Source organism: Vombatus ursinus, unplaced genomic scaffold (assembly GCF_900497805.2).
Source record: "Vombatus ursinus unplaced genomic scaffold, bare-nosed wombat genome assembly UNPS02014779.1, whole genome shotgun sequence".
In the NCBI taxonomy this organism is placed as follows: domain Eukaryota; kingdom Metazoa; phylum Chordata; class Mammalia; order Diprotodontia; family Vombatidae; genus Vombatus; species Vombatus ursinus.
In genome coordinates this window covers 22,245,911-22,350,257 of record NW_020954557.1, presented here as the reverse complement: position 1 = coordinate 22,350,257, position 104,347 = coordinate 22,245,911, and the positions used below count along the sequence as shown (strand labels likewise).

The window sequence follows — 104,347 nt, the reverse complement described above, 5'->3', positions numbered from 1 at the left end:
GGGAAAAAATTATATGTATGTATAGATAGATAGAGGGCACAGGGTGAGTTGAAGATGAAGGAGGTGATATCTGAAGAATAAAATTAAGGAGTAAGAGAGGATTATACTGGAAGAAGCAGAAAGGGAGAGGTAGAATGGAGTAAATTATCTCACATAAACAGACAAGAAAAGGCTTTTACAGTGGAGGGAAAATGGGAGAAGGTGAGAGGGAATAAGTGAATCTTATTCTCATTGGATTTGGCTTAAGGAGAGAAATAACATACAATGGATATGGAAATCTATCTTACCCTACAGGAAAATAGGGAGGAAGGGGATAAGAGAGCAGGGGGATGATAGAGGGGAGGGCAGACTTGGGGAAGGGGTAATCAGAAGCAAACACTTCTAAGGAGGGACAGGGTCAAAAGAGAAAATAGAATAAAGAGGGGGACAGGATAGGATGAAGGGAAATATAGTTAGTTTTCCACAACATGACTACTATGGAAGTGTTTTGCATGACTACACATAAACAACCTGAATTGAGTTGCTTGCCTTCCCAATAATGGTGGGTGGGAAAGCAGGAAGAGAGAACATTTGTAACCCAAAGTTTTAAAAACAAATGTTAAAAATTGTTTTCAGTGGCAACTAAGTGGCACAGTGGATAGAGCACTGGCCCTGAAGTCAGGAGGACCTGAGTTCAAATCCAGCCTCAGACCAAATACTTGACACTTACTAGCTGTGTGACCTTGGGCAGTCACTTAACCCCAATTGCCTAAAAAAAAATTGTTTTCACATGCAACTAGGAAATAAGCTATACAAGCAATGGGGTATAGAAATGTATCCTGCTCTACAGGAAAATAGAAGGGGAAGGGGATAAGAGAAAGGTGGGTAGAAGGGAGGGTAGATTAGAGGAAGGGATATTCAGAATGTACACCATCTTGGGGTGGTGGGAGGGATAACATGGAGAGGAAATTTGGAATTCAAAATCTTGTGGAAGTGAATGTTGAGAACTAAAACTAAAGTAATTAATAAAAAAGATTTTTAAAAAAAGAAAGAAATCTCACCTATGACCCAATTAATCTCTCAAAGTCTTGCTAATGCTTCTCATTTCAAACGTGTATGCATAATTGCAATTTATAAATTTTCTAGAAAAGACTGAAGATTAATACAATCCAGATATTCAGCTCAGCCTACTAGAGGTGGAAGACATAAAAATTCCTTCCTCTGAGGAACTCAAAATTTTTTCATTAAAAAAAAAAAGCATCAGCTACTTTTAAAGTATTTTTAAATAGAACAATATTAAGATTCTTCCCATTTGAAAACTGTTTTGCTATTTACAAATCACCATCAAATTTCACACTATTCACCTGAAACTAATAGTCTGCAGTAACTGCAGTTCACTGTGACACAGTGAAGAGAAAGCTGGATTTTAAGTCTGATTACCTTGGTTCAGGTCCCAGCTCTTCCATTCACTAGTATGACCTCTTGCAAATCAAGTGGCCTTTCCAAGCCTCAAGTTCCTTATAAACAAACTGAGGGAATAGGTCTAGATTTCTGGATAAATCTTTACGTCTCTTGGAGGTCTATATCCAAGATCTATGATCTTGCTAGAACAAGCAACTGATGAATTTATTTTAATGGGTGATGCAAGTATCTTGTCAAACTAGTTCTACAGTCTAAAGAGTTTGGAAATGATCTACCATTCTCCTTTGCTAATTTCATTTATTCCTACAGTTTCAATTGTTACTTCTAAACAGATGGCTCCCAAACCTTTATCTCCAACACTCACCTACCTGCTGAGTTCCAATCCTGCATTTTGAACTCCCTGGTGACAATCCCCACCTGGATGTTACAACAAGCCCTCAAACTCAAGTCGCAAACTGATCATTTTCCCATCCTCTTATCTCTCCTATTTCTACCAAAGGTAATGCCATTTCTCAATCACCCAGACACAAAAATCTAATTTTCCCAACTCTTTAATCCAGTCCTGCACACAACTTCACGTTTACTCTTTCCTCTACATTTTATTGCCACCATTCTAGTTCAGAACCTCATTAATCTGGAATACCATAATAGTCTCTTAATTGGACTCCTTGCTTCTAATCTCTTCTCCTTCCAATTCATCCTTCACGTAGCTTCTATTTTTTCCTAATGCAAAAGTATAACAATGTCATTTCCCCAGTTCAAAGACCTTAATTGGCTTCCCCACTGTATATAGGATAAAACATAAATTTCTTATCCTGGCATTCTACTTTGTCTAGACTTCCACAACCTGATCTCCTTTATCACATTCTACCCAATAACATATTTATTTGTGTAAACATCTCATCTCCCCCATTAGATTCTAAACCTCTAAAGAACTGCAACTGTTTTTCATCTTTACATCTTCAGGGACGAATACATCATAGGTAGTTAATGTTTGATGAATAGCTGTAAATATTTGAATGGGTCTCCAGTAACAAATGAAGTAAATATAACCGAAACCAGTTACCAAAGTTCCTTCTGAAAGGCAGGGATTTAAGAACTGCAGAGGTAATGTCTTATATAAATTTTGTGCTCCACCCCCCACCTGGCAGGGTGTTCCACAAACAATAGGTATTTAATGTTTGTTGAATTCAGTAATTTATCTAAGTGTTCATTTTGGGTTTTCCTTGACTTGCCCTCTATTTTGTCTTCACTTGGCTCTGAAATTACGCCTAACTTTCTGGTAGGAAGGGGGTGAAGGGAAGGTTTGGGTGCCAAAGAAGAACAGTGATTAAAAAGCTGAAAATTAAGGTGTTTGGAGAGGGCTAGGGATGGAGAGAGTGAAGGAGGAGAACAGAGGGCACGGGAGGGGAGTGAGAGAAGAAACAAGGAGGGACGGGAAGGGGGACGAAGGAGGAGAGAAGGAAGAAGGGAGGGGAGGAAGGAGATGGAGAGGAGGGGGAAGAAGTGGGAGGAGGAGGGAAGGCGGAAGGAGGGAAAAGAGGGGAAAGGAGGAGAAGAAACGGGGGGAGGGAGGGGAAGAAACCGGGGCGGGGGGTGGGGTGGGAAAGTGATGGCGAAGAGAAGCAGCCTGGGCGAGAGAGGCGCCAGGAGGGCAGGGGTCTGGGGAATAACGTAGTGCTGGTCCCCAAGACCAGGCCGAAGGCAGGAAAGTGTCCAGGCCGGGCCGCGACGCCCGCCCTTCCTCAGTCACCTTTCAGCTGCTGGGGCATGTGGCTCGGCCACTCACCTGGACACCGGCCTGAGCACCTCCGAAAGCCCCATGCTGAGGACGGATACCAATGACACTCAGAGCCCCGAACGAGCTAAAATGATCACGTCACCCCGAGGCGCCGGGGAAGCGTAAGGCGGCCGCTGGGCCAATAGAGAAGCCCGGTCCTCCAGGAGGCCTAGAGCGGTCCTCCGGCGGGCTCTTCTGCCCAGGTACTGAGGTGAAGTGGGAAGAGGAAATGCGTGCAAGAGAGGGAGGGGCAAGTGTACTGCAAGGGTGGGCGGGGGAATGGAGGGGCGTGGCTGTGACGTCAAGTAGGGAGAGGGGAGGGGAGGGGTTTGGTTCGCTGAGTTTTTTGGGAGTTAGGTTTCCAGTAACCTGAAAGCGCTTTGAGAATCTTACTGTGTGATTTGCTGCAGGACAGAAATATCAGAGGAGGACGCTTTTCTCCCCCAGTGCATATAGACACTGCCTCCATATTCAATTTTCTTGCAAGAGTCCCACATCCCCAAATATTTATCTTCGTCTTTAAAATTTTCAAAGTAGTATTATTGCTGTTGCTTTTTAATAACACTTTGCTTATAATATTAATACCAAAAATTAAAATGATATTCATTAAACAAACATTAAGTGCCTACTTTGTACCAAATAGTATATTAATCTTGAGGAATACAAAAACAAAAATTAAACAGTTCCTGCCTTCAAAGAGCTTGCATTCTGTTTAGAGGGAAAACAATATATATTAGGAAAATGAAATACAAAATAATCTTTTGAGAAAAGACAGTAGCCAGTAGGGACTCAGGATAGCATTGCTTTAGGAAGGTTTAGCTCAGCTGTCTTATTTGACATGAAAATAGTAAGTCAATTTATGTGAGACTATGTGTGGGGGTGGGTAATAATAGTAATGATGATGATGATGATGATGATGACTAAGACAAGACAGCTTTACCAAAATATACTGTTTTGGTTGAGTGTCCTTCTAGTCACTCATATTTGCAATCTTGGATTCACAGTCAACTCTTCACTCTCCTTTGTTAGGAAGATGCAAAGTCTCATGGATTGTTTTCTCCACAACACCCTACATCCACCCTCTTCTCAGGAATTATAGGTCTACACCATTATTCAGGCACTCATCCACTCTGTCAGAGACTGTAGCAACAGCTTCCTAACTGGTTTCTCCATTTCCATTCTCTCTATTAAATTCATCCTCCATACAACTGCCAACTTAATTGTCCTAAAATAAAGATCTGCTCATATCTCCTCTGAAATGAAGTGATTATATTAGATGACCTGTAAGATCTTTTCTTGTTGTAAGTCTACAATCCTATTCAAAATCTTCAATGGTTCCCTAGTTCCTCAAGGAAAGAATAAAAATACCTAACATTGGCTTTTAAAATAGATGCTTTTTGTTATTTCTCGTAGCCCTTAAAAACTCTGAGAGTCCTTATCCCAATTCCCACTTGTACTGATGAGTCAGGTGGGTTCTCCAGAGCAAAGCTACATCTCCCCTTCAGGATTCTAGAGGCACCTATGCACTAGAAGACCTGAGTTCAAATCTAGCCTCAGAACTTTACTAGTCCTATCACCCTGGACAAGTGACTTAACCTCCATTTGCCTCAGTTTCCTCATTTGTAAGTTGGAGATAATAATAACATCTACCTCCTAAGGTTGTGATCAGGATCAAATGAGATAACAATTGTAAAGTGCTTAGCCCAGTGCCTGGTACATAGAAAGCTCTATGTAAATGTTAACTATTATTATTCTAGAGGTACCCATGATAGGTTATGGTTCTCCAAATGAATCAGCTTGAGGCCCCATTTCAGTGTGTTCATTCCAATATCAATCACCAGTTATGATTAGTACCTCCTTTACATCACTGACACAAAGATTAGTGTCATAGTATCATTTAACCAATTAACATCAATTACTTTTTACAAAGGAATATTTACCAAGAAGATATAGCAAGAATAGAAGTATAAACATTTCCCCCTAATATCAATGAGCCCACTCTCCCCTATACTACCTCAGTTCTTGGGGAGAACAGAATCAAACTTAAAATGGTTGCAACAAAGCATTCACCTCAACCAGGTTCTTTTCTGAATGTAGCTTGACTACTGGACAGAGTCCATTTCATGCTTATGGGACCTGGCATCTTAGCTTAGAGGATCAATCCACTGCTAGGCTGGATTGCTGCTCACTGGAGCTGTAGTGGACTGGGCTTAATCTGAAGACTCTGGCATGGATTCAGGTTTCTGGATGTCTATTGGCTCAAAGCTTTCAAAGCTCACAAGGTCCCAGCCTAGTCCATTCCATCTCCAATACTCCTTCACCTAGGGCAGGAAAGAATAGCCACAACACAAATAGAAATAATAGCAGGGACATGTATTGTGACTCCAAATAGACTTGGAATAGGCCAATGGTGTTGGTGCTACCTCTCTCAGCAATGGCAGAGGTGCCCTCAGACTCCAGGCCAGCTACAGGTGAGAGAAAGCCTAAGGCCTCCTCCTTGCTTAGGAACCCACAGCAGCTTGTCCCCCCCTCCCCACTAGAGGAAAAAAGGGCTAAGTTGCCACCTTGGGAGTCTTTTTTTTTTTTTTTTTGCGCTGTCAGTTCCAGCTCAACAGTCAATCAGAAATCCATTTCTTTACCACATGGTTAACAGGCCAGAAACAATCCCATCTGAGCACACTCTGAGGGTGAAAGCAAAAATCTCCCCTACATATTGTTATGCACTTTCAGAAGCAAGTTCATCAAGCCTCCACATGTGGTTTGGCTGCAGGGAGAGCATGCTCTGAGGACAGGGCTTCCATTGTCCAGTCTCCCATCATGGATCCCAGTCATTTTCAAACATAATCCCTATCACCTGTCTCCCTGTACCTCTCTCAGCTGGCATTCAAAACCTTTCACAATCTGATTCCATCTTTCTAGATGTATTTCACCTTGCTCCCTTTCACATGCAAGCTACAATACACAGAGACAGTAATGGAGTCAGGGAGACCTGGTTTCAAATCTCGCCTCTGACACTTACTAGCTATGTGACCTTGGTTATCACTTCTAAGCCTCAGTGTTCTCATCTGTAAAATGAGGAGTTGGACTCAATGACCTCTGGGATCCCTCTCAGCTCTAAATAGATAATCCTGTAATCTGTACACCAGTCAAAATGTCCAATTTTGTTCCCAGAATTTGTAAATCTTTCTGCCTATGTACTTTTGTGTAGGATGTCCCCCCATCCTTGGCCTATGGTTTTCTCTCACTTCCACCTCTTAGAATCCTTAGCTTCCTTCAATGCTTGGCTAAGTTTCCACTCATGGAAAACTTTTTTCAGATTCCTCTAGTTCTTAATACTTTCTCCCTCCCTCCTCACACTGTCATTGTAAAGAAGCAAAGGAGACGGTGGAAACTCCTACATGAAGCATGATCATGTGTAGTAAAGAACAGGGTGCCTCACCTAGAAGAGGTATGATGGATAGCCCCAGTTCTGGGGAGCACAATTACCCTGCAGGCAACTGGTATTGCCAGGCTCAGCTCAGGTTTCTTTGAGGACTTATCTTAGTAGGTCTAGGGATATGTAGATGCATTTTGAACTCTTACCTTACAATTTCTATTTATGGAAACTTGTACTCACTTACAGGTATGATATTAGTATTCCTCCCATGCTTATGGTACTTCCATGCAGGAGCAGCCTCTCCTCTTCTTTCCCCTCAGTCTGTGATGAAGCAGAAACGTGTCTCCTATCAGTCAGTCTAGAGACATGAAGAAAAGCAAAAACAGTTCTTCCTCTCAAGATACTGAGATCTAAAGGAGATGGGATGCAAACAATCATGTACAAACAAGATATTTACAGGATAAATTGAAGATAAAACAACAGAGGAAAGGCTCTAGCATTAAGGGGGTTTGGGAAAGGCTTCTTGTAGAAGACAGGATTTTAGTTGGGACTTGAAGGAAGTCATGGAAGCCTGGAGGAAGAGTATTGCAAGCATGGGAAACAGCCAGTGAAAATGCCCAGAGTCTAGAGACGACGTCTTGTTTGAAGAATAGCAAGGAAGAGGTTCTCCTGTCTTTCCTAGAGATCAGAACCTCTTCCTGAGTCTATACCGTCTGCCATCATTAATCACACCAAAAAAGGATTTGGTGGCCGCTTGCTTTTCTTTTTTTATAATATAGCACCCTTTCTAATGCTCTAACTCCTCTTCTGCTTCTTCCAGAAGCCTCTAAAGCCAAGTTCCAAAAGAGATTGCCAAACTGGTCAGTTCTGCCATAATGTCTGCTTGAGGCTCCTAACTCAATCTGGTCTAGAGAGACTGTGAACTGAGAATTATACAGTGCATAGACTTGACTGTTTACAAGTTGAATGCCCAGTAAAATGTAGGCTTCTTGAGAGCAAGGACTATTTTTTATTTTAGTCTTTGTATCCCCAATGCCTCTTCATATTTGGCTCTTTAATGAACATCTTATTAAATTAGGTCTAAATCCATTTATTGTTATGTTTGAAACTTAATTATCCCCAGAACAGTACTTGACCATTTCACTCTGGACCACCCCTTACCAGAGGAATGTTCTATCTACATCCAAAATCCACCCACCAGTAACAAACTTTCCATCTCTCTTATAATGCAAAGGTCACTGTTACCAGGAAGAAGTTGTTCAATGAACAGTTTCCATGGCATGGAAGGCAATTAAGTTTAAGTGGGTTCTTTTCTCCCTGGCTAACACTTTAAAAAAATTTTTCCCAGATTTTTACATTAGTCATATAAATCAAAGCTTATTTTTCTGGCCAGTGAACTATACAGTAGCTAAATACCCAGTGAATTAAAGATGAAAAAAAAAAAAGACAGCATTAGATCAAAACCACACATTTCAATTGTTCTCTAATTATTTCATGTATCTTTGTTTTCTTCCCATTTCCCTCAAATAAATCATAAGCTCTTTGGGGACAAGAACCATATCTAATAATGTGTTTGTTTCCTAGCGTATTGCTCATTGTGACTATTCAATAAATATTTGTTTGTTGATTGGCTAACTGGTTAGAATATGGGTTTAGAAAGCAGTGATTCAGGGGCAGCTAGGTGGTGCAGTGAATAGAGCACTGGCCCTGGATTCAGGAGGACCTGAGTTCAAACCTGGCCTCACACACATAACACTTATTAGCTGTGTGACTCTGGGCAAGTCACTTAATTCCATTGTTTAGCCCTCTTCCAAAAAAAAATTATCTGTTTGGGGCAGCTGGGTGACGCAGTAGATAGAGCACCAGCCCTGAAGTCAGGAGGACCTGAGTTCAAATCCAACTTCAGACCAAACACTTAACACTTACTAGCTGTATGACCCTGGGCAAGTCACTTAACCCCAATTGCCTAAAAAAAAAAAGAAAGCAGTGATTCACTCTACCCACCTATTCCTGTGTCCCTTGGGTGGAAGTTTGTCATTTGTACAGAATTATGTGATCATAAGATTAACTTACATAGAGCTTGTATGGAGTAGTAAAAAGATTGCTAGGTTGAAAGTCAGAAGAATGTGTTCAAATCCTAGCTCTGGCAATTACTAGTTGAGCTTTCCTCACAAAGTAAATGTTTAAAACAAAGAAAGCTAAATATATTTTCAAGATATACTTTCCCTTGCCAAGAGGAAAAGCTTTAGGCTCCCCTGATGGTGTCCAAGAAGAAAAAGGAAATAGAAAATTGTACCTGGGGCTGAAGCTTGTCTAGTAACAAAACATCCATCCATATATATATACACCTAGTATCATTGGCCCATACAGCCTTCCTCTCAAGTGACTGCATCTGATGCTCCTGGTAGCTGCCTCTAAAAGGACTCCCATTCTTCCAGATCTATGACTTCTCACAGTCTCTCCTCCTCCAGTTTCATGTCTTTTATGGTTTCTCATTGGGAGCTGGGTGCCTCCTCAAGTCCCCAGAAGACTAGTAAGTTGGGGTCATCTGGACACCACCCAGGGCATGGCAGACAGTCAATGGCCAGTTCCCCTTATAATTCATAGAACTTTTTCATGTTTGGTAAAGGGATGACAAGGTATAGGTAAGATTTGGTACTTTACTATCATATTAATATCTCTATTATCTGTCTCTTACTTCCTGTTATTATATTAGGTAGATAGCAGGGGTGGGAATCAAATCTCCCCCAAGTCGTTGGAGAACTTTTTAGAATTGAAAATATGGATTCTGCAAAAAAGCCTCTCTTTTGTGCCACTCTTCCCCCAGTTAAATATTTGCTGTTCCCAACAAAGGGGAGGCTTTTTGGCAAAATCCACATTCTCAATTCTGGAAAGTTCTCCAAAGACATAGGGTAGGGAAGGCCTAAACAACATCCTTATAGGTGCCTTCCCCAGTACTTTACATGGAAAAGTCTCAGCAAACTCCACGTGGGAATCATTTTTTTTTTTCTTTTGAACAATCCAGAAATTTACATTCTTCTGTGAGGGTCCAGGCCTACTATAGCTGATAGGACTAAAGATTACACCCACCCCCAAATTCAATTTAACAGGCATACTTTTATAACTTTTTCATAGGTTGCTGCAACTTGTCCAAATACCTCCAAAGGCCTGTCTCAGCACTTCTTAAACTGTGTGCCCAGACCCCATGGGGTAGCCTAACTAAATGTGGGGGTTGTGAAAAATTTGTCCACAGTTAAAGGTTTCTGAACATGCAATGACCAAAAATTAATCCAAAATCAAACACATAATGAATCCAAGGTGTTTCGGGCTGTGCTTGCTCGTGTTGCATCTCAATTTCACTGCAGCCCTGGTTCTGAACACATAACATGTACACATTGTACTGCCCATACTGTCACACCACACAACACCAGCAAACTCTGCCAGGAACACCTCGGCTCAGATTTGAGACTATTATATGTCATGAATTGCAGTGTTTTTTACTGTACATACAAAATCATTAAATTAAATTTGTCTTGGGATTAGGACAGAATTTCCAACAATTTCTGAAATGGCCCTAAACATACTTCTGCCATTTTGTAGAAGTGGCAGTCTCAGCATTGGCAATTATAAAATCAAAAGGTCGATCAACTCTGAAAAATGTTGAAGATGCTCTACATCCTGTAGTATCAAATATTCTACCAAGATTTAATTCTTTATGTAAAAATAAACAAGCACATCCATCTCATTAGTATGCAAATTTGTATGCAAAATCTTTAATAAATAGTAAAATTATATGTATACCAAAGAATTATTTTAAAATAAATTTATTTATGATTTATTGTCAGTAAATATTTGATTTGTATACCTATTCTATGTACCTATAGACCTGGGGTTGCATAAAAATTTCTCAGGCAAAAAGGGGTCACAAGTGGAAAGAGTTTAAGAAGTCCTGCCCTATCTAACCTAAGGACAATAAAGCAAAAAAAATGGAGGGGGAAAAAAAATCAGGTTCCCCTCAGAGGAAAATCTGGTACCAATGGGACTCCCAACAGGGATAGGGGATCTGGGATTAAAGGCAAGAAAGTCAATTGTCCTGGGTCAAAATTCCTCTGGATTCTTACAACATCTAGAGGAGAAAAATTCTCAGAATAGATCCTTGCAACATACAGGGTATCTAAACAGAAATTGGAACTCACAAGCAAGCTAGTTTAAAAAAAAGAAAACAAATTCAGAAAACACCCCAAAGTGATGTGAGGCTCCAAAAAGAGATTAAATATTTGGGGCAGATTGTTCAGCATTTCTTCTTCCAGCTTCCATGGGAGAAGATTATGGGAGAAGGACAGGAAGAAGAGAGAAGGAAATTAGGTGACTTATAAGGTTCAGTCTAGTGAAATAGATCCAAAATTGAATTTGAGGAGGAAATATTTGAGAAAATCCGGTCGATATTGAAGAAAAATGAAGAATAATCTCTAAGCTTTTTTAAAAATAATCTCTCATTTTTCCCCAATTACATATCAAAATAATTTTTAGCATTCATTGTTTTTTAAGTTTTTTTAGTTTTTTTTTAAAGTTTTGAGTTCTAAATTCCATCCTTCCTTCCCTCTTCCCCTTCCCACCCCACTCCCAATATTGTAAACAATCTGATATAAGTTATACATGTGCAGTCGTGTAAAACATTCCATATTAGTCCTTTTGTGAAAGAATACTAGAACAAAAAAGAAAGGGTGGAAGGAAGAAGAAAAAGAAAGAGAGAGAAGTAAGCTTCAGTCTATATTCAGGCACCATCAGTTCTGTCTCTGGAGGTGGATAGCGCTTTTCATCATGAGTCTTCTGGGAATGTCTTGGATCATTTTATCAATGAGAATGGCTAAGTCATTCACAGTTGTTCATTTGCGCAATATTGCTGTTATTCCTTATCAGTTCATATAAGCCTTTCCAGGTTTCTCTGAAATCATTCTGCTTATCATTCCTTACAGCACAATAATATTCCATTACAATTATATACCACAACTTGTTCAGTCATTCCGTAATTGATGAACATCCTCTCAATTTCCAATTCTTTGCCACCACAAAAACACTGCTATAAATATTTTTGTACGAATACGTTCTTCCTCCCCCTCCCTTTATAAAATCTCTTTAGGATACATACCTAGTAGTGGTATTGCTAGATCAAAGGGTATGCACATTCATATAGCCCTTTAAGCACAGTTCCAAATTACTCTTTAGAATGGTTGGACTAGTTCACAACTCCATAAATAGCGCCTGTGTCCCAATTTTCCCACATCCCCTCCAACATTTATCATTTTCGTCTCTGTCATATTAGCCAATTTGATAGATATGAGGTGGTACCTCAGAGTTGTTTTAACTTGCATTTCTCTAATCAAGAGTTATTTTGAGGATTTTTCCATGTGACTATAAAGATACATAATCTCTAAGCTTTCATAATGTTGCTGATTGTACCTCTGGTTTGTATGTTAATTGAGGAGCCACTAAAAGGATTAATAAGGATAAAGTAGCATTAGAAAAAAAAATTTTTTATTTTTGGCAAGGCAATTGGGGTTAAGTGACTTGCCCAGCATCACACAGCAAGCAAGTGTCAAGTGAATGAGGCTGGATTTGAACTCAGGTCCTCCTGACCCCAGGGCCAGTACTCTATCCACTGTGCCACCTAGCTACCCCCCCCTTTTTTTTTTTTTCTTTTTTTGGTGAGGCATTCGGGGTCAAGTGACTTGCCCAGGGTCACACAGCTAGTAAGTGTCAAGTGTCTGAGGCCAGATGATGCAAGGGAAAGTAAGAAAAGGCAAGTAGAACAAATAGAGGGTTAAGCAGATTGATAGAGTGAATAGAATGGGGCCAATTAGTTTAAAAATAAAGTTTTAACTTTTGAAATTAATAATTGGCTGTAAAAAGTTTTAACTAGGGGGCAGCTAGGTGGTGCAGTGGATAGAGCACCGGCCTTGAAGTCAGGAGGACCTGAGTTTAAATCCGGCCTCAGACCAAACACTTAACACTTACTAGCTGTGTGACCCTGGGCAAGTCACTTAATCCCAAATGCTTTAAAAAATAAAAAATAAATAAATAAAAAGTTTTAACTAGGTATTCAAGGTTGATTTGTAACTAAAATCCACAAGTAGTTTAAAGAAACAAAGACAAAAACCGCAAACGTTATGGATAATAGGGGAAATTATAGTTACTTGGATGGAGTGTATGATGTTTGTATTTCTCTACAGTTGTGTTCCAAGTGTAGACTGGTCTCTTGGAAGAGAAGATGAAGTAAATGGAACACCTGCCTACATTCCAGGTTGTTAGGAAGGAAGAAGGGTCCCCAAAGGAAACAGAAGCAATGAGAGAAAAAAGAGTTCTTGAGGTAGAAGAGGGGACACTTGACCCTTGTCAGGACGACAGAGAATGGAAATGTTACGTATAAGAGAAACAGAAGGAAAAGGATAGCTATATAATTTGAGCTTAAAAGTAGATTTGATGTTCTTCCAAATGAGAAGATAGCTGAATGCTTTGAGGAGGAAGAAAAAGCTGCTTGTCCTCCCAAGGATGATATAGGCAGAGCAACCATAGAAACTCAAGTAAAAGATCATCTAGTATGGGACCAAGAAAAAGTAGTAAATAATTGTTGATAATTCCTTGTTTTGGGTTACAGAGACAGCTAGTTGTTGATGTAATAACTAACAATAGAGGTCTGTTGGCTTCTTGGGCTTTGTAGCCAAAATATAACAGAAAACCTCCCAAGACTTATCAAAATAGATGACAACTAACTATTTCTGGTGATTCATGTGGGCATGAATGACTAGATTTTGGGAAAGCATATTTCAGAGTTCAGAGGAAAGTTAAGTAGGGTTAGTCCCATGGACTAAAATGCTTCAGAGGTTCAGCCCAGAAGGAATGGGAGATGTTCAAGAATAAAATTTTGAAGGAACAAAGGGAAATAATTCAAATGAAGAGGAAAAATGGGATTTGTCTAAAGAAATCAATGTGGATGCTCAGGGAACTCTCTCAGCAACTTAGATTTTTTTTTAATGTATAAAATATCAAAGCAAGAACAGGTAACAGAAGATGAATACAAAAGTGTGACACAGTCTTGTAAAGATATTGTCAGGAATGCTAAAGCTGAGAGTAAGCTGATGCTGGTAAAGAAAACTAAAGACAAAAAGGGTTATTTTTTTTAAGCTATTTTGGGAGAAAATGAGGATTAAAGAAAAGTAAGACCTTTACTTGAAGTGGATAGGATGATAACTGACAGTAGAGAGAAGGTAGGATTGTTCAATTTTAATTTTGTTTCTGCTTTCTCTACAAAGGAGAATGACCTTTACATTGGAAAAGACAACAAAAATGACTAATAAGAAGTGTATCCAAGATAATTAAAAGATAATAAGAGGATATCTTGGTGCCATTGATGAATTTCTGTCATTTGACCCAAATGAACTGTATCTTTGGGTCTTGAAAGAACTTCCAGGTGTGATTGTTGACCCACTGTCAATAATATTTGAAAGATCTTGGAAAATGGAAGATTGGAAAAAGGCAAATATTGTCCAGGTTTAAAAAAAAAAAGCAAAGAATCTACATACTATAGGTAGGTGAACTTAATTTCAATTCCTGGGGAGACTCTAGAGCTGATCATTAAAGAGATCTAAGAAGAGAAACAATAATTACAAAAAGCCAGCACAGCTTCCTTCATCAAAACAAGGTCGTGACAGATGAACCTCATTTCCTTTTTTTTGAATGAATTACTAAACTAGTAGATGAAAGGGATGTTCTGGATTTAGTTTGCCTAAATGTTATCAAAGCTTTTGTTGAAGTATCTCATGCTATTGTTGTGGAGGACATGAAAAGATATGGATTAGACAATAATACAATCAGAAGGATCCAGGACTAGTTTGGATGGCTGGACTCAAAGAATAGTTATTAATGGCTCGATGTCAACAGGGCAGAAAATGACAGTGGATCTGTTGTTCATAGTAATCTGTTCTTGGCCCTGTGTTACTTAACATTTTTAACAGTTTCTTGGATAAAAGCATAAAATATACTCATCAAATTTGCAGATGGCACAAAGCTAGAAGGAATAGCTAATACAGTTGGATAACAGGATACAAAATGTTGTATCTAATAAGATAAAATTAGGGATAAATGGGATAGATAGGGATAAATGTAATGTCTTACCTTTGGATAAAAAAAAAACTTCACAAGCATAGGTATGGAAAGCATATTTACCTTTTCTCTTCTCATGGTGTCCTCACAATGCTCCCCAATTAGCACAGAATCTCTCTTGGGGGGGTCACTTAGATGAACTCTCATCCACAAGTCTTCTCCTCTGCACAACTCTGCTTGACCACAAAGGCCAATTCTCTCTTGAATCTGTAGTCATTCCTCTTCTCTTCTGCTGTTGTTGTTCAGTTGTTTTAGTTATATCTGACTCTTCATGACCCCATTTGGGATTTTCTTGGCAAAGATACTGGAGTAGTTTGTGTTTCCTTCTCCAGCTCATTTTACAGACGAGAAAACTAACACAAACAGGTTTAAGTGACTTGCCCAGGGTCACACAGCTAGGCCAGATTTGAAATCAGAAAGATGAGTCTTCCTGACTCCAGGCCTGGCACTCTATCCACTGTACCATGTGGTTGCCCTCTTCTCCCCTGCCAGAGCTATTATTCCTTGAAGCTGCTTCCTACCTTGAATGCTACCTCTCTGTGTCTGTATTTACCTGGAAAGTGTTTGTTTTGGCTCCTTACTTTGAATTACTTGACACTCTGAACTGTTTGACATCTAGATGAATGTGTCCTGTCAGAAGAATAGCTCTACTCCTTGGCACCATAGCCAATAGAGAAGAAGAATAAAAATTCTCCTTTCCCTTGTTCTCTGGTGGACCCACATAATCATATTCTATAGCCTCTTCCTGCTTTGAACACTTTGTTCAATTTTCTCCAGGTTTTAATGGGCTTAGCTTTTTAAAGGCATCTAAGAACATAGCCTATTAGGCGATCTTCACCCAGCTTGTCAACTGTCCTTCCAATTCAGTAAGAGAACTCCTTCTTAAGAATGTCAGGGAATATATTTTTTTCACTTAATTAGCATATTAACACTTCTGTGATCTGCCCCTTACATTTTCTATAATTATATCAACTAGCTGGTGGGGAAGAGGAAATAAACACTCCTACATACTATACAAAAAAAGAATTACTAGGATGGTAAAGGGTGCTGGGTCCTTGCCATATGTAAGATTAATTAAAAAGAACTGAGGATATTTAGACTGGAGAAAAGGAATACTTTATGGGGGGGGAGAGGAGTGAGAATAGCTATTTTCAAGTATTTGAAGGACTGTCATATGAAAGAGGGCAGACTTTTTCTACTTAGCTATACTGGACACAGCTAGAAGCAATGGGTAGAAATGGCAAAGAGGCAAATGTAAGCTTGTTTAAGAGAAAAATTTTAAATAATTATAAATATCTAAAAGTGGAGTTAACTTCTTCTGGATGTAGTAGGTTCCCCCTCACCTGACCACTTGGACACATTGTAAAGGAGAAATTTGTCCCAATACAGGTTGGAGTAGGGGCTCTTGAGGTCCCAACCAACTCTTAGCTTCAGTGATTCTGTACATTTCCCTTAGTACCTTATCTAGACTTCTCCTTTGCAATTTCAACATTCTGCCTTGTGTTGCAGTTCAAACAGATACTATGTCTTCTTCCAACTCTTACATTATAAGGTTTTTGAGGGTAGGAACATCCTTATTTTATCTGATTATCCCTACCAACTTGCCTAGTGGTTGTGCTGTCAGCTCTTAATATATTTTAGTTAAACTGTTCAGCCTATAGAATAAAATATAGACTCAAAGACAACATCATAAGGAAGGGGAGTCAAGGATGAGCTTTTGGAGAGGCTGCCCTAGGACTCCCAGTCACAATCACCTGCTCACATCCACTATGCGTCTCCCTGTTTACCCTTTGGGTGATCATCAGTTTCAATTCTTCAGAAACTATAATGTTCTGTGACTAATGGTGATAATTGATCAATGAAAATAGTTGATATCTAAGATACAAATTAATCTCTAGAGTTATTCAATATAAATATTTAGACTATACACAGACTAATAGGATTCAAAATATAATTAGTTTTTTTTTTTTTACCATAGGAACAAGGAAAAACAGAAAATGTAATTTAAGTTCCATCATAATCAAATCCTATACCTTGAGCTTTTGACTCAAATGTACTGACTGCAAAGGGAGACATCATCTTCATGTCTATATTAGGAGAAAATATCACTAAAACATGTGAAAAGAGAAACTCTACACAAGCACTGAGCTCTCTCTTGAAGCTCCTCCTTGTCAGGAGTTATGGGTAACTGAAAGTTTGCTAGAAGATGAAACATACTTTCCCTCAATTCATCTATGCTGCCCAGAAGCCTATAGGGCATCATTTTCAAATGCTGCTGTATGCATCCTGTAATATCCTGAGAACAAAGACAAATTCTCAGATCTCAGCACAACCATTCTTGACTACCTGAGCCTCACATCTGCCACTTGAATTTAATACTACCATATTTCTATTTAGCATGATCTAGCAAAAATACAGTTGCTGGCCTTCCTCAATCTGATAAGAATCAGCACACACCTATCTCCTGACTTTCTTTTTCTTATCAAGTCTGACCAGATGACTGGAAAGTCAATGAGAGGTAGCTATTGTAGTCTCTATTTCCCCAGTACAATGGGTTACACATTACTTAGAGGGAAACAATACTTATTTAATCATTAACAAATACTAATGAAATATTAGTAATAGCCACTTTAATCCTCTAATAACCCCATTTGAACCTATGCACTGGTATCACTCTAGAAAGGGGATTTGGTAACTAGGATATACCTACATGCTATTGACCAATTGCCCAGCTGTCTTCACTTTACAGAGGCATAATACAGGATCCAACTGATATATAGCAATCTGTTTTCATTAAATGTCTCTCAAAAATAAAATGGAACAACAGAAACAACAATAGTTTCTGTAACACATTTAAAACCTTTGATCTTTGGTTGACAGGGAAAAGGTAGGGAATGGTGGTAATGGAAAACACATCACAATTTCCCTAAAAATCTCTGACCAGCAGGTGGCATAATGCCAGCATTGTAAAAGTATTTGATAGTCTTCAGCATCAGATATACACAGAATTAATGGGATTGTATTGCTTGTTTGCCTCCAAGTTGTCCTTGGTCAAAGACTTCAAAGTCATTATTCAGACTATTGTTGAGTCTGTAGATGAGGGAAGTTGGGGTCTATCTATCTCTAAACCTCCATTTTTTTAAATATTTAGACAAATTCAGTCTAGGTATCTGTCTTCTGAAAGAAGGCTTTTATTCAGGCTCCAGCTGATAAAGATTCCAGATGCTCTAGAGAGAGTTCCTGGAAGCCCCAGATAAAGCCTTCTGAATAGACCTCAAAGAGAATGGTTTCTCCCTTCCAATGAATGCCTGAAAGCTATTGTTCCTCCCTACTTAAATGATGTCTACTAAATGGTAGCTTTTCCAGGATTTTGTAAACTGGGCTTAGCTAAAATACCTCCTGGGGTTAAACTTAACCCTTGATATAATATCAACTGCTATTCAAATATTCCAGGCCTCATCTTAGCTTGGAAAGGGTATCATTTCAAAACAAACCTCTCTGGGTCCATATCTCACATTCCTGTTCATTTAAAGCCCTCCTGAAATGCTATGTAAGAAATAATGAATATGATAGATTTAGAGAAATCTGGAAAGAATTCTATGAACTGATGTAGACTGAAGCAAGTAGAGCCAAAAGAACAATTTACAAAATAACTATAATAATGTAAAGGAAAACAACTTTTAAAGTCTTTATGACTCTTTTTAATGCAGTGGCCTACCATGACTTCAATCAATAAATAAACATTTATTGAGCACCTACTATGTTCTAGTCACTGTTTACATCAGAAGTCTGATGAAGCATGCTTCCCACATCATGGCAGAGAGAAGGACTAGAGATACAAAATGAGATATATTTTCTGATATAGCTAATATGTTGATTTACTTTGCTTGACTTTACTTATTTGTTACAAGAGAAGGTTTCTATGGGGTAGGGGAAGGATTTGTTGAGCAGTTATAGAGGTTTAAAAAAAATGAAGAAATGAGCAATTAAATGATTTTGCTACTACTATGTCAAATTTAAGGTATACTTTAAAACCAAACTAATGTAACTTTAGCTTTATGTACAATACTCTATTCTATTCTTTTTATATTGAAATTTTTGTGCTTGTTGAGATGTATTAAGTTTATATTTTTTAAAATTGCACAAACAAAGCCAATGCAACCAAGATTAGGAGGGAAATAGGAAACCGGGAAAAAGTTTTACAACCAGCGTCTCTGATAAGGCCCTCATCTCTAATATGTATAGAGAATTAAGTCAAATTTCTAAGAATACAAGCCACTCCTGAATTGATAAATGGTCAAAGGATATGAACAGATAGTTTTCAGATGAAGAAATTAAAGCCATCTATAGTCATGAAAAAATGCTCTAAATCACTTTTGATTAGAGAAAAGGAAATCAAAACAACTCTGAGGTACCACATCACACCTATCAAATTGGCCAACATGACAAAACAGGTAAATGATAAATGTTGGAGAAGATGTGGGAAAATTGGAACACTAATGCATTGTTGGTAGAGTTGTGAAATGAACCAACCATTTTGGAGAACAATTTGGAACTATGCCCAGAAGGCTATAAAAATAAGCATACCCTTTGAACCAGCAATAGCACCTCTAGGACTATATCCCAAAGAGATCTTACAAACGGGAAAAGGACCCATGCGTATGTACAAGAATATTTATAGCAGCTCTTTCTGTGGTGGCAAAGAATTGAAAATTTAAAAGATGCCAATCAATTGAGGAATGGCTGAACAAGTTGTGGTATATGAATGTAATGGAATACTATCATGCTATAAGAAATGGTGAGCAGGTAGACTTTAGAAAAACTTGGAAAGACTTGTATGCACTGATGCTGAGTGAAGTGAGCAGAACCAGGAGAACGTTGTACACAGTAACAGCCACGTTGTGCAATGGCTAATATTGATAGACTTAACCCTTCTCAGCAATATAAGAATCTAAGACATCTCCAAAGGCCTCATGATGGAAAATGCTATCTACATCCAAAGAAAGGACTATGGAGTTTGAATGCAGATAGAAGCATACTATTTGCTATTTTTTTTCCTTCTGTTTTGTTTTGTTTTCTCTTTCTGGTGGTTCCTCTATTGGTTTTAATTCTTCCTTACAACATCACTAACGTGAAAATATGTTTAATAGGAATGTATTTGTATAGCCTATATCAGATTGTGTGCTGTCTTGGGGAGGGAGGTAAGCAGGGAGGGAGAGAAAAATTTAAAACTCAAAAGCTTATTGAAGTGATTGTTGAGAAATCAAAACAAATTAATTAAAAAAAAGTAAAAAAAAAAGTTGGACCACTTATCTTTAACTACCACTTACCTACTTTTTCACCATAGATTGCAATGCTTTTTAATCAGGAATTGTAATTATTTTTCATTACTAGCACCTATTCTTAAAGATCCAATAATTGCCTCATAAGCAGGAGTTTCATTGAATATGTGATGCCTCCAGTGCCATAAATGTCATAGGAAGTTTAACATCTCAGTCCCATCCACTTTCAATCATATGCTTTCTGATGACAATTTTCAGAAATGGATTTGTTCCTTTAATTTACCCTGAAGATTCTATATGATAGATCATGTGAAATTTTCTGCTTTGTCCCTAGCAACTTAGGCAGATGTTACATGGCTTTGCTTATAGACTGAGTATTCAAGCAAACTGCCTTAACCCATTTTGTGAATGGATCAGAATAAGTAGGTGTCCATTCCATCAAACTTTGAGAGGAAATGATGCAACATAATTTCTTTGTAATATTTCTCATGGTTCTAAGATTCTTTGATAATGCAATTTAACCATACTTTTCCCTACATCCTAATTTCAACAATTGTGAAAGTATTAATTTCACAACAAACTAACAATGCTCCACATCCCCTAAACAAGCATTCCCTATACAGTTGTATCTGGAGTTTAATGTCTACCTATAAGCCATTAAAATGCTATGTTGTGTTATAAATAATTTTGGGTAAATAGGGTTAGGGAGAGGAGAAATAGTTACTAAAAATAAATTAAAAGAAGAAATATAGGGAAAAAAGAGTCATTGAAACATTTTCCAAAAATGCACCAAAGAAAAGAGAAGGAAGGACAGAAAGAAACACAGGTAGGCAAGACAGCTTTGAAAGTTATATGTTAAGTTTGTTATTTACCTGGAGAGGAGCACAGCAGAGTGGCAGTGGACGCAGTACCACAGTAGTAGCAGTGGTGGGGAGCATGTGATGGGGAGCACTGTATCACCTAGTAAGAGAATTAAAATTGAACGCCAGGGCTGGAAGCACCATGCAAAAAGAGATCCTAGGGGACCCTGGAACCAATGTTGGGAACAGGATAGATACCAATTGGCAGTTCTGTTGCCCATTATCCAGTTTTGGGACACAGTTCCAGGTCAGAGAGGAACAATTTTGAGCATGAAAGGCCTTAGCTATGTACAGAATAAGGAATGAATTCCAAAAACTTGGTTCTGTGCTGGGCTCAAAAGTGGGGGGTGAATGTTGTGGAGACTCAATTCTAACCTTTTGTTCTACACATAAGCTTGCACTGGAGTAATCAGGATAAGAAACCAAAACCAGATGGGAATCATGTAGTTCAATCACTGTGAACCTGCAGAATTTCCCAGGGGGCTAATAGTAACTGAGTCCAGCAGCAATCTACCAAAACTCAACCACACACAATCCTACATACCCAAGCTTGGGTCAGGAACTGGCAGAGCTCAGACCAGGAAGGCAGTAAAGAAACCTCTTCCCATTTCACACAACTTTGGAAGCAATGAAAACTTGAAGTTCCTCTTCCCTCCCTCCCCCAGAATGTCCCAAACAGAAAACAGCAGAAGGACATAAAAATATGGAAGGTCAGACCAGACATCCCTTCCAGAAGTGAACAGAGCCCAACACTAGCACAAAGACCAAAGTCAAGAAGTAGCCTAGAAAAGAGAGCAAACAAAAAAGCAATCCAACCATAAAAATCCTCTATGGTAACAAGGAAGCTCAAGATATACATACAGAAGATAGTAACTTGAAGATATCTACAAGCATCAGAGAAAATTGCAGACTGGACACAAACCCAGCAAGAATTCTTAGAAAAGTTAAAGAAAGATTTTTAAAGGGCAAGAAATGATTTGAAAATGAAAATAAAAATGATAGAGGAAAAGGGAAAATAAATAAGAGCTATGCAAGAAAGTTATTTTAAAAAGAATTAATAGTTTCAAAAAAAGAAGTATAGAACATTATTGAAGAAAAGAACTCCTTAAAAATTAGAATTGGCCAAATGGAAGATAATAACTCCATGAAACATCAAGAAATAGTTTCTAAAAAGTCAAAAGACTGAAAAAATGAAAGAAAATATAAACTATCTCATACAAATAACAAGTGACCTGGAAAGTAGGTTGAGAAGTGATAATTTAAGAATCATCTAAACCTAAGAACTGTATTTAGTTCTTGAGAGTGCAGATTTATTAGACTACCTAAAGCTGTGAACAAAAAAAAAAAGATGCTAGACATCATATTCAAGAAATTATAAAAGAAACTGCCCAGATATCTTAGAATCAGAGGGGAAAATAGAAATTGAAAGAATCTGCCTCTTTTCTCACTTTATTTTTCTTGCTTTTTTGGGAAACATGGCTAATATGGAAATATGTTTTGTGTGATTTCACACATAATTGATATCATATAGCTTGCTTTTTCAGTAAGTGGGAAAGGGGGTTGATGGAGAGAGGGAGAGAATTTGGAACTCAAAATCTAAAAAGAATGTTAAAATAAATAAATAACAAATTAAAATGTAAAGAAAAGAATAGTTTAGGAAGTTTCTTTTACCCTGCTTCAAATCTCCACTGAGAGACAGCTGGAAATCATAGCTTATTATGTTTCCAGAAATTTCATTTTACATGTATCTTAGATGTAGTGTGTATCCACATATTCCAAATTGCTGGAAGAAATAATTATATCAAATATTTCCCTTATGGTTAGTAATTTGTGTTTTTCAGTAATAAAAATTATGCCTTCCCTTCAGAAAAAAAATGAATGGCAGTTGTGAACCACAAAAATCCAATTAAAATTAATATTTGAAGTTTGGAAATACAGAATATCAGAATAAAAGGGAAATAAGACACAACTTCCCTTGTGAAAATTAGGGAACTAAAAGAAGCACCCCACAGGCAATTCAAATTCTGGAATTTTGACCCTCTTCCTGCCCTGAAGTCAATCCTTTTTTTAAATGATTTATTTCATCAGACCTGCAAAACACCAAATAGGATTATACCAATGTTGTGGTGTTACAACAGTTCTGGTAGTCATATCAAATTCCTATCATTTCCAGCATCATTTAAGCAATGAACATCAATGATGTCTTCCAAAGGGATATTTTCTGAAAAGATAGAACAAGAACATAGGTTATAAAACATCCCCTCCTCTGAACATTCTTCCTAATATTACTTGGTCCCTGAGAAGAGTGGGCTCAAATTTCAAACAATTTCTAAAGTATCTATCCCACCCAGTGCATTTCCAAATGTAGCATAGATGAGGGACAAGTCTGTGTTTCTGCCACAGCTGGGTTGAGTCAAGCACATCACTCCTTAGTGCCTCACCCATGTTCAGCTTCCTGTAGATACTCCTGGACTTCTGACACCCACTATTCCAACCTTTGGAAGCTGTTGCCAATCCTCCTTCACCTTTTCATGCTTCTCTTGAGTCTTGAATTTGAAAGTCAAATTTTCTATTCAGCTCTGGTCTTTTCATCAAGAATGCTTGAAAGTCATCTATTTCACTGAATGTCCACTTCTTCCCCTGAAGGATTATACTCAGTTTTGCTGAGTAGGTGATTCTTGGTTGTAATCTTATCTCCTTTAACCTCCAGAATATCATACTCCAAGCCCTTTGGTCCCTTAATGTAAAAGCTGCTAAATCTTGTTATCCTGATTGTGTTTCCACAATACTTGAATTGTTTCTTTCTAGCTGCTTGCAATATTTTCTTCTTGACCTGCGAACTCTGCAATTTGTCTATAATATTCCTAGGAGTTTTCCTTTGGGGATGTCTTTCAGGAAGTATTTGTGGATTCTTTCCATTTCCATTTTGCCCTCTGGTTCTAGAATATCAGGGCAGCTTTCCTTGATAATTTCTTCAAAGATGATGTCTAGGCTCTTTTTTTGATCATGGCTTTCAGATCCTCCAGTAACTTTAAAATGATCTCTCTTGGATCTATTTTCCAGGTCAGTTGTTTTTCCAATGAGATATTTCATATTGTTTTCTATTTTTTCATTCTTTTTGTTTTGTTTTGCAATGTCTTGATTTCTCATAAAGTCACTAGCTTCCATTTGCTCCATTCTAATTTTTAAGGAAGTATTTTTCTCAATGAGCTTTTGGACTTCCTTTTCCATTTGGTCAATTCTGCTTTTTAAGGCCTTCTTCTCCTCATTGGCTTTTTGGACCTCTTTTGCCATTTAGGTTTTTTTTGCCATTTTTTTAAGGTGTTATTTTCTTCAGTATTTTTTTGGGTCTCCTTTAGCAAGCTGTTGACTTGTTTTTCATTATTTTCTTGCATCACTCTAATTTCTCTTCCCAGTTTTTCCTCTACTCATCTTACTTGCTTCTCAAAATCCTTCTTGAAGGGCCAGCTAGGTGGTGCAGTGGATAGAGCACCAGCCCTGGAGTCAGGAGGACCTGAGTTCAAATCTTACTTCAGGCACATAATACTTTCTAGCAGTGTGACTCTGGGCAAGTCACTTAACCCCAATTGCCTCACTAAAAAAAAAAAAAATCCTTTTTGAGCTCTTCCATGGCCTGGGACCAATCATATTTTTCTTGGAGGCATTGGATGTAGGAGCTATGACTTTATCGTCTTCTTCTGGTCATATGTTTTGATCTTCTTTGTCACCAAAGAAAGATTCTATGGTCTGACTTTTTTTTTTTTGCACTGTTTGCTCATGATCCCAGCCAATTACTTGAATTTTAAACTCTTTATTAAGGTAGGGGGCTGCTTCCAGTGTGGAGAATGTGCTGTCCCAAGCTTCAGGGGTTTTGTGCAGCTGTTTTCAGAGATACTTCTAGGGACCTATAAATTTTCAGTTCTTCCAAGGTGGTATAATTGAGGGTGAGGTGTTTACTCCTTTCCTGGCCTGTGCTCTGGTCTATGAGTGACCACAAGCACTCTTTTCTGCCTTGGAATTGTAAGGAGGATTTCCTCTCCACCACCACTACAAACTCTACCATGCCAGCATTCCTCCTCACCCCAGAACCACCACCCAGAACTGTGACCCAGATCCACGCACAGGCAAAGCAAGAGAATCCTGCCTCAGCACCAGCAAAGAGATCCCTGCAATCTACCTTTGATCTGATCTCTGAGCTGCTTGATCCCCCCTCAGTCTGTGGACTGAGAGCTCCAGAAGCAGCCGCTGCCCCTGGGCTGTGCTGGGGCTGGGGCTGGGACTGAGTTTCTCTCTCACTGAGGTCCAACAGACCTTTCCTACTGACCTTCTAATGTCTTTGGCATTTGTGAGTTGAGAAGTCTGGAAACTGCCACAGCTCCCCTTGATTCAGTCCCCTGAAGCCTGCTTCAGTTTTGCTGAGGCCCCATCTTTGTTTGTGTAGCCCATGCTGAACTACATTCCTCTCCCACCCTGGTGAAACAGACCTTTCCCATCAACCATCCAGGTTGTCTTGGGCCGGAAATTTCTTTCACTCTGTCTTTTTGTGGGTTCTGCTGCTCTAGAATTTGTTTAGAGCCATTTATTATAGGCATTTGGAGGGGTTTGGGGGAGAGCTCAAGCAAGTCATTGCTTTTACTCCACCATCTTGACTCCACCCCAAGAATTTGCCTCTTAAAAGAAACCTCAAAATGAAAACTCCCAGGAATATTATAGCCAAAATCAAGAACTCCCAGTTCAAGGATAAAATATTGTAAGTAGCAAAAAAAGAAATAATTCAAGTACTATGGAACCAACCACAGTCAGGGTCACACAAGATTTAGCAGCTGCTGTTAAAAAGAAACAGAGTGCTTGGATATGATATTCTAGAAGTCAAAGGATCTGGGATTACAACCAAGAAAGACCTATCCAGCAAAACTGAGTACTCTAAGTTCTAGCCAAATGGGCTTATTGTTGATCTTCCTGTCTAACATTCCACATCCATGTTTTGCACATTCCCCCTATGCGGAAAGCACAGTAGGTACCTGGCACATAGTGGCACACACTTAATAAATTCTTGTTGTTGACCAATGTTAACCCCCAAAAAAGTCAATTTCGAATTGTTCCCATACTCTTCTATCTCCCAAGTACTGATATGGGATCATAGATTTAGAGCTCAATTTATTTTCTGAGAACATAGCTTTATAGCTGGAAGAAACCTTAAAGGTTATTGAATTCTAGCCCCCTCATTTTGCAAATGACATAACTGAGCCCCAGAGAGGTTGTGACTTGTCCAGGGTCACACAGCTAGCTGATTCCAATTCCTCATCCAATATGTCACATTGTCTCTGTCCTAGCCTTCATCTCTTTATTCTACACTCTCATTGGGTGATCTTATCAGATTCAATGGGACTGATTATCAGCTTTATGCAAATGACTACCACATCCATATATCCAATTCTCTTCTCTCTCTTGAGATCATATCCTGCATCCTGTCTATTGGATATTTTCAGCTGGGTATCTCTCTTGAGATTCTATTCTGCATCCTTTCCTTTGGGTATTTTCAGCTGGATTTCCTCTAGGCATCTCAAACTCATCCACTTCAAATCAGAACCCATTACCTTCCCTCTCCTCCTCCAATTCAACTCTGCTATTTTTACTGAGGGCACCTCCGTCCTTAAAGTGACCCAGCTTTGCAACCACAACATCATCTTTGACTCCTTACTGCATTTATAAAGAGCATAAACACTAATTATCAAAATGAAAGCAAAAAAAAAAAAGACAAAGAAAGTGGGAAGATTTACATTTATCCTCCCTAGTCATGAACTCAAGAGCAATTATTCACAGAACAATGCAAATACATTTGGATTTTAAAACATTAATGTGCAAATAGCATGTCTAAAAATAGCAACTTGTAGGTATAGTAAGCAAAAATACCTTAATGCCAAGGTGATATACCTTATAGTTTTCATGGATTAAGGTCTTGTCACAATATCTGTGCTATTGAATTAGATTTCAGCTCTGCAGGTAACTTAGCAACAATGGTTGGCTTATCTACAAACAAGTCCAAGAACCCTTGTGCCCTGCAGACCAGTTTGCATTTTATTTGAAAATATTCACTAAGTTGAGGGGAAGTCAATGGTTTGATCACCATCATTATTATAACATGTATATAATTCCCTCTGCTGAAAATTTGTGCTTTAATACTTGATAATAATTCTTTTTAGGGAAAAATGGGACCACTATTTAAATGCTATGTTGCTTTACTAATATTAAACTTGAACTCCATCCTGAACCACCTTTATGGTTTTCCTGCTAACCAGATGACTGTGGCTTTTTCACTCTTCAGAGGTGGCCTGCTGTCATTGAAACAGGGCAAGATCTACAATTGATTCTTGCTTGTGACACTTAATAGTTGAGTGAGGATAGTTGAATTACTCAATACAAGATATGTATTGCACCTGTTAGTGCAAGGCAGCATATTAAGTACTAAGAAACAATGACAAAAATAGAAATTACTTTCAACTCGGGAAGGAATATAATATAAATATAACTTGAGGTGGGGTCATTGCTTACAACTAAAGAGATCAAGAAATGCTGAACCTTGAAGGATGGTAGAGATCTTGAGAGATAGAGATGAGGGAGTGCATTTCAGGCATGAGGGACAGCCTGGGCGAAAAGACAGGAGGCAGGAGATCGAATATTAAGCATAAGAGACAGCGAGCAACACTGAGGCTTCATGAAAAAGAGAGTAACATGGGTCAGGTTTATGCTTTAAGAAAATTATTTTCATACTAGTGTAAAAGATGCACATCTTACAAAATTCCAGGGTTATAAATACAGAAGAAACACAGATGGTAGAACACCAATTCTACTGTAACAAGTATTCTGACGCCCTCTCTCGCAGAGTCAGGCAGGCTACATCAGTCATCAGAGCACCTGGGCACTCTGAAGGGTTTGTGAGTGGTTTCTTACCCCTGTCCATGTCTGGGGCTCCCAACAGTTGTGTTCCTCTATTTGTTAAGGTGGCTGCTAACTAGCAGCCCAGGTCCCTTTAACCACTTAAAAATCAGTTAGCTGTTTTAAAAAGGGATATTTGCTTCAAAAATATAGCAAGAAAAAATATGCAAACATTTCCCCCAAGACTTTGTGGGTATAATTCCCCTATAGTATCCCTGTCTGGAGATAGAGCAGGTGATTAGACTCATTACTTAGCTCAGTTTCTATATAGCATTAGTCCCATCCAGTTTATGTCCAAAGATGACTTTGATGCCATTATGAGTCGTTCCACTGAGCTGGGGTGCTGAAGGTCACTCCTGAAGATAAAGATAAAAATCATTCCTTGCTCCTGGATCCTCAGAGTATCCATGCTGTGCTGGTTGCAATACCTGGCCTAGATTGTGACTCATGAATTTCTATGGCTCGCTCTGCAGGCCTTTAAAAGTCCCAAGGCTAGAGATTCCACACTGCACCTAGAATGGAAAAGCATGGATAAAAATGACTCTTTCTCAGAGGCTTTATGGTTGCAAACAGGGAAGGAAGTCCAAAGACCTTGCCCATCCTGTTCCTCCATTCCTTAGCACAGTGCCTGGCATGTAGTAGGCCCTTAATAAATACTTATTGACTTACAACAACTGGTAAGTCACTGGACTTCATGAGTGAAAGATTCACCTCTTCAATCCCTCAGACAAGTTTGCCACAAAGAGAAAACAGAAGAGATGACTCAGGCCCCAATAGTTCAGGCTCGCTGCCAATGGAAAAGGTAGCTCCTATCAAACATGTGGTAGTCTAGATGCAGTTAGTCAGAGAAGATCTATACATACTCCAGCCTCTCCAAGGCACTTCCCTCACAGATCATCAGGATTCTCCCAGTAGCAGCTTCCTAGCATCCTCTACCTGGAGTTGCCATCTTAGCAAGATGATGGGGTCTGCACATGAGTGAGACTCCATCATACTATCATTTCCAATGAAAACCTGAATGCCCAGAGGTCTACTAGACAGGTGAGTTGTACATCCACAGTATTTCCAATGGAAAATACATTCAAATTGTTTGATCTCTTTACCCCCAGGAAAGATGGTAGGAAGGACACAGAGATAAGGAAGAAGGGTAGTTTAAAAAAAAAAAAAACAGCTGGATATGGGTAAAGAAATAAATGTCTTGGAGTAGCTAGGTGGTGCAGTGGATACAGCACCGGCGCTGGAGTTGGGAGGACCTGAGTTCAAATCTGACCTCAGGCACATAATACTTCCTAGCTGTGTGACTCTGGGCAAGTCATTTAACCCCAATTGCCTCACTAAAAAAAAAAAAAAAGAAATAAGTGTCTTCTCACTTTGTGTCTTCTCCCTCCACCATCTCATGCCAAGTAAAGCCTGTGTCTTTAACACAACTTGTCTGCCCTTACAAGATTGAAGATTTAAAGAAGCAATTCTGGCAACAGATGTTACTGTTTCAAAGCAAAAAAAAAAAAAAAAAAAGAATTAAGAGTGAGAAAAAATCATGCTAATGTGGGAACTGTTGTCCATTTTTTCACCTTCAAACCTTAAAGTTCCTAATAAGAGGAACCACAATAAGCCAAAGTCTCATTTAGACGCATTGTATTTAAATTAAAAAAAAAAGAAACAAAAACAAAAACTCTGGTGAGTATAGTTCAGTAAGCCTTAAGACATATTAAATAATACTCTTTTACTGGAATGGAACCATGATATCTTAGAGCTGGAAGGGACTTGGGAGATCATCTGGCCTAATCCTTTAATTTTAGAGATGAAATGACGAAGACACCGAGGTTAACATTGACTTACTGGGGACGTAAAGGTATTCAATAATAAAGACGGGATTCAAACCCAGGCCATATAATTCCAAATCCAGTGGCCTTTCTACTATCTCAGGAGAAGTTTTTCTATCAAAATTTTACCTAAATGGTAAAATGATTTTTGAACCAGAGGAAAAAAAACCACCTTAAAAATAAAAAAAAGTGAAGCCTGACCAGCAAATGAGAGATCCAGTTCTTGTCTACTCTTGCCAAGCCTGTTTTCTATGAGCTAAGTTTTCCCAGAATGAAATGAGAATTATGTGTGTAAAAGAGATTTATTGGGTGTGGTTTAGAAAAAGAATGCAGCTCCAAGAACTGGATATTTTAAATATGATTTTCTCTTAAAGTTGCATTGAAAAATTAAAATATATTTTGCATTATGCACCATAAAATTGATTTTATTCTCAATATTATCTTACATTATTTAGTTGATTCTGATTGAAATGGATGTAATAGAAAAATGTAGAAGACAATACTCATATTAATATTAAACAGAAGAAAACAGTGTGAAAATCAAGCATTTTCCCAAGGTGCTCTAAAAGACAGTAAGTTCCAACATATACCAAAACATTCATAGCAGCACTTCTTTGCACTAGAAAAGAACTGGAAATAAAGTAGATTCCATCAACTGGGAAATGGCTAAAGAAGCTGTGGCATATGAATGTAATGGGTTATTATTGTGTAATAAGAAATAAATGATAAACTAGGAGGCAGGATGGTACAATGGTAAGACCATAGGCTTTGGAGTTAAGAGGACCTGGATTTAAATCCTGCATCAATGTGATCTTGGGCAAGTCCTTGAATCTCCCTGGGCCTCAGTTTCCTCATCAGTGAAATGAGGGTTTTGGACTAGATAGCCTTAAAGATTCCTTCCAGCTCTATATCTATTTTCCTGCATTCAGAGAAGCATGGCAAAATCCTCTTCCCTGACTCCTTAAAGCATATGCAGATCTTCTGGCTATGTAAGACTCATGGTTGAGTACCCCCACTTGAGAGCTAAGCCAAGAAAACTAATGACTCAGAAAGGCCACACTGGGTAGAAGGAAAGTCAGTTTTTGGCTGTCAAGTTGCTTGGAAGCAGCTCTTTAAGATGACAAACTGTGACTCCAAATGGGAAGCTGGAACAAAGCCTTTCCCTACTCTGCAATAATAGTGGGGCTGGGGCCCACCACATCTCTCAATCCCCATAGAGAGTGTAGACTCAGCCAGCCAGTCTTATACCAGAAGCCTCCCTTGTCTTACTTTTGTATTTGATTTAGCATCAACTCTGTGAACACTGAAAGGTCTTGGAAGACTTGTGAATATTGATGACAAGCACTTTCTACCAGAGTGGTTGTGGTTGCTGTCATAGCAACAGTAACAGAATAGGGCCTGGAACAGGGAAAATTTTGCCATTAGAAAGAGTGGTCCCCCAGAAAAAAAAGATCTCGCTTGGTGTTTAATTGGGCTGGGCTCATTAGTGGTGAAATGTGAATTGGCTAATTAGAAGCCTGGTTGGTAGAATTGTTTATGTCCCAGTGAGGCTTGCATATTAGCTTCCTTACTGATTGTACAAGTAGCAACAAGACAATATGATATAGTAGGTAGAGAACAAGAAGGCATGGGTTCAAATTCACCTCAGACTCTTACCAGCTGAGTGACTCTGAGTAAGTCACTTATTCTCCCAGTGCCTGGGCAGCTTGGTGGTGGCAGTGGATAGAGCACTAGGCTTCAAGTCAGGAAGAGCTGAGTCAAAATCTAGTCTTAGACACGTATTACCTGTATGACCCTAGGCAAGTCACTTAACTTCTGTCTACCTCAGTTTCCTCAACTGTAAAATGGAAATCAGGATAGCACCTACCTCACAATTATGAGGATCAAATGAGATAATATTTGTAAAGTGTTTAGTGAAGTACTTGAGACATAGTAGGTGCTTAATAAATGCTTGTTGTTCTCCTTCCCTTCAGTCTCCTCATCTGTAAAACAAAAGGGCAGGATTTACTGCCCACTAAGGTCCCTTTTAGGGGTAAATCTATTATCCTATGCTGTTACTGGATTCTGCTCTAATCATTCCATAATTATTGCTTAACCTTCGCTTTTCTATGTGGAAATATACTTCTGGCCCCATACCTGAGTCATGTTGGAACATTGAGTACCTTTCAAAGTTTCATCCTCTTCTTTTTGGAAATCCTAGACCAGAACCAGAAACAACATGATGAGAAATTAGCAACTTTCTTCAGGGAGGAAGGAAATAAACATTTATATAAGGCCCACTATATGTCGATCCCCATGCTAAGTGCTTTACAAATATTATCTTATCTAATCCTCACAACAACACTGTGAGGTAGGTGCTATTATTATCCCCACTTTAAAGCTGAAGAAACTGAGGCAAACAGTGGTTAAATGACTTGCCCAAGGATTACACAGCTAGTAAATGTCTGAGTCCAAATTTGAACTCAAGTCTTCCCAATTCCAAACACTCTGTCCAGTGTAACACTTAATCGAAGCTGAGGTGGGGGTATCAATCAAAGAGAGAAGTTATGAGACTACTTCCTCTGTTAAGATGTCATACTTCCCCTGGAAGTGAAACCTTTGCAAACCACAATGGCAAGGAAAAGCCAGAGACTGGTTCAAGTTCAGGTCTTCATCTCCTATGACCACCTCCGAGCCATGCCTAGCTAGCCACTGGATTAGATTTGTGTGACTTGATGGAGTGAGAAAGAGGAACCAAAATGATATGCATGACTACAGCAAGTGTAAATAAAAAGAGCCCACTAAAGAGAAGTCAAAATGCGAGTAACTAATAAACCAATATTGGTCCTGGAGATCAAGCAATGAAACATACTTTCCCCCTAGGGAGAAAGGCAAGGGATCAGAGGGATAGAATGATTCATATATTATCAGATGTGGCAACTGTAATGATTTTTTTTTTTTTACTTAACTGTTCTTTGATACAAAAGGCAGAGTTTGGGTATCCAGAGACTAGTGTGGTTACGTACATACATATACATATACATATGCATATACACATATACATATACATACACATATATCCACATACACACACACACATACATATACATACATACACATATGTATTTGCTATTTAGTCATTTTCAATTGTGTCCAACTCTTCATGACCCCTTTTGGGGGTTTTCTTGGCACTGGAATCATTTCCTTTTCCAGTTCATTTTACAAATGAGGGAACTAAGGCAAAAAGAGTTAAGTGACTTGACCAGGGTCACATAGTTAGTAAGTGTCTGAGGCCACATTTGAACTCAGGTCTTCCTGAATCCAGGCCTGGCACACCATTCATTGTGCCACCCATCTACCACACACACACACACACACACACACACACACACATACGTATGTGTGCCATATATGCACACACACATATGTATACGTATATGTATTCTTGTAGAATAAAATAGGAAAGGACGAAGGAAATAAGCATTTATTAAGCATTTACTATATGCTAGCACTCCCATGCTAAGCACTGGGGATACAAACAGTCCCTGCCCTCACAGAATTTACATTCTAATTTGAGAGGCCAAGACATAAAAGGGAGTTGGAGGTGGGACTAGAGGGAAAGCATGGTTTTAAAATTCAGAAAATCAGGAACTGGGCTGAAAGGAGAATGAAGGCAAATATTAGAAAACTAAAGAAAGTCCATAGAAGATAAACAGGAATGTTTTAGGAGAATGTTTAAGAATCAAAGGAAATGACTCATTGGTAATGTGCTTGCTAAAGAGGATAACCTTTGGACTTCCCAGCAAAGAACCTTATTATCTCCCCACCCTAACTAAGTTGGGCTGGGGAAGTTTACCCGAAGAGTCACTGATTGTAAGTTCTCGGATCAGCAACAGACAGTATTTCCCAAACTTTCTGTTCTGAGACCAGAAACCTTGCTTTGTTCTATGGGGACTTTAAGGGATCCAGATCTTAAAGGTAGCATTGGACATGTCAAGGCATTGGAGCTTATATTTCTTCTCATCCAAGAATTCAGAAACTTGACAATCAACTGATTCACTAAAACCCATCTCTGTAGAAAGGTAAGTGGCAGAAGTGATTGTTTTTAGTTTAAGAATTTTAACCCAGTAGAATAGAAGTTCTAAGACCCAGGAAATCAGTGGTAGAAAAAGTTGAAGTTCCATGTCTAGTCCATTTACTTTAACCAGAAGCCAATCATACTCCTCAACAATCATATTCCTCAGAAAAAGGAATTGACTAGAGAAATTTTGGTCAGGAATTCATCCAGGAATGTAGATACTTTTTCTCTTGGCACCTCAGCCTTTCTGTCTATTTCCAAAAAATTGAATTTTCCCTTATACAGTTCTTATAAATATTATGACAGTCCTGCCCCAGTCCCTGCAATCTAAATTTTTTTAACATTTTAATATTAAATTTAACATATTTATTGAGAACCTAATATGCACAAGACACTGTGTTACAAAAAATGAATGATAAAGTCTAATCTTAGAGAGGAAAAGATACTCTTATATGGAGAGGATTAGATTAGAGAAAACTAATGAAAAGAAAACTGTATTTTGGTAGCCTTTTAGTAATTGAGATGCCAAGATTTTTCTGGCAGAGAGGGACCTCTATACAGCTCAGCTGAAGGGGAAGCGGTGCTACTGATACTTCATGTCTGTAAGTCCCAAGAGAACAGAGACTTTCTTCAAAACTGACCCCATAAGAGTTGGAGATGACAACATTCAGCCTTGGTCATCCAAGGGCCCAAATTTGGCATTATAGGCCAGTAGACCTGAGGATACTGGTTCACTCAGAGAGTGAGGAGCTAAATGGTGCAGAAGTATCTAGACTCTGGCCAGTGGCAAGGTTGACATTTAATGCTGTTTAAATGATAGGTAGCAACACCACTAATGTAGCCAGGCAGTATCTATTGGCACAAGACCATGCACTGCCTTTGGGGCAGGATGGTACTTGGACAATAGAATAAAGTATACTTCAAATAGTATGGTATTATAAGGAAAGGTACACTTTGCATAGAACACTAATATGAGGTATTGTTTAGTATATATCTACATATGCTTTTATATATCTACTGAAGTATTTGATCTGTTTACCACCATACTATGTGATGTGCATACTTTGCATGTAACTATGTTTTGTGGAATTTGACAATGTGGTATAAAGCGTACCTAGAGACTGTACACATGTACATAGTATATGTGGTGGTGTTTTTGTTTTTGTTTTTGTTTTTGTTTTTGTTTTTCAAATTGGAATGGAGGAGAATGTAGCAGAAATCGCCAATAACAAGAACTCTATTTGTGGTGAGACCATGCACCCTGACTGTAGGTGCTAATTAGAAGAAAGTAAGGACTCCATTTCCCATGAGTCCCTGGGCATAGGGGCAGGCATTAATTGGATAGGAGCAAGTTTGCTGGGAGGAAGAAGCCAATTGACTCTCATTGCTGAAAAAGTTACCTGAAAGAGTGGTCTTCAGTGGTAGTTCCTGCAGACAATAGCTGTCAGGCCAGTGCCTGAAATTTCCAAAGATCAGGCAGCATCTACTGGAGTTGTGGTGACTTGACTGGGCTATGCACATGAGCAGTGTCAATAGATAAACTCTGGGCATCAGAAAGTGTAGAACAAGAACAGAGACTCCAACTAGACCAAAGAAACACCAGCGCCTAGAAAGGAAACCATTGTCATTTTTACTGAAGACACTCTAATCAAATCCTTCCACAATGCAGAGACTTTTCTACTTATCAATTCAATCAGTATTTATATAAAACACTTACCATGTGCTAAGCACTATGCTAAGCATTTGTGATACAAAGAAAGAAAGGCAAAAACAGCTTCCGTCCTCAAGGAGCTCAGAATGTAGTGATGCTTTTGAAAATATATTTTAATTGATACCCTTTATTTTTCAATCACCTACAATTCTCATTCTGTTCATTCTTCCCCTCTAGAGCCTTATAATAAAAGAATATATGTATATAGTAAAAGATAATTTAAAAAGAAGAAAAAGAAAAATACATTCAGCAAAACTAATCAAAATATTGGGGGAAAAAATGACCTGTGCTATGCTCCATACCTATAACCTCCCATCATCTGCAAAGAAGTAGGCAGAAGCATCATTTCATATCTCTTCTTTGGGGCCAAGCTTGGTCATTATTATTTTGTACTATTTGGTTTTAATTGTTTTGTTGTTCTTTCCATTACATTGTTATAGTCATTGTGTATATTGTCTTCTTGGTTCTACTTACTTCAGTTTTGGATTCCTCATATTCATCACTTTTTACAGCACGGTGATATTCCATTATGTGCACCTTCCATAACTTTTTTAGCCATTACCTAGTCAATGAACTTTGGTTTTGTTTCCATTCTTTGCTACTACAAAAGGTGCTGCTATAAATATTTTTATCTATATAGGGCATTTCATTTTGTCATTGACCTCCTTGGGTATGTGACTAGAAACTGAACCTCAGTGTCAAGGAAGATGAAGACTGAGAAATAGTTATTGTATTTGCTGATGAGGAGGTGACCTTTGAAAGAAAATCTTCAGTAGGGTGATGAGACTAGAAAGCAGATTGCTAAGGACTAAGCAACTTTTGAAGACTGTAAGTTGCAGAATAATTGCGGATCTGCATTGGTAGAAGTTTCCTCTTCCAGCGTTCCCAATTAACTCATAAACACTGACCAAAAATAAAGGAATAAGCATGCATGAGTTGAGAAAATAGAAACAGCAAATGCAGACTACTCTGAGAAACTGGACAACAAGGAAAGGTGAGAGATGGAATGGCAGCTTATAAGCATAGCATAGCCATTGGAAACATGCTTTTTCAAGATGGAGATTTCATAGAATCACAATCTTAGAGGTGGAAAGGATTCCAGAGGCTATGTACTCCAATCCATACCAGAAGAAAAATTCCTTTTAATAACCTACCCAACAAGTGGCAATCCAGACTGATGGTCTCCAGTGAGGGGGACCCAAGACAGCCCATTACACTGATGGATAACTCTAATTCTTGGGGAGTTTTTCCTTACATAAAGTCTAAATTTTCTTCTTTCTAGCTTCCATGTAGTCTTTGTATTTCTTTCCCTCCCCTCCCCCACCCAAGGCCAAGCAAAACAAGCCTAATCTCTTTTACATAACGGCCCTCACATACTTAAAGAAATCTTCAGGCTTCTCTTTTCCCCATTTTCCCATAATCATCTACATTTCCTTCAGCACCACCCTGGTGGCCCTCTTCAGTACACTTTCCACCTTCCTTGCTAAAATTTGGCCCCCAGACCTAGACAGGCCCCAGAAGATGATACTAGATGTTTTTTTGACTAGAGTGAAGTACAATGGAGTTGTGCTCTTTTATTCCTGTATACTATTTACCTCTTAATAAGTTTAAGATTACATTGGGGTGGGGGGGGGAGAGGCCGCCATCTTAGACTTTCAGTTGTTTTTTTAGTTATGTTTGACCCTTTTTTACCCCATTTAGGATTTTCTTGGCAAAGATACTGGAGTGGTTTGCCATTTCCTTCTCCAGCTCATTTAACAGATGTGGAAACTGAGGCAAACAGTGTTAAGTGACTTATTCAGTGTCCCACAGCTAGGAAGTATCTGAGACCAGATTAGAACTCAGGCAGAGGAGCCTTCCAAATTCCAGGCCTGGCACTCTTTGCACTGTGCCACCTACCTGCCCATTTTTATTGACATATCACACCCTTTACTCAGTGAGTTTTCAGTCCACCAAAATACCTGGATCTTTTTCGGATAAACTGCTGTTTAGTCGAGTTTATACCATCTTGTACTTGTGAAATTAATTTTTTAACCTGTGTGTGAGCCTTCACCTTTATTCCTATTAAATTTCGTTTAATTAGATTCAGCTCAACTGTTCTAAACTGTCAGTGTCTTTTTGGATCTTAACTGTTAACCAATGGTTAGCTATCCATCTTTGGCATGTTTGTTTAAAAAAAAAGAAAGGAATCAGTGGTGAGATAGAGATGGAAGATTCAAGAAAAAGAAAATGAGACAACTTATGCAGCAAGATTATGGAAGAAGTGGCAGGGGATGTGGTCAAGTGCGTAGGCAAAGAAGTTAATCTTGGCACACACACAAAAAAGGACACTTTTCCCTCTGAGATAGGAAAAGCAAGAGAAAAGAAAGGGTGGATTAAGAGAAATATTGAGATAGAGACAAGGAAGTTGAGAGAACTCACAGATGACAGATTGCTAAGCAGTAAGCGACTCTCAAAGTCTTAAGTTGCAGAACAATTGATATGTCTTTGTAGAAGGCATTTCCTCACCAGGACTACACAGCAAATAATTTGATGTAGTGGAAAGAGTAATAGCTTATGAGTAAAAGGAAATGGGTTCAAATTCCAGCTCTGTTACTCACTTTACTTCTCCTGGCCTCCGTTTCCTCAGTCTTTTTTTTTTTCAAAGGAAGTTGGACTAGACAACCTCTAAAGTCCCTTCTAGCATTAACTTATGTGATGCTTAGTTTCTTGGGAATAAGGACAATGGAAATCAAAATGATAGTTCTATGCTTCATGCAGTATAAACCAAGTACCACAACACCTGGGGAAGGTTAAGTAGCATAGTAGATAGAGGAAAAGCCCAAGACCTGCACTGTGCTGTCTCTAAATTACAGATGAAGTGCTGACATGCCTCCGTGGAGGGAATTCTAAGCAGGGAATGATATCATAGATCCCAGAAAAAGCTTAATGTATTCTGGTTTGCTTGCCCCTTAACTTGATAACACCTGGATAAAAATAAAAATATTGGGAGTGTGATTTGAAGTCCTTCTCTACATAAGACTTAGTACAGTATTTTATGAATTTAGAGTTCACCTAACCAAATCTCCTTTCAAAGATGGAGAAACTAAAGCCCCAAAAGTGAAATGGTGTGTCCAAGTTCCCATGGCACTGCCCAGACTATAATCTTCAGTTCTAAGTTTTTCTCCTATGTCACATTGCTGCTATTGCTGCTGCTACTACTACTACTAATAATAATAACTAATATTTTATAGCGATTTGAGGTTTGCAAAGCACTTTACATGGCAGGTGAATTCCCCACAGGCACTAATGTGCCCAGCAAAATATCGAGCACATTTTTTAATGCTCAATGAATATGAAAATTATAATAATAATTACTGCAGCTAGGTGGCGCAGTGGACAGATTGCTGGACCTGAAGTCAGGAAGTCTTGAATTCAAGTTTGCCTCAAACCCTTACTAGCCTGAGTGTTCGTATCTGTAAAATGGGTATAATAATAGCACCTACCACACAGGCTTATTTTGAGAATCAAATGGATAAGCGCTGTATAAATGCAAGCTATTGTTATTTTCAGTTGGAGGAAGCCCGTTTTGTCAATTTCATCACTGTGTTCGCAGTGCTGCCAACCCAGCTGTCAAACATTTAATCCCCCAAACAGGAAGAAGAGAAAGATTAAAAAAAAAAAAAAGCCTTTTCTTGTAGGTCACTCTAAAGCAGAATGACAACAGCGGATTAGGGGACTCCAGAGATCTCTTTTGCCGGCACTTTCCCTCTGAATCATAGCGCCGAGTATGACAGCCAAAGATGTCACTTGCAGGCTGGCGGGCAGCTGCGGGAAGAGTTGCTCTCACCGGGAGAGTGACTATCTGCATAGTTCACTAGTTCCCCCAGGGCTGCCTCAAAGGAAATGAGTGGGCGGCCATCTGCAGCGGATGCTGCTGTCACCATTCGTAGAGGACCCAGGCTGGGGAGCATAGACTCATTTGCTCCTCATTTGATTCTTTCTTTCGGTCCCAGTTTCTTCCCAGCCCCCTCCCAGCTAAGCCATTTCCTCCTCCCCCTCCCCACCTCCTTAGCCCAGGCAGCCAAAGGTTTCAGGCTCTGCCTCCCAGCTGTAGCCCTGGCTCTGGCATAAGCCCTGCCACTTAACAGCCCTTCTGATTGCATCTCCCGGCCCACCTCCTCCTATTTAACTCTCCTCCTCCTCCTCCTCCTCCTCCTCTTCTCCTCCGCCTCTTCCGTTCCTCCGGGGAAAGGCAGAAACATCTGCATCACCCTTCTCCCACCTCAGCCTCTGCTTAGGTAATACGTTTTCCTTTTCACTTTCCTTGCCCCGCTCACTACCTTTTCTGCAGCTGTCAAGGTCAGATGGGCCCCAGGAGGGAGGGAGTCGGAGAGGAGAAGAACGTGAAGAGAGAGGGGGAGTACTAGAAGCAGTTTTAGATGTTCCCCGTGTGGCCCCCCACCCCGCCATCGTCTCTTAAAGGCCTGGGTTAGTAACCATGGGCCAGTAGAGTTCCTTTTCTACCCGCCTCCTGCCGTGATCATCCCGGCCTCCTGGTGTAAAAATCCACCCCCACCCCCACCCCCAGCTCCCCAAGGCCGAGACGTGAGTGGCTGCGGCTCCAACCAGGTTTGCCAACCAGCAAGAGAGGTGGGAGGAGTCCAGGCAGTTTGCATTCTCTCCCTCTGCTCTTTGAAAACAACCATAAAGACTTGAAATGGGCTTGGGAGGAAAGGTTAGCGGGGGACTTGTCTTAGTCATAAGGGTGGCTTGTTTTTAGATCTGAAGAAGGAGGATACTAGCTGTTCTGACATTTGGGAAACCGAGCCACAGGGTTTACAGGTAGGTGGCAAGCTGCAACCGCTTCCTCTCCAGTTGTGTTTGCACTGAGAGATCTTTTGCTCGCCCACCCTCCAAGTGGTAACTCGTGGCTGTCAAACCCCTGATATCTTTTGGAGGCATCAGCAAGCATGTAAAAATAAACTCGTATGCCTCTGCTTGGAGAAAGGTTCGGTTTTCAAGCTTTTAATGCTCCATAGTACTCTAACAATTACAAGGCACTGTCTTGGGGAAACTCGTCCAATTTGTAGGGTCCAAACGGAGGGTGGGCAAGATGATTAACCTAGATTTGATTCAGCCGTACGTACTCTAGGACGTAAAAAAAAACCATCAGATTTATAAAGGAAATAAGCATTGTATGCGGGTCTGTGAGTGTGTGTTTGAGATGAGCAAAGTCAAGAGCATAACAAACCGCGCTCTGAACTGCAAAGCGAAACTAGATTAAGGGCAAGGTGGCTGATTTAAGTGTGAGATCCCAGGTGCTGAATAAAACAGGAGTTTGGCCTTTTCTGTTTGATTCACTGCTTTGAAACAAAAGAAGTTGATAAAGAATCAGTTTTTGGATTGGATGGGTATTTGCTTGCTGTTGAAAATAAGATAACTTGCAGGCAATGTGTAATTCAGGTGTTATCTAGGGTGACCTCATTCTTATCCTTTGAAATAGTTGCTAAAAGGAAAAAAAGTGAAGAAATGGGAGATTGATTTCACTTTGGAAACTTGTTAGAGTTCCAATTTCGCTTCTTATTTTCCATTTTAAGCTCTTCTGGAGTCGATTTGGTTTGGTTTGGGGTTTTTTTGGTAGTACTCTTGTTAACAATTTTTTTATTCAGAAGATGTTGTTAAGATGGCAGAATATAGGAATTTGTAATTTCTACATTTCCTATGGCGGAGGTCTAATACTTTATTTTTAGAATAGATGCTGTGTTGGGAATATAAATTTGGAGAAATTGTATCTCAGCCTCCTGTGTTTTCAGATGTTCTACTTACGTTTCTAAGAATTTATATTTCTTGAATGATCCTCCTTTAATGCAAGGAGGCAATATCATAATTTTTTGAATGATATATTGGTCCTGTAAAACAAAAGTTGTACAATGTGAAATATTCATGTTCTTTAATGTGATCTCAATTTATTTCCTTCTCTAATAATTATATTTTTAATATTCTGTTTCCACTGTGGTAAATAACCTATATAAATATTTTATTGAAGTCTTTTATTTTTTATATTTTCATAGTTTCCACCATCATTCTTCCCTTCCCCCTCTCAGAGAGCCATCCCATATAACAAATAGTATTTTTAAAGGCAAAAAAAGGGGAATATGTCAATACATTGAGAAAGTCCAAAAACATTTTTGATGTGCAATATCCCTGAAACTCCTGGGGTAGATTTGGAGTGTTCTGTCTTTGATTTTCAAGTCATTTGTCATTGTTCAGTTGTGTCTGACTCTTCATGACCTCATCTGGGGTTTTCTTGGCAAATATACTGGAGTGGTTTGCCATTTCCTTCTCCAGTTCATTTTACAGATGAGGAAACTGAGGCAAGCAGGGTTAAGTGACTTGCCCAGGTTAAGTGTCTGAGGCTGGATCTGAACTCGGGTCTTCCTGACTCCAGGCCTGACACGCTAATCACTTCACCATCGAGCTACCCTTTCAAGTCATACTGGATCTTTATAATTTCACTGTATTCAGTTTTTATTTTTTAAAATGTGGTGGTTTCCATCTACATTGTTATAGACATTGTGTCTATTTTGTTGGCTCAACTTCATACACCATTAATTCATGTAGATTTGTCCATGCTTCTTTGTATTCATCACATCCATTATTTCTTAGAATACAGTAATATTCCATTATATTCATGTACCACAATTTGTTGAACTATTCCCCAGTTGATTGGCATCTACTTTGTTTCCAGTTCTTTGCTATTGAAAAAGATGCTGCTATAAATATTTTGGTATATATGATGACTTTCATCTTATCAATGGCTTTCTTGGGGTATAGTACAGTAATGGAATCTCCAGGTATGGATATTTTTAGTCACTTTACATAATCCCAAATTGCTTTCCAAAATGGTTGTACTGATTCACGGTTGCACCAACAAGGGTGCTGGTGCGCCTTTCATCCCACAATCCCTTCCAACATTGTCTCTTGCCCAGGTCAACCAGACCAGAACTGGCCTCTAACCTGGGGTGGCTGGAGCTGAACAGAGCAGCTAGAGGCAGAAGAGTTAGGAATCAAACAGAAGTTTAATTTATCTCAGAGTGAGGAAAATGCTTGCAAGATGAAGCAACCCTGCCTCCCTTGAGAAGGAGGGCTTAACATGCTGGGACAAAGACAGAGCATATATACATGAAAGGAGCTGGACCACACCACAATCATTCTTAGGTCTTGAGTAAGCCATTCCCATGGTTGACATTTCTTGAGCATGGGTCTGGGAACAGTCTCTCGAATCTTAAGGGTTGTTGAGCCTTGTGATTGTTTAGTGGGGTACAGAACCAAAGTTAGTGTGGTGGGAACAGGAGTGCAATACCTGGCTCAGTTCACTTGACAGTTACAAGAAACAGGGATTGTGAGTATGTCAAGAGTTATGATGAATGGCTCTAGGTTGCAGCACATTGGCTCTCAGAGCCCTAGGAAATAGTGGGAGCTCCAACAAATCTAAATAGTTATTGATTAATATGAAAAATCCCTTAGTGAATACCTAGTGCTAGTCAAAACAAGATACTGCCAGACTATGAAATCATCCAGAGTGCAAAGGATTGTTGTTATGCCAAGATCAAGGCACAGCCTGCTTCTTGGGTCTTAGCTCTGGGAAACAAGATATCTCCAAATACCTTGATATTTCCCCATTTTGGCCAAAGGGAGGGGGGTCTGAAAGAACCCCTAACCTTATGTCAAATAAAGGAGAGGCAGATATAAGCCAACATGCCATGAGAGGCCAGTTAGGCCAGGATGAGATGTTGCCCAGGAGGTTAGTTCCTTAAGGGAACTGGTCCTGTGGGGTTAGGGGGTGTCTCAAGTATCATTGCCAGTCAATATTTGCTTGGGCTAAGAATTTAGAGGGAGAAAATTCCAACACCTGCTTGAATCAGGACCTTGGTGGTTAGGCACATAACTACACACCCACACGTTTGGCACAGGTCCTTAAATAGCACATAGTGATGGTCTAGTTTCCCAGCCATACCAGACTAGATTCAAACAATGCATAAAGTTATTTACACAGTTCCCATAATTTATAAATGACATTAAGTCAGGTATAGATCAAATTACTTGGAGTGTTCACAGTGGACTGGTTGTGAGAAAGGAGATTTCCATGTCACCAAGGTAACCAAGAAAACTTAAACATTAACATCAAGTCTCCTTGTATCAGAGTAACCCATTCTCAATATCCATTTAATCAGCACATTTTGAGTCTCAGATGTCTTATGTAGTTATCTGGTCCATATATATATACTTATATTTATAATAGGCTTATTCTAAGGATAGCTCTAAAAGAGGCTCTGCTTCTCTGGTTCCAAACCTAGAGGTTCTGACATAGTATAATCTAATACAATCATTTAAATTTGGTTCTCCAATTTTGAAACTTCAGAGAATTTCAGTTTATATATCATTTGCTGTTTCTATCCTTACCTAAATCCTGTACCTGATATAAGAATCTTTTAAAATTTATGAGCTACTTTTCTATTTCTTAGCCAGCACCAGATAGTTTTGGCACTTCTCTTATTACTATTGTTAGGATTTCCAATACAATGTTGAATAATATTGGTGACAGTAGGCATCCTTGTTTCACACTTAATCTTACTAGGAAGGCTTCTAGCTTATCCCCATTACAAATAATGCTTGCTGATGGTTCTAGATAAACGTGCTTTTTATCAATTAAAAAAACATTTATTCCTGTATTTTCAAATGTTTTTTTTAATAAAAATGAGTGTCATACATTATCAAAGGCTTTTTCTTTTCTCTGTTTTTACTCTTCTGATTTTAGGTATCACAGTCATATTTGTTTCATAAGAGGAGTTTGGTAGGATTCCTTTTCCTATTATTTAAAATAATTTATTTAATATTGAATTATTTAATCTTTAAAATTTGATAGAATTCACTTGTAAGTCTGTCTGATCTTAGTGCTTTTTCTTAGGAAGATCATTTATGGCCTATTCTGCTTTTTAAAATTATCAGACAGAAACTTTAAAAAATGGGAAATTAATTTCACTTTCTGTACCATTATCAATACAATTTACATGTAAAATCTATTTAATCCTTAATTAACAAATCCTTAATCCAATTTTGAAAACTTATTACCAAAATATACTCAAAGACTTAATTTCCATGATAGATAATTTAGAAGCCAGTCACATTCATATGTATAGAGTTCTTAGAGAAAATAGTCTAGTCTTGTTACTTTTCTCAAAATTTACTATTCTATATATTTAGAAATCTTTTATATTATATCTTTGTCTTATTATCTTGTCTAATCATTCTTCCCTTAGAAGTATATCATCTCTATATTATAATTTGACCAAAAATATAGGTTAAAATTCTAAGAGGTTCATACCTGAATCCTATTATAGTAACTTGGAGATATTCCAGTATCAATCTATTATTTAATAGATTTAGTGTTGTACTTACAAAACTTCTAGATTATAGAAATTTGCTGTAAAAGGAATAAGAGGGACATAGTTATAAAATGTCATATATCATAACAGAGGGAAAAACCCCATCTGTTGGGGTGGGGGGGGAATTCCCTTAGCTCTGTTTGATTCCAGGCATGAGTCATATATGACAGCCAATCATGTAGTCACAGAGTGTTAAAGGCAAAGCTTAGAATTAACCAGGTGGGGAATATTCCTTTTCAGCAAGGAAATAACAAAATGGGAAAATAGAGTCAGGAGGATCGTACCTATGCTGTGTTCAAGGTCATCCCAAAACTTTTCCCAGGAACAATCATCCACCTTTAGCAGTTCCCAGACTGTGGCACATGCCATTTTCTACTATAGGATTCTTGACAATTCAGACAACTATCTCAGTAATCAAAGCTCAAAACAACAGTAAATTACAGTCCCAGGAATTTTTACCTTAAATAACAAAATTTCACTAACCAAAATTTAGAGCTAGAATATCTTTCCTGATGTTTTCCTTACAATTAATATTTCATTTATCCTTTACTTATAAATTAAAACTACCCAAATTCTGGGACTTCAGACATATAGCAACCACCTGATAGTCAACTCATTATTAATATGCTGAAGCTACATTTTTAAACTACCTTATACACTTTTGTAATAGCCAGTTTAGAAGCTGGTTCTGGTCTGAATGACATTAATTGGTGTCAGAAGTGGGATCAGTTTCTTAAGTCTTAAGGGTTGATAAGCCTTGTAATTGTTCAGCAGGGTACAGAACCAAAGTTAGCATGGTGGGAACAGGAGTGCAGTATCTGGCTCAGTTCACTTGGCAATTAAAAGAAATAGGAATTGTGAGCATGTCAAGAGATATGATGAATGGCTTTAGGCTGCAGCACATTGGCTCTCAGGGCCCTAGGAAATAGGGGGAGCTCCAACAAATCTAAATAGTTATTGATTAATATGAAAATCACAAATCCCTCAGTGAATACCTGGTGCTGGTCAAAGCAATACACTGCCAGAGGATGAAATCATCCAGAGTGCGAAGGATTGTTGTTATGCAAAGCTCGGGACACAACCTGCTTGCTGGGCCTTAGCCCCGGGAAACAGGGTATCTCCAAATACAGCAACTGACAGCAATTTTTATCATCTTTGCTAATTTTCAGGTTGTGAGGTGAAACCTTAGGGTTGTTTGGATTTGCATTTCTCTCATTAGTAATTTGAAGCATTCTTTCATGTGGTTGCTAATACTTTGGAATTTTTCTTTTGTGAATTGTTTGTTCATATGCTTTGACTACTTATTTATTGAGGAATGGTATGAGATATACACACATATACATTTCTTTGTCAATTGTTCATTTATCTTGGATATCAAACTCTCATCAGAGAAATTTAATACAAATATTTTTTCCTATTCATCTGTTTTCCTTCTTATCCTAAATGCATTACTTTTGTCTGTACAGAAGATTTTTGGTTTCGTGTAATCAAAGTATGTTTTATCTTTTGTAATCTCCTCTATCTCTTGTTTGGTTAAGAATACATCTCCTATCCATAACTATGAGATGCATTTGATGAATTCCTTTTCTAATATATTTTATAGTATGAACTTTTATATTAAAGTTGCATATATATTTACAATGTATTATGGAATGTAGTGTAAGGTTTTGGTCTAAATCAACTTTCTGCCAGGATGCTTTCCAGTTTTCTCAGCACATTTTAATCAAATAGGAAGTTTTTCCTAGGCAATTTATATTTTCCATTTTATTGGGGAAAGATTGTCATATGTAAATTTTAAATCTCACTAAGTTGTAACTAGTGTACTTAATAAACAATTTTAAAATATATGTTATATTATTTCATTAACATTTTGGATGTTAATTTAAAAAAAATACCTGAAACAAAAATAAGTAACTGTTCCAGTTTTAATCCAATTGGAGAACTCTTTTATATCATATGGTATACTTTTTTTTCAAATCCCTTTAGATTAGATACCTATTTCATTTGTGGAGAAAATAAAGGGGGGAAAATTGGGTAGCTTTTTAATAATTCCTACCAAAACCCACAGCTCTCTTTCTCACCTCCAAAGGAAACCATTCCCAAAATGTTATTCAATACTTGGGTTTAAAAGCCAGATAGCATAATCATATGTGACATAAAAGGTTTCTGCAGTGGTAAGACAGTGTAATAGATAAAATGCTAGCTTAAAACCCAGCCAGATCTGGCTCACACCACATTTAATTTATGTTACCTGTTTGACCATAGGCAACTCACTTAACCTCTTAAGCATGTTTCCTCATCAGTAAAATGGACAGAGTAATAGCATCTACCTCATAGGTTTATAGTGAGGGTCAGATAAGTAATTTTTATTTGATAAAAGTAATTTTTATATGATAAAAATTTACACAATAAGTTTTTAAAGTGCAATGAAAATGTAAACTGCTATTATTATTATCATAGTGTCAAGTATTAAAGACTTTTTTGTTTTTTTTACCAACTGAATACTGGAGTTCTCCTAAATGATTCATTTGAAGTTAATTTAAATATTTAATTGCTTGAAAAATAAATATTACCCTGTTCTTTACATAATGGCAATTATATCATTTCCTCTTGATTCTACAGAGGGTTATAATTAGCATCAAAAGGAGTTATCCTTTAGAACATTTGAAGAAAGATATTTTCTTTATTTTACTTAAAGGAAATCTAATTCAATTTAAAATCCTGCAGCAATTTCTTTATCAGCAGCTTTTTAAAGAGCTAATACTTTGGGCAATTACGTGGAATGTTTCATCCTTAGAACATTATGCCAATTGTCTAGCTAATTCTGAAGAATCAGCATTTTTTTAATTTAAAAAGTGATTACTTTAAAAACCAAGCATTTTAAAAGCAAGTTTTATATATTTCCATAATCCAGTTTGATTGGAGAGTAATGATATATCTTTGAAAAAAAATGTATCTGATGGGGCAAACTCATAAAACAGAACCATGGAATCAAAAGATAATGAAACAAACCAACAAAATTTTCACAATACTACAAGAAGTAGAAGAGTTTCATAATTATAAACTAGTTGAGAATAACTTCACACCTCCCTAAATCTTAGTGTTTTGTCTTCATAGGAAAGGTGGTTGTGATATTTTTGTTATAACTTTGAATGTATCATACCCTTTTATAAAACATGTTGGTATGAAATAAAGCATACTTGTTCAAAACTAATAGCTGGTCTTGATGAATTGAGCATGGTGCTGAATGGCTTATTAAGCCTAAAATGACAAATGTGACAGTCAAATGAAGGAACTACAGGTTAGAAAATTCTTAATTTTTTTTTTCAAAACAACACCTCAGGAAAATATGTTAGATAGTTCGAATAATTGAATTTAAATAAATACAAATATAGGACCAGGCCTATCTATACCCATACCCACACATATACACACCTAGAAAAACCAGTAAAATCCATTAGTACATGAGGCCTCTCCACTGTGTTGACTCTGAATAAGTCTTTTAATTTAACTCTATGTGCTCATTAGAATTTTTGATCCTAGATGACTTTGCTTTAGAGTTAGGGGATTTCTTTGAACCTCTATTGTATCTCCAATTGGGCTCCTATGCCTCCAGAACCTATTTGGATGACTCTGCCTTTAAAATTCTCATAGAAGCTGTGTTGGGATTGGAATGAAGACTAACTAATTCATTCCCAAGATGCTTTTTTGGCTTAATTTTTTTCTTTTTATATCACCTTTATTTCCTCTTCCCTCTCCAAATAGCACAAATCATCAGCATTTCTATATGTTACCAAAAAATGCAATGGGAGGAGATAGAAAGAGAAAGTCCATTTAAAATAAGTACACACAGTATAAAATACTTGGGAACATAATTGTCAAGTCACATCCAGGAATTATATGAACACAATTACAAAGCACTTCATTCAAATAAAAATAGATCTAAATAATTGCAGAAATATATATTACCCTCAAGTAGACTAGGCCATCATAATAAAAATGACAATACTATGTAAATTAATTTGCTTATCTAGTGCCATACTAGTCAAACTACCAAAGAATTACTTTATAGAGCTAGAAAAATAAAATTCATCTGAAGGAACAAAAAGTCAAGAATATCAAGAGAACTGATGAAGCAAAAATGGAAAGGAAGGGGACCTAGTACTGCTAGATTTCAAAGTATGCTACAAAGCTGTAATCATTAAAAACAATTTGGTCCTGGGTAGGAAATAGGTTGATATGTGGAATAGATTATGTATAGGATATACAGAATGAGCACAGTAACCTAATGTTTTATGAACTCAGGTCTCAGCCATTCAAGCCCTCCCTATACGAAAAAAACTATTGGAAAAACTGAAAAGTAGTCTGGCAGAAATTAGACCAACATCTTACACTGTATACCAAGATATACTCAAAATAAGTGCATATTTTAGACATAGGGGTGATTTCATAAATTAGGGGAGCATGGTAAAATTACCTGTCAGATCTATATATGGGAAGAGTTTCTATCCAAAAGAGAGAGCTTCAGAGGAGGTAAAATAGATAATTTTTATTATATAAAATTTTAAAGTATTTACAAAAACAAAACCAATGCACATAAAATTAGAAGAAAAGCAAGAAAGTGGAGAAAAATCTTTGCAGCAATTATCTCTAAAATATATAGGGAACTGAGTCAAATTTATAGTGTTAAGAGCTCTTCTCCAATTGATAAAAATTCAAAAACTATGTATAGGGGCAGCTAGGTGGCATGGATAGAGTATAGGGCCTGAAGTCAGGAAGATTCATCTTGCTGAGTTCAAATCTGGCCTCAGACACTTAATAGTTGTGTGAACACGGACAAGTCACTTCACCTTGTTTGCCTCAGTTCCTTGTCTGTAAAAATAACCTGGAGAAGGAAATGGCAAAACCACTCTTGTATCTTGGCCAAGAAAACCCCAAATGGGGTCATGAATAATTGGACATGACTGAAATGACTGAAGAACAACCTGCTCAGGTAGTTTTCAGAGGAAGCAGTCAACACCATCACTAGCCATATTAAAAATGCTCTGAATCAATAATAATTAGAGAAATTAAAATTAAGCAACACTGAGGAATCTCCTCACAACCATCAGATTGCTAAGATGAAAAAAGGAAAAATACTGTGCTAGAGGAGATGTGGGAAAACAGGTTTCCATAATGTATCATTAGTGGAGCTGAGAACTAGTCCAACCATTATGGAAAGTAATTTGGAACTATGCCCCAAAGGCTATTAAACTGTGCATACTCTTTGATCCAGCAATACCTCTATCAAATCTTTACCCCAAAGAGATCAAAGAAAGGAGAAAAGGACTCACATGTACAAAAAATATTTATAGTAACTCTTTCTGTGGTAGCAAAGAATTAGAAAGTAAGAGGATGTCCATCAATTTGGGAATATATGAATGTGATGGAATACTATTGTGCTGTAAAAATTATAGAGGGGATGGTTTCAGAAAAATCTGGGAAGACCGTTATAAATTGATACAAAGTGAAGTAAGCAAAACCAAGATAACAATTTACACAGTAACAGCAATAGTATAAAGATAATCAACTTTGAAAGATTTAGTAACTCTAATCAACACAATGATTCACCATACTTCCAAAGGACTCATGATGAAAAATGTTTTCTACTTCAAGAGAGAGAATTAATGTGGACTCAGAGTACGGAGTAAAGCATATTTTTTCTTTTAAAAAAAAAGGCTAATGCAAATATTTGTTTTGAATGACTATAAATGTTTGTAATGGGTTTTAGTTTTCTTGCCTTCCCAATGTGGGGGATGGAGGGAGGAGGAGAGAATTTGGAACTAAAAAAAAATGATAAAAAAAAGTCTGATTTAAATTTTTTTTTAAATAAACAGGTCTTAGTTGAGAGGTTTTTTAAAAACCATAAAAGGCTATTTATATATAGTAGTATTTTTAAAAAACTTTTCATAATGAAACCAATGTAATATGGCTTTTCAAAAATGGCAGAACAGATTTGGCTATTTGAAAGACTCAATTACTCTCAGGAACATTTTTTTTTCTTTTTTCAGATTGTTGATTTTCATAAAATTGGCAGTATTTATCTTGTCTAGAAAGGGGACAGCTAGGTGGCACCAGGCCTGGAGTCAGAAATACCTGAGTTTAAATCCAGCCTCATACACTTACTAACTGTGTGACCCTGGGCAAGTCACTTAACCCAATTTGCCTCAGTTCTTCATCTGTAAAATGGGGGGACACACTGAAGAATAAAATGGCAAACTACTCCAGTATCTGTACCAAGAAAAGCTAATGGACAAAGTCCATGGGGAGACATAGAATTGGACACAACTGAACAACAACAACAGAAAAGTTCACTCCTAAATCATCACATTCTATGCAAGACAAATAATGCAGGTATAATTAATACTAATAAAAAGAAATGTTGTAAATAGACTATCCCATACAAGACATAAAAATAACTGTCAATAAAACAAAAACATTTATTATTCCTATTGCAAGACATTGTTAGTTACTATAGGTCCATAGAAGCAATACTTTGGCTTATATAAAAATCCCTTAAGCAAGACTCGAGTCCATTTGCAACAGGGTTAGCAGGCACACCACCTCACCTGTAACTCAATTACATGAGTCAACAGCATCATTTGTAGGTTACCCCTCAGTCTGCTACTTCATTCATTTCCATATTTGATCTTATTGGGCAGAACTTGAGGATAATCTTGTATATTTCTTCACTAATAACATTTCAACATATCTCTCAATCAAATAATCTCAGAGCCTTGTCCTCAAGTCATGAAACACTTATTTAATATATTGGAGAAATCTTCTTTCCCAGTAGTAATTACTCATTTCTCTATTAAGTCATTTTTAATCTCCCAAGATTAAATAAATATCAAAGTGAATATATAACTTAATAACAATGAAATTAAGAATGTAAGACTGATAATTATTTACAATATGTTAGCCAGGAGAATAATTATAGCCAGAGTCACCTCAAACTCTCATTAGAGCAGGAACCTTTTAATAAATGTTCCACAATTTCAAGCTTCCCTGGTAGTTTCTTTTTTGGAAGAGGCCTTAAACACCCCCTTCCTTTTCACCTTCCTCCTTCCTTTACTTTAAACACTCCTCACTTCTGAACACACAATCCTACACCATTTAGTTCACTCCAGATAAATTCCTTCTCAAGAATTCTCTTCACAAGATAAAGATTACAACAGTTGAATGAAGACAGAATATATTTCCACATTTCTATCTCTAGAAGTAACAGGACAACGGTGTCTAGCTTTTTTCAAGGCTTCAGTCTCTCTCAAGACTTATTCCCTGTAAAATTCTTTTTGTTTTTTTCAGAAAATAACAAGACAATTGTCTTGTCTTCTCTAGTTTATATCATATCTTATAATTATACATATTCTTTCTGACTCCATAGGAAGAGGCACCTCATAGAATAACAGTTACAACTATAACTCTTAACATCTCACCTTCTTATAAGAAATAATAGTCTCAATAGTCTCTGGTGGAGGGGCTTTTGCAACAGCAGTTACACAATATGTTCTTCCCTTGTCTCAGAAAACCTGTAAAGGCCTTTCTGTCTAGGATGAAATAACTTGACTAAGAACCTACTTTTCCATATTTGAAACATTCCAACAACAAAAATAAATTGACTGGGTGAATCATTGGGTGATAAAATGACTTTCAATCAGTTTTGTTAAGACCCTATAATTTAAAAAGTTATTTTGAATGATAGATATTTCTTAATACAAAGTAGTTTGTATGTGATCCTGTGAAATCCAAGACCACAGATGAAGTATGAATTTATATATATATATATATATATAATATTTATATATATATATATATAAAATTAATGGGAGTCCATATGATAGATTCAAACATACTCTCAAATTCTTTTCAAAGAGTCATTCTGGCCCAATGGATAGAGAGTTGACTATGGAGTTTAGAAGACCTGGCTTTAAGACCTAGTTCTGGACAACTATCTAAGACTATAGGCCACCAAAAAGATACTTATTTGTTTTGGGAGAATTTCCTCACCAGGAGTTTCCCCATACTAATTAAAACATAAGTCTGGTCACCCCACTCCCTCAAAAGCAAAACTTCAAAAGCGTGAATAACCATCAATGTGATTCTGTAGGACCTATGACTGTTGTTATTCAGTTGTTTCAGCTGTATCTGACTCTTTATGACCCCATTTTGGAGTTTTCTTGGCAGAGATACTAGAGTGGTTTGCCATTTCCTTCTCCAGCTCATTTTACAGAAGAGGAACTGAGGCAAACAGACTAAATGACTTGTGCAAGGGTCACACAACTAGTAAGTGTCTGAGACTGGATTTGGACTCGGGGAGATAAGTCTTCCTGTCTCCAGGCCAGCACTCTATACACTGTACCACCAGGACCTATAATTACCCCATTAAGATTTACCCCATTGAGGTATGTAGTGATAAATACTTCTTTTAACAGCCATCAAAATTAATTCACTTTAGATATTGATGTTTATATATGTAGAAAGTTTCTATGAGCCCTAATAATAGAAGGCATAAAAGTAAAGGAAGGAGGAAGGTGAAAAGGAAGGGGGTGTTTAAGGCCTCTTCCAAAAAAGAAACTACCAGGGAAGCCTGAAATTGTGGAATGTTTATTAAAAGGTTCCTGCTCTAAGCAGCAAAGAGACCCATTTGTAGAAATGATTTCTTCTGGCTTTTGCTGTTATAAAGAAGACATCAAGAAGAAAGGGAGATACAAAGATACACCAAAGGATTTCCTTTGATTATCTGAGAGAAGTCGGAAGAAAAGCTGCTCAGGGAAAGGGAAATCCTAACAGAAGAGAATCTGCCTGCAAGGGCTTTTGAAAGGATGCTAAAGTGAGGTTCTTAGGGTCTACTGCTATATCCTCATGTACGGAGGAAGACCTTTTTACTCCTTAAGAAAGGCAGGAGGATTATAAAAGATTATTCCAATCAAGGTTTGTGGGAGAAAAAAAAAGTTTAGAGATTTGAATACATCAATTGTTGAAGGTTAGTGACAAAGGCATTTATACCAAGGTGTTAGTTTTCCATTGAAAACTGGTCCTATGGCATTTAATGATACCATTTCAGTTAAGCTATTTTAATACAGCTTTAATTTTTTTTAAAATGAAACATGCTTATTTCCATCTCAGATAAAGAATGGCTATAGTATTTACTGTTCTGACTAGTTGGCAGCTGACTAATTAGTAGCTGGGTGCATAGTGGATATCTAGCCTCAAAAACTTACCCTAGTAAGTGTAACCCTGGGCAAGTCACCAAACCTCTGCCTTAGTTTCCTCATCAGCAAAATGAAGATAACATTAGCGCCTGATTCCCAAGGTGGTTGTGAGGATAAAATGATCTAATGTTTGTAAAATACTTTTAAAATTTGAAAATGCTATATAAATGTTAGCTGCTACTAGGAAGTTAGGTGGCACAATAAATAGAATATTGGGTCTGGAGTCAGGAAGACCTAAATTCAAACCCAGTTTCAGACACTTACTAGCTATGTGACCCTGGGTAAGTCATTTAACCTTTCTCTGACTAAGTTTGCTCAACTGTAAAATGAGGATAATAATAGTACCTACCTCCCAAGGTTGTTGTGAAGATTATATGAGATAATATTTGTCAAAGTGCTTAGCATAGCCCTATCACATAGAATGCTTAATAAATGCTTGTATTCTTTCTGCTTCACCATAACCAAGGTACTTGGTGGCAATATTGCCTACTTGTAGAGAAAGCACCTAGCAGGAAAAAAAAAAACACCTTTTTTGAATGTTGAAACGGCACCTAAAGTGACGACAGTGCCATGTCTCGATTAAAATAAACTAGCACATAGGGGACCAACTAGCAAGAGAAACAGTGGCTGAGGATGTGTCCTCTAAATATGGAGAGTTGGGTGAATTTTGCAATGATCTGCAGTAATATTAGTATTTCTGTTACAATCAAGTGACTGCTGTCTCTATTCAAGGTGCAGCCTGGTGTCCCTCTTAGAAGAGAATGTAAAGAAAGAATACTTCTCTACTCTCTGGGTTATTAGGAGAATGAAATTTTCCTTTAAAAAATGGAAATAAGATAGAGCAAAAACAAACAAGGAGAAATTTCAAAAGAAGCAGAGCAATATTATGACCTCCTTTAGGATTTTGGAGGAAAGAAGTGTGTTGCACAGAGTGAAGAGTTTAAAGGATTATTGAACATTTGGAGCCAGAGGAATTGTAATACTCTTCCTAAAGTTGTTGTTCAGTTGCGTCCAACTCTTCGTGATCTCATTTGGGGTTCTCTTGGCAAAGATACTGGAGTGGTTCGCCATTTCCTTCTCCACCTCAACTGACAGATAAGGAAATTAAGGCAAACAGGGTTCAGTGACTTACCCAGGGTCACACAGCCACTAAATGTCTAAGATTGGATTTGAACTCAGGAAGATGAGTCTTCCTGACTCCAGGCCCAGCATTCAATTCACTGTACCACCTAGCTGCCCCACTCTTCCTAAGAGGGAACTTTAAAGAGGAAGCAGCTGTTTATACAAAAGTAATGAAATGGATCTGGTTAGAGATCTTCTAATAAGGGACTGTGGAAGAGATGGATCACCTCTTGACAGAGAAGTGATGAACTTACTGTAGGTAGCTGTTTTTAAAATGGCTAATATGTGAATTTGTTTTGCTTGACCATGTATATTTGTTACAAGGTTTTATTTTTCTCTTATTTTTTAATGAGAGAAAAGCAGGAGACAGAAGAGAGAAAATAAATTATTGTTAATTGAAAAAAAGGGTTTTGGTTTTTGGATTTTGGGGTTTTTTTTCCCAAAAAAAGAGATAGGTAGTAGTGGTTGGTGGCTTATTACTGAAGAGGCTTAAGGCAACTATTTGTTAACCTGATAATCACAATAAAGGAGTCTTCTTTCTTCCCAGAGCATGAACCCAAGATATTAGAGACTCTCCCAGTACTTGTCAGACCAGATGACTGCTACCCTCTTGGGGTGATTCACATGAGCATACATAACTGTCAACAGTGCTAAAGATTTTAGGCAAGAAACTTATGACTTTAGGGGCACAGCTGGCACTTTAATCACTACTACCCATCAGAAAACAAGTAATTCAGAAGAAGCAGATTTGGGAAAATAAACAGTTGAAAAAATTGAGAGTGATTTTTGGACCATAGTTTGAAATATAGGAATGACAAACCTCTAGCCATTGATAGGGTGTACCTAGCATATCTTTGCATGAAGTCCTACAAATCTAATCAAAAAGGTCTTAAAAGGAAGAGGGTGAGAGAAAATGTACTTGTTTATTCATCAAGCTAAATGTTATAAAGTAGGAAAAATAATAGCAGTAGGGAAGTACACTGAAGACAAAAATTCTAGAAGGAGCTAGTTATTAAGCTTATATCATCAAATATCAACACTTAAATGCTACTAAATAGGAAGAATAGCAGTAAGGAAGTATATTGGAGACAAAATTCTTTAAGAAAGCTAGTTATTAAATTAGATATAGCCTCATATATTTACACACAAATGCATAAAGTAAGGGTAAAAAGCAAGAAGAGCTGGAGATTCTAATGCATAGAGGCAAATTTGACTTTTTGGGGATCACTGAGATGGGATCCACAACTAGAATATAGCTCTAGAAAGGTATACTTTATTTCAAAGCAGCAGCATATAAAAAAGTTGTGTATATGTATATGTGTGTGTTTATATGTGTATGTGTGTTTAGAATAGCATTGTATATATTCAAGGGAGAAAATTAAGAGGGGAAAGTATCATGGAAAGCATCTGGGTGAACATCAATGGAGGTAGAAATAGTGAACTGGCATTTATCAAGTGCTTATTATGTGCCAGACACTGGGCAAAGTGCTAGGGATACAAAGAAAAGGAAAAGACAGTGCTTGTTCTGAAGGAGCTCAAAGTCTAATAGGAGAGACAACATGCAAACAGTTATATACAAATAGGATAGATACTGGATAAATTAGAGATACTCAATGGAGAGAAGGCTGGGATTGGGAAACAGGGGATTAAAGGGAATCGGGAAAGGTTTCCTATATAAGGTCAGATTTTATCTGAGACTTGAAGAAAACCAGAGAAGCTAGGAGGTGGCAATGGGGAGGAAGAGTGCTCCAGCACGAGGACAGCAAATTAAAACACTTGGTATTGGCAGATGGAGTGTCTTATGCAAGGAACAGCAAAGAGATCAGTGTCATTGGATTGCAGAATAGGTGGAAGGGGAAGTAAGGAATAAGAAAACTGGAAAAGTAGGAAGAGGCAGGTTATGAAGGCCCTTTAAAAGCTAAAGAGAGGATTTTATATTTGATCCTGGAGTTTATTGAATAGGGGATGACAGAGTCAGACTTACATTTTAGTAAAATAATAATGATAGATAGTACTAATGTTTCTGTAGTACCTACTACATGCCAGGCACTGTGCTAAGAGCTTTACAATTATCATCTCATTTGATCCTCATAACAAACCTGGGAGGTGGGTGCCATTATTTTCATATCCATTTTACATATAAGGAAACTGAGGTAGAGTGACTCGCCTAGCATCACATAGGTAGTAAGTACCTGAGTTGGATTTGAACTCAGGTCTTCCTGACTTCAGGCCTAGTGCTCTATCCACTGTTCTACCCAGCTGCCCTAAGATGCCCTAGTAAGATCTATTTGTCATCAGAGTAAATACTACTTGGAGAGAAAGAAACTAGGTAAGTTAAGGAAATGGATCAGAAGCCTGGCACAGAGTTGTGATATAGAGTGTTCTCTCTGCCAAAAAGAGTGAAGTTACAAGTTTCTTGATATGCCTAAATGATTTTTTTTTTCCTTCAAACAGTGGGGGAACCAATAAGGGAACCTCTATTCTGGGTCTGATTCCTACTAACAAGGAGAAACTGGTGGTTGTTGTGGAAATGTGAAACTTTATAGGGGAAGTGACTGTTTCATCTTAGAATCTGTGATGACAAAGGCAAGGAATAGTCTGATAAATATTCTGGGTTCAGGAGATTAGATTTCAAAGGATTTTGAGAGAGGGTGGGTCACATGAACTAAATTTCTACAGCTAGGAAATGTGGAGATTTCCTACAATAGGAAAAAGAAGCTCTTAAAAATGAAATTTTGAATATTCAAAGAAAAAAAATTCCTATGGGGAAAAGGGGAAGGAATTATCTAAGGTGACTTATTAAATCATGGGGACCTCACCAACCATTTTTAAAGGCCTTACTGGCTTTGTGACCCGGGGCAAGTCACTTAACCCGGCTTACTCTTAGTCTCTTCATCTACAAAATGGAAATTACCTACTTCGGGGGGTTATTGTAAAGTTCAAATGAGATAACATGTACAGCACTTTGCTTTAAAGAATTACATAAATGGTAGCAATTCTTTTTCTCTTAGATTTTTAGAAGATCCATAGAAGATGAAAGCAAGGGCCGGTAATGGAATATGAATACCAAAGTATGGAAATCAAAGAATAATATCAGAAATGCAAAAGTTCAAAATGAACAGAGACAATGAAGAAAGCTGGGATTAACAAAAATTGGGAGTATGGCAAAGCAAGAAAGAGCAAAGAAGTAATAAGACTATCATTTAGGGAGAAGGTAGAGGTAATCAACTGCTTTTTGCTTCTGTTTCTCTGCAAAGTAAAATTCTTTAGACTGGAAAAATAGAAAAATAGTTAATAGGAAGTTGATAACCACCTAGTTGCCCTTGATGTGTACAAATTACCAGATGAACTACATCCTAGGGTGCTAAAAGAATAGGCAGATGTGATTGTTTAACCACTACCACGATCGATGGATGGACATGGAAGACAGGAGAACTACCATAGGGTTGGAGAAAGGCAAATATTGTCATGGTGTTCAAAATAATGGAAGAGAATGGAGCCTGCAAACTGTGATCCTGACACGTTACAACTTTGCATGATTATTGAACATCTAGAAAAGGAAATAGTGATCACTTAGAACCAGAATGGCTTCTTCAGGAACAAATTGTGCCTTATTCCTCTTTTGATAGAATTGTTAGACTGGTAGATTAGGGGAATACTGTGGTTATTGTTTTATTAGATTTCAGTAAGGTATTTGGTTCTCTGTGCCTTTGGGAAGGTTGTTCCCTGTGCTTAGAATACACTCCTTCCTCTGTCTCCTGGATTTCCTAGATTCCTTCAAAGTTCAGCTCAAATGTATGGCACCTCCTACATAAGGTCATTCCAGGTTTCTCTTTCCTCCTCCCCTCCAAATTACTTTATATTTGTTTGGTGCATATTTATGTGTGTACAGATTGCATCCCTCACCAAGCAAATATAAGCTCCTTGAGGCACCATTTTATTACTCTCTTTGTATCTTCATTGATTGACATATAGTGGATATTTTATAAATGCTTATTTAATTTGCTATTCTTGTGGAAAAGAATAGCAAATCTCTCTTGTGGAGAGATGTGGACTAGAAAATAGTGTAATTAAGTGGATTCAGAGCTAGTTGGATAGAGGGAGTGCATAGTCCAGACATTGGGGATAGCCACAGTATGCAGATAGGAGACGGAATGTCTTGTATGATAATAAATGGCAAGTAGGTCTCTTGGGTGATAATATAATGTATGAAGGAGAATATCATGCAATGTGTCTGGAAAGGTTGGCTGAAGCAAGTTTGTGAAGGGCTTTAACTACGAAATGGAAGAGTTTGTATTTGATCCTAAAGGCAATAGGGAGCCACTAGTCCTTCTTTAGCCAGGGAATAACATATTGAAATTTGTAGGCTAACTAGGTGGCACAATAGGTATAGCACTGGACCTGGAATTGGGAAGACCTGAGTTCAAATCTAGCTTCAGAGACTTACTAGCTGTGTGACCCTGGACAAGTCATTTAACCTCTTTGCCTCAGTTTCCTCAACAGTAAAATGGAGAATAATAACAGCACCTAGTTGCCAGGGCTTTTATGAGAATCAAATTAAATAATAATTATTAAGTATAATGCCTGGCACATAGTAGGCACTATATAAATGCTTATTCACTTCTCCTCCTCCTTGTACATTTAGAAATGTCAATTTGACAGCTGTGTGGAAGATGAATTGGAGAGGGGAAAGACTTGAGGCAGGGAAACCAATTAGAAGACTATTATGAAAGGTAGTAAGAGGCACAGATTTGAGAGGTTGTAGATATGGAATAAAGACTTGGCAAGCAACTGGATATGAGGGAGAGAAGGAAAATTGGAGGATGATGCCAAGGTTGCAAACCTGGGGGCCTAGAAAGATTCAACATAAAAAGAAAAATCAAGAGGAAGAGAAGATTTTAAAGAAAAATAATGAGTCCTGTTTAGAAATGTTGAGTAGGAGATTCCTATGGGATACCCAATTGGAGATGCTCATTAGGTAATTAATGATAATCTGCCTCATGAGGTACAGAGCCTGGATTTCTCCAGCAACTTAAAGTAGATGGGGAGATGACTCATTGATTGCCTTATATTTCCCAAACTGTGCTCTTTGGGTCCTGGCTGGGCCTCTGTACTTCCATGAAGCAATTTGAGGGGTTTCTTAGAAGAAAATAAGTAAACTATAATGGTGGGCAAACACACACAGCAAACCAGTCTTCTTGTGCTGCTTGTTGACTGTCTATGCTTGCCAGATGTTACAGGAGGACACACGCATCAGATCCACCAGGAACCTGCCACCTTCTCATGTCTCTAATTCTTTCTTTCCAGGGCAGGCAAGAACTGAGCTCACCTAAAGGCTTGGGTTTTGTAGCACCATTGTTCCTACATGGACTCAAACCTTGCTAATCCAACCCCAGAGCTTGAAGTAAGAAATAGGAGCCAGAAAAGGAGTTGCCTAGATTTTTCTCTTTCTCCAGCCCAGGACAGCTTCGAACCTCAGGGGCCAAACTTGGAATTTGAATTGAAGTGGGAGACCTTCTCTGGAGCCTCTTCTGACAGCTCCTGCTTCTTCTCTATTCAAGCTACAGTTCCTGTTACTGTCCTTTCCCTTGGCTGTTTTCCAAGACCCCACCTCCCCCTGTGAACCCACCTTTTATGCCTTATATTGGTCTTACAAAATTTCTTCACTACTTTCTCTAATTATTCAACATTCCTTTCTGTATAATTACCCTACCCCATTTAGTGTCCCTCAAATACTGTGACCTAGATTTTTCTAGGACAGTCTGACTTTCATCTTTTCTGTTGCATTCATTAAAAAAATCCTGTCATATCATGTGGAATGATGTTGGACTCAGATAATATGGCCACCATTTCAATGATTCTCCCTAAGAGTTGAGGGAATCCAAAAGACAGGAGCCCTTTCAGACTCATTTTTATTTTTAGCTATTGCTTATAGAGATAAGATCTGCCTTTCCCCTCTCTCCAGTTCCACATTGACTTTGGTCATTGCTAGATGTACCCTTGCATCCCCACTTTTCCTTCAAATTGATCAAGGAAGAAAACAGCTAGGACTTTTAGTTCAATTTTCCTATTCTACTCAATGAATTTGAAAAGAAAAAGCAGGACCTGGGAGAGGCAGTTCCACCATTTTGGAGCTTCCTTTTGTTACTGTAAGTAGGGCAAAGGATCTCTAGTATTTTCAGTAATTTCAGTAATGTCACTAAAATCTAGGACAAAATGATGTCCTTGTACTAAAGAAACTAGACACAGTCTCTATCCCCAATTCAAGGAAGCTAAAGAGAATAGAGCATATCCTTGTCAATGCCACCACCCTGCAGAGGATTGGAGAACTATGAAGGGATCACCTCCTCCAGTTGAAATTGAACATGAGACTGATCTCAGTAAAATAAAATTAATTGCACATTATGTACATTCCCCCATTAGAGAGCAAGCCCCATGAGAGGAGGGACTGTCTTTTGCCTCTTTCAGCATGCCCAGCACTTAGTACAGTGCCTAGCACATAGTAGGCACATAATGAATGTTTATTGATTGATTTATTAATTGATGTAGCAATCTCTACAATTCCTAAAGAGATGGGTAGGTCCTAATCTGTATCATGGCTACAGTTGGACTGATGGCATTTACCAATGCTTACCACAGAGCCCCATTCCTCTAGGAATGAGGGGCTGAGCTCAGTGACAGGAGGGTCTGGTGCCTAGCTCTAGGCTGAATCTCCAGTGCATTGTTATCACTTTGACTACTACTTAGATGTATTCTGTCCAAGCCCTAGGACAACATAGGCCTTGACCACAGAGCCAAATGCAGATAAGCTTCTGACTGCAACTTCAAAAGGAGTTTCAGGGTGAAAACAAACATAGATGGGGTCACAATGAGCCAGAGCATTTCAGGTGAGCTAACAGAATCTACTCCATAGAATCTTTGCTTGGCTCTTAATTCCTTTACCTTGTACTAAGAATTTTACAAACGCTAGACCACCTTTGACCATCATGTACCAACAATGATTGCAGCTCTTGGTTTCACATTTCTCTTCTTTGACCCAAGTGGAAGCAGAATTTGCAGAGCTCATCTCTTGTGCTTTCCACCTCCATTTTGTTACTATCATTTAAGGCCACTGGACTAGATTTAGTATTTTCCAACATATTTCTCCCCCAAATAATTAAGTGACCTGTTGAAAGCTTTGAGCTTAACGCTAAAGTATGTTAAAGAATTTGTACAAAAGTACATTTAAAAACTCTGGAGATGCTTTACTCTGAGGAAAATTCTCCCTTGGATTTTGAAACAAACAAGTATTAATTGGAGCCACAACCTTCCTGAGAGTCTGGGACAGACTTCCAAAATACTAGGGGAAAAAAAAACACAATGGATAGCTCCCTAACTCTATGGGGCTCTTGTTAAAGTTGGTAAAATTGTCCTTTGCTAAGGAAAACATCTAAGATGAGCTTAGAACCCATTCTTATACTTTGGAGGGAAATAAAAATCAGTGGTTGGAAAAAGTGAAGCTGCCCATTAATAGAGGGGAAGATTCTTATATTCTCTCTCTCTCTCTCTCCAATGTAAATGATATGTCAAAATATGCAACAATTCTAATGTAAAGTGAAAATATATGTGCTATAATGGTGAGAAAATCACCAATATGCTAATACTACTGTGGAAATTATACATGTAGCAAGTTAGTGAAAATAAAAAAGCAATTTTTTTCCATTCAAATTTACAATCCCCCTAAAATCAATCAACAGCTCCCTTCTGTGGATCCCAAGTTAAGAACTCTTGCTCTAGATTCTTGTTGCAAATAGATTCCTTGGTGTGGGTCAAAGATTCTGCCACTGGAATTTACGTTAGAGTACAGGAAAAAAAATTCAACATCTGCTGGACCCCAAAGGAATAATGGCAGAACTTTTTTTTTTAAGTTGGGTAGTCAGTGGGGTAGATTTTTGGCTGATGAACCTTATGCTGGCCCTGGAGAGGAGTAGAGAAGAGAGGAGAGGGAACAATTTCTAGGACATTCTGAAAGCTGGACTGGGATTTTCTATCAAAACTATCAAGTTTGGCTTCTCTTTATGCTTCAAATATGTTTCTGAAAGTTGTTTTGGAAACAGATATTTGAATATTTGATCATGTTATCCCACTAATGTCTATAATTTCAAACACAGATATACAGAATTTTGTATTCCTTTCCGCTCTTAGAATCTCTAGCTTCTTTCAAGGCTCATATCATATGCCATTTCATAGGGAAGTCTTCCCCTACTCCCTTATTTGCTAGTACTCTCTTCTTTCATCCCAAATTATCATCATGGTACTTATCTTGTCGTTACCTTGTAATCCCCTCAGGAGAATGTAAGCTCTAAGGGGACAGGGAAGGGCCTTTGTTGTTAGTTTTGGTTGTGCTTCTCTATCCTTATTTCCTAGCACCTTGCCTTGCACATGTTAAGTATTTAACAAATGCTTATTGGAACCCAATGGATTGAACATTTAGAGCTCACACTTAGCAATCCTAACTGCCTTTGTCAATGTACAACGTGACCATAGATGTCACCCTAGCAGTCATTTTTGACTCTTCACTATTTTACACATGCCCCACCCCCATATCCAGTCTATTACCAAGGAAAATCTGTAATTTTACCTTCATGATATCTCTTAAATGTGCTCCCTTCTTTCTGACATTGCCACCACCCTGGGGCAGGGTGCCATCACCTCATGTCTGAACTATTGCAATGGTCTGTTGGTTTGTCTGCCTGCCACAAGTCTCTCCTCACTCTGGTCCACTCTCCACTCAATTGCTAAAGTGTTCTTTCTAAAGTACAATTCAAAAAAATTTTTAAAAATAAAGTGCAATTCTTTTTTTAAAAAAAATTAGTTTTTAATTTATGGAATAAAACAAACATTTCCATTAACATAGTACAATAAAAAAAAGACAATTGTACATGGAACTGGAAATCTACCATGCACAACTTGCTATTCCTTTCAAATATACAACAAAATGATCATGTAAATTTTTTCTGTTTTTTTCTTCCCTCTCCCTAAACCCTGCCCTAGAGATAGCTACCATTAGACACAAATAGGTGTATATACACATACAATTATTCTATACTTATTTCTATTTAGCAGCTGTCAAAGTGATCTTTCTAAAGTACAGTTCTGACCAGGCTAGCCCCCTATTCAGTAAACTCCAATGGCTCTTTACTACTTCCAGCTTCTATCTGTGACTTTTAAAGCTCTTCATAACCTGGCTCTCTCCTACCTTTCTAGTGTTATTAAACTTTACTTCCCTCCACAATCCAATGATACTGGTCTTCTTGTTGTTCCTCACACAAGACTCTCCATCTCACAGTTCCATTTTCATGAACTGTCTCCTATACTGGGAATTTTTGTCCTCATCTCCGCCTCCTAACTTCTCTGGCTTCTTATTCAAGTTTCATTTTAAAATCCCACCTTGTGCATGAAGCCTTTCATGATTCCCGTTAATATTACTGCTTCTCCCTAAATGATCTCCTATATATCCACTACATATCTTGTTTGTACATAGTTGTTTGAATGTTAGCTCCCCAATTAGATTGTGAGCTGTTTTTACCTTTCTTTGTATCCCTAGTCCTTAGCACTGGACCTGGTAACCAGTACCAGCTTAATAAATACTTCTTGACTTGATCATGCATCTAATGCTTCATAGTGTTTAACAGACTAAATTGGACCAGTTAGTAATTTAATTACTAAGGTAAATGCTATTTCGAAAGAAATGGTCAGGGGTCCTTGCAAATGGGAAGTGGAAGCCACTGCACAATCTTCTTTTCCTTTTCTGTTTCTAACCTAGAAGAAAAAACTTCAAGGAATTGTAATAGAGATGAGAAGGAAAGAGAATATAGGGGAAACATTGAAGGCCTTTCCCTGAAATTAATAAAGCAGCTTTCTTTCAGAATGACTGTCACTCTAGAGCAAGAGTTCTTGGCCTTTTTTGTGTCATGGACCCTTTTAACAAGTCTGGCAAAGCTATGGACCCCTCCTCAGAATAGTGCTTTTAAATGCATAAAACAAAATACACAGCACTACAAAGAATACTAATTATATTGAAATAGTCATCACAACATTTTTTAAAAAAATAAATTCTAGGTTAATGAACCCTGGTCTAGAGAAAACTGAACCCTAATATGAGGAAGTCACACTATGCCATCAGTGATTGCAATGAGAGGTAGGGGGAGAAAATACTAGAAGGTTTTTAATAGTTGAGCAGTAGCAGCCTCTTGGGGGCTGAGATTAATCTGAGGTCTTGTGCCTTTTGAATAACTGGAAGCAATATAGATAATTGAAAAAGAAAACAAATGTTTCTGGAAGGCTTAATGGTTGGTTTCAAGTCAAACCAGGTTGGCATTATAAAAATTTGATCATTATGTTAAACTTTGTCAATGTGAATTCAACAGAAAGCTATCAAAAAGTGGTTACATAACTGTCAAATCGTTGTATCTCATATTTTCTTCACAGTGTAGTAAAATAGCTTTGTACTCTAAATAACTGGCTGAGCATATTTCATGTGGCTGTCTCACTATGGTGGAAGAATACTCAATACAAGGCCTTCATTCCAAGATGACTGTTAAAGAAGGAGAAACTCTTGATTTGATAGTAGCATCAGAATGTTCACAGTAGAGCCTTCTATTTGTGGAGGCCCAGACTGCTTTAATCACAGGAAATATTTTCTTGAATTCATATCATTTTTTCTGGGAAGAGTTTTTGGTTTTGTTTATCCATTAGCAAAGTTTTTAGAAGCAGAATTCCCCTTTTTTCTTCCTTCCTTCTTTCCTTCCTTCCTCCCTTTAAAAGGGGTTATTTTTTTTAAAGGGGAGTCACTGTAGAAATGTTTATAACTATCTTTTTCCTACACAGATTAGTATGAGAATACTCGAGTTCATGTGTTTTGCCAAGCACACAGAATATGTATTATAAATTATTTCTAAACCAAACTAATAAAGTTTTATTAGCATAGCTGCTTATCAAATAGGAAGCATAAAATAATTTGTTTCAGTTCAACCAAAATTGGAGTACAGTGCTCCGCATCATTACTCTTTAACCATCAATGGCTTTACTACTGAAAATGATTGAAGATAAACACATAAATTTTATTAACTGGTCCTCTCACCATCTAACTTATTTAATATTAAAATAGTTCCTTTTCTCCCTCTGAATTTATTTCAATTTTATAAATCTTTATTTCTCTCTCTCTTTTTTTTTTTTTTGGTGAGGCCAATTGGAGTTAAGTGACTTGCCCAGAGTCACACAGCTAGTGAGTGTTATGTGTTTGAGGTCGGATTTGAACTCGGGTCCTCCTGACTCCAGGGCTGGTGTTCTATCCACTGCGCCACTTAGCTTCCCCTCTCTTTTTTTAAAAAAAATATATAAGCATTTATTACCCCTCCTTCCCACTGCTCCCCCCACTTAACAATTTTTTAAAAAGAAAAAGAAAACCCTCATAACAAATATGCATAGTTCAAAAAAACAAATTCCCACATTGGTCATGTTTAAAAATGTATGTCTCAACGGCAATTTAAATCCATCACCTTTCTGGTAGGAGACAAGAAGCATCTTCAGGTTTTTTGACTCTGGGTTTGTCATTGCATTGATCAGAGTTCTAAAGTCTTTCAAAATTGTTTTCCCCTATAATATTGTCCTTGCATAGAGTATACCACCATATCATCTGCTCTAGTCCCTTAACTTTACTCTATGTGTGCCTCCCTGCTTCAAGTGTATTTCTTGTAAACAACAAATTGTAGGATTCTGGTTTTTAATCCACTCTGCTATCTGCTTCCATTTTATGGGTGAGTTCATTTCATTCACAGTTATGATTACTAACTGTGTATTTCCATACATCCTACTTTTTTCCTACTTATCCTTTTCTCTCCTTCCTTTCACCCTGTTGCTCCTCAAAAGTATTTTGCTTCTTACCACTGCCTCTCTTAATCCACTTTCCATTCTATCAGCACCCCCACCTTCTCTTATTCCCCTTCCCTCTTTATGGGGTGAGATAGATTTCTGTACCCAACTTATATCATTCCCTCTTTGAGCCAATTCTGATGAGAGTAAAGTTCAAGCATTGTGTGCCTGCCATCCCCTCCACTGTAAAAGCTCTTTTGCATCTCTTTTATGTGAAATAATTTACCCCAATTCTACCTCTTCCTTCCCGCTTCTCCCAGTGCATCTCTCTTTCTCACCCCTTAATTTTATTTTTTTTGTCATACCATCATAGTCAACTCCTGTCTATGTTTCTCTATCTATGTATACTTCTTCTAATTGTCCTAATAATGAAAAAGTTCTTAAGAGTTACAAGTATCATCTTCCCATGTAGAAATGTAAAAAAGTTTAACCTTATTGAATCCCTTATTATTTCTCTTTCATGTTTACTTTTTTATGTTTCTTTGGTGTCTTGTATTTGAAAGTCAAATTTTCTATTCACCTCTGGTCTTTTCATCAGGAATGCTTGAAAGTCCTCTATTTCATTAAATGTCCATTTTTTTTTTCTCCCCTAAAGAATTATACTCAGTATTGCTGGGTAGGTGATTCTTGGTTGGAGGGAGTCGCCAAAACTTCTTTATTTCTGTGTCACCTTTTGAATCTATTTTTACGTATTTAATAGATACGTTGCTGTTGTCTTTAAAACAACATTATCGGCCCATATGTTCTTTGTGATCAACTTTCTTGATACTGTATCATTTCAGATAAACATTCCTCAATGTTTATTCCTCTTCTATTGGTTTTTTCTTAGGACATACTAATTTTTCATTACATTTATGTACCACACGGATCTACGAATTGGTACAACTATTCTGGAAAGTAATTTGGAATTACGTCCAAAATGTAACTTTAACATTATTAGGCATTAGAGAAAGAGGAAAAGGAGCTATATGTTCAAAAATATTTATAGCAGTCCTTTTTATAATGACAAAGAACTGGAAATTGAAGGGTTGCCCATCAACTGGGGAACTGTCGAACATGTTATAGTATGTGAATGTAATATAGTACTTCTGTGCTATAAGAAATAATCAAAAGGATAATGCAGTGTGAAGGGAGCAGAACCAGGAGAATAATTTATACAATAACAGAATTGTAAAAGATAAAAAAAAGTTGAAAGACTTCGGAGATCTGATAGGTTCAAATGGGTAGTACAGTTGAGAGAGCACCGGGCCTATAGTCAGGAAGATCTGAATTCAGATGTGGCCTCAGATACTTACTAGCTGTGTGACCCTAGGCAAGTCACTTAACCTCTCTCTGCTTCAGTTTCCTCAACTGTAAAATCTTTTGTAGTTGTTGTGAGGATCAAATGAGATAATTATAAAATACCTGAGCAAGCCACCTGACTCCTGACAGAGAAATGACACATATTTTTTGGATGTACCTAGTGCTGAAATTTTTCTTGACTAAGCACATTTGTTAGAAGAGTTTTGTTTGTTTGTTTTTTCAGTGGAGGTGGGGAGAAAGTGAGAAAAAGAGAAAATAGATTTTGGTTAATTAAAAAAAAATTTAAACCATTTATATACCATAACTTGTTCAGTCACTTCTTAGTTATTGACACCTAGTTGACTTCCAGGATCTTGCTGTTACAAATAGTTCAACTACCTCTCTTCATCAACCAGTAGTATGCCTAGCCATACATGGATGATGAAAGTCTTTTTTTCTGACCTTTCTGAAATAAAGTATATAGGCTGCATGAACTATGCTCGGCATTTCTCACTTAAGTTATTAGGAGGTCTAAGGTTATTGGTGTCAAACTCAAATAGAAACAGATCCCTACTAGTGCATAGTAACTTGTCGTTTAGTTGTTTTTCAGTCATGTCGCACTCATCATGACCCCAGCTGGGGTTTTTTTGGCAAGGATACTGCAGTGATTTGCCAGTTCCTTCTCCAGCTCATTTGACAGATGAGGAAACTAAGACAAACTGGATTAAGTGATTTGCCCAGGGTCACATAGCTAGTAAGTGTCTGAGGTCAGATTTGAACTCAGGAAGCTGAGTCTTCCTGACTCCAGGCCCAGGACTCTATTCACTGTGCCACCTACACTCCCTACTACACTACCCACCCCACTCCCCACTTAGTAAACAACAAACTAACATTATCTGTATTACATTACACTTTTATTTCTTTTGTTAAGTATCTCCCAATTATACTTTAATCTGGTTGGGCTGCTCGAGTCTGGTCTCAGACAATAATGATGCCTTCCTCTGAGATCCTTGTCAATTTCCCTTTACAAACCAGCACTTCCTTGTTAGAACTAAGCCCAGACAAGTTCCCTTTTTTGCTGCTGAGAAAGCAGATTATAAACTGGGTAGGTCTAGTATTTGTAGGCTGCTATGCTTTTAGCATAAAAAGGCTTCTAATTGGTATCCAGGTATATATTTTGTCTCTTCCATTTTTTGTGACTCAAAACCCATAACCTTCATATAGGTGGAAGGTAAATACACTCCCACAACAAAATCACATGTTCTTCTCTTTCTCTTCACACAAATCGACCCTGACATTCTTCTACCCTTGGGTTTATAGATTTCTATAGAGGGGTATGTAGCTTGACATGACAGTACTGCCCTTTTCTCCTTCATGATTTCATTAGCATGGTCCAATCATAAGTCCTTTTCCACCAAGACTCAATAAAACAGTTAACGTGTATGTAGCACTTTACGGTTTGACAAGTTCTTTACATATATTGTCTCATTTGCTCCCTCACCACAACCCTGTAATGTGAATGCTGTGAATATCCCCTAAAAGATGAGGAAACTGAGGTTGTGACTTTAAAAAGTCTCACACCCAGTAAGTGTCTGAGGCAGGATTTGAACTTGGGTCTTCCTGATTGCAAGTGCTCTAACAACTAAGTTACCTAGAAGCCATCAAGAACATCTGTAAGATTGTATTTATCTCTTTGTGTTACAATTTTGACTTTCATTTTGTTCCACATAATCTATGCATTGGTAAATATCTGAAACCCTGAGTATGGTTCCTAGCCCTCTTTCCTGTTTTTTCTCCTGAGAATTCCTGGTCACATCATACCTTCAGTAGAAATCCAAAAAATGACAGGAAATATTCCCTTGCACAGGCATAGTAAAAATGGGATCTAAAATCTTTGTCTTCCTCATGTGATCCTTTTTTCTCAAGAGAGAACTGTTTAGGGAGCAGTGAGGTGGCACAGTGGATAGAGCACTAGCCTTGGAGTCAGGAGGACCTGAGTTCAAATCTGGTCTCAGACACTTAACACTTACTAGCTATGTGACTCTGGGCAAGTCACTTAACCCCATTGCCTAGCAAAAAACAAAAAGAAAAAAAGAGAGAGAGAGAACTGTTTCATTTACACTACGGATTTAAGGGCCACCGCATTATCCAATGAAACTTAACAATGGGACAAAAGTCTAGTATACACTTCAGTACAGGCAATCATATGTATCCTCCAGAGGTGGAGTTATAAACTTTTTTTTGTATGATGGACCCCTTTGGCAAGAGACTGGTGAAACCTATATACTTCTCTAAATAATTTAAGTGCATAAAAAATTTGTAGGATTAAAAAGGAAATGAATTATATCGAAATATATTTATCAATTTTTTTTTGGTTTTGGTTTTGGTTTTATTTTACTTTTATATTCAGTTTCAAATTCTAGCCCTCCTCCCACCCCTCCCCCACCCATTGAGAACTACTATACCTATTATACATATGAAGTCATGTGAAACATATTTTTGTATTAGCCATGTTCCACCCCCAATTGCCACCCCCCCCAAAAAAAAGAATAAAAATAAAGGAAGGAAAAAATATGCTTCAGTCTGCACTCTGAGTCCATTAGTTCTCACTCTGGAGGTGGATAGCATTTTTTTTTAATCATGAGTCCTTTGAAGTTATGATAGATCACTGTCTTTCATAGTTGATTATCTTTACAATATTGCTATTACTATGTAGGTTGTTCTCCTGGTTCTGCTCATTTCACTTTATATCAGTTCATATAAATTTTCACAGGTTTTTCTGAAACCATCCCCTTCATTTTTTTTTACAGCACAATAGTATTCCATCACATTCATATACCATAATTTGTTCAGCCATTCCCAAATTGATGGGTATCCCTTCAGTTTCCAATTCTTTGCCACCACAAAAGGAGGTGCTACAAATATTTCTGTACATATATGTCCATTTCCTTTTTCTTTAATTTCTTTGGGATACAGACCTAGTAGTAGTATTGCCACCACAAAAGTAGCTGCTACAAGTATTTCTGTACATATACGTCCATTTCCTTTTTCTTTGATCTGTTTGGGATACAGACCTAGTAGTAGTATTGCTGGGTCAAAGGGCATAAAACTGTTGAAAATGGTTGGACTAGTCCATAGTTCACCAACAGTGCATTAGTAAACCTATTTTCCCACATCCCTTCCATCATTTGTGACATTTATTTTAACTGGTTATTTATATCTTGAGAATGAGTGTGATAGTGGAAAAAATCATTAGCATGAACTAAGCATCAGAAAATTGAGGTTCAGCAAATTCTAGTACTGGCTGCCTCCAACCAACTGAGATTGGGGAAACCACAGTATCTCTGGGCATCAGTTTTCTCATCTATATATTAAGCAAACTAGACTACCTGTTTTCTAAAGTCCTTTTCAACTCTAAAATTCCATGACTATGACTTTATAGCTCAGTTATATTCTGGGCCATTGAGTTTATTAAATAGTTGAGTTTTGCCTCAGTACCTGAAATCTTTGTGTGTGTATATATGTGTGTGTCACAATATTTTCCCCTTGACTCAAGAACTCTGGGTTTTGGCTTCGGGTTCTTTCAGGTGGTCATTATGGATTTTTTTTTTCTATTTTTCCTTTGTCCTCTGGTTCTCAAGGTGATTATCTTTTATGATTTCCTGAAATAACAATGTCCAAGTTTTTCTTAGTTGTATTTTTCCAAGAGTCCAATTATTCTCAAAATACTTTTAGCCAATCATCAAGGGTTTTTATGGTAGATATTTCTACTATTTTTCAATCTTTTGAGTTTGTTCATTTTCTTCTTGTCTTCTGGACTCATTGAGTTATGGTTGCTCAGTTCTCATTTTCAGGTAGTTCACTGAGTCAGTAAGGTTTCCCACCTTCTGTTTTATTTATTCTTCTTCCAATTCTTTCTTCTAGCATTCTTATTTCACTTATAAATTTCATTTTTAATCCTGAATTATTTCTTCTTGTTTCTCTTGGAGTCATGGTCAAGTTATTTCTCCTCTCCTTCCCTTCAGATTCTGCTTTTGTGTTTAATTCTTGGTATATTTACTATTTCTTTAAGGCCATTTTCATAAGCTTTCTGACTGCTCCTTCTCTGTCTCTTTTCTTGGATCCTGCTCCAGATAATGCCGTCTTATAGTAGGTGTCCCCTCAGAGTCCTTCAAAATATTTTTAACAACCAAGTTTGTAGACTTCTGGTTAAGACTCCCTACTCTAGAGGCCAAATACCTTGAGGAATGGGGATTTCACAGTTTGTTTCATCTCCAGATGAATCAGGAGTGCAGTACTACTATTCAGTGAGCCTGTAGTACAAATGCTGTGTTTTGGTGGGTTCTTCTGGGCAGAAAAGAATGGAGTCAAGTAGTGTCTCTCATGTAGTTAAAATGGCACTGAACTAAGACACCTGGATTCCAGCTCGGGCATCACCTGCAAGATTTTTGGCAAGTTGCTTTCTCTCTAGGTCTCAATTTCCTCATCTTGAAAATGAAGCAATTGACCAAAATAATCTCTGTGGTACCTTCAAGCTCTTCCTGATTCATAACCAGCTAAGTAGATGATTCAGATTCTGTTATCTGGGTTAATAGGCTTAGATAACAAGCATAATGATTAAAATAGATAACCAAAAGTTATGAGGGAACATCTGGACTTTATTATGAAGCAAAACTTGGCATAAGGTTGGTTGCTCTTGAATTAAAGAATGGTTAGTTAGCGAAGTGCCTGAAAGATATTCTTATAGGTGATTTCAGCTTTAAGGATACTCCATAGTCATTACCTTAGGAATGGACTCATCACATGATTCCATTGTATTGTTTTTGTTTTGTTAAGAGTTGGTGATTTAAAGAGCAGAGCTCTAACTATTTAGTAGATACTAGCAAAATCTTAGAATCTACTCTGAAACTACACTCAGCTCTTGATTCATTAAAGAAAAGGCAACATGGTACAATGGAAAGAACACTAGATTTAAAGTCAAGATCTGGGTTCAAATCTTGGCTCCACCAAAATTTTTAACATTATCCTAATAGATACATACAAAGAAATGGGAAAGAAACCTCCTTGGATGAGAATCTCAATCCTATTTCATTGACTACTCTTCAGGAGGCATCTAGGTAGTATAGTGGATAGAGGGCCAGGCCTGGAGTTAGGAAGTCTCACCTTCCTGAGTTCAAATGTGGCCTTAGATAAACTTACTAGCTATGTGACTCTGGGCAAGTTACTTAACCCTGTTTGCCTCAGTTTCCTCATCTGCCAAATAAACTGGAGAAGAAAATGGCAAATCACTCCAGTGTCTTTGCCAAGAAAACCTCAAACAGGGTCACGAAGAGTCAGACACAATTAAAACAACTGAACAACTCCTCAGGACACAGCTATAAAGTTCCAGGCACTATGTCTCTCCCACCACAGTGGGATTTGTATCTGATTTCTACCACTTGCTACCTAGGTGTTTCTGGGCAAGTTAATTAACTTTTCTCTGGGCTTTACATCCCTCATCTTCAAAGTGAGGGAGTTGAACTCTATGGCCTCTGACTCCCCTTCCAACACAATGATCTTCTGCCTTTGTTAGAAGTCACTAACAACCAGTAGCAAAGTGATTTGCAAAATCAAAGTTGCTGGGTCCCACTGGGAACAAGCTTCAGCAAATCACCAGGCAAGATAATAGAATTGTAAGAGTTTTCTTTCACATATCAATCTGGCCCAGCTCTAGGGCTCCAGAGTGCCATCAGGCTTCTTTGCAGACTGCACAGTGCTCAATAAAAAATCTGACCCTAGATTTTGGTGAGATATCTTTTACCTCCTGCTTCTAAAGTGTAGGCAAGCAAGCTATTCTTTAATCATTGCAATTCCCTTGGTCTTCATAGAATCAGTCCTGGAACTGGAAGGGACCGTCAAAGTCACCTGGTCCAACCTCCTCATTTTACAGTTGAGGAAACTGAGACCCAGAGTGGTTAAGTTAAATAGACAAGTAGCAGAAATAGGATGTGAGCTCAGGTCCTGTCTTCCTCTGGATGGAAACACATGGGGCCTTGAAATTTAGTCAGTAACCCAGTTACTAATTCTCATCTAGTGAAGCTTTCGACAGATCTTCATACATATAAGTCTCTTAAGATAGGATTAAAAACAAAACAAACAAACAAAAAAAAACCTTCAAACACTTCTTTAAAACACCAGTCCACAAAATAACATTTAGACATCCTTCAAAAGTATGAATGACCAATTTAAGTGAAACCAGTATCGTCTCCACCCCAAAGACCCAGGAATTTCACTTTTTCAGCTATGCTGCAGTTACAGACAGATGCTTAATTGTAGTGGTGCCAGGGGACTCCCTTTCAGTGACACATAATTTTGCATCATCTTTTCTGAGCTTACTTTTCTTTCACATTCTTGTATTTTTCCAGCAGACAGCAGTCTAGAGTTACTGTGTGGCTTTCACCCTCTGCTACAAGCTGAAAGGCACAGCTTTCAGAAATGTCAGAAATCCTCCGGGAACTAGTCTACGTTTCTGAAAAGGCAGCAAACATTGCCCGGGCCTGCAGGCAGCAAGAATCACTTTTCCAACTACTAATAGAAGAAAAGAAAGAAGGAGAAAAGAACAAGAAATTTGTAAATGACTTTAAGACATTGGCTGATGTACTGGTACAGGAAGTTATAAAACAAAATATGGGCAACAAGGTAAGGAAGCTTGCAAGAAAGACCATTGTTTTTCTCTGTATATAAATTTCATTTCATTTGCAAACCAAGTAGAAAGAGCTTTGGATTTTCTCCACCATCTTTTTTCTCTACTGTTGTTTTTCTTTTAAAAAATTACTTTATTTTTAATTTGTGGAAATAAATTTTAACATTTATTTAATTTTAATTTTTTCTTTCCAAATTTCATTTCATTCACAAATCAGGTAGAAAAGAGCCCTGGATTTGGAGTCAAAGAAATTTGAGTTGGAATCCAGGTTCTGACATTTGCTAGCTTTGTGATTCTAGGCAAATCATTGAACCTTACTGAGTCCTATCTGGAAAAAAAAGATTACACCTAGCTACCTGGGAGTTTTAAAAGCTTTAAAGTGATGTATAAAAGTATACTATTGTCCTCAGAGAATAGGAAATGTTTGAATGGTTTTAGACCAGCAGGTTTGCTTACTTATTAACCCTCCTTGTGGAAATAGTACTAAAGAATTTATTATTTCTTTTCATTTTTAATTTCAGAAAACTTAAAATCAATGAACCATGTATAAGAGTTTACAGGGCACTGTTGGAGGTACTGGGGGAAATACAAAATGAATAAAACTGTTACTGTGTATCCTTTAGTTAGTAGATAAGCCATGTTTACATATAAATAGAATAGAAAATAGAGCACCAGTATAAAAGTATATAAACAAGAGGAAACGTGGTCTAAAAATACACTGTACTTAGGATCAAGGAATCTGGGTTTGAATCCTGTCTTTCATTCTTGCCATTTGTACAAACATGGGCAAATCTATTAACCTTTCTAAGCCTCATTTTCAAGTTCTGTAAATTGAAGCTAATAGGTGCACTGCGCAGTTCAGGGTATGGTGAGTTAAGTGCTTTTGAAAGCTTCAAGTGCTATAGAAGTGTGGGCTATCACCCTGTGTTAATATTTCTGGACCACAGATCTTCCAGAAAGGGGCTGTTACCCTTTTCTGGTGCTGTTCAAAAATAGAAATAAAAAAGACATCTTTTTCTACGGTAACTTAAGTGACATTTTGACTAGAGGCAGAAAGACTATCAGAGGAAGTAGACTATCCTGAATGGCATTTCAAGGCCCAGGGACTTTCATAAAATTTAAATAAACACATTTTTATAAAGGGGACAGTGATCCTGGGGTGATTGAATAATGAGGTCAATTGCATTAATGTGTCATAAAAGCATTAAAAGAAATGTAGTCCATTGATGTTCCTACAAGATACATATGTTGGTGATGGTGTGGAAATAATTACCACTCAGAAGTCATATGTTTGTTTTCTTTTTTTATAAAGCTGTTTTAAGAATTTAATGTTACTTTGACATAGCAGAATGCCCCTTTAAGGAAGGGATTGTTACGGTTCTGTCTTGTGTCCTCAGTGCCTTGTGGCCAATCAATATTTATTAAGCCCCTACTATGTGCCAAACATTGCTCTAAGCACTGGGGATGCAAAAAGGATAATCCTTGTCCTCAAGGCATTTACAATCTGATATGGGAAGACAACCCACATAAGGAAGCTGAAAAGTAGTGGGGGAGAGGGGGGGAATGCACCCAGTACCAGGGGGGGATGATGGAGAAGTAAAAAGAGTGCAGCTGGGTGGGAAATGCACAAAGCATGGACTTGGAAAATTCATGTTTCGTTGAAATGATCTGTCATCTCACTGATGTTACTACTCCCTATGCAGTTCAGATTATAACCCATTCACAACTTCTCATTCCATGTAATTCTTATCCAAAGTTTCCTATAAGCCTTCTATAAGTATTTTAATCAGTACACTAGAAACTTTCCTCTAGGTCTTTAATAAAGCAGCCCTCAGACTGTCTATTCTATTACCCTTTGTTATATGACTAGCCCACCTCCTTTTTTAATTATACACTCTCTTGAGAGTAACTTTTATACTACTCTTTACAAATCAACTGCCTTTGGCAACATGCTGTGTTCTCTGTATCCCCACCATTCATATCTCTGTAGCCTCTTGGGTCATCTCTAATTTTGGGTTTATTAGAGCTCCTGATTTCATACCAGAAGAATATTAGTGTTAAATATAGGATTTTTGTGTCGGAAGCAGTTTGGAATCACTGAAAGCCCTGTGTGCTTTCCCAGATATAATCCAGTGTAAACGCACATTGGGGCCCAACTCACTCCAGTTCATCTGTAGCTCCTTTTAAATCTCTATGTACTGATGAACTAACTCAACTCATTCAATTACACGTCATAATAACAGACAAGATGCGGCCTTCACTAAAGTAGTTTTTCCTATCCCTTGAGTATGGATCTCATTGAGGAAGTTTCAAGCAGCACAATGTTACTGGACATGGGAATATATCTGAAGAACCTCCCTGTCTAGAGGGGAGATGTTTGGACGGTGCAAAAAGTCCTCCACATAGAGGCAACAAGGTGGCTCAGTGGATAGAGTGGTGGACCTGGACCCAGGAAAACCTAAATTCAAATCTGGCTTTGGACGCTTACTAGCTGTGTGACTCTGGGCAAGTCACTTAACAGCTATTTGCCTCAGTTTTCTCATCTGTAAAATGGGGGCAACAATAGCACCTGCCTCTCAGGGTTGTTATGAGTCTCAAGTGAGACAATATTTATAAAGTGCACAGTAACTGGAACATCAGAAGTTCTTGATAAATGCTTGTTTCTTTCCTTTCTTTAAGCATATATCTACCTGTTTTAGGTCTCTCTTGAATATGGTTAATTGGAGAATTGTTGAATTAAGTTAGCTCTGTAGTTATATCTCTCAAGGAATCTGGTATAATCTGATGTATACATGCAAGAAAAAGAAGGATAAACAAGTTGACCAGATTTATATGATCTTGTCAAGTTCTTCATAGAGTTTCTCGTCTTCTTTATCCTCTGCAACAGATGGTGACTTGTGAGCTGCAGTTACTTCCATGGTGGTCTTTTTTGTTTGTGCTTATCAATCAAAAAGCATTTATTAAGCACCTACTATGTGTCAGTCATTGTACTAGGGTCTGGGGGATTCAAAGACAAAATTCCCAGGCCCTGCTCTAAGGGAGCTGATGTTATATCAGTAAACACTTCAAGGTGAGATGATTATGCATCCCATGAAATATTTCCTGTTGGCTTTAGTAATGTAGTTTGGCATACCAACTTGTTGGTCAAACATAATAAGAGCTAGCTTTTACATAACATTTTAGGATTTAAGATTTGTACTTTTCAAATATTATCACTGTAAAATTCACCATACTCTCCATATTTAGAAGACATATTTTCAGCTGCTGTTTCTCTTACTAGTTGATCCCTTGTGATCTGGTTTGTTTTAATAGGGACATAACACTGTCATCACTTTAGATGCCTTGTAAAGTTCAAAAAAGTTTTTTCTGCTAGATACTTTCTCTAAGTAGGTAATGTTGCCACCAAGTACCTTGGTGATGGTGAAACAGGAAGAAAACAAGCATTATTAAGCACCCCTTATGTGGCAGTCACTATGCTAAAAAAGTTTCATATCAATATTACAAATATTATTTCATGTCAACATTACAAATATTACCTCATGTGATCCTTGCCTTGAGAGGCAGATACTATTATTATCCCCAATTTACAGTTGAGGAAACAGAGACAGTTAGTGACTAAGTGACTTGTCCAGGTGACACAGCTAATGAGTATCTGAGGTCAGATTTGAACTCAGGTCTTGCTGGCTGTGGGTACAGTGCTCTGTCCACTGTACCAACTATCCACCTAACATCTCACATTTAGAGTGCAAATGATTAAGTTGATCTTTCTAGAGGGTCTAAAATATGTTATTCTTTATACTCTCTCCTTTTTTTGCTATCCCACTGACATTGCTGAAGAAGCAGAAAGGGCCCAAGGAAGGTCACCTGGAGGTGTTTGTTTCATGGGATTTAGAGATGAGTGGGACCTTAGAGATTATCTAATTCAACATCATTTTAAAGGGGAAGAAACTGAGGTCCTAAAGAATTGTGACTTGACCAACTTCACAACACAGTTAGTGACCAGGATTAACCCAAATCTTCTCTCTCTGGATCCACTGTCCTTTTCCCTTGGCTGAATCATTTATTTCCTAGTGTCCAGCCTATTGGGGATGAACATCTCTGTCCATAGCCAGGCTTCTCCTTGAACAGAGGGGAAGTTGGCTGCTGGGTCCATCAAAGCTTTCCCAGCTTGTTTTTTAAATGATAAAGAAAATTTATCATGTCAAGTAGTATAAGACATAAGTCCAAAAAAACAATAACAAAACCCCCCAAAATATATTGATGCTCAGCTATTGACAAATAGGGTAGCTGGGTAGCACAGTGGGTAGAACACCAGGCCTGAAGTCAGGAAGGCCTTAGTTCAAATCCAGTACTAGCAGTGTGTCCCTGGGCAAGTCACTTAACCCTGTTTGCCTTAGTTTCCTTATCTGTAAAATGAACTGGAGAAGGAATTGACAAACCACTCCAGTATCTTTGCCAAGAAAACCCTGAATGGGGTCACAAGGAGTTAGACATGACTGAAACGATTGAACAACAACACTGATAAATAACCAAGTCGCCACCCTTACAGCTAACACAGTAACGCAAACAGAAAAATGAGTGCTGCTATAGGCTAATGTTCCTATTGCCTGTCAGTGCAATTATTAGATTAAAATTTCAGTATCATCTATAGTCCATAGATGATGAAAATGAGTTTAATAAAATAATTTTGCTTTATATCTTCAAGGGGGTAATCTATAACACAATTTGGCATATACTTAGAGAAAACCCATCTTTCCTAGTGTACAATTTCTACTCCACGATAAATGTCCATGCTCCATAGGAACAACTGCAAAATTTTGTTGGGCCTGATTTATTTGTTATCTGTCAAAGTGGCCTTTTCTCTTTATTATAGAATGTTTTGCTTATTTTGGGCAGCTAGGTGGCACAGCGAATAGAGAACACTGGGCTTAGAATCAGGAAGACTTATCTTCAAGAGTTCAAATCTGGCTTCAGATACCAGGTGTGTGACCCTGGGCAAATCACTTAATCCTGTGTGCCTCAGTTTCCTCATCTATTAAATGAACTGGAGAAGGAAATGGCAAACCACTTCAGTATCTTTGCAAAGAAAACCCCAAATAGGGTCCCAAGGAGTTGGACATGACTGAAAAATGACTGAACAACAATTTCCTTTATTTTTGATACTTTTTCTATTTCAGTCCCCCTTACTTTGGGTAACTCTTATATCCTAGTTCAAGTGCTAATAAAGCCTCTAAGTTGCTGAGAATCACAGCTTGAAATGAAAATAAAACCTAAAATCACCAGTCCCATCTCTGCCCACTAATCACTTGAGTACTATTTCCTTTGTAGCCACAAAGGTATCAGTTCACACCATAAAGCAGCAATCATTCTTTTAGTGGTCTGTAAGTAAGAGGCAGGATTGTGATTAAATGATATCTGGGAATTCTACTAGAACTTTTGCAAATGAAGAGGAACACACAGGGAGGAAAATAAATTTATAATTTGGGGGGGGAAGGATGTATACTTTTAGGCACAAACTAGAAAATTAGGTTCTAAATCAAGTTGTCCTTTTATAACTGGACTGATATCAAGGGCAGTCTCTGAATTTTCACAACTTATGTGTTGAATTTAGAAGACAAAATTAATCTGTTCAAAACTCAACATGTGGTTTTCTGTTTTTGTCTCCACCTATCCTCCCTCCCTGCACTCCCATCCTCAATCAATTCAGTTTCCAGGCTTGGAGAATCATATATATGGAGAAGAATCCAATGAATTTACTAATGAGTTAGGTGAGTATGAGAATATTCATGTGTATTCTTCAAACTTAATTGTCAAAGAATATTTTAGTTTTTTCTCTTGTGAATATAATATTTGAATCTTCTGTTTTGTTACATCTCCAGTCAAAAATGCAAAATAAAGCTTTTAGACAGTAGTTATGTGCTTATTATTTACCTCCATAGAAATATAATAGACAATCATTCACACTTCTCTGGATGGGTAATGCCATAATAATTTACTCATTCTTATCTTTATGAGTATACTTTATTTTTAGATGAAAGTACATAGATTGCAGTACACCATGAAAATAGAGACAGCAATGTAGCTTATACCGTGGTGGGCTTATTTTTCAAGAAAGCCTAGGTTCAAATTTCCTTTTGCCACTTACTAACTATGAGACCCTGGGCAAGTCATTTAATCTCTATTTAGGGCAACTCCTGGCACCCATCCTATCACCCATCTAGATGGGTACAATCTATTTGGGCAGAGGGGACTCTCACACTTTAAGTTCCCCATGTTTATAAAATCATAAAACATTCGTGTTATATCATGAACTGAATCTACTTTGAGTACTTTTTTTTTTTAATAGACTAGGTAAGGAGGCACTTTCCAGGCTGGGAACTGAGCTCAAGAGATCTGCCCGCTTCAGCAGGGATTACAGGCATGTATCACCATGCCCACAGGCAACTTGGTGGTGTAATAGATAGAGTGCCAGGCCTAGAGTCAGGAAGACCTGAGTTCAAATCCAGTACTAGCAGTGTGATCCTGGGCAAGTCACTTAACCCTGTTTGCCTCAGTTTCCTCATCTATAAAATGTGCTGAAGAGGGAACTGGCAAACTACTTTGCCAAGATAACCCCAAATGGGGTCATGGATAATCAGACACAAGTGAAATGACTGAACAACAACAAAAATCACCATGTCTGGCTTATTTTAAGCCCTTGAAATGATAATCATTTAAATGAAATTACTCCTTTTACCTTTCAATTTTCCATCACAACCCATTCTAGGTTTACTATATTACCAACAATTATTTAGTTATGTGATTTCACAATGAATATTTTCATCTATCTTAAGGAACACAGTCAGTCTCATAGTTTAACCATCATTCTTTTTTTGTTCTTTTGGGTTTTTTTTGTTTGTTTTTTTAGCGAGGCAATGGAGTTAAGTGACTTGCCCAGGGTCACACAGCTAGTAAGTGTTATGTGTCTGAGGGCAGATTTGAACTCAGGTCCTCCTGAATCCAGGGCTGATGCTCTGTCCACTGCGCCACGTAGCTGCCCCTTTAACCATCATTCTTGAAAACTAACATATTTCTTGTACGTACAAAAAGTAGTATGGTGTGCTAATTTGCTTCTTATAAGCTGAAATGGAGTGGGAAACTAGAAAAGATTGTTTCAAAGCTAAAATAAACAAAGATAAGCTTGTTGTAAGGTGAGTGGAAAAGGTGATTGATGGCCTGGGGGACTTTTGTGGATTAAGTTGTATGAGCTTTACACACATGTATTTTGACACCTTTTACCATTTTCTCATTCTTTGCTATGTTCAGCTGAGTATGATGTTGCTGTATGTATTTAGATAAACATAAAAATCAGTGTACTATCTCCTCATCTCTTAACTGTTAAAGATGAGTATTTTTTTGCTATTACATTTTTATTTCATAGGAGTGGGATAGTTAGTGTGTAGAGTATTAAACCTGGAGGCAGGAAGACCTGGGATCCAATCCTGCCTCAGTCACCCTGGGCAAGTCACTACTCCTCTGTTTCTTCATCTGCAAAAAAGGGGATAAAACCAAATAAGATAATGTATGTAAAGTGCTTTGCAAACCTTAAAGTGCTACGTAAATACATGTTATTGTATAATCACGACTAGTTCTGTGTTAGATGTTGTTCACCCTTTCTTGAAGAGGACCAAGGACGTCAGCAAGGTGATGACTTGACTTGCGAGTGAATTGGATTTTAGTGAGACAGAGCTGTGCAAAGTCATCAGCCTCACTCTCTCCCCATAGTCACTGGAGTCCAGTGGCAAGACATAGGCGATGGCCCCAGATGCAGAGGGAGACCTTGGCCTTTGGATTTCAGTGAGACAGAGCTGTGCAAAGTCATCAGCCTCACTCTCTCCCCATAGTCACTGGAGTCCAGTGGCAAGACATAGGCGATGGCCCCAGATGCAGAGGGAGACCTTGGCCTTTTTAAGCTAAGGTCTTTCCCAGGTCTCAGTTTGTCTGAGGCAACATCAATTTGGTAGTTAACAGCTAGGTAAGAATTGAAGTAAAAGGTGGCCTAGTTTGCCTTCACAAAAGAATCAGTCTTTGAGGGGAAGACCCTCAGAGTTTCTGGCCAGAACAGAAACAATTACTATGTACACTCGTGTCGGATAAAATAAAAACCAACTATCTTTTTTATCGTATAGCTTATATTTAGATGACTGAAAACTATCAAACTTCAAAAATTACAATAAAACAAAGCTGAAAAGGCAAAAAAAAAAAGTTGTTTAACACAGAGGTATCTGATAAAACTTCTAGGAGAGAATAACTACCAGAATACTAAGTAGCATTTATATAGCACTTTATGGTTTGCAAAGAGCTAGACACGTGTTACCTCATTTAAACCTCACAATAACCCTGTGAGATAAGTACTATTATTATCTCCATTTTACAGATGAGGAAACTGAGGCTAAGAGAGGTTAACTTATTTGACTTGTCCCATAACCAGTTATCTGAGGTGGGTTTTGAGTTACAGTCTTCCTGACTGCCAGTCCAGAGCTACTGTGCCACCATGAGATGGATAAGCCCCTGCCCACTTAAGAGCATATAATGCCATTTACTATTTTTTGAGTTTTTAGAATATAATGCTTTTTGGTGTGTGTGTTTTAGGAGAAAAGATCACAGTTAAAGTATGTCCATCAGAAGAAGAAACTGCACAACTTCTTAGTAAGGTTCTTAATGGTAACAAGTTGGCATCCGAAGCACTGGCCCAAGCTGTACATCAAGATATTTCATTTGCTGACCCAGCTCTGGATTTGGTGAAAATCAACATTCCACAAGATATCATGGGAATGTGGGTGGATCCCATAGGTAAGAGAGTGGGGGTGGATCCCTATCTTATAATAAACACATTGTTATTCTGTTAATACCAAGTAAAGGGCGCACAGAGTGATCTTGTACATTCCCAAGTGAATTTCATAATATGCTGCATAGGGAGTCTAGTCTATGATCATGCAATAAAGACTGGGTCTGTGATTTCATTTGTATAGTACTCAGAGGAGGAAACTCCATCTGTCAGGACAGGTACATCCCTTCTTTGCAACTTAAAACCTTAGCAGAACCTCCTAGGGACTGAGAGGAAAAGTGACCAAGGCCATATGGCCAGTATGTGTCAGAAGCAGAACTTGAACCCAGGTCTTCTCGAGTCTGAGACCAGTTCTCTATTCACTATACCATGATTTCTGTCAACTCTTCCTATTTCTCTCCTTCACCCATTTTTATAATCATCGCAGGATATTAGCATTATTTTTCGTACCTTCTTTCAGTACTGGGCTGATTTTAAAACGCAAAGCTTTCTAACATATTAGAAGTTTTATGTTATTAAGTACAAGAAATAGCTCAACATCGAGAGAGGCATTGAGGCAGAGTCAGGAAGACCTACCAGTTAGAATAGGACTTCTAGTTCTTGCCTCTGACACATACTAGCTAGGTCACTATGGGCAAGTCACTTAAGCTATCAGTGTTCCCAGCACCTCCCTAAGACTTGAAGTTACCGAGGATTTGCTGGTTTTCATTATTGGAAGAGTTAACTCCCTAGGTAAAAATCACAGGTCCAGTAAAAGGAATAAATATAAGTACTGCTGTCTCTGTGAAAGGATAAAAATAAGTTTAAGGAAAAAAAAGGTGAGGGAGAGAAAAGGTAAGTATAATATAGTACCTGCTTACAAAGAATGTACAGTTTATTTTTTAAATAATTATAATTTTTTTAATATTATTTTTTTAAAAAGTTGAGTAGTTCCCAATTCTCTCCTTCCCTTAAGCCCCTCTCCCACCCATTGAGAAGACAAGCAATATGATATCAATTATACATGTGAAGTCATAAAAAAAATTTCCATATTAGCGATGTTGCAAAAAAAGAAGTAAGAAAAATAAAGTAAGTGAAAAAAATATGCATCAATCTGCACTTAGAATTCATCAGATAGCATCTTTCTTCGTGAGTCTTTTGGAATGTGTTAGATCTTTTTATTGATTAGAGTAAGTCTTTCACAGTTAGTCATCATTACATTATTGCTGTTACTATGTACATTGTTGTTCTGGTTCTGATCACTTCACTTTGTATCAGTTCATATAAGTCTTTTCAGGTTCTTCTGAAACCATTCCCCTGGTCAGTTCTTATAGCACAATAGTAATCACAATCATATACCACTAGTTGTTCAGTCATTCCCTGATGGGTATTTCATCAATTTTTAATTATTTGCCACCGAAAAAAAGAGCTACTATAAATATCTTTTTACATATAGGTCTTTCTCCTTTTTCTTTAATCTCTGTGAGATACAGATCTAGTAGTGGTATTGCTGGATTAAAGGGTATGCCCAGTTTTATAGCTCTTTGAGCACAATTCCAGGGGCAGCTATGTGGTACAGTAGATAGACCTCCATCCTTGGAGTCAGGAGGACCTGAGTTCAAATCTTGCCTCAGACACTTGATACTTACCAGCTGTGTGACCTGGACAAGTCACTTAACCCCAGATTGCCTCACCAAAAAAAAAAAAAAAGAGCAAAGTTCCAAATTGTTCTCCATAATGACTGGATTAGCTTGCAACTTCACTAGCACTGCATCGGTGTACCTATTTTCCCCACATCCTCACTACCATTTGCCATTTTCCTTTTCTGTCATGCTAGTCAATCGGAAAGGTGTGAAGTGATACCACAGAGTTTTAAAATTTGTATTTCTCTCATCAATGGTGATTCAGAATATTTTTTCATATGACTATTGATAACTTAGGTTTTTTCTTCTAAAAACTACCAGTTCATATCCTTTGACCATTTATCAATTGGGGAATGCTCTTATTCTTATAAATTTGGTCCAGTTCCCTATATATTTGAGAAATGAGACCTTTATCAGAGAAACTTGCTGTTAATTTCCCCCCTGCCCCAGTTTCCTGCTTTCCTTCTAATTTTGGTTGCATTAGTTTTGTTTGTACAAAAACTTTTATATTCGTGTAATCAAAAGTCTCCATTTTAATTTCTGTGATCTCTATCTCTTGTTTGTTTATAAACTTTTCCCTTATCCATAGATCTGATTTTTCCATTTTTTCCAATTTTTCCATGCTCCCCTAATTTGCTTAAGATATCACCCTTTATGTCTAAATCATGTACCCATTTTGATCTTATCTTAGTATACAGTGTGAGATGTTGGTCTGTACCTAGTTTCAGCCAAACTGCTTTCTATTTTTCCCAGTAATATTTGTCAAATAGTGAAATCTTACCCCAAAAGCTTGAATCTTTGGGTTTATCAAACACTAAATTACAATGGTCATTTACTATATGCTGTGTACCTAATCTACCCCACTGATCCACCACTCTATTTCATAGCCAGTACAAGATTGTTTTGATGATTGCCACTTTGTAATATAGTTTGAAATCTGGTGCTGCTAGGCTGCCTTCCTTCACATTTTTTTCATTGATCAATTCACTTGATATTCTTGATTTTTTGTTCTTCAGACAAATTTTGTTGTTTCTTTCTAAATCAAAAAAATAATTCTTTGGTAGTTTGGTATGGCACTGAATTTGTCATTTTTATTATATTGGCTCAGCCTACCCATGAGCAATTAATATTTCTCCATTTGTTTAGATCTGTCTTTTTCTGTATGAAAAGTGTTTTGTAATTATGTTTTTACAATTCCTGGGTTTGTTTTGGCAGGTAGACTCCCTAGTTTTTCATATTGTCTACAGTTATTTTAAACAGAATTTCTCTTTCTATCTCTTCCCCCGGGGTTTTGTTGGTAATATATAGAAATGCTGATGATTTATCTGAGATTATTTTATATCCTGCAACTTTACTGAAGTTGTTCATTATTTCAACTAGTTTTTAGGTGATTCTCTAGCGTTCTCTAAGTATACCATCATATCAATTTCTTTTTCTTGTCTTATTGTTTTACCTAGTATTTCTAGTACAATAGTGAATAATAGTGGTGATAATGGATGTCCTTGCTTCACCCAAGTTTTCAGTTTAATTGGAGAAACAATATATGAATACAAATAAGTTAAGGAACAGTTGAAGACATAAATAGAAGGGGGGTAAGAAGATTAAGACAAGGACCTATAAATGCCATAAGAGTATAGAAGGGGAGAAAAAAAATGGGTTCATCACCATCCTAATCAAGCTTTATCTGAATAATGACCATTTTAATTTATTTTTAGACTCTACTTATCAATACATAAAAGGGTCTGCTGACATCAAGCCCAATCGAGGAATATTTCCATGTGGACTTCAGTGTGTTACTATATTAATTGGTGTCTATGATAGACAAACAGGGGTGCCATTGATTGGAGTCATCAATCAACCATTTGCTTCACAAGATGTAAAAACACTCAGGTAAAAGATGAATTGGTTTTGGGTGTCAGAATTGTCAGAACTTAGTCTCTGACATAGCTATCTTTTAAGATGCACCAGACCTGGATACCAAGAAATAGGTTCTAACTCTAGTTTTGCCAACTTCTGTGATCTTGCCTACATGAGTTTCTAAGTCTGACTATCCCTATTTATAAAATAAGGGAGTTGGACTAGGCCAGGGGTGGGGAACCTACCGATCTTGAAGCCACATGTGGCCCTCTAGGTCCTCAAGTGCGGCCCTTTGACTGAATCCAGAATTGGCTGCACTTGGGGACGGAGAGGGCCATATGTGGCCTCGAGGCCAGCAGGTTCCCCACCCCTGGACTAAATCTTTGAGAATCCGGAGAATCCCTTCTAACTCGGAAACTCTCTAAGATCTCTCTTTATATTTCATTACAATTACTGAGCTATATTGGAATGTTTCTGCTGAAAGTTTTCCAGTATAAAATTTTAAATAAGGTGGGGCCTATGTTAATTTTTGAAGGTTGATTTTTATTTTTCCTAAGTAAATTCTTTATCTAATCAGACCAAAAATCGACATTTTCCAGTTACACTAAGTTCTGCACCTACTTCCAAAGACTTATAACCTCTGCTATTTGTGCCATCAAAAAGAGTGGAACTGGAGAGTAAGGGAAGATAAAGCAGAGTTACTAAAACCATGAAAAATTTAAGCAAGAGCTAGAAGCCATCCTTAAGTTGGACACAACTTTATTCTTTCACCTTAACTTTTGCACTTGATTTCATATCCCAAAAAATGGTGCTAAATTTTTTATAGTATTAATAATATAGTCACCTGGCAGGTCAATGCTCCTAAAACATTTTTGTGCTATCATGGACATGACAAAGGTAGGAATTGAAAGGCCAAGATTACTTCCATGCCATGATGAGGCACTAGAATAAGACTTTAGTGCAGAATAAAGGTTTTAAGCCCCTTTAAAATAACTGTGGCAAAAGTAATGAAGAATATGTGTGTATATTTACAATGAAAAACTAATGTCATCTGGGAAAATACAAATGAAGGGGGAAAAATCACTTGCATTTCTTTTTCACAGGTGGAAAGGACAGTACTTTTGGGGCCTTTCTTATATGGACTCCAACATTCATTCACTTCAGCTTTCCAATGAGAACGGAAATGATGGTGAAGCAGCCAGCCAGCTGACTGAAGAGACCAGCTGTGAACCTAAATTCACCAAGCACTTTTCTGCTGTCATTAGTACAAGTGAAAAGGACACCATCAAAACAGCCCTATCCAATATATGTGGTGAAAATGTATATGGGGCAGCTGGAGCTGGGTACAAGAGCCTTTGTGTTGTACAAGGTTTTGCTGATGTCTACATCTTTTCCGAGGATACCACATTCAAATGGGACTCCTGTGCTGCGCATGCCATATTGAAGTCAATTGGTGGAGGAATGGTGGATTTGAGGGAGTGCTTAAAAAGAAACCCAGAAACTGGGCTTGATTTGCCGCACTTGTTGTACAATGTGGACAATCAAGGGGCTACTGGTATAGATCGATGGGCCAATAAGGGTGGACTTGTTGCTTACAGATCACAGCAAAGGCTAGAAACATTCCTGGATCTGCTGATTGAAAACTTGTCACTTTCTAACATGTTGACATAGGTTGGCACCTGAAATCAGTGTGTATTTGTCTTATACCATAACAGTATTTCTGATTTACCTTTATCTCTAAAGTAGCTTTGTATTGTTTTGTGGTTAAATGTTCAAGTTCTTCCTATGAATAGCAATACCTATTTGCACTTAAAACCAATTCTTTTTCTATTACTATGCTTTAAACATCACTAATTCTGATCTTTGAGCCGAAGAATTTTGTGTAACAATATAAAAATGTATCTAGCGCAACGTTAGTCTACCAAAGACTGGTCCAAAACATAGAATATTTAAATTATACAGTAGATTCTTTGGATTATAGTAAATTTTTATGGGAAAAGATTCATTTGTGTGGAAAATGGATAGTATTCTAAATCTATACCCAATGACTTACCCTCCAACAAAAAAAACTAAGTTACAAAGAATTTGGAGAGAATAGTCTTCATACCATATGAATCTTTGCTTCTATAAATGTTGCTTACTCTTATTAAAATTATCTGGTAGATCCTACTCCTATTTTGTGGTCTTTCAGACCCAGTGCTGCTAACTACAAAGATAAGCAGGATGGGAGAAAAGCTTGAGCTCAAACTCACACTGAGAATATGCGAGCTAAAGGGGATCAAAAGCAGAAAGAGCCCCTTCAAAATTTAATTTTCTTAGGATTACCAGACTGTTGTCTGCCGTATGCCCTCTGGTGGTTATTTAGAGTGCCTGCAGTGTTCTCTATCAACATAAAGCACTGAACTCTAGTTTCTTAATGGAGGATATTTAGTATGCAGACGATTGAAATTTCAAATCATGGTCCATCTTCTGATTTTTTTCTTTGTCTTTCCTTCTAGGACTTTCTGATAAATATTTATTAAGTACCTGCCAGGTACTATACTAAGTGCTGGAGATACAAAAAGAGGCAATAAAACAGTCCCTGCCCTCAAAGAGCTCATAGTAAAATGGAGGAGCTCACAATCTAACAGACAAATCAAGAAAAGTTTATTCTACTGTTATTGTAAAAATGGTTCATTCTGAGATAGTGGCATTCCCCAAAAAGCTGCTTAAGACTTTTGCAGACATTCTGTACGATGAGATGAGTAGATTGGTAGGAATTATTATCTATATATTAGGAAAACTGGTGAAGACCAGATAAAGTGACTGTGAAACCTAATATTCCTCACGGATGTAAACCATTTTAATTTACAAACTGTTCAGTTGGTCTTTTTGTTTAACAGCTTCACATAAACCAGTTTTTGGGTTGTAAACCAGAGGATCTTATTTATTTTCTTACTCTTTTTGATTATTTTAATTACTGTGTATAATAACATGTATGTGATAAAAAACTAAACTGGAATAAAGAACTACGTAGCATGCAGTAGTACAGTGATGGCATTCTTTTTTTGTCTGTAATTTCCAGTATATCATTGCAATATATGTAACAGGGTTTTAGAGGCTCTGACCTCATGTGGGTCTCAGGTGCATCCACTTGGTGGTGGTAACCACCCTGAACTTCCACTTCTTAGCCTATGTGACTCATTACCTTTATTCATTCTCCTCTTGGGTGCTAAGGCAATTAAAGGGTATGTGTTGATATTGTCTCATCAATGAGAGGTGTTGCAATTTTAGTAATGTGTCAATTAGCTCTGAGTCCTCAACATAGTATCTCCTATACGTTGACTGTGAAATCAGTCACCACTAACCATCACTCCGAAAACATTATCATTCAGTTCTTTCCGGATGAGGGCTAAAGTTTTTCTTAAAAATTCTTTTCACAAGATTAAGAATTAATCATTTCTCTCAGAAAAGAAGTTTAACATGTTCTCTCTTTAGTCTCTTGTCCTAGTATCCATCACAATTAAGTGATAGTTCTACTGTCTCTTCCTAATATTCCATCGCATAACGGTATCCTTGGACTCTAGAGGAGTGGTTATTGAATCTAGTCTTGAAAAATTTAATTCTTTGTTTATAGTGAAATTATAATTGCAATCTTTAAAAAATTGCTTCTCAATCTTAAAGTTAGTTACATGTTCATAAAACTCATTGGAATGGTAACCTGAAAACAGTCCCTGGTTAATACAAGGAACACTGTGTCCTAACTGTGCCTCTGTACTTTTATCTATTATCAATGGAGGACACAAAAGAAAATAGCTATGGTACTTCTGGCCCCTCTAGAATTTGACAAATTGACTTGCAAAGTCAATTTGTGGCCTATTATTGAATGTGGCCTGTTACTGAAACTATGGGCTCATATAGATGAGGGCTTATCACAATAGCAGCACCCAAAATAATACCCTTCAGGGCTGAGCCTAATCATCAATTGAAAAAAAAAAAGTGGATCTTCAACAAAGGAAAGTCATTCTTCCAAAAGACATGAGACTACCAAAGTATTCAGCTTGAAAATACTCCAAATTACAGAAAGAAAAGAAAGACAAATGAATATGATTATCAAGAAAAGGGTAAACAATGAAATTAATTTCCTCATGCTTATGGGACAAAACAAGATTTTTTAAAATTGAGTTAAAGAAAGAACAAGGGGCTTATAAGTAGCCGCAGCCAGCAGCCTCAGGAGCTCTCATCCCAGAGATGGGAAAGGAGTCAGACAGCTGATCAGAAACAGATTACAGGGGACCACGTTACTGGCACTTGGTATGGCAGCTACTAATTGGCAACTCTATTGCCCATATGTAGTTCTGGGTCAAAGTTCCATGACAAAGAGAAGTGCTTGTGGTCAGTCACAGGGGAGCAGGGTCCCTGGTCACAGTTCCAAGGTAGAGTGGGGCACTAGTAGCTGCAGGGGAGCAGGGAGCAAAGAAGAGCAGGGATCACATCTCTCCCCAAATCACACCACCTTGGATACACCAAAAACTTGCAGACCCCCAGAACTAGCTCTGAAAATTGAATAGAAAAGCCTGAAGCTTGGAACAGTGCCTTCCCACCCCACGGTGAGCAGAGCCTGACTTTAACATAAAGTTTGGAATCAAGAAATATACTGGGGAGAATGAACAAATAACAAGAATAAAAAAAGGTCTTGACCATAAAAAGCTACTACAGTGTAAGGGGAGACCAAAACACAAACTCAGTAGAAGACAATATGAAAACAGCTACAAGCAAAGCCTCAAAGAAAAATGCTAATTGGACACAAGCCCAACAAAAATTTCTGGAAGAGTTCAAGAAAGAGATAAGAGTGGTAGAGGAAAAAATGGGAAAAGAAATGAGAGCAATGCAAGAAAATTATGAAAAGAGAATTAACAACTTAGTAGAAGAGACAAAAAATACTGAAGAAAATAACGCCTTAAAAAACAATTGACTAAATAGGAAAAGAGGCAGAAAAGCTCACTAAAGAATTCCTTAAAAATTAGAATTGGGCAAGTAGAAGCTAATGACCTTATGAGACATCAAGAAACAAAATAAACTCAAAAGAATGAAGAAATAGATGAAAATATTAAATAGCTCATCAGAAAAATAACTGACCTGGAAAATAAATCGAAGAGAGATAATGTAAGCCATGATCAAGAAAGAGCTTAGACACCATATGCCAAAAAATCATCAAGCAAAACTGCCCTAATCTCTTAAATCCAGAAGGTAAAATAGAAATTGAAAGACTCCACTAGTCACCTCCTGAAAGAGATCCCAAAATGAAAACTCCCGTGAATAGTATAGCCAAATTCCAGAGCTCCCAGGTCAAGGAGGAAATATTGCAAGTAACTAGAAAGAAACAATTCAAAAATTGTTGTAAATATTGAATAAGGCTCACACAAGCTTTAGCAGCTTCCATGTTAAAGGAGTAGAGGGCTTAGAATATGATACAGACAGTTGTAGATTTATCTAAATTCACATTATGCAAATGTGATTTTTACATAAAGAATTCTGGAAGAAATCCACATCGCCCCTTAAAAAAAACTATCTTAACTTTATTGTACAGTACTGTGCTCTCTCTCTCTGCTCCTACCCTTCATCTCAGAGCTCTGTGGTCCCCCAATCACCTCCCCCTCCAAAAATTGGAGACAAACATAAATCTTACAATCATAATGTTGGCATCATTGTTGTTGAGTCTGTCTAACTCTTTGTGACCTTGTGGACCATACTGTCCATAGGGTTTTCTTGACAAAGATACTGGATGGGTTTGCCATTTCCTTCTCCGGTGGATTGGGCAAACAAATGTTAAATGACTTGCCCAGGGTCACACAGCTAGTGTCTGAGGCAGTATTTGAATTCGGGTCTTGACTCCAGTCAAGTCTTAACTCCGGTGCTCTATCCATCTGTTTAATGAACTAGAGAAGGAAATGGCAAATCATTCCAGTATGTTTGCCAAGAAAACCTCAAATAGGGTCATGAAGAGATGGCCATGACTGAAACAACAATAACAACAACAACAAAAACAACAGAAGAGCTATTTGGAGGTGATAAGAGGTAAGATGACTTGCTCAGGGTCACACAGTCGATTTGTATGTCACAGCCAGGACTTGAATTCAGTTCTTTTTGATTCTGTCTACTACACCATGCTGCCTCATGTTATAGATCATAACTCAGTAAAAATGATAAATAATGCAATGTTCAAGCCAAAAAAAATGGACCTAAATGGGAAGTAAATGACATTCTGAATGCTGAGTAAATCATTGAACAAATTATAGAAACAACTATTAATTGTATAAAAAAAAATAATAACAGAGATCATAGAGGCCACTTGGTGGCCCAGTGGCTGGAGTATTGGACTTAGAGTCGAGAAGATCTTCATTTAAATCCTTAGTAGGCCCTTGAGCAAGTTACTTAACCTCTCAGCCTCGATTTCTCAGCCTCATTTTGGAAAAGAAACATTTTTGATAGTTGATTATTCCCAGTGGCTTCAAATTTCAGCCTACAGATTGACACAAAATGGATACCCTACCAAGAAAGTAAATGGTGACAAAATGATATATACATTCCTATAGGAAAAGCTATTTAATGGAGGCACAGCTGTCTCATCTAAACAATGTTTATCCATATGTTATCACCATGTGTCTTTGTAATGCAATTCAACTGAATCAGCATTCTTTTATTTATGGAATAAAGTGGCGGTTAGAAACATGGTACCTATTTAAAGCATGAAAGCAGTAACTTATTAAAGCATAAAATCCACTAAGAGACATGGTTTTCTGGTTCCTTTTGTCTTTTCCTAAGCCTGCAGAAACGTTCTTCTATTAAAACTATTGGGACTGTGAAAGGAAGACCTTGGTTGCAACCAGATTCCTTTTAAAATTTCATTGACTGGTTTCATTGAATTCTGTTTCTTAAAATTACAGAAGATAGGCCTGTTGTGGGAGTGATAAGAGGATGTTTCTGCTGTTTCTGTATGGCATATGAGGCACAAATCAATTTTTTTTTTAAAGTACTGTCAGTTCTATTATAATACCAATGCATTCCCAGAAAGCACTACATTATGCAAAACCTCACAATAGATCCACAGAGAGCTTATGGGAAAAATGGGATTAGGGGCACAATGCTAAAAAGAAAAAAAAAAAAACCTCATCAGTGACAAATTTTTTTTAAAAAAGGGAACCTAGTAAAATAGGCAGCAGTTTTACACGTGTTAAATAAATAGTGGCAGAGTCTGCAGCCTTAGGCCATCCAGGCTACTGCTCAACTTGTTCTCCCTGCCCCCCACCCCATCTCTTTACCTCGACAAAGATCCAAAGTTTGTTTGTGAAAATGGGCATTAGGAGGTTGCAACTTGGGATTTATTGTGAAGTGGGACAGTTTTCTGCATTCTCTCTGTTTCTCTCGGAAGAAATTACGTATCAATAAATTCAAAATGTGTCATACTCAACATGTTCCCTAATATATTAGTAGCTTTGAAACAAATTCTCATTTTTAAAACAAGCATTATAGCAGAATTGACTGTATTTAACAACCATCAAGAAAATGAACATTTTGGTATATAAAAACAACTGAAAAAAGCATTGTATATAAAACTGTGACTTTCAATTAGGTACAGTCTGTTTTTCAGTGCATATTAAATTGAACACAAACAGCATCAAGTTGCCCTGCTTGTCCTTATCCCTTTCTGAACTTCATTCTGCTTTCTTCTGTGTATTTCACAAATCAAATTCGACAATTTCTTGATATTTTTTAGGGACATAGTAAATTTGTTCAAAATATGTCTATTCTTCCTAAAGTTGTCAAGGAGTAAATAGATTAAAAATTAATTTTCAAGTGCTAAGTTGAAGGAGATACCTCACATCGTTCAGCAGCTGATTCAGACAGTTAATTAGTATACTTTGTTCCTCTTTTAGGACAAGTTGAGTTAAGATTGAAGCAATCCCAACCACCATCTCTGTAGAGAGCCTAAAGTGTGAGGGATTAACCTGACGAAGCTATACCATCTGAGAAAGGTCATAGTCCCCCACCTGCCACTCTCAGAAGACAACACACCTGTCTGTTCAGCTTCATTTACAGAAGCTGAGTCAAAGTCTAAGCCAATATGGGAGTTTGGGGTGGGGGGGAATGGGTGCCTCAGTACAACGATGTGCAGAGGATATACAAGGATAGTACTGGCAAACCAAGCAGTCTGACAGGCAAAAGAAATCCACAGAAAGCAAGCAGGACAAGAAGATTACTAAAAGATCTGCAAAGGGAGGCTTCAAAGTGACTGCATCACCTCCAGACCCGAGATGGCTTTTAGCTCCCTTCCCCATTACTGTGTCTTTGAAGATGCCTATCAATGATGGTGGTAGAGGGACTGGGGGGTGGGGGAAGATAGTCAGGGATGTCAGAGAGCTATAAGATGGGTAGGTACCTACTCAGGCCAAGATCTTTCACCTGAATTATTTTATAATCACTAATCTTTATTAGTACCTACTCCAAGCACTGTGCTAGAAAGAAGGAAACAAGCATTTATTAAACACCTACTGTGTGCCAAACACTGTGCTAAGCACTTTACAAATATCACATCTGATCCTCACAACAATTCTGGGAAGTAGGTGCTATTATTATCCCCATTTCATAGTTGAGGAAACTGAGGCAAACAAAGGCTAAGTGATTTGCCATGGTCATATAAGCTAGTGTCTGATATGGGATTTGAACTCAAGTGTCTTCCTGACTCCAGGCTCAGCCCTCCATCCACTGTGCCACCTAGCTGCCTCTAAGCATTAAAGCAGAATAAAATTAATTATGTGCCCTCATGGAATTTACAGTCCCACAGAATAGCACACATTTCTGCAGATGTAACCCATGGTCCAGTGCCCCTGAAGACTAGGGGCCCACACAGTCAGGGTCTAATTTTGGGGACTAACCCTAAAAGGCCTATCATCTCTTGTTGCTTCTTGCTTCTACTTAGAGTAACTCCAGGAACTCTCTAAAATAAAGTTCAGGTATAATTCATGACCATATTTTCCCTAAATATGGGTAAAAGGGCATCCCTGCAATTTCCAGTTCTCTAGGATTTGGTGGGGGCGAGGAAAAACATTACATGATAATTTTGTTGTATATTTGAAAGGAATAACAAATTGTGCATAGTAGATTTGCAGTTTCATGTACAATAGTCTTTTCTATTATACTGTTATGAAAATGTTTTATTTCATAAATTAAAAATAAAATTTTAAAAATGTATAATACTAAAAAATGAGTAAATGGAGATATTCCACTCCTATACAAGCACCCAAGGTATCAAATGCAAAGTAGATATGATAGAACCTTCTTTTCATGGCACAGAAAATTCAAAAGATGAAAAGGAACTCACAGGAGCCTATGAACAGATAAAGAAACCCATCATACACTCAAGTAATCCATAGTTCTCCTACATGACTAAGTTAGGAATTGTAATTGGAACAACTCTTTGGCATTTTGGTGAAATCCTCATTCTACACAGTCATATACACACACACACCCATATTTATAATAACTATTCTATAGTATAAACTTTCCTAAAAGATAAACATACTTTGGGAGCTGCTAAACTAACAATCCCTTTCCCATCAGATCTATATTGTCCAAGTAGGTCATGGTAATGGCAGGGCTTTGTAAGGTCCACAGCTCTTACCCAACTTCCCTTTGCCAGGGGTATGTCATTGGTCTTTTCAATGCAGATATTGAGGTGGTGATCCCTTTTGTTCTGTAAGTAGCATACAGTAAGTAGCATACCCCTCTAGAAAGTAGACAGGCCAGACTGTTTAACTTGCACCTTTGAGCATGGGATTAATTTCCCATGAAGTGCTGCCCAAGAAGTCTCACTTCATGGGCTAGAAGGCTAGTTTCAAGCATCATTCTAGTGAATTAAAAATCCCCACTTGCAGGCCTAGCAAGTATATATGTTTGTCTCCATCCAGTGCTTCTGTAAGAACTTAATCATTACCCCTAAAGTTCTCATCTCTTGGTACAAGTTCACTCATGCCCAGAAAAAAAGGAAAGAAAAACTAGATGTCTACTAGGAATTTGAGGTTCAAAATTCATGTTGATGCATTTTTGGTGGAGTTGTGAACTGCTTCAACCATTATATAGAGGAATTGGGAATTATTCAAAAGGGCTATAAAATCGTGCATACCCTTTGTCCTAGCAACACCACTATTAGGTCCATATCCCAAAAGAGATAGAAAACAAAAAGGAAAAGGAACTATATGTACAAAAATATTTCCAGTGGCAAAGAATTGGAAATTGAGGGGATGCCCATCAATTGGGAGACAGCTGAACAAATTGTGGTATATGATGTTGATTGAATACTATTGTGCTATAAGAAATGATGAGCAGGATGCTTTCAGAAAAACCTGGAAAGACTTACATGAACTGATGCAAAGTGAAATGAGTAGAAACCAGGAGAAAATTGTACATAGTAACAGCAATGTTGTATGATGATCAATTGTGAATGACTTAGCTATTCTCAGAAATACAATGATCCAAAACAACTCTGAAGGACTGATGATGAAAAATGCCATCCATCTCCAGAGGAAGAACTGATGGTGTCTGAATACAGATCGAAGCCTACTTTTTTATTTTATTTTTCTGGGGTTTTTAAATTTTGATCTATGTTTTGTAAACATTCCATTACTGTGGATTAAAAATTAATTTTCAAGTGCTAAGTTGAAGGAGATACCTCACATTGTTCAGTCAAAGATCCAGACAGTTAATTAGTATACTTTGCTTGCCTTCTCAATGAGGGAGGTGGGGGAGAGAGGCAGAGAATTTGGAGTTCAATTTTAAAAAGGAATGTTGAAAATTGTTTTTACATGTATTCAAGGCAAAATAAAATACTAAAGAAAAAATAAAAATAAAATTAATAAAATTGATAAAAATTTAAAAATAAAGAACTCATGTCTATGGGCAAGCACACCTTGCTCAGTAAGTACTTCTGATAAAAATTACCATTAACTGCTCCTGAAAGCAGAAGGGAGAAATCTATCCCATCCCATACATTTTGTACTCTGAAAGCAAGTGCAAGGGAAAAGGCAAAGAAGGTATCCTAAAGAAAACAACAGAGAAATCTGGACTCAGCTCCACTTTTGTAGACAATGGAGCCAGGAAGGTTCCTCCAGGAGGAGTCCGATCTCTTGGTTCTACATCAGCTGATTATTAGTTCCCTGTTTCCTCATACTCTGTGAAGAGGTGTCCCTCAGACACCCAGTAAACTTATTGTGGTTATTGGGGAGTTTGTTAAATTAATTGAGGAATCTACTGATCTTTTTTTTCATTCTTACAAATGAAAAAAGTCTTTATTTTTGTACAATCAAAAGCCACAAACTCCTGGACCTGGCCCTCCCCGGTGCATCCATCACTTTCTCCCACCCCCACGTCTTAAGTGCTACCATCCCAGGCCAGCAGCTCCCCCTCTCCCTCCTGGGCCCTTGGCTCTTAGGGAGTGGGGACTGGATGAAGGGGTGAAGCCTGCACCTGGTAAGCTAGAGGACTTTTCTACCCTGCCCAGAGTCCCAGGACTGCTCTGATTCCCAAGAACCCTCACGTTAGCCTTGGGCCCTTTCCTAAATGAAACAATAAAAGAAAAGGAAGGTGCTTGGAAAAAATGAAGCAGCTACGGAGAGGGGAAGATGGATGGGGTCCCTCCCAGCTGGCTCCACCACCAATTTTAAAGCCTGGTTCCCCGTACCATAATCCATTAATCACTGGTAGGTCTGGTAAGAGCTTTGCTCTGTCCCATGAGATTGGTCCATCTTCCCCCCCACACACACCCTCCCCTCCCTTTTCCCCACTCCCATAGTGCTCAGCATCAGGCTTTTCAGTTTTCAGTAGAAGCAGAGGTTTATTTGTTTTATTTAATTTTTTCAGTTATATTTATGGTTTAAACAATTCAAAGTATTATTCAGCTTAGAAACTATGTACGGATGGGCATACACACACACACATATGTGTGTATAAATATATATATAATATATATATAAAGCCTGAGTATCCTAAAAAAAAATCTCCAGAATATACCTGTTATTTAAACCAAAACATAGTCCATAATTCTTACAAAGTGATTGAAATGAAGTTGCAGACAACAAATTGAGTGCAAAATAATCTCTCTCCTCCTACGTCAACTTTTGTTTCCATTAAAGAATGGTGGGAAAATTGAAAGCAGAGTATAATAGCTTTTTTTTCCAGAATGAGGGAGAAAGAGGCTTCCTAGAAATGGCATGGCATCGATGTATATATTGATGAAAACAAACCCTTTTACATATGTTCACAACATGCTTGCATGTATGTTACTTCATCTGAGTCTCACAATAAACCTGTGGGGAAGGTAGAGCTAGAATTAGTATCCATATTTTACAGATGAGGAAACTGAGGCTTGGTGAGACTTGTGACATGCCCAAAATCACAGAACCACTAAGTGTTTGTGTAGGGGCCAACAGGAGGATCATAGAAGGAGAGAGGTGGAGAGGTTGCTGCTCTAAGGCCTGGGGTGCCACAGGTAGGGCAGAATCTACCACAAGATTATTGACCCCTATAGAGTAACGGGGGAAGAATTCCTCTCCCACAAGATGCTCTGTTGCTTCCACTGGGGCTCCTAGAGCTGAGGTTTCCCTCCTATTCTATTCCCAGCCACTTATCTACCTGCCATGACTCTGCACCCTCTCAGCATATGACCAGAACTAGGATGGAAATTTTTCACAAAGATCCTCTATTGCAGTCCTGCAGGACACCAGATTTTCTTGAAACAGTTTGAGAAACATTACAACTTGCTGATTGTAGATAGAGAAAAAAGTACTTGATACTGGTGACTGGGGTGGGTGGAGATGGGCGGGGGTGGGGTGGGGGGTGGGGCAGAGATCATATGGGACCAAAGAACCACAAGATTTCTTAAGGGCCAGCATAGAATCTTATGATTATAGACTTAACAAATTACAGGTGAGGAAATTGAGGTTAAGTGACATCTCAAAGCTCCAAGCTGCAAGAAGAGGTAATAAGGCCGTGTGCATGGATATTTGTGCTGAAATTCACTAGGCTGAGAAACAGATTGGAGACAGAGGAATCAGAGAATCAGGTTACTATTGAGCAGGGAACTAGAGCCAAGCGTGCACACTGAAATAATAATAATCACAATAGCTAATATTTGTATAGCACTTATTACATACCAGGCATTGTGCTAAGTGCTTTACAAATATTATCTCATTTGATCATCACAACAACTCTGGGAGGTAGGTTCTGTTATTATGCCCATTTTGCAGCTGAGGAAATTGAAGTAGACGGGTTAAGTGACTTGCCTAGGGTCACATAGCTCGTAAATATCTGAGGTCAAATTTGAATTTAGGTCTTCCTTACTCAAAGCTCAGTGCTCTATCCACTGTGCCACCTAGCTGCCCCACTAAAACAGCTGAGACCAGCAGCTGCTTTGGATATTCCCATGGTGTTTTTATTGTCGTCCCATACATCTTGGCATTTAAGAGGGCTCTATATGAGAAGGGCCAGAGTTTTGTAGGAAGATTCATGCAAGTAGTACATCTTTAAAACTAATATATTGAATTCCTTAAATGCTTTTTTTTTTTCTAAAAGGCAGACTGTCAGAGATGGACATTTCCAGTTCCACGATGAAGCTTCTTTTTCTTTTCTTCCTTAATGGGTGTTTGATATGATGATTAGGTGATCGTTAAAGTACCTGCTAGTTCTGGCTGTGATGCAGTGAACCAGCAGGATTGTACCATCGTGATGGGTGTGTGTAAGCACAGACTCAGGTGACCCTTTATATCCAACTGGCCCCAGCCATGGTTCATATTCCACCTGGAGCATCTTCTTGTCATTGGTCCTCTTGATTATTCCCTCCGGACTACCATATCTCCAGAGATCTGCCCCTTGGCACCGTGGAACTCTACTCTGGGAGCCGTGCTCTCCAGATTGGTGGGTCTGTGAGCACAAATGGACATGGCCTGTCCCACATATCTAGCCAACACAAAAACGATGCACTCAGCAAGATGACAAGCACAAGGAAATCAATCAGTCAATAAACATTCATTAAGAGCCTACTGTGTGCCAGATACTGTGCTAAGCAGAGAAAATAATGCATCCGGCCTCCCTCACCTACCCTCCCACTCAGCAGAGAACCATGCAAGGGCCATGAATGTTCTCTGGCTCTCCAGCTCCCTACGTGTGCCCCTTCACTCCTGTTCCCTGGCTACATGTTTCCTATGTGTGTGCTCTCCCTGGATGGTAACATGGTAACCTGTACGAGAACATTCCCTTGTGTGCTTGGAGGGGTCTTTTTTCCTCCCTCTATTTGCTTAGATGTTTGATTAAATGCCTTTTGTTTGAACTAATGCCCCCTGGCCGGCTCGCAAAAGTAAACTCAGGGTCCATTATATTAAACTGTTTCTCAGGATGCCTTCTGGCTGAAAAGGCTGAAGTCAGGCAAAGGCCCGAGGGAGGAGCAGCAGTCTCTGACTCTTTACCTCATAGCAGCCAGTCTTAGCTTTCTATCCTGTGCCCACGGGCCAATGCTCCCCACACCCCAGAAAGTCACTTCTTCAGTATTCAGGTGTGTCTAGCAGTAAACATCATAAAGAATTATAATTTTTTAAAAAGAAAGTCCTCCATGTCCTAAAACACATATACACAACCCATAGATGTACTTACAGTTTTTTATTTGTTTCCAAAAGGAAACAAAAAGTTTTCTACAACGATGCTATTTTTAAAATGCATTATTTTCATCTTTCTACCATTGCTCAGTTCCAACTGGCACATAATGAAAATAGTATTTGTAACCTTTGTCAGCTATACTAACACCTCTAATTGCATTTGGCACAGTGATCAGACCGAAAAAATCTGCTAAAAAAGCAGGTTGAGTAATTGAAATTGTCCTATTTCCGTGGCAGATAATTCATTCAGTTAAATACTGATATATACACAAATAATTTTGAAACTGTTCCCAGTTAAAAGTAGCTACTTTAATTAATTAATTTAAAATGTCCTACCTGAAGGAGGAGGGGGAAGAATGGGAGAGCTTTATTGGTTTAGTGTATCAACCCCACACTGAGGATATATAACAATATAGCTTAAAATTCTAGCCTTTACTGCAATGTTTCTAACAAATACTGATTTGCAAAACATTCCAATTTATCTCTTTTGATGCATTTTTTTTGTGTTTCTCTCTTCTTTGAATTGGTTGGACATTTTCCCTTATATCAAAGAATATTTCAGCTATTGATATAAGGAAAATCTTCCCCAAAAGTAGCAATTTCCAACAATTCATGAGTCCCAAATCTGAATGGGCTGCCTCAGAGGACAGTGAGTTTCCTTTGATTGAGATCTTCAAAAATTAGATGACCATTCATCAAGGTAGGTAACCAATGAGGTCCCTTCTAACTCTGATATTCCATCACTCTTCTTCTCCAACAAACTAATCAATCTGCCATCCTTCTCATTAGGTTCAATTCAACCAACATTTATTAAGCTCCCAGGTGAAAGATACTGTTTTAGGAGATTGAGCATACTAAGACAAAAGGGAAAGTCTCTTCCCTCAGGAAGCTTACATTTTTCTGGTTCTTTCTAATGGAATTTGTGTCCATTGTTGATAGATCCAGTGCCTATCCAGTGGTGCCGCTGAAGAAGAAGACTCATTTTTATTACTAATTAAAATAAAATAATAGAGGAGTTCATTAAGAGTTTGTTCCTTTTTGCTCCCCTTAACCAAAGGAGAGAAAAAGGTGGCAGGAGGGGAATAGTAAATCTTTATGTAGCAATATCTAATATACACCCTAAGATGATAAAACCTGGTTGTTAGCTGCAGGCTTGAATCTTGCCCACCAGATGTCTCTCACAGATTTTCACACTCACTTATGTAATATCAGAGACAAATTGTATCAAAACATTGGGGAGCCCATTTTATAATGGGCTATTTAAACTATCTCATAATTATGTGAAGATTTGAAATAGACCAATGTCTGAGAAGAAAAAACCTTGTGGTTTTTCAAGGTTTTTGAAAATGTTTTATACTTAAGTATAATAATGTGTTCATGTTAACAAGAAGTCTAATGTTTAGGGACCAGATTCTGTCTCTCAAATCCTTTCACATAATTCCTATTAGCTCCTTTTTTCATGATACCAAAATCCTCTTCCTAATAAGGGCTCTGTGTGTGTGTGTGTGTGTGTGTGTGTGTGTGTGTGTGTGTGAGAGAGAGAGAGAGAGAGAGAGAGAGAGAGAGAGAGAGAGAGAGAGAGAGAGAGAGAGACACTTTGAACCACCGACTTCCCCTCCATGATAAGTGGGCTATTCACTTCCCCTCAGTGTATTTAACTATAAAACAGGTTAGGGGAGGGGAAGTTAGCGAACTTTAGTGATCTCTAAGGTCTCTTTCTGATCTCATATTCTATGATCCTTCTCCTTTATCCCAAGGTTGAACAGGAAATAAAGGCACAGCCATGACTTGAACCTTTAGCCTTCTTGACATTCAGGCTAAACCTTCTGCCACATCACATTACCCCCCTGTTCCCCTCCCGAAAAATGAGCAGCCTCTGAGTACATGTACTGTGGAACAAAGCACTTGCCTAGGCTTTATAAGATGTAGCAAAGGAAAAGAAATTCACACAATAATTTTATTATATATTTAAATGGAATAGCAAGTTGTACATAATAGATTTGCAGTTTCATATGCAATCTTTTTTTATTATACTATGTTAGGGAAATGCTAATTTTATCCCATAAATTAAAAATAAATACATTTTTAAGAAGATGTAGCAAAGGAAAATAAAGAGAAGATTCTGCCTTCAAAGTTCTTACTTTCATTCCTGTGATCCTCCTATCAAGTACCCTATGTCCTATACTTTTATTTATATATTTTTTTGGCTTGACAATCAACCTGCAATTATGAAGCATTAACTGTTATGAGACACTGTGCTAGATCCTGGAGATACAAAGAATATAATATCTGTA

The 104,347-nt window shown here is 37.8% G+C and overlaps 2 protein-coding genes across 10 annotated transcripts in view; one reads left to right on the top strand and one right to left on the bottom strand.

Moving 5' to 3' along the window:
• HIBCH (3-hydroxyisobutyryl-CoA hydrolase) overlaps positions 1–3,397 on the bottom strand; it is a 100,800-nt gene extending 97,403 nt beyond the window's left edge. The window contains exon 1 of the mRNA XM_027865677.1: positions 3,191–3,397. Within this exon, the coding sequence (XP_027721478.1) occupies positions 3,191–3,225 (35 nt within the window). The 5' untranslated portion in view covers positions 3,226–3,397. The remainder of the gene's footprint in view (positions 1–3,190) is intronic.
• A 30,018-nt stretch (positions 3,398–33,415) lies between these two features.
• INPP1 (inositol polyphosphate-1-phosphatase) lies at positions 33,416–89,915 on the top strand. 9 transcript variants are annotated; one of them, XM_027865645.1, is made up of 7 exons: positions 33,416–33,679; positions 58,202–58,410; positions 74,792–75,062; positions 80,774–80,834; positions 83,698–83,898; positions 87,231–87,405; positions 88,476–89,915. In XM_027865645.1, the coding sequence occupies exons 3-7, from the start codon at positions 74,859–74,861 to the stop codon at positions 89,041–89,043; spliced, it is 1,209 nt and encodes a 402-aa protein (XP_027721446.1). In that variant the 5' UTR covers positions 33,416–33,679; positions 58,202–58,410; positions 74,792–74,858; the 3' UTR covers positions 89,044–89,915. The 9 variants fall into 9 exon arrangements, with proteins under 9 accessions (XP_027721446.1, XP_027721444.1, XP_027721447.1 ...); XM_027865643.1 differs by having other exon boundaries at positions 74,789–75,062; XM_027865644.1 differs by lacking the exon at positions 33,416–33,679 and adding an exon at positions 40,060–40,210 and having other exon boundaries at positions 74,789–75,062.
• The last annotated feature ends 14,432 nt before the right edge of the window (positions 89,916–104,347 follow it).

Bases quoted from the DNA above. Each gene is read 5' to 3' on its own strand.
- INPP1 (XM_027865646.1), top strand. From the start codon at position 74,859: ATGTCAGAAATCCTCCGGGAACTAGTCTACGTTTCTGAAAAGGCAGCA. The intron at 75,063-80,773 runs GTAAGGAAGCTT...CAATCAATTCAG, and splicing joins AACAAAATATGGGCAACAAG to TTTCCAGGCTTGGAGAATCA. The intron at 83,899-87,230 runs GTAAGAGAGTGG...ATTTATTTTTAG, and splicing joins AATGTGGGTGGATCCCATAG to ACTCTACTTATCAATACATA.